The 144,179-nt window shown below is 43.1% G+C and overlaps 1 protein-coding gene across 1 annotated transcript; it reads right to left on the bottom strand.

Moving 5' to 3' along the window:
• Positions 1-63,631: 63,631 nt before the first annotated feature.
• On the bottom strand, positions 63,632-138,783 carry Emsy (EMSY transcriptional repressor, BRCA2 interacting). The gene is made up of 21 exons (XM_059270824.1): positions 138,455-138,783; positions 136,705-136,813; positions 128,540-128,639; positions 127,149-127,223; positions 125,882-125,923; positions 122,223-122,398; positions 117,605-117,861; positions 110,129-110,411; positions 105,950-106,201; positions 100,756-100,905; positions 98,437-98,607; positions 90,685-90,821; positions 87,829-88,002; positions 87,045-87,243; positions 76,043-76,207; positions 73,942-74,097; positions 72,999-73,040; positions 70,303-70,454; positions 68,132-68,698; positions 66,702-67,181; positions 63,632-64,222 (listed from the first exon to the last, which is right to left on the bottom strand). Exons 2-21 carry the CDS (start codon positions 136,772-136,774, stop codon positions 64,028-64,030), a joined length of 3,843 nt encoding a protein of 1,280 aa, XP_059126807.1. The 5' UTR covers positions 136,775-136,813; positions 138,455-138,783; the 3' UTR covers positions 63,632-64,027.
• Between the last annotated feature and the right edge of the window lie 5,396 nt (positions 138,784-144,179).

The following is a 144,179-nucleotide window of genomic DNA, read 5'->3' as shown; positions in this document are numbered from 1 at the left end:
TGCAGGCCGTTGGCACCCAGCCAGAGCCCACAACTTGTTCACAGCTTTTTGGAAGTTCTGCGTTCTTCCTCTCTGTTCTGCCAGCTGAGACAATTCCGCTCTCCTGCATCTGGGCTCTGGCCTGGGCCCAGGCCACCCTGCTGCTGTTGGGACTGCACGATGGATAAGGTGGAGAGACAGAGCTGGGACCCTGAGCCCCCATCCTGGCATTCCCTTTGCTCAACATCGGGCTCCTCCCCACTCTTCCCTGAGGAAACCCGGCTGCCTGGCAGCCTGTGGAGCACAGGGTTTTGAAGGCATAAAGCTCTTCAGAGATGAACCAGTGCAGCAACCCTCTTGGGGTAGAACAGTGGAAACGGAGGCCTGGATGTAGGCAAGAGATCTGCCCCAGGTCACATTCAGCAGCCTGCATTCCAGGTAGCCCAGGCTGTAGGCCAGGTTTTGTCTGTAAACTGTTACAACATTTTCCATTCTGTGTCACCGATATCACTCATCTCCATGCTCTCGTTTGGATTCCCTTGTCACAGTGTGTTGATACAGTCTCCAAACTGAGTGGCCTCTCCCTGAATTTACCTGGTTTCCACCTCAGTCTTGCCCCCATCCCTAGCAGCCTAAGGATTATTCTCACTTCGGACATTACTGCCACGCCCGGCTTTACCGTCTGTGGGACAGGACTCGGGGTCTCTGGACTTGGCTTGGAGAGCCCGACTGCCCACCTCATCTGCCAAGAGCTATGTTCCTCTCACTACACCCACTTGTCCCTTCTTCCAGGCAGCCTCCCCAAGTCCCACCAACTTTGACGTGCAACCCTTCACAGAGTGGGAGCGTCTGACCCCAGCGTTTGCTCTGCCGCCCTGTGAGTGCTCATGAATACAGGCCTGCTCGGCACCCACACTGCCCCTCACCTTTATTAGTTTCCCCTCTGCCTGTGTGTGGCTTCCTCCTGGAGGCTCCAGGTTATCTGTCTATAGCCCTGGAAAGACAGAGTATACAAGTGGATGCTAGGAGAGGCCCAGTTCTTGTTCAGGGTGGGCCACACCCCATCCATCTTCTAGGCGGCCTCGGGTGTGTGTCTGGACTAAAGATCACAGACTCTGAGAAGCAGGCCAAGGCAGGGACTCTACAGAGTCACGGGGCAAAACTTAACTGACTCCCCTCTGAGTGTGGCCAAGAAAAACCGTGAACTTAGATCTCAGGGCTAGGATTCCAGGAACCAATTCTAAGGGGTAAAAAACCAGAGTGTGAACAAAGATCAACATGGTAGAACATTTTCATAACAGCAAAAATCTGGAAATAATCTGGAAGTTTGGCAGTAACAGAAAAGAACTACATTAAAGCGTATTGGAATAGGGAAGGCAACGTATGGCCATTCGTTTGTAGAGTTGTCATGAACGGGATCTGTGGTTCGGATGTTGGCTGCCCCTCCCAAAGGTTCATGTTTTGGAAGCTTGGTCTTTAGGTGGTGATGTGAGAGCAGATGGAATGTTTAAGAGGCCAAGCCTAGTATGAAATCCTTAGGTTGCTGGAGACGTGTTCTCAAAAGAGATTGATGTAGCTCTCCTGAGAGGCTGCCGAGCCTGAGCCCGGCCCACCCATCTGTTCTGGTCAGTTTTCCACTGCTGTGATATAGACACAACCAAAGCAACTGAGGGGGCAGAGGGCTCACTTCCCCTCACAGCTCGCTGTCCACCACCAAGGCCGGTCAGGCACTCAAGGCAGGAAGCTGGAGGCCGGAACTCAAGCAGAAACCATGGGAGCACATTGCTCACTGGCTTGCCCCATATGGCTCCCTCGGTCTGTCTTTTTTATGTCTTCCAGGACCACCTGCCCAGGGGTAGCACCATGGCAGGTGAGGTAGGCCCTCCCACATCAGTCATTAATCAAGAAAATGCCCCACAAACTTGCCTACAGGCCAATCTGATGGAGGCATCTTCTCAATCAAGAATTCCTCTTTCCAGGTGAAGTCTAGGTTTGTGTCAAGTGGACAAAAATCACCCATCACACCAGCTCTCCAGCTTCCTGTTCCGGATGTCATCCCTCCACACCACATCCGTTCTCCACCTTCTGTGTGAGACCCTCACCAATGTCAGGACCTCACTGTTTAGACTTCCAGCATCCAAAATTGTGAGGGAATGAAGCTATTTTTTTTTCAAGTAGCTTGTCTCTGACAATTCATCATTGACTAAAACACACGGAAAGTGTTAGGGAAGAAATAACAGAACTGGCAGGCAGCTTGGTAGACAGATACTTGCCGTGAAGCTTGATGGCCTGAGTTCAATCCTTGGGACCCACGTGGTGGAAAGAGAGAACCAACTCCCACAAGGTGTTCTTTGACCTCACACAAGCACTTAGCACAAGCACCCCCACGCATACACACACAAATAAATAGATGAATTTTTTAAGGAATTAAAAAGAGTATAAAGCCATGGGTGGAATAATCAAAGCTGGTGGAAGAATGCATAAAGTATTTGAGGGAATAAACTAAACAGCCAAAAATGGGTGGCAAGGTGGAAAAGCTGAACTTTCCTGTTTGCAGTTTCTTGTGCTCTCTAAACTCTCTGCTGGACGCTGCTATTCACCTTTTACTCAGAAAAAAAATATTTTAAATTAGACAAAGAAAAACAAATGAAATCAACTCTAGCCCCAGCTCTGATGCCTAATGAACATATGACCTTGTCAAGTCAGACATCTTTTTCTTTTTCTTTTTTTTTTTTAATTTTTATTTTGCAATACAATTCAGTTCCAGCCATCTTTTTCAACACTTCATTTCCTCATGTTTACCTACCTGGTGTGTGTGTGTGTGTGTGTGTGTGTGTGTGTGTGTGTGTGGTGTATGCGTGCGTGTGTATGTGGTATGTGTGTATGTGTATGTGTGCATACGTGTGTGTGTGTGTGTATATGTGCATGTGTGTGTATGTGGTGTGTATGTGTATGTGCGTGTGTGCATACGTGTGTGTGTGTGTGTGTGTACATGTGCATCTGCGCGCGCGCGCGCACGCGTGCGTGTGTGTGTGTGTGTGTGTGTGTGTGTGTGTGTTTTCATTCCTTTGTTCTAGAGCTCTCTCAGGGCTCCATTCTGGGCACTGGGGACCCAGAAGTGAATCAGGCCCTGAACATATAGAAAGCTGTAAAGCGTCCACACGATCAGATTAAAACTGGGCCAAGATGCTATTTTTCATCTATCAGACTGGCGACGAGCCAAAGGCCGGAGAGCAGACCCCCTCAGCAGTACCGTGGGAAAACTGGCCTTCTCACACACCCTGTCTGCTGGGAATATGAAATGGTGGAGCCATATATGGAGGGGAATTTGGTAATTTCTAGAAAATTACATATGTGTACCCTTTGTCCTGGCAATCTGTTCTAGGAATTGATTCCAAAGATACGCTGGCAAGAACAAACCACGCACGTGAAGCTGCGTGGCTGGGCCCTCTGCAGTGTGAAAACTTGAAGGGCCATTAATAGGAGAGGTTTGTCCAGGAGGGAAGGAGGGGCTCAACGTTAGGGGAGAGAATAAAGTTGGATAAAATATGTATGATGCATTATCATTATCAAAAAAAGGATACATAGCCAGGTACCAGTGGCACACGACTTTAATCCCAGCACTCGGGAGGCAGAGCCAGGTGGAATTGTGTGAGTTCGAGGCCAGCCTGGGCTACAGAGTGAGTTCCAGGATAGGCATCAAAACTACACAGAGAAACCCTGTCTCGAAAAAAACAAAAAGGTTAAAAAAAAAGATACATAAACATGTGAACGTTTTCTTTAATTAAAACACTCTAGGCCCTCTGCTTATGTGTTACAGTTGTGTAGCTTGGTCCTCTTGTGGGACTCCTAACAGTGGGAGCAGGGACTGTCTCTGACTCTTTTGCCAGCTTTTGGGACCCTTATCCTCATACTGGGTTGCCTCATCTAACCTTCAACTTGACATGCCATGATATGTTTGGTTGACATCCATGGGAGGCCTGCCCTCCTCTGAATAGAAACGGAGGAGGAATGGATGGGGAGCAGAGGAGAGATTGGGGGGACTGGGAGGAGAGGAAGAAGGGGAAACAGTGGTTGGGTTGTAAGATAGATGATAGATAGATAGATAGATAGATAGATAGATAGATAGATAGATGATAGATAGATAGATAGATGATAGATAGATAGATAGATAGATAGATAGATAGATAGATGATAGATAGATAGATAGATGATAGATAGATAGATAGATAGATAGATAGATAGATAGATAGATAGATAGATGATAGATAGATAGATAGATAGATAAAATACATTTAAAAACATTAAGAAATTGTTATCTGTAAAAGAGGGGAGAAATGGGGTCAAAGAGTAGATGTAAAACATCTTCACTGAAAATACCTAACATAGACTAGTTTTAGAAACAAGAAAATACATTTCATAAGAAAACAGAAAATTAGGCCTGGTAAGATGGTTCAGAGGGCAAAGGCACCTGCCACCGAACCTGTCATCCCAGGAACCCAAATGGAGGCAGGAGAGAACCAATTCTCCCCTCAGTCATCACGTCGATATTGTTGGGAAGTGAGATTTCCAGCATTAGGGAGTAGACATCCTAACAGAGATGCCATGTTTGGTTGTTTTCTCAGACAGTCTCATATAGCTTCAGTTAACCTCTAACTTACTACATAGCCAAGGCTGACCTTCAACGTATGATCCTTCTGCCTCTACCTTCCAAATACTTGGTTTGCAGGTATATACCACCATACCCACCTTGTGTGGGCCTAGGGATTGAACCCAGAACTTTGTGAATGCTGGGAAAGCACTCTACCCATTGAGCTATATCCCCCAGGGTTTCTTTGTGTAGTCCTGACTGTCCTGGAACTCGCTCTGTAGACCAGGCTGGCCTCAGAGATCTGCCTGCCTCTGCCTCCCGAGTGCTGGGATTAAAGGCCTGCGCCACCAGGACTGGCACTAATAATGTTTTAATTGATCATTTCTTCTTCCTATATGTCAGCCTGAATATGTCTACATTAAATTCCTCTCATCCATTCTGATTTCTCTGAGGTTCAGTTTGCCCAACAAAGGCAGGTGAAATACTTTCTTATTCGTTATGCTCCCGATTTTCAGAATAAGTGGGTCCTCGGCATTCAGAGGAGATGTCCATTGAGAGATGCTGTTGGCAGGTGCTGTCTTGGGTTTTTTATACTGTGTCTCATTTGTCACCTCTTGCTTTGCTACATTTTTAACCCATGAGGATCTTTGACTCCTTCTGCATCCTATTGATCCAATCCTACGAATATGTAACAACAGGTAGATCTCTGTGAGTTCCAGGCCAGCCTGGGCTACAGAGTGAATTCCAGGACATTCAGAAGTACATAGTGAGACTCTGTCCCCAAATAAATAAATAAGCCATTGTCTTACAAGAGCCTAATGAAATAATAGACATGGATCAAGCCCCTCAAAGGCTTCTTCTACAGGCACAAAAGAAGAACATCAAACATCAGTGTGCCGAGCTTTCTGAAGAGCATCCACAAAGCTTACAGTCTGGCGTTAATCAAGCCATTAGCCTTGACTCCCAATTCACAGTCAAAGGTGGGAGGAGTAAAAACACGTTGAATGAGGGCTGGGCAGATGGCTCGGTGGATGAATGCCAGCTGCACGAGCCCAGGACCTGATTTTAAGTCCCCAGTGCCCTGCAGAAAGCCGCGTGTGGTTGTACAGCTGCAACCCCAGCACTGTGGTGACAGAGGAGGATGCTGCGGCTGCTGGCTGCCAGCCTGGCTCCAGGTTCAGGCAGAGAACCCGTCTCTAGGGAGCACAGAAAGAAAGACAGAGCAGGACCCCCAGTGTCCTCTTCTGGTCTTTACGCATCAATAAGTAGACAGACAGACAGACAACACTTATAAAAGAATATGATAAATGGCACCATTGGACTAAAAAAACTACATGGCCTAAATAACCTGCTTTATTCAACAAATAAGTTAAAAAAAATAAGGAGAAAGGAGAAAACTATGGATTAAAAAGGGCCGGAAAATATAACAAGCCAAATTCATTCAGGGACCTTGTTTGGGCCCAATGTTGAACAAAGATCATTTATTAGATGGATGTGGAGATTAATGATAGTAAGCTATTATTAAAATTAGGAACTGGGCATGGTGGCTTATGCTTGTACTCCCAGCACTCGGAAGATTTAAACAGTAGGATTCCCTCAAATTTGAGGCCAGCCTGGGTTCCATAATGAGTTCCAGGTCAACTTAAGCTATGGCCTGAGAGCCTGCCTCAACATAACAACAAAACAAGAGAGGGTCCAGAGAGATGGCTTAGTAGGAAAAGGCTCCTCCTGCTGCCAAGCCTGCTGACTCCAGTTCAATCCCCACTATCTACATGGTGGAAGGGGCAAACCAATTGTACTCTGACCTACACACGTATTGGAGGGATGCACAGAGAGAGAGAGAGAGAGAGAGAGAGAGAGAGAGAGAGAGAGAGAGAGAGAGAGAGAAGAGAGAGAGAGATGGGGAAGGAGACTGAATTATTATTTATTATTATTGTTATTACTATTTTTTAAATAATTTATTTATGTGCATTGGTGTGAGCTCCTCAGGAGCTGGAGGTACAGACAATTGTAAGCTGCCATGTGGATGCTGGGAATTGAACTCGGGTTCTCCGGAAGAACAGCCAGTGCTCTTAACCAAGGAGCCCTCTCTCCAGGCCTATTATTATTGCTATTATTATTCAGGGAACAGTATTCTGGGAATGCCATCCAGATTAGCATACTTACAGACAAAAGCCCTTGGTGTTTTGGATTGCCCTAAATAACCCAACAAGGGAGAAGCTGGGGGCAAACGCTCTTGTGAGTTGAAAATGGGTAAGGATTATGTGGGACTCTTCATCCTTCTATTTTTGTTGTGTGCTTGAAATTTTCCACAGTAAAGCACCTTTGCTGCTCTCAAGGAGGTAGAAGAAGACTCAGATACACAGGCCAAGAGATGAGCTTCCCCCAGGGAGGGAGAGGGCAGCTGAGTTTCCCTGGGGTGACTACCAGCAGGGATGAGCAGGTGGGAGATGGAGCCCAGCCCGGGACAGAGCAGGAGAGGGTGTGAAAAGAGTTATTGTCTGCATTTCTACATTCTCTGGGCTAAGGGGCCTTTGAGAGGCAGCAGCAGCAGAGAGGAGGGTGCCCCCAATGCCCACCTAAGGAACCCTAGGAGGGCTGCAGCTGACAAGCGACTTCATGGATTCTGTGCATTATCCATGTCACCAGGCAACTGAATGGAGGATGGACTGGAGAAAAGGGTCAGGATGTGTGGCGGAGACTGAGCTGAAGCTGGACCTGCCCTGGAGAAGAACAAGGGGGCCCACACTTGGAGTCACCTAGCAAGGGCAGGTATGAGTGTTACTGCAAGGAGGAGGGTGCTGGGGGGCAGTCTGTCCAGGGGGAGGATGGGTTCTGGGCTGGGCAAAGTGGTGACTGTGTGGGGCCATTGCTAAAACGGATGAGGTAGATGGTACCCTCCATCCATGGGTCTGCACTGGCCTACAAGTCTTGGGCCCTCTCCAACCTAGGGGGCCTCATCTCTAAGGCAAGGGCCAGAAGCCTCAGATGAGAGCGCTGCAAATCTACCCTGGGTGCATTTGCATCTCGCCTGCAAGGAGATCACGAGTTCTCCTCAGGCCTCGCTGAAAATCCAGTTGTGTGATGTCAGTGGCATTTCCCTTCAGAAAAAGGAAATGAGCTTGATGTGGCACATTACCAGGAAAGGAAAGTTAGCCCAGCCCCACCCTGCAGCCCTGTGCTTCCCTCACACAGCCAGCAGAGCCAGCACCCCCTCCCCTGCCTGGACTCCTGTCAGCATTCAGACGGAGGCCCCAACACAGCAGCTTGACTTCGCAGCATGGCTGGGCCATCCCCAATAGAATCAACACCTCTTCTGGTGCCCGTGGCTCACTCCCCGACCATACTGGGGGATAAAGGTTGCTGGGGGGATTCATGAAATGTCAGAAGGTGAATCCTTTGTACATGAAGAGATTGATGCCCCCAGAGGAAGCAGGATCTGGCCAAATTCACAGAGCAAGACAGAGGAGAATGCAGGTTCAGGTCACGTGGCACCTGAAGACAAGTGTTCCCAGAAAGTCTCTATAGGATTTCCAGTAGGCTGTTCCCAGATGATCACTCTCCAGGAGCAAGCATTAAGTGCCTCTATTAAACTAAGGCATTCTCACAGTAGGTGGTGGCGGCGGCGGCGGCGGCGGCGGCGGCGGCGGCGGCGCACGCCTTTAATCTCAGCACTCAGGAGGCAGAGGCAGGTGGATCTCTGCGAGCTCGAGGACAGCCAGGACTACACGGAAAAACCCTGTCTTGAAAAAAATAAAACTAAGCCATTCTCTGATCTTTAACTTGGCCTCTGAAACATTCTTTAAAGTGCTATTTTGCATACAAAATGAAAACAAACATCAATCTGTCTAATATAACTGCTATATGCTTTAGAATTGTTATTACACGTGTGTGTATGCACACGCCCACGGCACGAGTGTGGAGGTCAGAGGACAGCTTGTAGGAGTTGGTTCTCTCCTTCCACCATGTGGGACTTAAGGATTGAATTAGGGTCATCGGGCTTGGCAACAAGCACCTTTACTGGCTGAACCATCTCACCAGCCCCGTGTGCTTCTGAGTTGGAAAAACAAGTGGTAAATTTAATACATTTAGCATTTAAATCTAACAGACTGGCCACTTGGAACATCGATTGGGGGTTGATCATAGGTTGACACACGTTTAGAAAAATGCCTAATGCTCCCAGAGGGCCTGCTCAGCATCCCTCCTTGCAACCACGCACCCCACAATCTGGCCCCAGACCCTTTCCTCTCTCTACCCCTAACCCTTGGGCAGTCTGCATGCAGGAAACCTCAGCGTTTGGTTCCCTCACTGAAGAATAAACTGATTCTCATGCTGAGCCTGAATGTCTCAAATGGCTGGATGGACCCATGGATGGTGACCAGCTATGGTAGCCCTGGTCACACAGACACATTGATGCTGTTACAGCTTGGAAACCCCCCTATCCCCACCCTACCTTCGCTCTTCTTACAAAGGGTAACTCAGGTCATACTTTCCACCATGCGTCCCCCCCCCCCCCCATGGAAGGCTTGACCTCCTACGCACCCAGGGGCTGGGGGTTTTCAGGGCTCAAAAGAGGCAGTGTGTGCCCATGATGCATAGCAGTGGGGAGTTTGTACATGTCTCCACGTGTAAAGTCTTAGTGTGGGTATGCAGGTGTGTGGACAGAACCTGCACATGTGTGCAGATGGCTCAGGTGTGTTGGTGGTGTTCTATATGTGCAGATGTTTATTACCTGTGCTGGTTGTTATTGGGATGAATATATGCAAAGGACATATACACATATACTCATGTTTACGCAGATAAGTCCTGTTTCCATGAGAATCTATTGGTATGCAAGATTTCACAATTCAAACAAATCCCCTCTGAGATACGCACTTGCTTGTCACAAAAGTGTATGATGGTGGGATATTAATACGTGTAATGTTAATAATATGTAATATGTGATGCCAATATGTGTAAATTTGTGCATTTTTGTGCTTTTTGCAAATGTATGCATTTAAGTACACTAATGTACATAAGTGTGTGGACATATGTATGTTTATGTAAGGTTTCTGGGATTTGGGGGGAGCATCCTGATGTAGGAATATGAGTAGATGTTCTGCCCGTGTTTGTGCTTGGTTGAATGAGTGTGTGCTGGAGCTCCTCAAGCCTGTGAGGGGTGCATTTGTGAGGCAAGTGTGCCCGTGTGTGTGGCACTTGTGTGTGAGTGCACATGGCAATGGTAGCTCTCACTGCCTTTTCTTTCTTTTTCTCTTGGGAAAATCACAGAACGTCCTCGAGTCCTAACCATGGCTAGTGGTGCTTCTAGGAACATGATTTCCTGGGGTCCAAAAAGTAAGAATGGGGGGCCCTGAGGGGTAGGGGTGGGGCTTGGGCCCCTCAGAGAAGAGGGCAGAAGCCTTCAGGGCACTGCAGTAACCAGTCTGGTGACGTGGACAACAATGCCTCGGGCCCTAGCCCTGACCAAAGTCCCCATGTGTGTGCTGGGAAGGGCACTGATCTTAAGCACAGTGCTTGGGGCTCTCAAAGCCCCTTTTACTGGCTATGGCATGAAATAGCCCTGTAAGCGTCCACCTATGTGACAAGCAGGGGCATAACTCTGAGACCCGGGCTGCCGTGTTCCCTATGGTTAAACTGTGCACCCACAGTCACATTCCCAGCTAATTCTTGTGAGCTTCCACCTGCTTGAGGAGGTTGAGGCAGAGTGAGCAAAGGCTAGCCCTGTTCTATTCCTACGCTCCACCCAGCTTCCTTTCTGACAAGACTCACTTTTGCTCAGGTGAGAAGACACGTAGAGGTGGTGAAAATGCACACTCCCATGCTTGCTATGGCCCACAGCTTCCAAATGAGGAGTCTGCATCAAGCCAGAAGAACGAGGAAGAAAGTGAGGTGCACTCGGACCTCAGATGCCTGTCTTCCGTCATCAGAACAGTTGCTTGCTCTTCCGGACTCCGATGGCCGTGTTAAACCCCACATGTGGTTGTGTGGTTGCCCACAGAGCCTAAAAATAGCCAACAGGAAATGGGGAATCCCCACTGGTGAGTGGAGATGGCCGTTCCCCAGGTGTCTGATGACCTGCCTCTCCCAGTACTGTCTAGAGAGAGCTGAGCGTCTAGGAGGATGTCCTGGAGGCCATGCTAAGCCTGGAGCATGGGTTATTTGATTTCACTGGACAGATGAGGAAACTGAGTCTCTGGGAGATGAAATTACCCATTGGAAGCTGAGGAGTGCAGCTTCCTCGTGGCTGTTGTACCTTCTTTATCTTGAGCAGGCCCTTCAGAATCACACAGACCTTGCTTTCAGCTGCAGCCTCCCTGGGGACTCCTAGTGGCCTTAGGTACCTTACCTGTACCATAGGGGCTGCGTTGCCCACTTGTGGGAGGATTATGGGGGGGGGGATCCAGGGAAATAAGGCCCTTGGCACCCACAGCAGGGCCATCACTGCTGCTAGAACTCAGTAGAGAGTGTCTGCCCTTTCACCACTCAAGACCAAGCTTCCAAAGGAGGAGGAGCCTACAGTGTGTGTCTCCCCCCCCCCCACCCTCCATCAGAGAAGTGAAAGCAGCCACAAGAGTCCCAGAGAGCAGGCCCCTGTGACAGACTAGAACCTTCTACAGTGGACTTCTGGAGCAGTTCCAGTTCTCCGAACTGAAACCTTATCATTCCCCACGGGGAGATGGAGTCCATCACGCCTCTTCTGGGGACTGTCACCTTTGGAATTTCCTCAATGAAGAGGATGTGGCAGAAGTGACGCCACATCACTTCCTAAGCTTAACCTTAACTGAGGGCTGACGATGAGGATGATGACATCCCGTCGGTCATGAGAAAGCGCCTGCCTCAGCTGAAGTTGCAGCCAACAGGCAGCCTCGGAGGCGAGACATGCCTGCTAAGGACTCTTCTGCGATTCCGTCCCCCAGACTTCCCCCCAGCCCAGGAAAGGTCACCGACAGCAGAAGCCAACTCTCCCCGAGCCCTGCCAGAAGGCAGGTTTGAGAGCAAAATAAATGTCATTGGTTCAAGCCCCTGTCTCAGGTGGCTGGTGACTCAACACTGAGTCACAGGGAGAGCCTCGCAGCAGCTCACGGTGGCAGGGGCTGCCATCACCTCGCCCGCTTCTGTGTGACAGGTTGAGTTGCAGGGCCCAGGTGGGGGTCCTTGGACAGGTCACCAACTTTTATGACAAATCCCTGTTTGTCATATGAGAGCCTCTCAGGGGAACTGGGGTTTGAATGGATCAGCCGGGAGGAAGGAGGGGTGAGTTTTAGGGGGCCTGGGTGAGAGAAGTTTGGGGGGTCCCTACTCTGTGTGCTCCCTCCAGTAAGGACCTCTCCTCAGGCTGCTCATAGACTGACCAAAATACAAGAGGAAGCCAAGTAGGGCTGGTCAGGCCCTGGCAGGCTCTGGTCAAGGGTGAATGGGGAGCGGCAGAGAAGGGAACAGCCTGCAGGAGCTAGAATCTGTGGAAGACACCAGATGGGGGTGAGCAAGAAGCCTGCCTCTGAGACTTCTCAGAAAATGGGAGGCATGCCTTCCCTCTCCCTCCCAGCACTATCTAGAGAGATTAAGTCAGGGAGGTTCCCAGACCGGAGGCGGAGGCTTCCTTATCGGCCATGTCTGGGGTACTCGGGCACACGAACCTTCGTGCCTGCGGTCCAGGCCTGAGAAGACACAAAGCAGATGTGGTGTGTCTTTACTCCTGCAGGCCTGCCGGCCAATGGTTCCGGGGTCCTCCTCATCAATATCCAATATGTGTGCTGCCCCTTGGAGCTACGCTGGGGTTCAGGGGGCCCATGAAGCTTTTCTGTCAGCGTGGCCCTGGCCAACATACCCGTGAAGAAGATGGCCTGCCTAGATGGGAAAAGCATGACACACAGGCTGGCGAGCCTTGGGATCTACAGAGCCCTTCATACCACTGGCTGCATGCCAGGTGCCACTCTGAGCGACTTCCATGTGTCACCTCATGTAAGTCCCACAGGACCCCCTCGGAGTAGTAACAAGGGTGCCATTTCTACTTTGCAGAGAAGGGAACCAGGATGCTGGCCTAAGCTGCAGAGCTGTGGATGCTGTGCACAGCTGAAGGTCAGATGTTCGGATCCCCAAACACTGCCCTATTGTGCCCCCGTGAGAAACAGACAAGCGGAGCCTCCACGGGCTTCCATCACCATCAAGGTTTGCATGCAGTGTGGAGGAATGAGAAGCCGAGGGCAGAGCAGGGGGCTCAAAGCCACCATCTGGGAAGATCTTTGGAAGAGATGCCTTTGAAAATATTAGGAGGGTTTGCTAGGTAGATTGGATAGAGAGAAGAATGAGTCCTGGGCGGAGCGAGTTGGAACATGGAAACCCTGAGGTCTGGCTGCTATGAGGAATAGTACCAGTTGGAAGGGCTGGAGAACGGCCTCTCAGGATTGCAAGAGCCAGGAAATAGTAAGGGCCGCCATGATCATTCAGAGGAACTAGGTTTTGCCCCAAGAGTAGTGAGCTATGGAAGGGTTTGGGAGAGGAGGATTTCCAGAAGAAGATATCGTGAAGGTGAGAATGGAGGGGGAGATACTGTGGGGTATACAGGTCTGAAGACAGCAGGCAAGCACTGGAGTTCATCAAAGGTAGGGAAGGGAGTGGTTGTCCGGGAAGGGGAGGCAGGGGATGTCGGAGCAGCTTGGGCCCATCAGAGATGACAGCAGAGGCTCTTAGAAAGTAAAACCAGGCTCAGCTGACAGGCTCCGCTGAGGACACACCAAGCATGGTTGTATGGGGGGCCTGGTTCTGAGCTCAGCCCCGACCCGGGAAGACGTACAGGTCCTGACAGGAGAGGTTGGAGTGGATAGAAGATGACTGGGCCCTTTCAGCAGCGTGTTGGCTGGGGTGACTAGGACGGAGGAGGACTTGAAAAGATGCCTGGTGTCAAAACCGGAAGGACAAACACTGCACGGCCCCTGCCTGTCTGTAGGCTGGTTTATACCGGTGATGGCTGAGGGCTCCACAGGCCTCTGCTCTGTGTTCTGTTCTGTGTGGAAGCTGGACCAGAAGGCCCCCTGCCCTTCTCTCTCTGACTTGCTGACTCGGCTTCCTCTGGTCCTGATGGATCTCAGGCCTTCCCCAGCCTCAGAGCCTCTGCTAATCCACAGCTGGTATTGCGCCCAGTGAACTTTCAGGGATCAGGGAGGCCTCAGTGTTTGTTCAAAGAGCAAATGAACAGGCTGCTGTTGCCAAGACCCAGCTTCTGCACTGCTGTCCAATTAGTCAGGCCTGGGATAGGGACCAGCTCTGGGGCTCCCAGATCTCCCACTCCTCGACATCCCGGCCAGTTGTCTGAGGGTTGGGAGGGGAGACCTTAAGGCCTGGGAGTCTTCCCTTCAGTTTCAGGACCAGATCTTGGTACATCAAAGCCCCTGGGCCCAGATCAGGGATGCACAGCCCTGCTCCTTCAGAACTGGAGTGCAGGAGGAAGGCAGCTGGGCAGATGCATCATGACCTTTTAACCTTCTTTACAGAACGGTGGACACCATTCTCCGGCCCCACTCCCAGGGGCTCAGGGAGGAGGGGAGAGCCACATGACTATGCAGACTGGACTCAGAGAGAGGGATTTGTGGCCATGCCACACAGCAAATGTCAGGTCTGGTGCTCACAGGCATTGCTGACAGAGACCTGGACCCCTGTACCCTGCATCCTGTCCCAGGGCGAAATGAAGAGGAGAGGTACCAGGACAGCCTGGGGGCCATGTCCCTTCGATGATGTTTCTGGGCCATGATCGGATCTGGGTTCCTCTTCTCTCTGCTCTGTTCTCCTTTGTCCTACAAGCTCCTGTCCTAAATACACCAGGCTCCCATCCCAGTGTCTTTATTTAAGAGTTCCCTCCATTTAGAAGGTGCTCACCAAACCCAGGCCCATAGTTAACATTTCTTAATGTAGTCATCTTTTAAAATAACCGCTTGTTATTTTTATTACTCTTATCTATTAAAAGTATACAATTCAAGATTTTGGTATATTCACAATCGGATAGTTGTCACCAACACCAGTTTCAGAATATTGGCATTACCCTCCCTCCAAGATTCTGTCCTCCTCAGCAGTGACTCAGCTCCCTCTGACCAGGGCAGCCACTATCTCTGTCATTATGGGTTTGTCTATTCTGGACAGTCCATGTGAATGAAATCACAGCATGTGGTCTTATGTGATTGGCTGCTTTCCCTCAGTATCGTGTTCTCAAGGTTCATCCATGTAGTACTTCAGTATTTCACTCCTTACATTGCCAAATACTATCCTACTACGTGGATGATACCACACTTGTAATTCATGCACCAGTGGGTAGGCATCTGAGTGACTTCCCCATCCTAGTTATGACGGAAAAATACTAGTGACCACGCATGTTCGCAAGTTCTTGTGTGGGCATATGTTTTCATTTCTCTTGGGAAAATTCCTAGGAATGGAATTGCTGGGTCATATGATCACCGTGTATAACCCTTTGAGGAACTACCAGACCCACCACATTGCCCAGTAGTGAATTAGGGTTCCAACACCTACACATTTCTGTCAACACGTTGACTCTTTTTAAAAATTATATCCTTTGTAGCTGGCGTGGCTAGCGTGGCTGTGGTTGAGTTGTGTTTGTCTGATGGCTAGTGAAGTCATCTTTCCAGGAACCCACTGGGCACTACACCATCTAGAGACCTTGCTCCCCAGTTCCGTAAGTGTTCTTTATATATTATAGATACAAACATCCCACTGGATACATGATTTACAAAACTGTTTCTGTTCTGTGTGTTCCGGCTTTACTCTCTTGATGGTTTAGTTTGAAGAACAAAAGCTTTATTTTATTTTATTATTTTATTTGGACAATCTAACTTACCTTTCGTTGCTTGTGATCTTGGTACCATATTTAAGAAACCATTCAAGACCACAAGGACTTGAGACAATGTGTTCTCCCGGAGTCTTACAGGGTCAGTTCTTACAGACTTTGATACATTTGGAGTTAGTTTTTGTATTGGTGTGAGGTAGGAGATTGACTTCATTCCTTAACATGTGTGCATCCAGTTGCCACAGTTCCCGTGTGGGAAAGTCTGTGAAATGAGATTGGTGGCATCACTGAAAACCAATTGCCCGCAAATGTCCTTCCATTTGAACTCAAGCATTATTTCCCTAGGAACCATGGCTCACAGCCTCCGCACCCTGACCTCATCATGTCTGGATTCCCAGTATATACATATATCACACGGAGAGTAGCATGGGCTGTGTTTATATAATGGCATACAAACTAACATAGAGGATGAGCTACACAATATATTTACAGTTTGTAGATAACTCATAGACAATACCATGATTAAAAGATACATTTATATACAAAGTGCAAACAAGCATACAGTCCTGAGCCAGATATTGGCAGTTCAAACCCAGCTCTGACATTTACTAACTGTCTGGCCCCCATGTGCATTGTTTGCCTATCTGTATCTCAATTTCCTCATCTATAAATTGGAGGTTTACATACCTCATGGGGTTGTCATGGCAACATGTAAAGGATACAGCATATGAAGTGCTAACAACGGATCTGTTATTAATCATGACATTCCTTAAGCTTTAAGATCTGAGGACAGGGACCCTGTGTGTTTTGGGTTTCACTGTGTCTCCATACACAGTGAGGCCTGGCACGGGGAGGGCACTGGATGCATACTCCTTGGATTAATGAGTGAATGAAGGCATGCATGCATGAATGAGCCACAGACGGTTCTAATCCCACTCCCCCACTGTCTGGCTTGGAATTCTCTGGACCTCTATAAAGAGAGAGAGCACTGGAGTCATGGGTGATGTTTCTGTCTTTGGATGCAGAACTCTTAAGTTAAGAGGAGCCCACTTTAAAAAGCAGGTGGAGGAAGCTGCTGTGGGGGAGATACCATGGGATGCCTAGTGTCCCTTACTCTGTGAGTACCCCTAAACACTTCCCAGAGCCTGCTGGACAGTGTGCAAACTGCCAATGCTCCCTGTGTGCTCCCCAGCTCCCAGCAGCCCATGATTCAGAGGCAGCTGATGTCTGAAGCACTTAATTCAGGCCAAATGCTGGAGGTCTGGGTCTTGAGGCTCGTGGGAGGTAGAGAAACACATTCCAAGGGGAAAGTGCCTTCTTCCCACAGAAAAGGAAGATGTGGAGTGTCCTGAAACTCCCTGCTCCCCACAAATGGAACAAGACCTCTGCTCTCACGCCCTTCTTCCTTAGCATGCCCCAACACACAGGAAGATACTCTGACCGCTAAGTTCAGGCTTCCTCCTGCCTACCCCCTGCCAAGCACCTGCCCATGTCACTCAGACATCCTCATTTCTCCTGACAGGTGATCTCTGGGAGGCCAATGGGTGAATGAGTGATCCAAGGTCATAGCATACCAAATGCTGGTAGAGAAAAGACTAGACAGCAAGGCCCCTGACTTCATGCTCAAACTACCCTAAACCACACTCCACCAGCAGAACATCAGCGCAGCACGATAGCCCGAGAGACCAGGGCAGGAGCAGCCCAAGAAGGACTTAGGGCCAGCTACATCCTGTATCCCCTAGAAGAGAGAAAGCCCGGGAAGGTGTCCCAGGCAAGTCCCTGGGTCAGAGGTGCCTGGCCACAGGCAGGGGCAGCCTGGGAATGGAGTGGTCCAGGTGTTTGCGTGACAGTCTCAAGAATGGGAACTTCAGAGTTAGGCGTGTTTGCCCAGGTCACCAACAACCTGCACTGGCCCCAGTGTCTTCCACCAGTGACATAAAACAATAGTGTCCACACTGCTGAGCTGCTGTGAGGGCGAAGGGAGGCAAAGTCTTGAACTCTGCCAGCATGGTGTCACCACACGAACACCATTACCTGATTGTCCTTGGTGCAGGGGTACTGTCAGGTGGGCCAACAGGAAGAGTATGGCCTTCCACACCCCCTAGGCCTTAGAGTTCGCTAAGTTAATCCATATCAGAAAACACGTCTCTACCCAAGAGGAAGCCACTTGTTAACACGGGCAGTGGGCAGAATGGAGTCAGGGTGTGGCATGGCACACTGGGAGCTGCTGGTCAACATAGGACTTTGCTGAGTGGGCCTTCGCTTCAGGACATGAACTTGATTTGTCTAAAGGAATGAACAGAGGTGGAACGATGTTTGATGGATGTAGGGAGAAGGCACAGGCTTCCTTTTTCAGTCCTAGAGTCTGTAAGTTATTAGGACAAGTTACTAACCTTTCCTGAGCCTCAGTTTCCCCACCTGACAAATAGGGAAAATGGGGTTCTCTCCTCCCACCACGGGATGTGGGGATCTAACTCAGGTCATCGCTGACATGTCAAGCACGTTGACCGGCCCAGGCTTCTCTCTACTCCAGGGCTGTAGCTCTTAGTCTGGGTCTTCAGGATGTCGGCGAGGTGCTGAGGAAGGTCCTTCCAGCAGGGCATCTGCGAACACTTCTGGAGGTGGAAGCTGAGCCAGGGAGAACGGGAAGATGACCCAGATAGAGGGAACAGCTTAAGTAGAACCACAGGGCCACACATGACAGCGGTGATTTGGGACAGACAGTAAGATGCCTGCAAGACCAGGCAGACTACAGGATGAGGTCACAGCTGGGGAAGCTCACAAGCTGCTTCATGTCACCTCAGCAGGCAGGGGGACTAGAAGGGAGGCTCTAGCCCATTAGTCTGCCTTTCCCTGTGCTGGATGCCACTTCCTGGAAGGGCCTCTGGATCTATTCTGAGCCCTCCCGTGGGATGGGGTGGGCCACGAGACTGTCAGCTTGACCTGGGCTTCCTGACATTCATCCCAGAGGCAGGTTCTCCCAGGGTGGAGTTCTCCCAGGCCCCAGTCTATCTACCCCACAGGAGGGGTGACGGTAGTGGGTGTGGCCCACGTCTAGGATTATTCCCCGAACAGCCAAAAAAAGCCATAAGAGACGCCCACAATAGTAATAAAAATAACAATTCCTTAAATGTGTTCAGAAGCACGGGACCGGCTCTGCCATGCTCCGCCCCCTTGTGAGGTCACTAGTCTCTTCCTCTACGTGGAGGAAACAGACAGGCAGGGAAGTGGCTCCCCTGAGACTGTGCAGGCTGGTCATTCTGAGACAGCATCTTCAACTGGGGGATCCCAGTTGGCAGGGAAGGGAACAGCAGCCGGGTGTGTTGAGGGGACACTTAGGGAGGGGACCACTGCCTGGGGGCATTAACCCTGTGATTCTCCTCATCCTTTTTTTAAAGTTACATTTGTTATATCTAATATTTTTGTATTTGTGTGTGTGTGTGTGTGTGTGTGTGTGTGTGTGTGTGAGAGAGAGAGAGAGAGAGAGAGAGAGAGAGAGAGAGAGAGAGAGAGAGAGAGAGGACAACTTTCAGCAATCAGTTTTCTTCTCCCTCAACTTGGGTTCCGGGGATCAAACTCAGGTTGTGAGATGTGGAGGCAAGTGCCTTTCCCTACTGAGCTGTCTCGATGGTCCTAGGTGCCGCCATCTTACAGTTGAGGCCTGTTCATAGTGTGCAGGTGGGGCAGGGCCTCGACTGCCCTCATCCCCAGGTCCACAGCAGTAGTAGGGACACTGAAGCCAGGCAGGTAAAGGTTAGTAGGAGGGGACAGGCCAGCTAATGAGATAAAGCATTTCCAGCAGGCGGGACAATGTATGCTAAGAGACATGCAAGGGAGTCACAAGGCTGGACGGAGCGGAGGCTTATGGGAGTGAGAAGGGCTCTGATGGGAGGGTAGGAATACATCCCCTGGGAAACGTACGGATACATGATGGGGAGTCTGGGGCCCAGAGAAGGGCTGCTTGTCTACCTCAGAGCACACCAGAACATGGCAGCCAGATGGGAAGGGAGTGGCCTTTCCTCCAGGCTTTGAGGTGTAGAAGACCCTTGGCTCTCTCCCCGTGTAAGCATGGGAGCCTCCCAAGGGTACCTGCTTCGGGGGGAAGCCTGTTTGCAGGGCTGAGTCGAAGCTGTGTTGGTGCCGCGCCTTCAGTCTTCTCTCACTAGTGGGGGGGGGACTCTTTTGGCCCTGTGGGGAGTATTATGGGTTGCCTGAAGTCCGCACCATATTTGTTAGCAGACCAAAGGCCTTACAGGGACTACTTCTGGGCCAAGCTCCTTCTTGTGCAGCCAGACAAAGACTCCTTGGACCACTCCCAGACGTGACCAACTTGCCAAGCCTTCCAGGGCCAGAGGGGACATGATGACCCCTTCCTGCATGCCTCTGACTAACAACCCTTGGGTCTTTGAAGCATCACAACACAGCCTGTTGCTAGAGCAACCTGCAGACGTAATAGACCTGAGGTTTCTGACACCCCTCACCAATTGCTCAAAGGGCAGTTCTCCCTGGCTCAGCTGGGCTGAGGGGAAAGTGAGTCAGGGGGAGGTGGTTATGTACATTTTAAATGCTGAGGAAGGAGCAGAGAGGGTGCTGTGCTCCTCTCTCTGTCTCTGTCTCTCTCGCTCTGTGTGTGTGTGTGTGTGTGTGTGTGTGTGTGTGTGTGTGTGTTCCCTCATCTGCCAATTTTTCTAGCTGTGGCCCTAGGGATATAGATTTAAACTGAACTGCCCCTAAACCACCTGTCCCCCCATTGTCCAGGGCATCCCTATCACAGATAGGACACAGCTACCAAGCTGGGGCAATGCCAGGAAGAACATGGCACCTCCCATGTTCTCCCCAAGTCCTCAGAGTCAAGTTGAGAGCTTCAGGAGTTGTTCTGAGTAGCCCACCAGGAGACCACAGACCCTTTCAGGCCACCAGTGAGAGGCACCAACAGGACTTGGACTCAGCCCTGCAAACAGGCTTCCTTGGGAAGCAGGGCCCCTTGGGAAACTCCTATACTTATACCAGTGAAAGAGCCAAGGACCCAGGGCTCCTTGCGAGGGATGTCTCAAACCCTGGCGGAAGGACCACACCCTTCCCATCTGGCTGCCATATTCTAGTGTACTCTGAGGTAGACAATTGCCTTTTGAGGGGGCCCTAGCCTCCCCATTGTGTATCTACAGGTCGCCCAGATGGACTCCTATTTCCCCAATCAAGGCCCCTCCTCATAGGCCTGGGGAAGCAGGGGCTCTCTGGCCCAAGGACTTGCCTGGGAGCCTCCTCCAGGGCTTTTTTACTTCCAAGGGCTATAGTGTGGCTGATTCTCAGGTCCTCCCGAGCTGACTGGAGCAGGCCTGAGCCTCTGGAGTCCAGTCTTCATCCAGGGATCTCCCAGGTCCTTCAGAAATTTCACTTTCCTAGATCTCATCTACCCCATGTGGTCCTGTGGTCCTGCCCAAGCCACTCCCTCTACCTGGGCCACCTTCCCCCATTGTTCTGGGCTCAGCCTCTGCCCCTAAAGTGATCCAGGTGCCTCACTGGATAGGCCTTCCTCTGTTCTTGCAGGCATTCCCTTAAAGATGCGGAATAAGAATCCCGCCTCAGAGGCCGGGTGGCAGTGGCGCACGCCTTTAATCCCAGCACTTGGGAGGCAGAGCCAGGAGGATCTCTGTGAGTTCGAGGCCAGCCTGGTCTACAGAGTGAGTTCCAGGACAGGCACCAAAGCTACACAGAGAAGCCTTGTCTCAAAAAATCGGGAAAAAAAAAAAAAAAAAAAAAAGAATCCTGCCTCAGAAGAAAGACAGTCCGGCCTGCCTGAAGGCATCCAAGGGCCTGCCTGGTGCCTTGCGACACAGATAGGTGCCATTATGGTGAGCAAATGTACTGTGAAGAAATGGGAGAGAGAAGCAGACACAGCTGTGGAAAGAGGCAGAACTGAAGAAGGCAAGGCGATGAGGAACAGACTGATGTGGGTGGCCCAGGGTGACATCTGGGCCTGGGCTGCTGCCTAGAATCATGTTTGGGTCTGTGGTCGTACCACAGCTGGGGTCTATGTTGATGTCCGTGACCTTTGTTGCCACCAAGGCCGTGGTGATGCCAGGGGATCTGGACAGCCACCTGAGATCATGTTGGTGTCTGAGGGCCTTGCTGTCGCTGGGCCATACTGATCTGGGTGGCCCGCGCTACCACTGGAACCATGGTGATGTACAGGCCCGAGCTGCTGCCTGGGTCCATGTTCCTCCTGCAGCTGGGGTGTGTAATGATATCCATGGCCTGTGTTGCCACAGGGGGTCATAGGAACCATGTATGTTGAGATCTGAGAGTTCAGATTGAGTCAGCCTCAATACACTCAGAACCAGGGGCCCAGCCTGCCACCCACTCCCTGGTTTTCCTCTTTGTCAGGTGAGGAAGCTGAGCCTCAGGATGGCGTACTAACTTGTTCCCAGGCCTAGGATTGCAGGCCATGTGACAGCAAAGCCTGTACCTCTCATTCCACCCATCAAATGGCATTCCACCTCCTTCTGTCCCTTACGGCAAGTGAAGTTCAGACCCCAGCGTTCACCCAGCAGTTGCCATAGCCCGTACCTCCCCCTTACAGAATGCCTCTGCAGTCCGCATGACTCCTCCCTGCCTTCAGCTCAGGCCCACCTCAGGCCTTTCCTGAGTCTGGTCTGGATCGCTGACTATCTCCACAGTCTCCAGAAGTAGCTCTGGTAGATACTTCCTTCCTGTTGCTTTTCCCCATATCACTCTTGGCCACAGATGAATCTTATCAGATGAATCTTATCCCCCTAATGCTAAAGAAAAAGTATGTGCCATCAACTACTCACATTATCTATTTATGAAGAAATTATATGGCAGACACATGGCACACACTTATCCATTCAGGAGGCTGAGGCAGGAGGATTCAAGTAAGTTCAAAGCTAGTCTGAGCTACCAAAAGAAGAAGAAGAAGGAGAAGAAGAAGAAGAAGAAGAAGAAGAAGAAGAAGAAGAAGAAGAAGAAGAAGAAGAAGAAGCAATAAATGCTGTACATATACTGCCAGGCAGACATGTTGAATAAAGTATAAAATATCTGTATGCACAAAAAAAATACCTGTATGCATAAAAAATAGGCATGAGTGAGAGAATAAATAGTATTTTGGCTTTATTTTCATTTGGTTCAGTGGTAATAGATTCGTCCTAGGTTGGGCTTTTGAGGCAAAGTTATTTCCCTTCTGAGCTATCTCATCACCACCTGCCCTGCCCCCCATGCTTCATTTTTAAATATGATCTTGGTTGAAAGATGCCGTTCACTCATTTGAACGTCTAGTACTAAGTTCCATCTGTCTTTTCATTTGCTTTCGTTGGTCTGTGTTTTCTTTCTTTTGAGACAAGATCTCACTATGTAGCCCAGATTGGCCTTGAGCTTCCCATCCTCCAGTAGTAGGTTGCTGTGTGCTGGTATGACCGGTGTGTGCTACTAAGCATGTCTTAACACCTGGTTTAGTGCTATTATGTTAGGAAAAAGGTACATCCCGAAGGGCTATAATGCTGGGAGACGTGTTCATAGTTCAAATATTTTATATAGTTGATGTCAATCAGTTGTTACTGGATACTTATCAGAAGGTACGGCATCTTAAATATTTTTGAAAAATTTATTCAAAAGACACTGAAACTCTTCGATTTCAAATAGTCTGCTGGGAACTGGAAAGGTGACTCAGCAGTTAAGAGCACCTACTGTTCCTGGTTTGGGTTCCTAGCAGCCATGTTGGATGGTTCATAGCCATCTACTGTAACTCCAGCTCCAGGGGATCTGATGCCCTCTTCTGAATTCACATGCACACACACATACACACACAAAATAAAAAATAGTAAAAATTACATGCAGGGTGTGGTGGCACATGCCTTTAATCCCAGCATGTGGAAGCAGAGGCAGGAGGATCGCTGTGAGTTTGAGGCCAGCCTGGTCTACACAGAGAGATCCTGTCTCAATATATAGGTATAGCTATATATTAAATACACAATTAAAATAAAATTGGGCTGCAAGATGGCTCAGGGGGTTAGAGCACTAGTTGATCTTCCAGAAGACCCAAGTTCAATTCCCAGCACCCACAACACAGTTCACAACTGTCTATAACTCTAGCCCAAGGGAAGTCAACGCCCTCTTCTGGCCTCTGTGGACACTGACGTACATTTACGCAAACATTCATAGACATTAAACAAACAAATAAATCTTCAAAATAAGCTATAAAGGTCTATTTCCCTTTTTGCCTGTGTGTGCTGCTGTGACGGGGTAACAGGTCACCACTTCAACAACAGAATCACCAAAGCGACCTTGCGAAGCTCAGCTTGACAAAATGCTCCTGGAGTCGTGTGGATTTCTTACCCAGGCTTCTGTGTCCTTACCAAAAGTTGCCGAGGTTGTATCTGTCTTAATGTCTGCTACATAGTGTCCTCTGTCCCCACTGAAGGAGCCAGTGCAGAGGTATCCTCAACGTTAAGGTGGTCAGTCTGTGAAGCTCTTTGCTGTGAGACAGAGTGTGCTTTTGTGGCTAGGTTTCTGCCAATAATAAGTTCTACAGAGATTCTACCGTTTGTCTTTATAAAATTAGTGCCTCTGTGACGTCTTACGTCAGGCTTATCAAGTGGAGGTGTCACAGAAAAGCCAAGCTTTGATGCTTGTGAGAGGGGCCATGTGGTCAACTACCACACGGATAAGATGAGGTTACCAGTGTTGACAGATATCTTAAATATGAGTAGGGCTTAAATAGCTCCTTTTTAAGGAGGTAAATACAAGTAAAAGTTCTAGAACTTTTTTCTAAAATAGTTGTGGCTGGGTGTAGTGGCGCATGCCTTTAATCCCAGCGCTCAGGGGGCAGAGGCAGGCAGTTCTCTGAGTTTGAGGCCTGCTCTACATAGTGAATCCAGCCCAATCAGGGATACACATAGTGAAAGCCTATCTCCAAGAAGAAGAATGGATTGTACGCTCATCCTTTTAGATGTTTCCAGGCTGTACATCAGAGTCCTTGGCCATGTCCCTAGCCCCATTTGATCTCTGCCAGCCTTTCTCACACATGGCTCCCTGTCATTTAGATTCAAGATCTCTCTGAATCCATCACGTATTGTTGAGTCTTTACCCGACATGTCACCCTTCAGTGGTCTGGCTCTGGTTCTATCTGTTCGTTGATAGCCAGCCCCAGGGTTTCCCTGCACAAAGCCTGATTTGATTCTCTGAGTAATGCATTCTGATCTGCAGTGAACACGTACACTAGGCCAGACTCTGACTCATAGACCCCTGGGGATATAGCAATGAGCCAACAGGTAACTCGCCTTCTCCGGGACCTTGGAGGCGAGTGGAGAAGACACTGATGTTCTGGGCGGAGCCTCATTTCATTACCCATAGGCTGTCCAACACTGACAATGTGCCTCCCAGAGAAACCATCTGGCTCTCAAAGGGACACACCTCCAACCTGAACTCTAAACCTAGGCTGGACAGAGCAAAGAGTAGGAACCACACACAGTGGTCATGGTCACCCTAGCCATGATTCCAGACCCAAGTCCTCTAGGTGTCTGGTCTAGCCCAAGACAATGTGGCACTTAGAGACCCATCCATCCTGGTCCCCAGTATCCTGGTCCCGCCCCCAGGAGAAGGAACTGGATGGCCCCCTGCTGCTGGCAGGAACCACTTCCATCTCCTGGTGTCCCTATATTTAGCCAGCTGCTGTGACCCTGCAGCCCTCTCATCCCTTCTCCATGGCTAGTTAAATGGCCAGGCAGCTTTGATGGCCTGTTTTCCCAGGCCCTGTGCCTGCTTCCCATTCCCCAGCATCCCCAAAGGGGACTCACTCAACTGGGAGCTTCTGCATCCTAAAATAGCATCATATACATATGTATGTAGGTAGGTATGTGTATATTATGTATATATGAGTGTGTGCATGTGTGTATATATACATTTACATACATACATACATACACACACATGCGCATGTATGCATGCCTCTGTGTGTGTGTGTGTGTGTGTGTGTGTGTGTGTGTTTTCTAGATGAAGTGAGAAAGCATTTGGTTTTCAGAGGTTGGATAGATGGACTAGATAGATAGATAGATAGATAGATAGATAGATAGATAGACAGATATCCAACAACACCCCCACCCACCCACCCACATAATATTGTCTGTGTGTAGGGACAGGATTGCCTATGCACTGTATGTCCAGGAAGGGTGAAGACCTGGACATTAAATTTCCCAGGTTGCACTGGGGCTGCCCGAAAAAGGCCTATTTTCTCCCATTTCTCCGAGCACACCAGCTATAATGTTGCTTCCCCCAACAAATTGTCCCGCTTGGAAACAACCCATCCTTCCCTCCCCACCTCCAAGTCTGTCTGCACCTGTAGATATCCAGCCAGTCTGAACTTGCAGGGTTCCTCAAATGCAGCCTTGGCTTCAAAGGCACCACCCTCCCTGCCTTGTGCCTAGGGCACCTGCCAGGCTCCAGTTCTCTGGCCTGGCCTAGGCCTGCTCAGGTGGCCTCTGCTGGCTTCCAAAGGCTCCAGGCTGCTGGGTGGAGGTTGTGGGCTGAAGCCCCAGCATGCTATATGTCTTCAGGGGTGTTACTCCTGCCTGGTCCTCAGTGCCCACTCTGGGGAATGGAGCTGTCATTCATGATCTTCATGAACTCTCCCAACGGTCTGAGCCTGGGGAATCAGGGCTGGAATAGACCTTTGCAGAGACTTCATCCCTTCCTGGTCCTTACACTCAAATCAGTGGCAGTCGAGTAGGTGTGGATTCACAGGTGGGTGTCTCTCTACACAGTAAGAAAGAGGTCCTGGCAAGGCTGACTTCCCAACCAGGGCAGCCTCCATGCAGCCAGCCCCATCTCCTGCTGTAGGGAGCCATCAACCATGTGGCTGCACTGACTGTTTTGCCACAACTGGACCCGCAAAGCATCTCAGCCTGGCCACTGCAGCAGGGTACGGGCCTGCAGCTCTATGGGGGTTATCAGAGTCCCCAGAGGGAATGGGGGCTCCATGGGGGCAGTCTTCTAGAGTGTGGAAAAGCCACTTGGGAGGGATTCCAGAGAGCAGCAGGCTCCAGGGGAACAACAGGCTTCACCAGGTCCATGAGGCCCCATGAGCCCTCAGCAAACACCTGACGTGGCTGCCAGCACTCCAACATCTACAGAGTCTCACAAGAGGCAGTCCCAGCCAGGCTGCATGGCCCCTGAAGACAAGGACAGCACACATCCAACTGTGTGTAAACACTGTGGCACCAGGGTGCAATAGCAAATAAAACCAACACAGTCCTTACCACATGCAGCTTGCATTCCAGTGTAGGGAAGTGAACAGATAAACAAACACATCATGGAGAGTCAGGAGCATTGTGGAGAAAACAGAAAGTTGAGGTGGAGATCCGGGGGAGCTGGGAGCACAGCTGTTTTTTAGCATGCCAGTCAGGAAAGCCTCTCCCTCCCGAGGAACTGACATGTGAGACAAGAAGTAAAGGAAGTGAGGAAGGAAGAATGTTCCCAGCAGAAGTGCAGAGGCCTGGGGCAGGAGAATGCCAGGGATGGGACAGCAGTTGTAAGCACTAAGGAAGGCTGCAGCAGGGTAGAGATGAGAGACGAAGTCACAGGCACGGGATAACAGAGGTGGGGACAGCCCATGCCCAGCAGTGGCCTTGCATTTTAGTTTGTTTGTTTTGGCTGTCTTGGAACTCACTCTGTAGACCAGGCTGGCCTCGAACGTGCTGGGATTAAAGGCATGCGCCACTACACCTCGATAGTCTTGAATTCTGATTTATTACAACCGACTGTAGGAAAAGTTTTATTCTGCAACTGAGAGCCAGCATACATGTATAAAGTAAAAGTGAAGGAAACCATGGAAATATACACTTGTGTATTTTACTTTAGTTAAAGATAACGCCTGTGCCATTCCAGCACTTGGGAGTTAGAGGCAGGCAGAGCTCTCGAGTTCCAGGCCAGCCAGAGCTACATAGTGGATTCCAGTCTCACTTATCCTGTCTCGATGATGATGATGATGGTGGTGGTGACAGTGCCAAGTGTGTTGCTCATGCATGTGATTTTCAGCAGTCAAATTGAGTTAGGGCCAGCCTGGGCTACAGAGTAAGTAAGACCCGGTCACAAAACAACACAATAATAATGCTGGCAATGACCTTGAAGCCAGGTGTGGTGAAAGCCATGTAATCACAATACTGGGGCAAGAGGATTGTTGTAAAGCCTGATTTACAGCAAGACCCTGACTCAATAGTAAAATAAAACAAAAAAATAAATAAATAAAATAAGACGGTGTTGGCTCTGATTTCCCGTTCCTTTCCTGACCTACTGAGAGGTCGCAGCCCGTCTGAGGAGAGCTGATGGAGAGGCCTCCATGCAGGTTTGTAAGGAGGAGGGATGGAGTTTTTGTTTCCTTTTTTTAAAAAAATTAACCTATAATTTATACAGGGAAAATTACATTTCTAGTGGGTTTTTGACAAATGTATACAGTCCTGTAAAAATTACATTTTGCTTTGCTCTTGTTGGTCTTGTGTGTCTGCTTTTGAGACAGAATTGTCTGTAGCCCAGGCTAGCCTCAAACTTACTACATATCAAGGGTGGCCTTGAACTTCTGACCCTCCTGCCTCCCCCTCCTGAATTCTGGGGTTGCATACCTGCACCATCACACCTGGTTGATTCGGCCCTGGGGATCGATCCCAGGGCCTCCTGCGTGTTAGACTCTTCCAGCTGAGCTGCACCCATAGCACAGATCGTTTTTAAGGGAGCCTGTGGAGGGAGCAGTAGCAGCCGGGGACAGGCCACAGCTGCAAAGGTGGTCAGTTAACAACAGGTGTGGTCCACGAGGCTTCGGGTCTATTTCTGAAGATGGAGCTGACAAGATTTGCTGACATTTTGGATGTGGGTATGAGAGAGAACTCCGGAGTGGCTGACGAGTTCTTGGTGTGAACAGTGTATGTGGGGGTGGGGGGCTGGGGGGTAGCAGGGGTGTGTGTGGCTAGGGTGGGGAGTCGGGGGAAGGACTGGAGAGACTTGAAGGAGAAAATCTAAAGCTTGGACCAGTTAACTCTGACACTCAAGAGCTGACTGGGCATGAGGAGAAGCCAGGGAGAGGTCAAGCTAGAGATTCAAACCTGGGCCTCAGAGTACCTGCGATGCTAGAGCTGAGCGCCTGCCTGAGGGAGCCCCAGGGGGTTTCTCAAGGACATAGGTGTATTAAAAGGTGGATGAAGAACAAGGCCTGCAATCCAAGTTGCTCAGGTGACTGAGGCAGGAGGATAGAAATGGTTCAAGGCCATCTTGAACAGCTCAGTGAGACCCTATTTCAATTACACAAACAAAGAAACTAACATTTTTTAAGGGTTGGGATGCATCTCGGTGGTAAAGATCCTGCCTGACATGCACAAGCTCCTGAATTCAAGCCGCAGTACTTCAAAGACTCAGTAACTAAGTAGGCAAAGGTGTGAGCTTGGAAGAGCTGGCAGGAGAGTAAGAAGGAGCCTGTGGTGGAGTGGGCGGTGACCCAGGGGCCAGGAAGCCAGGTAGGCAGCTGCAGAGGGAGCACTGCTCTGCTAAGTCCTGTGACTCAGAGGGAGCACTGCTCTGCTAAGTCCTGTGACTCAGAGGGAGCACTGCTCTGCTAAGTTGAGCTGGATAAGGACAGAAAATTGGCCACTTGAGCCCTGCTTAGACTTTACTTGTCAGGCAGTGGGGAGCCATGGAGACTCCTGAGAAGGAATAGCTTGAGGTAAACTGTACTTTAAAAAGAATTAGTAACAATTATTTATTATTATTATTTTTTATCATTGCCTAAACACTCTGCCAGGTCCTATGCCAGCTTCACACACGGTAACAAGTGAATCTTCTCCATCATCCCCAATGGATGCTGCTGTTATTTCTGATCTCCAGGTCCTATGCCAGCTTCACACACGGTAATAAGTGAATCTTCTCCATCATCCCCAATGGATGCTGCTGTTATTTCTGATCTCCAGGTGAAGACACCGAGGAGTACAGTGACCAGCTCAATGTCACATAGGTCACACAGCCAGAAGCAGAGCTGGTCTGGAACTCAGGCTGCTGCCTCTCACTCATAAGATCAGAGCCTGGACTCAGACTCAAGCCTTCTGGACTATTTCCCACTCATTGATGACCTTCAAAAGGCCGTGGGCGGAGCACGGTGATGAGTGCAGCCAGTGAACTTGGGCCTGAAGTCTTGGTTTCCAGGAAGCCTTCTCCTCTGTCTCTAGCCAGCCCTGGCTGGCCCTGGGAAGCTAATCCAGCCCTAGGTCTTGGTTCTATTGGTAGAGCTGCCACAGGATGTGGGTCTGTGCTCTTGAGTGGGCTATGCCCTCTCCAGGTGTGCCCCTCCTGACTCCCATGACCAGTGTCTAGTTTTTTGAGGATTTTGCATGCCATCTGGTTCCCATGTGCTGCTCCTGGGTCTGTCTGGGCCCTAAAGGATTCCATTCTAACCCGGAGTAATTGCTACCAGAGGCAGGCATGGGGGGGGCACGGGGGGGGGGGGAGGGAGGGACCAACTGGGCCTGTGGCATTGGAGGGAGGGAGGGAGGGAGGGAGGAAGGGAGGGAGGGAGGGAGGAAAGAAGGGAGTGTGATACAGCAGCCCAGAGAAGAGCATAGACACTGAGACCCAGTAGAACAAGTGAGGAGATCCCGAAAGCAAGATAGATGAGGCTGAAGCCGGTCCAGGAGGCCCCGTCAGACTGCGTGACATCCATGGGAGCAAGACAGGGACAGAAATGGGGTCAGATGGTCAGATGGTTCATTGTATGTAATCCCAGTACTCAGGAGGTGGAGGCAAGTGGACCAAAGCTTTGGGATCATTCTTGGCTACATAGCAAGTTCAAGGCCATCTCAGGATAGAGAGAGAGAGCAAGGAGAAGTGAGGGGGGGGGACAGGGCGGGGAGAACATGAGCTGAGAAATGGCATCCAGGGGAGGAAGACTGAGCTAGCAAAGTGGCATGCACCACAGACCTGGCACACCAAAGCCTTGTTTCATCCCAGCAGCCGTCCTGGGCGGGCACAGCTAGAACCCAGGAGGTGGCTTTTGTCCACCGGCCCAGGCCAGGTTCAGACGGCATCTTTCAGAGCCCCCCTGGCTCCTGAAGTCCCTCCTGTTCTGCAGCCCCTGGCCTCTTCCCTGGCAGTGTGCAGCTTCCAGGTACGTACCGCCTGGTTCTCGGAAAGCAGGTTTCCAAGGGTACCCTGGAGGGAAACCGCACTGACCCCATGAGCGAGGAGAACCAGCCTTGGCCCTGTCTGCCTCTGTTCTCCCTGCATGCAGCCTGTGCCCTCTGCCCTCTCCAGGGCAGGCCCTTCATCTGCAGCAGGGCTGGAATGGAGAGCACGAGGCCTGTCCAGCCTGCCCAGCTGCATGCCTTGAGTCAGAGGCAAAAGCGGGCCTCACAGGAGACTGGCTGCCCACTGTCCACTCAGCCCCTTGTCTACTCCTCACTCTCTGGGCTCATCCCTAGATCAGAGAAACTCAATTAAGAATGTTGCCTCCACCTGTTCCCATGCTGAAACCCCAACCCTCAAGGAGATGGGTCGTCATTGTGGGGTGTGGCCTTTAGAAGATGGTTAGATTCTGTTGTACGTGTGCCCTTATTTTTAAAAATCCCAGAGCTAGCGGCCACACCAGCACCTGTGAGAAGGCAGACTCCCCCCAGACACCTGCCAGCACCTTGGTCTGAGACTGACAACCTCAGGACTATGAGAGGAAATGGCTGTTTATGAGCTCTTCCAGTTCCGATGCGGTGTTATAGCGTGGCCAGGCATTTGCCATGTCAGGGCTAGCAGAAGCCGGAGACTCAGAGAGGAGAGAGCCTTGCTCAAGGTAGCACAGCTCCTAGATACTGGGTGGGTCGAACCTGTGTAAATCTCACACTCACAGTGAGGCACTCCTGCCAAGCCAGGGAAGATCTGGTAGATGGCTAGTTCGATTTGGTCACTGATGGAGTGAGTCCATGTGCTCCTCCTCATCCCAGACCCAAGAGGCTTAGGAGGAGAGAAGGGAGGGGCTGTGCTGTGTCAATCTAAGACCTACGCCCAGGGGTGATGAGACCTTCGGAGAGAAGCAGCCCCTGCCCAGGTCACTTACCTCTGCGGGCTTAGGGGAAGCTCCAGGTGTGCCTCAGACTATGAGGTACCAGCTAGCTGTACCAGATGTGTAAGCTCGGCTCTGTGGCCCAGGGCAAGCATATACCCTGCACCAGAGGGAGCCTTGGTACCAGCATCTGGGCAGCATCCTCATAGACCACCCAGAGTGTCATTCTGTACGTCAGCTCCACTCACCCGCAGTCCTCAGCCATCATCAAACACGGGGCCAGCGGCTGCTGTGACACCATTGGCTGACCCAGAGTCCAGCTCAACTGCTAAAGTAAGGAGACTTCCTGGCATCCTAGGTGGTCCTGGATACTACAGTGAAGGCTGACGTAAAAGCAGAGCTGAGGGACTAGGGAGAGGGATCAGCTGACACAGTACTTGCCGTGCAAACATGGAAACCTAAGTTCTGATCCTGCACACCCATGTCAAAAGCTTGGGCACTGTGGCATGTGCCTGTAATCTTAGCACTGGCACTGTGGGGGGCGGGCAGAGATAGGCAGATCGTTGGACCCTGCTGGCCAACCAAGCTGGCCGAATCCATGAGCTCTACGTTCAGTGAGAGATACTCCCTTCCTGTCTCAAAAAAAAAAAAAAAAAAAAAAAGTGGCGAATGACTGTGGAAGACAGCCAGCATTGACTTCAGCACTTACACACACCGCCCCACTCCCTGCACACACACCTGTGCATACACACACACACACACACATACACACACACACACACACACACACACACACACACACACAGATATGCCCACGTACAGACATATATTCCACATGCATGTGCATGCACACACACACACAGATATGCCCACGTACAGACATATATCCCACATGCAGGTGCATGCACACACACACACACACACACACTTATCCCCAACATTCACACACATATACATGCACACCAAAGTAATACTAATAAGAGCAGACCTAAAGCCTCTTCAGAGAAGACACACTGCCACCTCCCACAGACAGCAGCTCCCATACTCCTGAGGTCAGGTCGATGGGTTGGCACACACCTATTTCCACCAGGACTTGGCCTGTCAGTACATCTCTCAACATGCACTCTGCTCTGGAGGAGGCCCATGGCCATGGCCTCTGGGGCAGAGCTCCTGTGCATAGGCCACGCTAACATTCCTTCCTCAGCCCTTCCCTGGTGCCGCAGGGTCTTCACTGGGGGCTGTAGAATGCTCCGTATCTTGATGCACCATAATTTACTAAGTGAATTCCCTCTTGCTGTACTTTTAGGTTGCTTCTAAATTTAGACTTAGTAAAGGCTGTAATGAACACACACCCTTGCATGGTTTGGTTTTTCTCAAGAGCACTTCCCAAGAGTCAAGCTGAGGCAGTCCCCACAGATGTCCTGCTGCACTCGCCTCAAATCCACCTGTCTCTCTCTACCCAAGGGGTCTCCAGCATCAAGAAACCTTGCCTTGTACAGGGAAGGGCCAGAACTTCTGACACATCTGATAGTCCTCAATTGTGTGTGTGGGGGGCAGTTGGCCATCACCTACTCACAGGTTTCCAGGGTGCAAAGATGAAGTATGTCTACACACAACCCAGCTGGCTGGAGCCCAGGTGCCACAGCAGAAACCACCTCAGCAAATCCCACCCTCACCCCGGGGATGGCTCCCTCCCTGTCTGCTCCTGAGAGTTTCTTGGTATTCCCTCCTGAGTGAACTGCCTGCACCCATGCCCTTGGCTCAGGGTCTTCTTTGGGAGAGCGGGCTCAAGCCAAGAGCTATGGATTTCTTTCTTTCTTTCCATTTTTTTTGAGATAGAGTCTCACTATGTAGCTGAGCTTGGCCTTGAACTCATGGCAATCCCTTTACCTCAGCCTCTTGAATGCTGGGATTTTAGGCATAAAAGCCACCATGCCTGTCCAGACACATACATACACACACACACAGAGAGAGAGAGAGAGAGAGAGAGAGAGAGAGAGAGAGAGAGAGAGAGAGAGAGAGAGAGAGAGAGAGAGGCAGATTTTAAGGCTCAAGACTTCCCGTTTCTTCCTGGAGCCCTCTTAGTGTTGGCGGTAGAGAGAACACAGCTCTGGGGATGGAAATCAACCCCTCTTGGAGGCTCCAGCCTCCAACCAGTCACTTCACCTGAAGGCACCTCAGTGTCCCCATCTGTAAAGGGCCATCAGGCTACAAGAAGGCCATGCACAGTCCAAGGCCTGAAAGAGGGCTGCAAGCCAACCTGGCCTGTGCACCCCGACTCTGCTCCAAGACTGACTGACAGCAGCCGCAGCCGACAAGGGTCTTCCAACCACTGTCTCCTTCTGCACGAGACTGTGCAGAGGGCCACACCTCCACATCGTTCTATCCCCTGGACTCTGACATAAGCTAGACGAGGCTTATGCCAGAAGTACAGGTGAGGGAATTGTGATGTTGCCAGGTGGGGCTGGGGAAGCCTCATGGCTAGTGCGAGGCTGAGCCTCCATCTACAGTGCTGAGCCTAGATCCTACCCTGCATTTCTGATGCTCAGTGTCTACGGCCTGCCTGTCACCCAGACCCTCCTGAGAAGAGAGAGGATTCCTTACATCTGACTCAGACCCTGGGGCCAGGAAGCCACATCCCTTGGGGTGGTTGGGAGGGAGAAAGTGAGGCCAGGGACATTCCCACACAGCTTTGAGATCCCCACCAGCTGGGAGCTGGTTCTATACTCATCTCGGGGGAGGGCAGCTCCCCGACCCTGGCCTGAGTCTGAGGCTCTGAGAGAGTGAGAGGCGGGGATAGGGAGGGAAGGAAGCCACAGGGGGCAGATACCCAGGCTGCTGCAAGCCTCAAAGCCACTTCTCCTGGGACAGGAGGCAAGGTGCCCTAAAGATGACCTCTCCAAGTTCAAGTACTGCTCAGCCGAAGTTCACACTTGCATCTTGTTTTCCAGTAGCCACAGTCTGAAAATAAGAAAAAGATGAACTTAATTAATTTAAATTTATTTTACTTAGCTTAATACATAAAGACATCATTCCAGCGTGTGGTCAGTATTAAAAGTGACACAGGACAAATTCCATTCTTCTTCTGCATTGTGTGGTCATCCCATGCGCATCATATAATTGCAGGATTTCCCCTTCAGACTGACTATTTTTCAAACACACACCAGCTACTCATGGCTCCTGCACTGGATGACAGGATTATGACAACCCAGGTCGATCTGAGGATTCGGGCTTCCCAGGAAGACAGATACGGGATCTATGGAACTCTGTGCCAGGAGTTTCCTGGGCTGGACACGCGGAGGCAGCAGGCCTCCCAACAAGCCCGTGAGGCAACTATTATCTTATTTGGGAAGAAGGCAAGTGAGCCAGCTCTGAGAAGACAAGAGACTCTCACAAAGTCACGTAACAAGATGGGCGTTCGTTACACGGCTCCCAGCTCGGAGATGGAGCCCATTCCACCCGGCGTGGCTGCATTTACTGACCTCACGGATGCCCAGGCTTGCCAAGCCAGGCATGGCACACACAGGGAGGGGCCTTCGTCCACCTATCCTTCACAGAGAAGTGGGACACTGAGAAGTGGTGGGCTCAGAGGGCTCGGAGGCAATTCTCCCCTTCACCTTCCCCATCAAAGACTGCTACAGGTGGTGTCCGTCAGGCGCCACCCCCGCCCCAGTGTCAGGTGCCACCCGCCCCACCCCCACCCCAGTGTCAGGTGCCACCCGCCCCACCCCCACCCCAGTGTCAGCAGCTGCCAGGATGGGGCTTTTCTTACCTCTGCTAGACAAGAGCGTAATAACAGTGAGACTAGAGAGCGTTCCGTTTAGATTCTCCTCCGTCCCCACCAAGACTCCAGTGTCCCAAAGCCACCACACTGACTCTGGCAGACGGCAGACCGACCCCTCTGTAGCTCAGCTGGTAGAATGGAAGGGCTACACGGCCGTGTGACTTCCTGAGAGGCCGAGGTGTCGGTCAGAACCTGCCCCTGAGGCACATGGAAGTCTACATGCTGTATTTATCTTCCCAGGGCCAAAGACACTTCATTCATCTGGGGCCCACTTCATTCATCTGGCCACCCCCCCTTCCAAGCCCAGCCCTTCACCTGTGGTCCTGCTCCATCTAGCCATGGAGTCAGCCAAGAAAACTCAAGAGGCTGGCCTGTAGGCCTTTATGTCCATGATTCAGATGGGGCACTAGGGTCCGGGAGGGGATGGGACTTGGTACTCACATCACTGTCTGGGCGTCGGTCCTAGAAATGTGTAGCTTTTTCTTTGCTCTCAGGGACAAGTCAGGGCAAGGCCCCTGGAGGACCACAGCACTTGTTGGGCACAGAAGAGGTGGATTCACAAAGCTCATGGCCCAGCCATGTCCCCAGAGCTGGAGTCATAAGTGGCAACAGCAGAGTCCACACGATTGCTTACAAATGGTGCCTGGGCATCTTCCAGACCTGAGAGGGAATGAGCTGGTGCAGGGAAGATGGAGTGGAAGCATGGGTGGGGGAGGGGAGGACTAGTGAACATTTGGCTTTTTCTGGGGCTCCTGGTTTGAGTGACTGTGGGGCAGGATGGGGGTGCCACTTGCTGGAATCTGAGCAGGGCTGGTAGAGTACCAGGTAAGGCAGTGTGGCCAGCCAGGGTGAACCCAAGTTGAGAACTGTGTAAGGTGTGTGCCACTACTACCTGGCTAAGGTTTATTACGTTTTTATCTATGTGAATGTGTATAATCCTTTGTGAGTTTTATATGCGCCATGTGCATGCAGGAGCCCCAGGAGGCCAGAACTGGAGTTCATGGTGGATGTGAGCTGCAGTGTAGGTGCTGGGAACTGAACCCCAGCTGTCTATAAGAACAGTAAGTTCTCGTCACTGCTGAGCTGTCTGAAGCCCCAGCCCTGTGACCCTAAGGCACATGTGAAAGAATAAGGTGTCAGACGGAAGGAGGACAGGACAGGTAGGCAGAAGGGAGCGGGGTTATGAGTCAAGGAAGTGTGATGGTAGCCCCCCCCCCCCGTCACCTGCACCAGCAGCCAACTCCCAACCAGTCACCTATCAGCCATGTGATCTTAGGCAAGTGACCTCACTTTCCACATCTGTGAAATGGGAATTGTATTCTAATACCAGGGTCGTCCCTGTGCCTGTGCATATTTTTGTCTGTGGGGTGTAGTGGGGTGACTGGTGAGAACAACATCGGGGCTGGACAGCATGGCATCATCCTTCAGCTTCCATCCATCATCCACGAGATGAGTCCATCTGCTCCCCGTCTCCTTCAGCCCTGCTGGGGCTGTACACAATACACTCCTGCCCCAGACTAGCCCACTCGGAGCCTTGCACCTGCCTTCTGTCCCCTAGATAGAGGACCTGGAGGGAGGAGCCTGGCCTCCAGGGTTTGCACAGACTCCAGCTGTAGGCCCTTTCTGAGAAGCACCGCCAGGCAAAGATAAGCATCTCAGGGGTTCTCAAGAAGTCCCTCACACAGCCGAGCCGCTGAGGCACGCTTTGTTCCAACAGGTGCTAGGAAGTGCGTGGCTGAGGGACAGACAGGCTCCCAGTGCAGCACGTCCCACAGTGGTCCACACACACCATCATGAGGTCAACTGTCAACTCATCGCTTCCTTAAGGACTAAGCTCAGCTCTTCCCCATAGGCCTCACTGCACCTCACAGGCCAGCTCCTCTCCCTCACTCATTTCACAGAAGGACAGAAAGCTTGTTGTGGCATGCCTTCACCACAGCCACCCCCACCACCACCCCCACACACACACACGCACGCACACACACACACACACACACACACACACACGCGCACACACACACACTTTCTCCAGGGCTGAGGACAACGGGACGTCATCTCATCCTTGTTTTCACACCTATGCCTGGCTCTGATCTCCCACAGACTGGGAAACCATGGCAGGTAGGCACCAAGTCCCATGCATCTCTGTGACCCTCTACCCAGCCCAGAACAAAGTCCGGCCCAGACAATGGTTAATTAAACGTATGAGTGAGTGAGCGAGCGCATGGCTGAAAGAGTGCCTGAGTGTGTGAAAGCAAACCGGAATCCCAACCCTCAAGAGACATATGCCAGCCAACAAGTACACAATAGCACTCACGGGGCAGCAGCCCCCCGGAGGCACCAGGATCCCTCATCCACCCACACCCAGCCTCTCTGCCCAGGTGAGTTCAGGAGGCCAGTCAGTGACAGAGACCGCCTTAGGGCGCTGTGAAGAAAGTCCCCTTTGGACACTTTCTATACACCAGAAAGAAAGTGGCGCAGGAGAAACAGGGAAGGGGCTGGCCAAAGCCACACAGCACTTAGTGTGACGTGGCAGCCTGGTGCTCAAGTCTTTTGCTCTCTGGCCACCAGGGACCTGCCTTCACGGCCAGCTTGTTCTGGCTTCTGAGGGAAGGAAGCAGAGGGTTCTGGGAACAGTAACCAGGGAGGATGGTTGGGGAGCTGGGATACAGGGTGTTGATCTGGAGAAAACACCAGAGGGTCTATGTATGCCTTCCTTCCTTTATTCATTCATTCAAAATTCATTTATTGGACAGCCTCTGAGAAGTCTTCCCAGGTCACACCTGGGGCAGGGCGCCAGGGGTGCAGTGCTGAACCTGACCTGCCTGCACCTGCCTTGGAGAAGCGCCCAGAAATAGAGGGAAGAACTGTTGCCAGGCCATTTTGCTGTGAGTGGAACCTGAGGTGGGGCTGGGTGGGCAGAGCAAAGAGTCTGGGGGCAGTTGCGGAGACATGCCTTATTGATTATGACAGAGGTGCTGGGCACCTAGGACCAACACGGAGAGCTGTGGGCTCCAGGAACACAGTGAGGAGCATAGACAAGGCAATGCCAGGGTTCATTTGGAGACCTGGGGATAGAGCTCGGTTCACAGAGTGCCTGCCTAGTGTGCATGAAGCATGGGCTCCAGACTCAGCAACCCAAGAACCACGTGTGGTATCACACAACTGCAGTGCTTGCCCTCAGAAGGCAGAGGAAGTTCAGAGTCACCCTTGGCTACACAGTCAGTCTGAGGTGGGCCTAGGCTACATAAGACCCTGTTTCTATCAATCCAACATAATATAATTTAATGAAAAGAAAGTCTATCTAAGACCTAAGGGGCCTGAAGTGCTGGTCAGACATCCAGGAGACTCCAGGCCAGGGAGGGAGCCTGGAAAGTGTCAAGGTAGAGAGTGGTGATGTCTCAGTGCCACTGTGACTGCTGGGGAGCGGGGGATAGGACAGATAGGACAGTAAGAGCTGACAACCCTGATGGAGAGGAAGTTCCTCCCTAGGGGAGCCCAAGCCACTTCCGCCCCCCACTTGGAGCTGGGCAGTGGATAACAGCTGGCCTCAGGCCTTGAAGCCATGGGGCCTTCCTGCTCAGTCACACAGCACACGAAGGAAATAACTTTATTGGTTAGTGGGTGAAAAACAGGAAATGTACACTGTGACTCGGGCACCAGCCAGGTTTCACTCACATCTAGTTTCTAGGAAACAGACATGTGCCTCAGACAAGGTTGGTTTTTCTCAGCCAGATCTTTCTGGAAACATCAGGCTTTTCTGGGGGAAAAAACATGTCCTGTAGGTCCACCAGACAGCGGGGTGATAATGTAGGTCCTTCAGACAGTGGGGTGATAATGTAGGTCCTCCAGACAGTGGGGTGATAATGTAGGTCCTCTGGACAGTGGGGTGATAATGTAGGTCCTCCGGACAGTGGAGGTGATAATGTAGGTCCTCCAGACAGTGGGGGTGATAATGTAGGTCCTCCGGACAGTGGGGTGATAATGTAGGTCCTCTGGACAGTGGGGGTGATAATGTAGGTCCTCTGGACAGTGGGGGTGATAATGTAGGTCCTCCGGACAGTGGAGGTGATAATGTAGGTCCTTCAGACAGTGGGGTGATAATGTAGGTCCTTCAGACAGTGGGGTGATAATGTAGGTCCTCCAGACAGTGGGGTGATAATGTAGGTCCTCCGGACAGTGGGGGTGATAATGTAGGTCCTCTGGACAGTGGGGGTGATAATGTAGGTCCTCCAGACAGTGGAGGTGATAATGTAGGTTCTCCAGACAGTGGGGGTGATAATGTAGGTCCTCCGGACAGTGGGGTGATAATGACACACATTCCACACTCCAACAGAGGACTTACACTCCCTCACAGCACACCCTGGCAGACCTCTGTGGGGCACAGGGTTAACAATGGCTCTCTGCCTGAGCCCCTACTGCATGCTGTACGGTAGAAACAAATTGGATCCATCACTCACCACAGTAACGAGAGTAAGACTGTCAAAGTCCCCCCCAAAAAAAAAATCAACTTGAAGAACTTAGGACAGTTCAAAGAATAAAACAAAGTGCTCTAGATAGATACTAACTGGAAGATTATTATTAGGTAAACAGGTGGAAACATTGCTACAATGTCTATATAAAGGGACCCCGTTAAGGATTCCGTCAACCATGAAGAAATAAAACTGTTGAATTCCTATCAGACAGGGCAAGAAGGTTTAATGGACCAAATGACAAAATGTCACCTGTGAGATCTTAACAACCGCAGAAAGAAATGGCCATATGTGTGGACGCTGAACCAGACTGCAGTGCCTGGAAAACGTAGCCAAACTGAAAGACTTTAAAGTAATTATTATTATTTTAGTGTGTGTGTGTGTGTGTGTGTGTTTATGTGCACCAGAGTGTAGATGCCCACAGAATCCAGAAGATGGTGTTGGATCCCCTGGAGTCTGATCCTTACTCAAGTTAAAAGCATGAACAGTAAGCACATGCTTTTAACAGCTGAGCAGTATCACCAGCTCTAGGTAGCCAAATTTATATGAAACACACACAGGCCTCCTCAGCACACCGATAATGAACTAAGCTGTACAGCAAACCTAAGAGACCCCAAAGACCCAGTGTCAAGTGAATCATGCTTCTGTCAAAAGAATTCAAGAGTAGGAAAATCTAAAAATGAATTGTTTTTGTATTAGGAGAGTAAGGGGCAAAATTATGAATTATGTTAAAAACTGATTTTAAATTAATATCTGTCTATGATTAGTTAAAATTCCCAGCAAGTAAGTAACATTAGAAACTCAAAATTTGATCTCTAACATCCCCACCCCCCACAAAAACCCTGTAGCAAACATTTACAATTCTGAGAGTTGTTTGTATCTGTTTCTTTGATTTGTTTGTTTATTGTATATAGCTCAGGCAGGCCTTGAACATGAGATCCTCCTACTTCAGTCCTCTGGGTGACGGGATTGCAGGTGTGAATCACAGTGTCTGGTTAGTAGTATTGCTTTCAAAAACAGGAATGAGAGCTGTCAAGATACCACAGGGGCCAGAGGTGCTTGATTCCCAGGATCCACAAGGTAGAGGAGAGAACCAGTTCCCGATGTAGTTCTCTGATGTCCACATGCACGGTGGCAGGCACATCCGCACACAGACACATGGACAGATGGATGGATGGATGGGTGGATGGATGGATGGGTGGATGGATGGATGGGTGGATGGATGGATGGATAGATGTAATTCAATTTAGTAATGAGAGAAGTAAGTATGACTGGGATTACCATTTCAATTCAACATCACATATCAGAAGCTCCAGGAAATTATTAAGGAGAGAGAAAAAAATTGTAAAGATTGAAAACCAAAAAAAAAGCTAGCAGTCATTTTCCAGATTATACGTTTTTCTACATAGAAAAACAAAATGACTTTAAGCCAGACTTAATAAGAGTTTAACAATCTGCCCAGTGTAAAATCAACATACAAAAGTCAATTTGCTCCTTTACAATACAGTTTTTACTAAAAAGGATATTTTAAGAAGGATATATGATTTCCCCTGTCAATAAAAGTATGTATCTTGGAATAAATCCAATAAAAATTCTAAGACCCTGATCAAAACTTCACTGGAGACTCTGAAGTTATCCAAAATAAACTGTGACGTATACCATGTTCATGAATAGTTTGCCTTATGCTATGAAGACATCCTTTCTCCCTGTGGAGACACACAGAGTCTATGCAATCCTCATGAGATTGCCAGAGAATCTTGTATTGGGAGAAAAACTGACTGTGGGTTTGTTCCTTCAGGATCTGTATAGAAGAGCAAACGTCCAAAGCAGGTTTCCCTGGCCAAGGACCAGGCAATCTGAACATCAATAGGAATGATGGCAAACAGATTGGCATGAAGATAGTGTGTCATAGTGCTGAAGAGAAACCCTTCATCAGTCATCTTTGGAGAAGGCCAGAAACTACCCCATGACTATCTCAAAACTGATGAGTCAAGAGAAAGACACATTCATCCTGACTTGCTATTTAAAGTAAACCTCAAGGAAATGAACTCGTAGTTGTGGAAAGGAAGTTGTTGTTTTCTTTAATAAAGGAACTGTAGCTAATAAATAAAGAACAATATAATCAGAAATCACCGTCTTTGCATTTCCTTAGAGAATGCCTGATCACAGGATGGGGACGGGAAAAGGACAAAACTAGCTTGGAACAGCTTGTAATGCCCAGAGTAAGGACATTCTCAGAGAGTGATGGGGATTTCTTCAAGGGATGCAGAAGCCAGTTTGAAGCCCCCACCCCCACACCAGGCCAAAGTGGGGAGGCTCAGTGCATCCCAACAATAACAGCGAGAGATGATAGACAACCCACTGAGTAAGGCAGAAAGAGTCCATCCCCGAAAAACCAAGGAACGCTCTGGAAACCTGATGAGAAAGAGCTGTTGCCGACCGACTGAAGTTTTCTGCCTTCTGACATCTTCTCTCCAATCTTATCAACCGTTATTTAAAAGGCAGCCAAGGGCATTTGATATATTAGATGTGTGATTCTATTAGATAACCACCATTTATCTATCTGGGGGTGTGGAAGAGCCTGTATCTTTTGGAAAGACTTGATGAAGTAGCTTTGTGTGAAATGAGACGAGATGGTTAATATCATTTGTCTCCAAATATTTCAGGGCTGGGGGTCTAGCCCTGAGCATGAGAGTCAACGTAACTGCTGACAGTATACCCTGGTTTGCTACGTCATTCATCCCAGTGTGTCTCCAAAGCACACAGAGACCTCCTCGGCGCACTCATAACAAACTAAGCTGTTGAGCAAATCTGAACAAACTCCAGTGACACAGTGTCATATCAACCATGCTCTCCGACAAAAGAATTCGACAGCAGGAAAGTCTGAAAATGAATTGTTTTCATTAACAGATTAAGGGGCTAGCACAGGAGAGCTAACAGTAAGGACGTGGGAAACACGCTTGTTTCACTCTTTGCTGTACCTTTAACTGAGCATGTTCAGCTGCTTCATTCAGTGCATGACGGTCTGCGCCTGTGTCTGCGTGGTCAGTGCAACACAATGCCAGGGGGTGGACGAATAAGCACAACCTTTTGGGGGGCATCGGAAACAAAATTTATTTTTAAAATGGGTCATTAGAAATTCTACCAAAGCATCTCATCAGGAATTGGTGAGTGTGAGCGAGGATCTATCTAAGGTGTGGATCTTTGCAAATATCATTTTAAAAACTAAGCTGTTCTCTTTTTCCACCACGCAAATAGTGTTCTGTTTGCGATGTAGCCCAGGCTGGCCTTGAATTTGCTATGATCTTGAACTCCAGATCCTCTTGCCTCTACCTCCTGAGTGCTGAGATCATAAGTATGCACAACTTAAGATGGATTCATAAGTGAAAAAGTTAAAATAGTATGTGAAGCAAAACAACATCATAATTACTTATAAATACATTGTGTATATATTGCTGTCTACACTGAATGAGAGCTTCTCACAGAAGACATGCCAAACTATGGATCTTCTCTTTGTTACGGTTTACAAATTTCAAATTAAATCATTCAAATTAATAGTGATGTTAATATTGAGAGACCTTTTATGTAAGGAAACTGTTAAGAAATTGTAAGAAACTGGGATGTAGCTCAGTGGTAGAGCACTTGCCTGGTGTGTGTGAGGCCCTGGGTGTGATCCTCAGAATGAAGGAAAGAAGTGGGGGAGAAAATGACTGTGTGTGTGTGTGTGTGTGTGTGTGTGTGTGTGTGTGTGCGCGCGCGCGCATGCATATCCATATAGGTCATATATGTAACATCCCAGAATAGCAGGATGAAGACGGGAGGGCTTTGTTCTGCCAGCTTTTAAGATGTAACCTGGTAAAGTGACTGAAGCTCCAGCAACACAGACTGCAAGGAAACCACGCACTTGTGCTCATCTGTGATCCCAGCTCTTGGGATAAGGCAGGAGTACGGAAAACTCCAGGCCAGCCTGGGCCTACAGAGACACCTTACCGCAGCAAACAAATAGACCCAAACCTACACAAAAATCAATTCCAGATGAATAAAAGACACTTGCAAAAAGTAGTATTAGAATTTTTTTTAACAAAAAAGATAGGTGCCTTTCTTTTAGTGCTGTGATTAAAAACAACAACATTATTTTCAAAATCAAAAACAGAAGTTCGCAGCATGCATGCACACATCCCAGGAAGTGCCCTGCACTCACTTTGGGGCAGAGCAGACAGACTGAGCTGAGGAGAGTCTCCCAGCTCAGCCTGCTTCCAGAGAGGCTGGGGGCAGCAGGAGGCTCGCCACCATGTGGGTTCCCTAGTGTTCTAGTAACAAAGTTCCACACACTGGGATGCTCAAAGCAACAAAATGTGTGGTCTCTCCTCTTTATTCTCTGTGATTTTGAGATAGGCTCTCACTGTAACAGCCCAGGCTGTCCTTGAACTTACAGAGAGATCCATCCACCACAGCCTCCATGAGTGAGTCCTGGGATCCCAGGTCTGTGCTGCCTGCCACATACTCATGCACTAGGCTTCCCTCTCATACAAGAGCATCAGTCACTGGGCCCGAGGTGGGTGGGGTGGTGTCAGATGAGGGGAAGGGATGATTCAGTTGGCCAAGTGTTTATCTTGACTTCAAGGATCTGAGTTGGTAAAGCTCTTGCTTTACCAACTTTAAAACATAAGGATCCGAATTCAATCTCAGAACCTACATAGAAGTGCCAAGGCCACAGTGGACTGTGCTCATAAACCTGGAGCAGGGGAGGCAGAGACAGGCAGATGCCTAGAAGTCATTCACCAACTACTCTAGGCTCCTTAATGAGCTCCAGGCCAGTGAGAGCCACTGTCTCCAAAAAACAAGAGAGATGGGGCCAGAGGAGGAGCAACTGACTCTGGTCTCCACACACACATATACATGTGTGTACAAAAATAACACCAGTCATCTTGGGGTAGGGCCCTCCCTCGTGACCTTAACTTGCTCACCTCTGCAAAGACCTTGTTTCCAGGTAAGATCACATTCGTGAGTACCAGAGTGCACAAGACTCAAATATGTCTTTTGGAGAGACCCAGTTCAACCTACACCTCCAGCTTCGTCTTTCTCTTATCAACACTGAGTTGCTGTACACAGGTAGCCCTGGGCTCATTTAATCTACCTCTCAGTCTCCAAGTGGGCATTGGGAAGCCAGTATGGCCTTTGAGCTAAGAATGGAAAATTGGTCCTGATGGCAAAACCCTGAACAGATCATGTCCAGATACCTCAACGGCTTAGTTTGAGGGCCAAGGGGATGACAATCTGTGAAAGTGGCTGGTGTGTGCCAGCTTTCTGTGAAGGAGACACCTCTCACTTCCCAGGGTTCCAGGAGTTTCTTGGGGATAGAGGAAGCCCAGCAGGCCTCCCTGTGGCTGGGAAGCCCCTCCAAAGCAAAACTGTGTTGTATTTTTCCTAAATCCCCCCATGCATGGTCCCTTCCATTGTCCCATCAGCGTCACGATGTCTGAAGAATATGACCCTGAGGGAAAGGGCAGCCTGACTCCAAGAACAAGTCAGTGGCCTCTGGGAAACCAGCATGAGTTTCCATACTCACGTCAGGAAGCAAAGTCTTGACCCCTAGAAAGGAACAACCGATAAAACCTGGGCTTCTCAGTAGGCGGTCAGCCGTGCCCCGGTGCCTCTTCCCCCTCTCTAGAGTCTGGCCCCATTGAGATGTAGGGATGTTTATTTGTGTGTGTGCGTGCATGCAGGGAAAACAGAACGGGATGAAATATGTCCTTGCATCTGGAAAGCTATTTTGAGCCAGGCTGGCTGGGCGGTGCTCCTGATAATGAACCCCGGCTGACCCAGGCTGGGCCCTGGCCGTATGGCCTTTCTCCCCACCAGGACCCAAAGTTCTAACAACTACATAGCTTACAGGATTGTGGGTTCCAGACCCAACCAGTGGCTCATTCAGGGGTGGTCTTGGGGAAGCCTCTGATGCTCCCTAGACCTGATCTTCCAAAGGGGAGACTGAGGCTTCTGCTGCCCCCTCCTGGGGATCTTGACAGGGGATGTCGGCAGTATGAATGTTGTCAACTCTGTGTGAGACAAACCAGGCACACAGGCCACATAGCCTTCCACCCAGAGGTGGAAGGAGGCTCTCTGGGACCCTCTGACTCCCACCAGTGTGCTCCCTCCCTTTCCACTCAAGGGACACACTGCATTTCTGGACACAGCTAACCTGCCTTGATTCCAAGCTCACCTGACCCTTTGCCTGCCTCCCACTGCTCTCAGAAATAGGTCAAGCTCCACCTCCACTCCCCCAGTCGGTTGGCCCTTCTTAACCGGACCCCCACCCCAGTCTCCTTCTCAGTGCTCCGAAGCCAGGCTGGCCTCTGTCCACTCTTCATACCGCTGATGAGTCAGTCACCCAGGAGCTGAACACGCCCCGTCTGCTTCATCCCCACCACGTGGGGTGCTTCAAGGGCACCTCACAGGGCCCAGGCCTGGCTGGAAGTGATGTTTTCCAATGTGCCTGTCACACAATGGACCCTTAATGCTAGTTTCTTCCTTCCTTATGCACACACACCCTCTTTCCTTTACACAACTCCAATGGCACATGCATAAATCTCACTCCAGCAGCTGCTGGGGACAGGCACGGTGGGAGGAGCAGGAAGCAAGAGAGAGCCAGGCTCTGAGCTAGAGACACCAAAGTGAGCGGTACCACTCTCTCACGAGCCTATCTGCACATGAGGCAGGAAGCCGCATGCTGAGCTCCCATAAGCTCAGTAGAGACGGGGGACATGTCTCCTACCAGAAGCAGTTCCGGAAGGGGGTTGTTGGGGAATGGGGATGATTGCTCAGTCAATAACGTGCAAACATAGAGACTTGAATTCAACCCCCAGAACCCATATTTAAAAGCCAGGCATGGAGGAGAATGCTTATAATCCCAATACCAGTGAGGAGGGGACAGGTGGATCCTTGGGACATGGTGGCCAGCCAGCCTAGTACTCCAGCCAATGAGAGACTCTGTCTCAAAAACCAAGTGGATGGCTTCTGAGGAACAAGACCCAAAGGTTTTCTCTGGCCTCCACATATGCAGGCTTACACAGGTGCACCTACATGTATACACACACACACACACACACACACACACACACACACACACACACACAATATTAGCAACAATAACAAAAATAATCGAAGCAGAAGGCTGGCCCCCTTGAAGCAAGAAGTTCCCACAGACTTCTGGATCCTAAAAGAGAGGCAGGAAGGACAGAGATTCCTGGAGAATGGAGGCCATGCTCCCAGTGAGTTTTGTGAACTTCGGAACAAAAATGGGGGCTGGGATGAGGAAGGGGGGCATTTCAGAATCCCAAAGCCACCAAATGTCTGCTCTAGCGGCTGGTTCAGGGCCAGCACATCAGCAGTCTTGGAGCTTGTTGGAGATACAGGCTCAAGCTCCACCCTAGCCTGCGAGGGAGAAGCTGCACATTGGCAGGGCCTGTGAGTTCACAGTGCGTTATCACAGTCAGAAGAGCTCCACTCTCAGGGATTGCTCCATCGTGGGAGAAAGGCTGAGAAAGAAGAATCCTCTGTCCTGTTTGCCACTGTGTTAGTGACAGCCCTGAGCCTGGATGCCCCATCCAGGGGTCCTTGAACTAGCATAGCCATATCCTGGCCTCCCCCATGCAGGAAGCCTTCCTTCTTCATAGGGCAGCATGTGCGCACGGGGGGTGGGTGGGGGTGTTCACTACAGAAAAGGGTCTGGAGCCTGGTAGTGGTGCTCTTGCCAACTTGAGGATACAGTGTGTTCCTGGAGCCTCAGATCCCCCTGAGACAGGGTGAGGTAGGCAATACAGTCCGGAAGTGCAATAATGGTTTTCTCATAGATGCCTGTCGATAATCTAAAGGGTGCAGGTGCTATGATTTGCCCCTCAACCCAGCCCTCCTTTTTAATGGTGTGTCAGCTTCTGTCGGCTATCAGGGGCCCTAGCTCGACTGGCTGCTGGTGCCTGGAAGCCCACATTCCTGGGCTGTGATGGAGTGTATACTAGAGGCCCAGGCTGGGGGTACCCAGAGGGGTGTGCTTGGCTGTGAGCCCTGAGGCCTGGCTGCCTGAGGAACGTCAGAAAGCTAAGAGCTTTCTCTCTTTGTTGATGGGGCCAGGAGGTATGATTAGAGGCTAATGTGGCAGAGTTCGGCAGGACAGAGATCCAGCCAGACCTGGAGACAGGGCCTATCCCTGGTATTGGGGAAGAGAGGGTTGGGGTGAACTGAGGTTCAGTGGCTGACCAGGGGACAGTTGTTGAGCAGAAATACTAAAAATTCTTGAGCTAAAGTCAGACTTGGCCGGGTTTTAATACAAGCTTTGTCACTTTTTAGGTATGTGGTGTGGGGACAAGTCACTGCTGTGTCTGGTCTCAGTGCTCCACAGGAAACTGGTGGTGTAACCCTCCTGAGGCCATGATGACACGCATAGACCTCATAACAGCAATGGACTTAAAAGTACACCCAAATGAAGCCATTAAAACAGGACATTCTTTTGAAAAGGAAAAATGCATGCAAGCACACAGCCCATGCAACACTCCAAGAACCCCCTTCTCCCACCCACTTCTGCTCTTTGCCTGGTTTGGTTTCTCTCTCAACCCCCTGGAAAATTCCATCCCCAAACTATCCAACCCCTCGTCATCCTCTCCCCAATTCCCCTCTCCTGCGGTGCTTTATGCGGCGACTTTCCTCTAGCAATAAGGAAAGCAGAGAGAAAGCTGCAGAGAATCCTGTCTGAGCAGCCATGTCTTACCCGGCTGCTACTATTATTTAAAAGGCATATTGTTACGATTTTATGTTGTGTGTCTGTGTGAGAGAGAAAGGGCAGGGAGAGAGAAAGAGAGAGAGAGGAGAGAAAGAGAGAGAGGAGAGAGAGAGAGAGAGAGAGAGAGAGAATGAGAATGTGGGTATCCAAGAAGCCAAAAGAAGAAAGAGGGGAAGAGGGCACCAGATCCCCTGGAGCTAGAGTAACTAGTGAGCCATCGTGTGGGTGCTGGGAGCCAAACCCAGGCCCTCCGGAAGAAGAGTAAGTGCTCTTCACTACTGAGTCATCCCTCCACCCCCTAAAGGGCAAAATCTGACCCAACACAAGAGGCGTCCTGGCCTGGAACAACTCTTTCTTCACGGTTCCATCCTTTCCCTATGGTGGGTATTGCAATGGCAAAGGCATCTTTCCCTTTGAGGATGGAGAACTGAATTGGAGAGTGGGCAGAGAGGAGCCTACCAGAGGGGGGCAGAAGGGGAAGGATCTGGCAAAAGAGGGTAGATGGGTTTCTAAGAACACAGGAAGGGGTTAGCTACTGCTCAGGATGTCGATGCAGAAAGCTGCCCTTCTAACAAGAAGAGCCAGTGCTACACCCTAAAATTTAAATGTCTCCCCAGGACTCATGTGGTCAGGAGTTGCCCCCTGGCTGATGGGCCACTGGGAGGCAATGGACTAAAGGACATGGAGCCAAGTTGAAGGAGGTAGGCCACTGGAGGTACACCCTTCAGGGGTGAGTTCTCCCCTCCCTCCCCCACCCTCCCTTTTCCCTCCGTCCTTCCTAGCCTCTAGGAGGTGAACAGCTTTGTTCCACCTCACCACAGACCCAAGATGACAAGACCAGGTGACCATGGCCTGAAACCTCTGAACCCATAAGTTAAAATAAGCCCTCCCAAGTTGATGTCAGTTGTTTATTTATTTATTTATTTATTTATTTATTTATTTATTTATTGTTTTTTCTTTGTTTGTTTTTCAAGACAGGGTTTCTCTGTGAAGCCCTGTCCTGAACTTGCTCTGCAGACCAGGCAGACATCGAACTTGGAGATCCACCTGCCTCTGCCTTCCAAGGGCTGGGAATAAAGGCGTGCGTCATCACCACCCAGCTGATGTCTGTTATTTTGTCACAGTCAGATCAACTCCAGTTGTAGCCTGCCTTTTCCTTTTTTTTTTTGGGGTGTGTGTTCATGTGTGTGCACATGCACGTGTGTGCATGCATGCATGAGTACATGTGTGTGTGTGTTGGGGATTAAACCCAGGGCCTTGTGCATGCTAAATACATACTCTACATCTGAGCTACATACACCCTCAGCCCCTTGCAGAAGGGTATCGATGGCAGAAGCCTGACCAGGGATTACTGAGAACCCATTCCCAACATCAGCATCCAGTTTGAATCTTAATGACAGATAGATAAACTAACGCTCGAGGAACGGCAAGTCTGTACTTCATTGAAGATGACCACAGTAACAGCAAAGCCAGCCTAACTCACGTCCTCACTGAACTGATTCCTCTACACCAAGGGTCTGCCTGAACGGGAGACCCACTTGCATCCCTATTTCAGTCTCTACTGTTCTATAGCCAGTGTTTGACAACCAATCAAAAATAAAAGACAGTTGCCAGGCTGGAGAGATGGCTCCACGGTTAAGAGTGTTTGCTGCTCTTCCAGAGGACCTGGGTTTGGTTCACAACAATTGGTTACCCAATTCCAGGGAATCCCACACTCCCTCTGGCCTCCACAGGCACACGGTGCACACATGTACATGCAGGCAATACACTCATACACATAAAATAAAGATAAACATTTTTCAAAAAGACAATTGCCAATAGCTCCTCAGACAGAAGGGACTTCATGAGCCTTTTCCATCCCTGCTGGGATTTTGGCTGGCTTGGCCTTGTGGAGATCTTGGGCATGCCATCACAGCCGCTGCGAGTTCATGTGTGCCACAAGCCTGTCCCTTCTGGTGAAACACTGTTTTGCTTCAGTCAGCCACTGTCACCGGCTCTCTTAACCCTTCTGTCCCCTCTTCCTTCATGATCCCTGAGCCTGGTGAGGAAGGGGTGTGATAGGTAGAGCTGAGCACTCTGAAGTCTCCTATGACCAGTTGGGGGTCTCAGTATTAGTGACCATCTACACAAATAGAAGCTTCTCTGATGAGGTAAAGAGACGCAGTCATTTGTAGGGATGAAGACAAGAACTTAAGGGGCAGTTCAATACTGTGTCCATTTAGCAGAGTAACAGTACTAGGTTCTCTCCTAGGACCTAGGACCTAGCCAGCCATGAGGGTTGGGCTCAGTGGCTAAAGTGAATCAGAAAAGACAAATGGGGGAAAAAAACTAACAAAATGGGCAGACTTAAATCCAACTACATCAATAACTACATTAAATATAGATAGTTTAAATACATAATCAAAACAGAGATTGTCATATTGGATGAAAAAGCAAGATTCAACCCTGTGTTATGTGCAAGAAGCTCATTTAGACATAAAGATATAGACAGGGTTGAGTGCAAGAAACTCATTTAGACATAAAGATATAGATAGGTTAAAAGCAAAAGAATAGAAGGCTGGGGCTGTAGCTCAGTTGGTAGAATGTTTGCCTAGCATGTACAAAGCCCTGGGTTCTATTGCCAGCACCCCATAAACTGGGTGTGGTGGTGGTACATGCCTATAATCCTGGCAACCAGGAGGTGTAGGGAAAAGGATAAGGAATTCAAGGTCATCCTTGGCTATATATCAAGTTCAAGGCCAACCTGAGCAACAGGAGACTGTTTCAAACTAACAAACAAAAAGTAAAAGAATAGAAACAGTATGTCATAAAACATTAACCAAAAGAAAATTCAAATGCTTTTAAGATTTTCTCTCTTTATCATTTGCCTTGAGCTGACTGACTATGAAGTATCTTGGTATAATTTACCAAATCCTTTATTTACCTAATATACCAATAACACATATGCCAGATTGCTTGATATTGTCTCCCAGTTAACTGATGCTCCATTCATTTACAAGTATATTCTTCAGGCTAGAGAGATGGCTTGGTAGTTAAGAGGACTGACTGCTCTTCTAGAGGACCTGGGTTCAGTTCCCAGCACCCACGTGGCAGCTCACAACTGTCTATAACTCCAGATCCAGGAGACCTGACATCCATGGCAAAACACCAACACTCATAAAATAAAAAATAAATATTCTTACACTGTCTCATTTTGGATAGTTCTTGTTATGCTGGCTGGACTAGAGCAGCAAGACTCTGGGCCCTCTAGCCCTTGGCCCTGTGAAACAGGAAGCTTTCCAGGTGACTGGCAGGAACAGGCACCATCCTGACCAGCTGAGATTTCCTCTAATTTGTCATGCTGCTTCTTTTCTGAGCCTTGGGACCTCCTCATCCGGATGCACAGGTCCCTGCTGACCTTTTAAGGAGTCTGCAGATCTCAGGAGCACAGGTCCTTGCATATTCTTGCTCCCTTGGGCCTCTCTGCACTGTTTCCTGTTTCACTGATGGAGCCCACTAGGCTCTGCCTAGGTTCTGCTCCCTGTGCTGTGCAGTGAAGCCTTCTCCTATGCTGATGCAATTATGGGTGTCAAGAATTCTGGCCTTTGGTGCTTGATGTCCAGCGTCTTGAAAACCATTGTGCCACTCATTGTTGGCCCAGAAGAAAAAATCCATAACCTATTGCTCTACACTGATCAGAATTAAATGGCAAAGGCCCAGGGGATTATGTTGAGGCATGTTTATAAGTCAGGATGATCAGGAAAGGAGATGGAGAGGGAAAAGAGTGGGACAGAGAGAGGGAAGAGGAGGAGAAAAAAAGAGGAAAGGGAGATCATACTGGATCGTTTGGTGCTGGAGAGATGGCTCAGTGGTTACAAGCATTTGGGGCTCTTGCAGAAGGCCTAGGGTCAGTTTCCAGCATCCAAATGGCAACTCATAAGTATCCTTAGTCCCTGGTGATTTGACAGCTTCTTCTGGCCTGTGTGGGTACTGTATGCACATGGTGCAGGGCACATATGCAGGCAAAACACTCATATACATGAAAGTAATATATCTTTGTTAAAAGAAAAGGAATGATTTCAGGAGGAAATCCTTGAGCAAGCTGGAGGGATGCAGTGGTAGAGAGTGTGACTTTAACAGACACTCTTCCACTGTGACGAACATTAGGCATGTGAGTTCAGCTGTAGGTAGGTCAGAGAAATGGCACAATGGTTAGAAGAAGTGGCTTAACTTGGTTTCCCCAGCAAAACTCCAGACAAGCTTAGGAAGAGCCCCCAGGAAACCCCATGACGAGAGTAGGGACACGGCAGAGAGAAGCAGCAAACAAGGGAACATTTCCAGGAGCTACTGCTGGGTACCGGGGCCTGGTGCACAGGAGGACTCAGCAGGAGCCCCGGGGGACTTCTGACCAGCTTCCAGTAGCTCTCGGTTGAAAGAGGGCATGCCTGTCCCAGCACTTGGAATCCTTGTACTACAGAGATGAGGACTGGTAGATCCCAGGGCTCTCAGGCCAGCCAGTTAAGTCTAGTGGGTAAGCCCCGATTCCCACTAGGAACCCTGCCTCAAACACAAAGGGAGACAGATCAGTCAGTAAAGTGTCTGCCTCTCACGTGTAAGGACCATGTTCAGTCCTCAGAACCCACATAACAATGCTGCATGTGGTGGTACACCCTGAAATCCCAGCATTGGGAAAAGGCAGGATCTCTGGGGTTCACTGGCCAGGTTAGTCTAGCCTAACTGGAGAGTTCCCAAGCCAATGAAAGACCCTGTCCCCAAGGAAGTGGATGAGGATGACACTCAAGGTTGTCCCCGGTTGTCCCCACATGCATGTGTACCTCCCATAAAGCATGCATGTGTGGCCCACAGAAACACACATACATAAGAAATCAACACTGGGTTGTGAGGAACAATGTCTGAGGCTGACCACTGGTCTCCACACACTGGAACACGTGGTATACCCACACAAACACACACCGATGCAGAAAAAAGATTAAAGGGTACAGTGCTTGTCATTGCTTGACTGCAGATGCAGAATGACCTGCCACCTCACACCTGTGCTCACACCTGTCCTAACACTCCTCTCCTTACACCTGTCCTAACACTCCTGTCCCCACATCTGTTCTCACACCTGTCCTCACACTCCTCTCCTTACACTTGTCCTCACACCCCTCTCCTCACACCCGTCCTCACACTCCTGTCCTCACACCCATCCTCACACTCCTGCCACCTCAGCCCTGTCCTCACACCTGTCCTCACCCCTGTCCTCACACTCCTGCCACCTCACTCCTCTCCTCACACCTGTCCTCACCCCTGTCCTCAAACTCCTGCCACCTCACACCTGTCCTCACTCCTCTGACCAGGAAGGCCTGACCTCACACTGAGCCATAAGAAACCCTCCTTACTAGTTCCTTTTGTCAGATGTTGTCACCGGGTGACTCCATGGTGGCCCATGCCTGTAATCCCAGCACCTAGGAGGCTGACGAAGCAGGAGGAATGTCTCCAGTTTGAGGCCAGCCTGGCTAAATAGTGAGACTGAAGCTAGCCTGAGTTACTGTACGATACTCCATCTCAAAACACAGCAGGAGCTGCACACTGAAGCAGGGGTCGGGCTCAACCTCTCCCTCATTCCTGCAATCTCTAGGGCAGGCCAGCTGTCTACTTTAGGTTTGCACTCTAGTCCAGATCTTCTCCGGACTCGGAGCCCTCCTAGTGACCGCACTGAACCCTACTTCTTTTATTCCTCCTCCCACAAGGCTGCATTCTCAATGCCGAGCTGGGAAGTTGTTAGAACTATGCTCAGCATAACAGTCTCACAGCAAGAGATCACGAGAGTGCATTTCTGGAAGTTATGTACCATGGTTCAAATGAACAATAACAACATCAACAACGTCCTGTGGCTTCATTTATTTGTGCTGTAGTCACCGGAAAAGTCGTCAACCCCCAAATGACTCATTCCCTGAGGTTCTGAATATGATCCTAAAATCACCACCTATGGTCTTCCTGTCCTTTGAAGTGACAGAACAAATGACAGCAGAGATGGGCACTGTCCCCCGAGTCCAGAATGGATGCTACATAAACATCATCTCAACAATAACATCTCACAATAACATCCTCATCTAAAAACAACCTGAACTAAGGATGTTGTTTTTGCTGTTTGCTTGTGCCCTTCAGTTAGGAAGCACTGCACCTGTGTGCAGAGACCAAAGACCAAGATGGTTTGTGGGGTTTGTATAGTCAATTAATGAACTTGCTGGTGCTTCCTTTATGCAGGCCCTGCTCTAAGGGCAGGAAAGTGAATTGGATTCTCAGAGTGAAAGTTGTGGTCCCAGGTGAAAACATCCAGAAAAGAAGATGTGGATGAGAAGGCTAAGGGGTGGAATAGGAAGTGTCCTGGGAGGTGACTTGAGATAGAAGATTAAAGAGGGCTTCATAAACAATTAGGGGTCAAGGGCTGGGACATGGCTCAGTCTGCCAAGTGCTTGCCATGTAAGCATGCAAACCTGTTGCATCTCCAACACCCATGTAAAAAACCCAAGCATGGTGGCATGCATTTGTAATCCCAGCACTGGGGTGCAGAGAAAGGAGGATCCTTGGAGTTCACTGGCTGGCTAGTCCAGCCTAGTCAGAGATCCTGCTTCAAGAAACAAGGTGGGTGCACTGGATGAGGGAGAAGCAAGTGGGGGAAAGGGCCTGTCAGATTCTTCTAGCTAGACAACGCTAGCACTATGAAATTAAAACCCGAAACAAGCAGCCCTTTCAATCACGTTGCTAAGTCCAGAGATTCTGACAATACTTTGTAGGTAGGTGGGAGTGTGACAGCCTTTATCGAGGTGGCTTCTTGACTACTCTGAGGCCATTGCTCGCGGGCACCCCACATCTGTTTCATTCTACCTTTGGATGTTCTGGCTGCAGCAAACCCCACACCTCTACCCACATAGGGAATATCAACCTCATCTGCTACCTCAGCCCCAGGGGGTCACCTTCTTGTAGTCTCTCCTGACTCAAAATACTGCCCCTTCTTCCCAGCACAGACAAGATGCTATGGTCAGGGGGTAGCAAGCAGGAGTCAGATGGAACAGCAGGTGTTGATCTTGGTTGGGACAGCTTAAGGCTGAAGTACTTTTAGGAAATCAACTGTGAATACCCAAGGCAATGGGTTTGCTCGCAGAAGAGAGCATACAGGTACATACTTGAGTCACTAGAAAATTGAAGCCAATGCATCTACTCAGCAATGTGCTAACCTGTACAGCTTCCTTTTTGGGAACCCAGCACCAGCCAGACCCTTCTCCTGTCATCCAAGGCCAGTGCACTGGCAGTACTCCCTCATATTAGAAATCCACCTTAGAGGGATCTCACCAGGAACAATTCCTTATACCGAAACAAAGCCAAGTAAAATGATAGAACCAGGTACAGTGCACAGCTGTAGTTCCAGCTGTCTGGAAAGGCTGAGGCAAGAGAATCAATTGAGCCCAAGAGTTCACAACTAGGCTGGACAAGAGTGAGATCTCTCACCTCAAAATAAACAAGCAAACATCCCCAAAGCAGCTATGTATGGTGTGACATGCCTTCAATCCCAGCCCTTGAGAGGCTGTGATGGGAGGATTATGGGTTTGAGACTAGCCTGGGCCACATAGTGAAACTCTCAATAAATTTGTTTTCTAAAATCTGTTGACTACACTTACCCTTACAACAACGACCTATTTTGTTTGTTTATAGTGACTCACGGGATTGTCTGTGTTCTCCAATTCTCTCCATTCTCCTATAGCTTTTCCCAATTTCATCATTTTCCCAAGGTCACCAATGACTTCCTTGGGACCAACCTCAAGGACATTGTATTTGATGAATTGCAGAAATTCTTTTTAGGGCTGTGAGATGGCTCAGCCACTGGTAAAAGGTCACCAAGCTTGATGGCTGGTTTGACACCTAGAACCCACATGGCAGAGGAAGAGAACTGACTCCTGAAAGTTGTTCTCTCTTTGGCTCCCTCTAAATGTAAAAATAACCTGAAAATGAATTGCTTCTTTATTTGTGTCTAGGACACCAGTGTCCAGTTTCACCTCCCACCCTTCTGGCCATCCCTTCCATCTTCTTTCTGGTTCCATCATCCTGACCCCATGTACTGCACTGTCCTAGGGCTCACCCATTCAACCTCTGTCCTTCTGATCACTGGCCTTTCCATTTGATGTCTAGTAAGCATCTTCAACTTAATGGGTGCCTAACTCAGTCCTGCTCTCACTCCCTGATATGAGAACTCAGACTTTCCCGTTTCAATGGCCATTCTACTCTTCCAAGGTGCCTGGTTCAAATAAATACCTTGGTGTTGAGTGACATCATTAAAATGTTCTATGCTCCCATCCCCCAACAAGCATCGGAAACCAAGCAGAAACTGTGAGAAGCAGCCTCATCAGAGTTCTGGAAAACAGTTACAGCAATAGCAAATACTCAGTAAAGAAAAAAGGTAACTTCAAAATGTCAGGGTACTTACCAGGAACTGGTGGAGGCAGGCAAGGGAAGCCACTGTGTAAAGGGGACCATTTCAGTTGGGTTGGTGGAAAAATTCTAGTGACGGACAGTGATGATGGCTGAACAATGTGAATGCACTAAATGCCACCGAGTTATATTCTTAAAACAGTTAAAATGGTAATCTCAGGTTATGTATATTTTGACATGAGAGAGAGGGGGGACAACTGATGGCACTCTGTGACACCGCCCAGCTCATGTCCGCACTGTGGGAGCCTGGTCCCTAGCTCTAGAAGCAGCAGAACAGAGGTGCCAGGTACACTCTCCTGTTTTGCCCTTCCTAGGGTTGACAGTGTCCTAAAGACTGTGGATAGCCCACAGATGCCGAGGGTAAGACTTGCTTAGGTCTAACACAGGTAACTCACCCTGAGCCCTGGAGGAAAAGGTGGAGGACAGTTTGCTGGGGAGGCAGACATTCAAAAGCACCTCTTGGGAGAGGGAACTTGAAAACACTCATCCCAAAAGACCTGAAACTGTCACCTTCACTGGGTCCCTAGGATCTGTGGAAGTGTCTGAGTAAGGCTGAAGGGCCAGATGAGAAAAGCAGTTTACAAAGATTTTTGTCTGTTTGTTTAGCTCCTGGGATCCAAGAAAATCTGTCAAATGTTAGTTGAACACCAGCTAGGAATACAGACTTCATTAACCACCTCATTTCGTGAGGAAGAAATCAATCCATGACAAGTACAGGAACAGGCACTAAACAAATGGATTGCTACAGCCTTCAACAGGTAGCCAGCAAAAAACAAAAACCTGGGCTCGGTGTGCATGCCCTTCATCACAGCAGAGGCAAGCAGATCTCTGTGAGTTTGAGGCCAACCTGGTCTACACAGTGAGTCCCAGGCCAGCCAGAACTACATAGAGAGACCCTGTTTCCAGAACGAACAAACACCACCACCCAGAGAAACCTGAGAAAGTTTAAAAGACATTGATTTACATGACTTAAAAGACAAATGTATAAAAATGATTATAAATCTGTTATTGGGTACATAAAAATATACTTTGTGATAACATGAAAAGAGAGAAGCTACACAGGAACATGAGTTTTGAAGTTAAGTTGGTATTGATTCAAACTAGATTTCTACATATTTAGAACATTCACTATAATTCCCACAGTAGCCACAATGGAAACATTTAAATATCCTAGAAGAATGTGGGTAAAGGTACTTCTCTCCAGGCCTTACGTGAGTTCAATCCATGGGTATCACACAGTGAAAGGGGAGGAGAGTCTTTTTAAGTTGTCCTCTGATCTCTACAGGTGCACCATGGCACATAAATGTCATTTTAAAAGTTAAAAAAATCCTTAATATGTACACCCAAAAATGAGTGAGGAATGAAGACTATTTTAGGGAACCACTGAAGAGGTTTTTAAAATGATGCCAGGAACTGAGAGTGACATCAGGAAATGCAGTTTTGTTCTTATGCACTAATACAATTAAATACTGTAACCAAATTAGTTCACTATGCCTGCCAGCTCTGGTAGCTTAGGAGTCTTTTGACTTCCCATTCACACACACACACACACACACACACACACCCTTTGCTGTAACTCCACTCTCTGCTCCCACCACCCTGTCTTTGAGTTGGGTTGTCCCTGGACAGCTAGCTTGCCTCCTCCTCTTTGCCTAAACTCTCGTTTTTCCTTTAGACTATGGCTCACATTTCTCTGAGGGACACTTTCTGTAGCAGCCCCGTTTACAGCCTTCCTAAACACTCAGTATTTCCACCATCATTCTTACTATTTACTGCTAGTTGTAGTTCTTTGATTCAAACGCATCCTTACTAGCTAAAAACTTCCCCAGTATGGGACTCCTCCTCCCTCAACTGATGTTCCCAAGTTCAACCTCTGCAGATGTACTCCAAAGATGCATGGAAGAGAAAGAAGAGGAGGACCCTACAGAGAACCATGGTGGTTGGGTGTGGATCTGCATAGGCAGCAAAAGTCTTCTTGAAACAATCAGGTAATGCAGGGCAAGAACTCCAACCTCTGTTGTCTTCAGCCTTTTGGAACTTATGCTCAAGTAGCATACTGGGCCTCAAGCCCAGACTCGCCTGCCTTACAGCAAAACCCTTGACTTGTAAGCATGGAAGACAGAGCGAGCCTTCTCACAAGTCCAAATCTGTGCCCGTTTCTTTTCTTGGTCTAGTACACAGGTTAACTCAGAAGCTTGCAAACCCACAGCACAGAGGCAGCCAACTTCTCACTAGCCTTTCTGGAAAAGGCCTTCCATATACTTCCTCTTACTGATTTGTGAAACACTAAAACAGAAACAAACAAAAAACCAACCTGAATCAAGGAGCTCTGCGAGAAGCTGCCTAAGGATGATGAATGTTACACAGCCAAGTTCCTCTGCCCTTCCAGAGGCCAGTCCTCTTGCATGGCACAAACATGCCCTTCTAGAGAAAGCAGTAAGGCATGCCTCAGAGCAATTCCATTTGCAGTGTCTGTGAACTCTCTTTCCTTTAACTTCTCAAGCCCTTGTTATCTGTGTATAAAATGGAATGGTGTGACTACTCAAACACATCCAATACCTAACTCCTTGCCTGGCATTTTTACATTACTGTTTGTCCAGCCTTTAGAGTCCCAAGGTTAGACTTTATGTTATGGGAAGTGCAGAGAGAATGCAACTGACTCAAGTTCACATAAGCAATAACCAAAGGAGCCAGGGACTCCCAGGCCACTATTCCTTTGTACCCTGTCTCTTGCCACCCTCTGCCCAAGCAGCCTATTGTGGGAGCCTTAGAAAGCAATGCATTCAAAGAACAAGCTTTCAATTCTAAGACACAGTTTGAAAATGTTAAGTAAGGCTACATCAGAGAGGAAGAACTAGAGCTGACTCAAAAGATTTTAATGGTGAAGAATTACTTTCCTCCTAATAGTAGTAATGCTTCTTATACATCACAAATTCTCAATTGTAGTAATACCACTGAAAAGAAGCAAAGGGACCAAAGAGATACTTCTCCAGAGATAAACCAGTGACTAAGACACTTATGAAAAGTGTTCATCATTAGCTGTAAGGGAAATGAAAGTCACAACCACAAGGAGGTAGCACTGTAGATACTAGGCTGGCTATATTAAAAGAGCCAATAGCAAGTGTTGGCAAGAAGCCCTCATGCACAGGTAGAGTGAATGCAAAAACACCTGGTCTCTGTGGCAAACAATCTTGCCAGTTCCTTAAAAGATCAAAGGTAGTTACTCAAGAGAATTGAACCTTAAAGATAATTTGTGCATAAGCATTTGCAGCAACACTGCTCATAGTAGTCACAAAGTAAAACAACGCATGTGCCCATCAGTTGATCATTTTTACAGTGTGACACATCCATGTACTGGAACAGCCATAAGGAAAGAAGCACTGATACATGCTTGTTGCAACATGGAAAAGTCTTGAGTTATGATACCACATGAAAGCCATCACAAAGACCATTTACTGTATTCTATTCATATGAGGTATCCAGAGCAGGAAGTCCATAGGGACAGAAAGATGAGCAGCCCTCTAGGGCTAGAGAGGTGACTGGTGATGCTGTTTGGGGTACTTCTGTTGATTGATGAAACTGTTCTAAAACTGACTTTGGTAATGGGTGTTCTATCTGAAAAATCCTAGAAACCACTGAGCCACACACATTATATGTTTAAGTATATGGCATGAATACTCAATAAAACTAGATCTCTTTGAGTTCAAGACCAGTATGGTCGACATAGTGACTTCCAGGTCAGTCAGAGCTACATAGTGAGACTCATCTCAAAAATAATAAATAAAGATGAAAACTATAAAGTCTTCTAAATTCACCATAAGTTATACCTGTAACAGTAGGTACTTTTTTAAAGTTTACTTTAAACCAAATCTTTTGAAATTACTAAGTTTGCCCTCAAACTTATTATATAGCAGAGAATAACTGTGATTTCTCATTTTCCTGCCTCTCCCTCCCAAGTACTAGTATTATAGGCATCCACCACCGTGCCTAGTTTTTCTGCGGTGCTAAGGATTGCACTCAGGGCTCTGTGCATTCTAGGCAAGCACTCTACCAACTGAGCTACATCTCCAACTCCAAACCAAATTAGATTTCTAATGGTTTCGTAGAAGTACATCATTATCTCTAAATATCCTTCAGAGACAGCTTACAATTACTTTTAATTTATGGACTTAAAGATTAAACAAATAATGCTATCAATTTCAGTAAAAGCATATCTGGTGATAGATCCATACATGTTATCATCATTCCACTTAAGAAACGTAGAGAAAGTGGCTGAAGTGATGGCTCAGCAGTTAAGAACCATCCAGAGGCATGGTTGCTATTCTAAGAGAGCCTGGGTTCACTTTCCAGCACTCATGTGGTGGCATACAACTGTCTGTAACTCCAGTCCCAGGGGATCCATGGGCACTGCATGTACATGGTGCACCATACACACAGGCAAAACACTCACAAATGTCAAATAAAGGGGAGGGGGTGGAGACCTGGGGAATATGGTCAAAGAACATATATATATATATGCTACATGCTGGGGCTGAGGAGATAGGTCAGTAAAGTGCTTGCCACACAAACATGAAAACTGGCACTCACAGGAAGAGCCAGGCTATGACTTGTGCTTATAACCCCAGCACTGGGGAAGTGGAGACAGGCAGCCAGTCTAGACTAGTCAGCAAGCTCCAGATCCTTGTTTCAAAGAATAAAGTGGGGGCCAGATGTCTCAGTGGGTAAAGACATCTGCTGCCGGGCCTGGCTACCTAAGTCAGATTCCCAGGACCAAGATGGTAGGATAGCCAACTCCCACAAGCTGTGTCCTTCAGCCTCCTAAAAAAAAAAAAAAAAAAAAAGAAAAAAAGAAAAAAAAAGAACCAGGAACCAAGATGATGGCTTCTGAGCAACAACCTTACGGTTAATCTCTGCCCTCCACATACACAAGACAAAACCACAATTACACACACTGAGTATGTGCCAACTAAAAGAAGAGAAAGAACCTCAGAATCATTGGAGCTCCCCACTTCCTTCCCAAGCAGGAAGCCCCATCTGTGAGCTCCAGATGGGTAGGGTTTACCATTTGCTCACTGTAATATCCTTGGTGGTTAGATTATCCTTTATGGACCTGGCACATAAAAAAGGAATGAATAATACCTGCTCAGAAATTCATGCTCTAATTGGAATTAGAACTGTTAAAAGGAAAAAAAATCAATCTTACTTGATAATTCATGTGTGTGTGTTATGTGTGGGTGCATATAACTTTTGAAATGTAGATTAAATGAGACTCATTTGGCATTTCAGCTGCTGGAACACAGTAAGGCTAAATTCTGAGAGGGACATGGGTATGCTATCCTGATAGAAGATATGAAACATAACTTACTCAAGTTTGTTCTTGTTACCTGATCCATGTGTATTCAAAAGATATTTTATTTTATAAAAACGTACACCTGCAAGTAATGGATTGACCATAACAGGGCTTACCCTGGAATACACGGATGTTCTTGGGAGCCCACAAGCCCCTAATATTGTATGCAAAATCTAACATGTGTACTGGCATGTGTACATTTTTGGTGATTGAGTTCATAGTTTAGTCAAATTCTTGAAGACATCTATGACCCAAGAGAGGTTAAATTATTTCTTAGCTAGGAACAGTCACAAAGTGGTTGAAACAAATCTGTACAATAAAATGCTATCCAACAGCTCCATCTGTTGGTGAGTAATTATCACCTAGTAGAAACGGGGACAACCACCAGGAGTAAGCTTGTCTCAGGGACGCTCCTGCTGAGACATTCAGTGTCACTCTAGTGTGAGTTTATTAACTACAGCATCACAGCTTCTTCTTCCCAGGTGTAGACGCAAAAATTAGGAGGCGGGCGATAAATTCTACTTACAGTACTTCAGCACCAAAAAATTGGGCAGTTATGCTGATAAATGTATATACAGTTCAACATTTGTCAGTCTTAAAATGCTTATTTATAGTGAAATTCATATAAAACCGTTAAAAATTTTTCTATTTACACTTTTTAAAAATGAAAAGTATAGTTTCTTCTGCCACAGCTTGTCAAAATTCGTACCCTCCCATCCCTTACCCTTCACTCAACTTGTGATAGACAGCAATCACAAGACCAAAACAGCACGTAAACAACTGCTCCCTAAAAAAGTAAAAACTTAAAAACATTACATTTAGAACTGTAAGTGAACTTTTTCATACATTTCAAAAGGGATTAAAGAAAAGTAGTAAAAGTTATTCTCAAAGTCTTATCAGTCCCACATAGGTGTGCAACTTCGGTATCAAGAGAGCATCAGTGAACAGAGTTCATTTTCCTTAACACAACTCAACATTTCCTTTGGGCTAGAAAGGTCTTTTCTTCTGCTTCCCACCAAACCTTCTCTAATCCATCTTCTTAAAGGGGGGGAGGGGAGGTGGGAAGGCCAGGCGATCCAGCTTCCTAGGACATGTAGGAAAAGGGATTCAGCCTGCTTGGAAACATTTACATTAAATAAATAAGCAAGTGTGGAACACCACAATAAATTAGTATACAACCACAGAGCATATACAAGCCACCCCAAACACTTCCTGGTTAGTGATCTAATGTTTACCCTCCAGCAAGGACTCTCTAATGCCAGAACTTTCCTAGGTATTCATAAACTAACCATGAACTGAGCAAATGTAAAATGTTAACCAAAGCAACACTTCCAGGGATATGCGATTTTAAAAAATGTTCAGATACATCATTTCAAAAATACAAACTCTTCACATTCTCCTTTCTTTTCCTTTTAATATTCTCTGGTGGCATTTGCGCAGTGAAAAGCAGCTGAGAACCACTCACAGGAAAGTCTCTTTCCACTGCTAGACAAACTTGGCACTGCCCAGCTCCAGCAAGCTGCCAGGTCTCCACGGGTGTGCATCTTTTCCTCTGCTTGCTTTCTTGCTTTCTTTCTTTTTCCTCTCCATTTTTTAAAGTACATTCCTCTGTGAGTTTTATCTTGTTAAAATGCTACTCCTGCAGCAACATCTCATTGAAACACCGTGTTTCTAGGTCCATAGCCTAAATATGAGCAAAGTGCTTTTTTTAGACAACAAATCATAGGTTTCCCTGGACACTTGATAACCAAGCAGGCTTTAAAGTGCACTCTGGTGTCTGAACACTAGGACCGTTCAGCAGAGCTCTGAGAGGGGCTGGGCTCAGTTCCATCCTCCGTGCTACTGTCTACATCCTGCTCCATCGCTGTCTCATCGTCATCCAGCTGCTGACTGGTGAAGTTGTTCAGTTCAAGAAGCCCACTGGGCTCTACTACCACGTTGGAGCTGGAGTGACAAGGAATAGCGTACTGGGGAATGGCCTGGAAGAGAAGATGCAGCAGAGTATGTTTATAGTGAAAAAACGGACACGGGAGAATGCCCCCGAACTAAGCATAGAAAACAGAAAGTTGGCATGGACCAGACAACCTCCACAACAAGCACTGCACTAGCTCTCCCACATGGCAGTCTACTGCATCCCGTGGCAATGTTGTATGGAAACTATCACTCTCTTGTTACAAGTGAGCAAATGTGAGGTGAGAGACATCCGCAAGGTCACACAGCTGTCAAGGTCAATGCTGGATTCAACCTCAACTTCTACACAACTCAAAGTGGTCTTTGTACTCCTGTATGGGGCCTCTTCCAACAAAGAAGGCTAATGGTCCCTGCAAATTTCGAAGGCAGGCTTTAAAGAATGCTTTCATCTTACCTGAATTTTACCAGTTTTGTTTTCTTTTCTGAGACAAGATCTTACTATGAAGTCCTGGCTGGCTTAAAACCACTATATACCTAAGGCTGGCCTGCCTCTCCCTCTCAAGTTCTGGGAATAAAAGCATGCTCCATCACACACAGCCTGAATTATACAATATTTTTGTTCTTCATCTTCAAGATGAATGACTGGTTGCTGACACACAATAAATTTTAAGCCTCTTTGGTGGTTCAAGGAGGAAACCAGTTTGTTTAGTCACAGCACAGACACCTTCACTGCAGGTAAGTAGTGAAGGTGTTCAAACACAAGAGAATGCCAAACATCTGCCATTTAAACAGCTAAAAATTACTAAGTCAACACTGGCGGGCCCTTGCTAAGTACTTATTGGTGACTTATGGTCCTACCAGAGTCTTTTTTCTTCCTAACTTTTATTTGGGGGGTTCGGGGAGGGTCCTCATGTATCCCAAGCTGGCCTTGAACAGATTATGTAGCTGAGATGGCCTTAAACTTCTGATCCTCCTGCCTCTACCTCCCAAGTGTGGAGATTGCAAGCATGCATTACCATGCCTGGCTATAGATACCTTTTAACAAGGAATATCAGTTATATCACACCCCTGCTCCTAATCCTGGACATGAATGAACTGCATTTTCATTCCTGCTAATACAACGCAGAAAAATAATTTTCAACTAAACCACCCAAATGAGTACGGCAATCTAAGCCCCCAGTTGTCACAATCCATTTTAGTAAAATCAGTAACAGTTACCGTCTGTTGGACAAACACTGAGGCAGTCACTGTGCTAGATGCTTAATTTTATTAATCCTTACACAGAGTCTATAAATTAGGCATTACTTATTCCCACTACCAATGAGGAAACTGAGACAAGAGTCACCTTAGCAGTCCATCCCAAAGTAGTAAATGGCAAAACCAGAAACCCATCCCTTTCCCAAAACAGCCTATCTCTTCAGGTAAAAAACCAGCAATCCCAACAAAACCTTTCGTTAAGAAATATGTAATTCACTAAATTCATTGTTACAGATGAAAAAGTATTTGTATAATTTAATGGCTACTTTGACTCATCTTAATTATCAAGTATTTAATTATGTCTCATTTGGCTTTTAACAATGGTCAATTTGTGTTCTCTCATAGCTTAACATCACTGCAAATGGAAAGCTTATTGTATGAACTTTGAAGCACACAACAGTGGCTCTGTGCCAATTTTAAATTATCCACAGGTCTGTAAATGGGAATTCTCAATGAACTAAAATGGGCTGCTCTGATACTTGGTAACCTATGTACCAGTTTGGAGGAAATAAAAACTGCCAATATCAAGGGGAAAAGCCTTAATATCTGGCATTGAGAGATGGAAATCAAACACAACTCCTAAGGGCTCTAGTCTGGCCTAGTTTTAGTCATCAACCTTAACCTGTAACACAGAATGACTGATGGCTTTTAGAACACAGAGGATGAACTGTCCACTGTGGTGACAACACCTTAACAAGATGATCGAACAACAGCTGACACAAGAAGCTGAAACAAGTGTATGGTTAATGCCAAGTGAGATGTAAAAGCAGTCAGAAACACACACGGGGAATATGTTTCCGCAGACATTCCAGTCAGCTCAAGTGGATTATTCTAGGAACCACAAATTCAGATGAGGAACAAGAAATGTTTACAAAGTGTCCCTGAAATTCAGCTGAACAGAAGTGCAAACAGTCCTATTCCAGTTTGTCGGACCAAGCAGCCCAAAATGTGAGCCTAGGAAATTATTGACCTTTTGAGTGAACTAAGTCAACACACTGCAAGTATGATGTGGACATTAAATCAAGCTAACACACAGGCACAGTCCTCATGGTCACACAGTATGCTGTTTGACCACGTATACCAAGTTTCTTTGATTATTTTCAAAACAAATAACAACAACAACAAAATTAAATATAAATTTGTATACTGTAATAGTTTTTAAACCAACTCAAAAATAATCTCTGCATTTTGTTACCACCTTGGAGTGACTAGTCCTGTGACATCCCAAAAATGTATCAAATCCACCACCTCCCATCTACCCAAGAGTCTCATTTTCCTTCCGGGTCTTACCTGGATGATAATTTCTGTTGAGCTCTCTTCAGCTTTCTTTTGGCCTACATTCTGAATACGCATGAACTGGCCTGCCGCAGGCACTCCTGCTGCTTCGATCTTTCTGGTCGTTAGGGGAGGGCCAACAGCAGATGGACTTGAACAGGACTCTCTACATTTCGCCATCCCTGCCACCACCACGTGGGTGGAGGGTAAAGCTCCTGCCTCACCGGTGAGCACACTGGTGGCTAGAGCCTTCTTTGGGGGATCCACTACCATATGTTCTACATTTGTATCAATCTGAGCTTCCATCAAAGACATCTGCAAAATGTCTGACACTGCTGTCTTCTCAGAGGCCTGAATGGGAGATATGCTTGTAACTGGTGACGTCAGCTTAGGAACAGAACTGCCACCAGTTATCTTTGTAACTGTGGGAGGCTGGCGCCCCTCAAATGTTATCTTTGTAACAGAGGATCCTTGGGTTATAATTGGCTGCTCCACCTGAAAACAAATTGGGGTTGTGTGTATTATAGCTACATCTCTTTGAGGAAAAACTAATCAAACACTCCAGAAAATATGGTAAAAGAAACATTCGTGCGGTATACTAGGAAGACATTTTGAAGCTCGATGTTTTAGTAAGAGAAGGATCTGTTTTCTTTTAAGGAACCTAGGGAAAGAGGAGGGGTTGAAAGAACCTTTGTTCAGCCAGCCAAGCTTTGAGGCAGTAAAGGAAAAAAAAAAAAAAAAAAAAAAAAAAAAAAAAAATCACAGCAGCCTAGTTTTCCTGAGATTTACATCCCGAGATACCTTCAACCCGGTCAAATGATTTCATATAATCTGCTTTTAAAATTAAAAGTGAGTCGAATTTTTTCAATCTTTTCCTTCGAAGTACAATTGTACAAACATATTCTATATATGTATATATATACATATATATATACACATACATACATACACACACACACACACACATCAGTCCCATCAATTAGTGCTAATGAAAATTTTCTTTTGATTATCCATATATTTTCTCTGTTATCTAGATGATAAATCTAGAGGGTAAATTCAACATCTAGATGGTAATGATATAAACTAGAAAGGAAGACAGATGGTCAATTACGTTCCTTAAAAGACTACAGTTCACTTAGCATTACTGCCACAAAAGTAAGCATTTATAAGCATGGAGGTATGGAGCTATCATTTCCATGCACTGCTGATTACTGCTGAAGTGATTTCTTTAGAAACTGCCTAGGAAAGCATACTCTGAGAGTTGTTTTCCTCTCTATCAGTAGGTGTGCTTTCCCCCTAATACCAATACCAGCATAATGAGGATTTTGGGTTCCCCTTGTTTGCAGAAAGCACTGCTGGCTGTGATGACAACCTTACAAAACCTCACCTACCCCCAGGCCCCGTGAACAGAGAAGTAACTTTGCAAGCTATCAAAATTCTGTTACCTGGCTTGCCGGCTGTTTGTCTGATGAAGTGGGGAGAGCCATTTGGCTCTGGGGAGTTTGGGGTTGCACGTAGATTTTTGGTTGGTTTGGAGCTTGCTGCAGTTTAGGAAGCTGCTGCGTGGTTTTCACAGCGAGCACCTGTACCACAGTTTGCGGGGGCTGTGCCATTAGGGTAGGAAGCTGCCTGTCTTTGGCCACCACGGGATGCTGTGTGTGCTGTGCATCTGGCTTGGGCTGTGCTTGTTCCTGCTGGAGAGGAGTCAGTTTCTGATGCCTGATGGAGAGCTGGGGCATCTGTGTGAGTTTGTGCTGCTGGAGTTGGTCTGCCTGCAGGTGGATGGTCTGCTTCTGTCTGGTCTGAAAGCACTGCAGAGTTTTCACTTGCAGCTGAGTCTGTTCCAGCTGGGGCTGGCTAAGTTTCTGCTGCTTAGTTGACTGTGACTGAGTCAGGGCAGACCGGTAAAACAGACCTGTCTGAGGATCCAATGTGTCCATCTCTTCAACCTCACCTTCCTCAGTTCCAAGTTCCTCACTGTGTTTGGTAAAAGCAGTATGACTGCTTAATGCCTACATAAAAGAGACACAAAGTAAGAATGAAATAAGAAAAAAACACATACAGAGTCACATTTTTCCTGAACTGAAAAATATTAGAGATTCATTCCAATACTTTTCGAGGAGCTCCCAGCTCAGGAGCCACGCTGCAGCCTGTGTGTGAGGGATGCTCACCTGTCTAAAGACAGAAGGCAGCAACCGAGGAGAGAGGCATCCAGAGAAAAACCAAGGCGTGGGAAAGCCCACTTGGGTCACATTATGCGTAGCCCCAAAGGTCAGCTGTACTATCTAGGAGATGTGTCCACCCCGATCCCTACAGCAAGCCTCTCTGAGGAGAGGATGTACCACCAAGGTCTGTGAGTCTCAGAGTCCAGACTCACTGGGCCACAGCTTCCTAGAGACCTGTTTCCTGGAAGGGAGTGAGCCAGGGGACAAGTCATTCTTCTTCATGGGAAAAGAGACTGACTGCCTATGGTCAGCTAAGACAGCACTGGGGGAGAAATCATTCTGAGTGACACTGTTAGAGCCAGCCTATCTGACCTCTGTGTGTCTTAAGAAAGATCAATGTCAGGACCTACCAGTGAAGAACAGACTAAGATCTGCTACCCACTGAAATCTGAGACAAGTTGCTTTCCTTCGGGACACAACAAAATCCACCTTATCCCTAACTCTCCTGCTGCCTATACCACTATGCCACCATTAACTTCAAAACTGGAACTTGCCCTTAGATCAAGGCTTGATACACACACAGTTTTGATTCAATACCTCTTTACTGTCTTTCAGGTAGGCCACATACAGTCAGGTTGAACTGCTGGCAGCCAAGTGACAAGGATTGAAGGGAATACTAAGGAGAGACATGGTTGAACCTAATACCCACAATGAAGCTATGTGGCATAAATGTCACTATAAGTTTAAATCATGGTTCTGCCACCTGGAGCAAGTTACATGACTTTGGCTAGTAAGAGGTATGATATGATACACCCATTTTTCAGACTGGTAGTGAGGCGTACTTACAGTTCAAAGTATGGTGCCACATAAAAACCAACTGAACGACATAGCTTTCTTTTTCCTGCCTAGCCTTAATACCAGGGGTTTTTATCTGCTATGAGTTCATTCCTTTCCTGTTGAGTCTTCTTTTATTGGTCACATATAATTAAAGGAGTAAAATACTTCTTTCCCTTCTTGTTCATAATGGTCTTGTAAGGATTCATTATAAAGTATAAAATAAAAGCAAAAATAAACTTAGCATCAAACAGCTAAACAAGCCACATGCTATTTTGTTTTGAAAAATCTTACTAATACCATTAGTAAATACATCTGTAATAGTAAGAGACACAGGAGCAGTGATCAGTTCTGATGTTAGGAGACTCACCTAGACAGCCCAACCCTCCTGAAATGCTAAGAGTCTCTAGAATGTCAAAAAATACTGCTTTCTAATTATTTCCTGGTGTTTAGACCCTCAATTTAGACTATTCATTCCTCACAGATGGATGAGTTACACATACATCATACATTCTACAATTCAGGTATGTCTCCTTTTTCAAATAGAAAATAAAATTGAACCTGATTTCAGGAATAAAGTGATTACAGAAGGTAAGAAGAAAAAGAAGAGATACAACCTGTTGCATAATGTGGGTGATTGCTCCAGGGGAAGACGCTGGGATGGACTTTACCACCACTGAAGTCTGTGTCGCAGTCTGTGACTGAGCCACATGTTGGAGCAGGGTCCGCTGGGGCTGGGAAGGCTGTTGGGGCTGGGAGCGATGGCTGACTGAAAACAGAGGAGGTGGTGATGTTTCTCCAGAAATCACCACAGCAACTATAAGCAGTGATCATTTTAAACATGAGTATGAGCTTGTATCCCACAGGGTGGTACTGCAAACTAAAAGGCAGAAGACCAGAACCTGCCCGTCTAGGAATCGGGTGACCCTAAGAGCCTCTTATGAAACTGTTTCCTCATCGGCAAAATGAGGAAACAACAGAGCTACTGTATGACAGGGAATGTGTAGAGAGGCACTGTGAAAACGTGCCTTTCAAGTGGCACCCTCTTGTGAACTGTTGGGTTTTCTCCAATGACTCTTAGCCCACTGAGGTCACAGGGAAACGATGCATTTCCACAACCCCAGACACATCATTAAGGAAAGTGGGAAAAGAATGCAATCCAAACACTAGCATTGCTCCTTTATATGAAGAGAGACTGCTTCACAGCTTTACAGTCCCTGACAATGTCAGAGGACAAAATGATGCTGCACAAGGAATCCTGTCCTACTCTGTTCCAACCACTCCTGTCAACTTGAAGTCACTTGTTTTCTATTAGAGCACCAAAACTCAGAGCCTGACTCTGCCTGTGTTTGAACGGGATAATAAAACCTTGCTGTTTTTTCTTACCAGAGGCAAATGAAAAAATGGATTGAAAGCAGCCCTTAAATAAATAAAGGGTCAGCAGGAAAAACAGGTTGTTCTGCCACTCCAGTTTTAGCTCAGACAGACCGGCAAGAGTGAAGTTGTAGGAACCAACCCCATTTCCTCCCCTCTCGTCACAGGGCTCATTCAAACTACCCATCCACATAGGTACCAGTCTATATCATTTACCAGCCTCAATTTCTTCTTTTATTTATTTATTTATTTATTTATTTATTTATTTATTTATTTATTTATTTATTTATTTATTTATTTTTATTTTATATGCACTGGTGTTTTGCCATGGGTGTTGAGTCTCCAGGATCTGGAGTTTCAGAGAGTTGTGAGCTGCCATGTGGGTGCTGGGAATTGAACCCGGGTCCTCTGGAAGAGCAGTCAGTGCTCTTAACCACTGAGCCATCTGTAGTCCCTACCAGCCTCAACTTCCAGTTTTAACAATATAGACAACTTGCCACATCCAAACCCATACAACACTCAAATGCCTTTAGCTACTGGGAAGGAACCCTTGAACCAAGAATAGGTAAAAAACAAATCTGTAAATGAGCTAAGGGTTTTGAGAGTATGAAAACTCCTCCAATAAGCCATAACTGTAAGATTATGTAGCTTATCCCTGCTCCATGCTTAGAAACAGCTGAATGCCCAAGAGTGAGCTCCACCTACAGATCAAAATATCTGTGGTGGTTTAAGGACTAAACTCCAGCTACAACTATGATTACAAGGCTCTTTTCTGTATACATTCACAAGTGCAGCACTTCGCTCTAACTATAAATATAGCTATATGTACCATGAGATTACAGACAGGATCACCTGGACTCCTTTTACACTGCACTCTACTACTTCATTGCATTTCACAGTATACTTTATGTATATTTTAAATTATATGACTTAATATAAAGACCCTATAAAGACCCAGGATTTACATTTAAACAACCACTGAAATCATTTACAACAGGAATAAATAGGAGAAAAATAAATTATGACATTAAACTCAAGAAAGTAAATTAATGAAAATTTTAAATGAAAGCATTATCAAAAATGAATGACATCTGAAAGATAATAATAAATTTCTGATGAAATTGTCAGATTATATAGACAATTTTGATACCCATACTAGTTTTCATAATTATTACAGTAAGTTTTTCTTAGATTTATTTATTCATTTAATTCATTTATTTGGGTGTATGTGTGTATGTGCACATCACATATATCTAGGTGCCTATAGGGGCTAAAGGAAGGTATTTGATAACCTGGAGCTTGAGTGACAGGTGATTGTGAACCACCCAATATGGGTACAGGGAACCAAACTCAGGTCCTCTGGAAAAGCAGCATCCACTCTTAACTGCTGAGCCATTTCTCCAGCCCCAACAGTAAGACTTTTTAAATTAAAGAAACAAATTGGACTTAACAAAAGATCAAATAACACTATGTAAAACTAATTCTCCTTCAAGAGCCTATAAGTTTTTTCATACCAAATGCCACAAGTGTAGGTTACTGAAGTTCAGTGAAACCCAAGAAAACTAACACCCACCACAGAATAAAGCAGGGTCTAGAGCAGCTGGCTTTAAAGTCAAAGCAAATGCTTGATACTGTTATGTGTCTAAGAGGTGGCAACAATGGAAGGAGGTCACAGAAAGAACATTTGGGAAACAGATCACACAACCTTAGCTGGCCCACAGGAGCCCCATTAACAGTCATTTATTTCTTTAAACAACTCTTCTTTTTGTTCCCCACCAAAGTGCTCGTTTTCCCATTACTTTGCAGATAACATGTCCTTCCCTTAGTGGAGCTTACCTTCCCTCTACCAGAGCAGAGCAGAGCGCATCCATTTAAGTAGTTCCCCAAATTAATCATCATCTACGTTTCATTATACTACAAATGGATGCACACCACTTACCTAGAAGGGGAAAAGCAACCTCTGTCCCCTCATCAGTGCGTTCTGAAAAGGATAAGTAAGGGAAGAAATCACAGGTCTTTCATCTATTTACTACTTGCTAGTCTAGGCTACTGGAGAGGCTAACATTCAGTTCCCCAGCATACCAGCCTCTGCACCAAATGGCTTTCTGCTAAGTGTCTGTGAAGTTGATAGTTTTCTGTTATCGTCACTGGATTTTCTTTCTGGGCAGTTTTAACTCATCAGTCCTAGTATCTCCTCAATAATGCTGAAGAACTCCCTTTTCTCTATGGTATCTGGAACCTTCAAATACCTCAAACTTGACATTCTCCTTTAATCACTGCTTATACAAACACATGCCAGGAGCTTGCCTCATAGATCTACTCTCCTCACCCCTAGATTATTCATATCCATCAGATCTCAAGCTAATGAAATATCCAAAACAGAAAGCAATATTCCAGGTGTGGCCTCACCTGAATGTAAGACAAAGAATTTCACTTCTCCATAGGTACCATCCCCAAAATCTCCTAAGTATTCTGTTGCTGGACCGTAGTTAAATATCTAATCTGCTTTCTGCGTGTGTGAGTGTGTGTGTGTGTGTGTGTGTGTGTGTGTGTGTGTGTGAGAGAGAGAGAGAGAGAGAGAGAGAGAGAGAGAGAGAGAGAGAGAGAGAGAGAGAGAAGAGAAGAGAAGAGAGAGAGAGAGAGAGAGAGAGAGAGAGAGAGAGAGAGAGAGAGAGAGAGAGAGAGGCAGGCTGAGGATGGAGAGAGAAACAGAGAGAGATTGAGATTAAGGTCAAGGAAACCCCAAAGATGATGTCAATCTGCTCTGAAAACAAACAGGAAAAGAGCTAAAATATAAAGATATGTTCTCCCCCAAAATCAGCATCCCATGAAATCCACCAAGGCAGCACTACCTTAATACTAAGTTTTAAGAGGACACCTACCAGTAGTGATGTATTCAGCAACTAGTTCTGACTCTACCACAGCAATGGATGGACTCTCAGGAGAATGTCTCTTTTCCTGGGTCATCTGAATAGGTACTGCCATTTGACTCAAGTCAATAGTGGGTTGTCTTGGTTTAGATTCCAATTTTTCCTTTACTGCATAAAAAAGTCGGGGAAAAGTTAACTTTTATTATAAACAAATACTAAAACCAGAGTTGTCTATGGGAATAATGAACCAGACCTCTGGGATGTCACATTGGCAGTGACTAAAAAGACAATGAACTGAAAACTGCAGACTGCTCAGTATGGTTGTATAGCCTACAACCTGCATAACCATACCCAGAAGCCTATAATAACTCATATTTAATCATACTCAGGTTCCCCTATTACTACACTACAGACAGCCAGTCGTTTTTCTTTATATACTCCTCCTAGGATGTTATTTCCTTTGTACTCAAATTGCTGGTATCCTCAGTTCACAACAGCACGATCTGCTCTAGGGCATATCCCAAAATAGCACTTCCCATTGATTAGTTCATTTGACCTACTAAAAATCCAAGGGCCTGGGAATGTTACCCAGAGGTTGATGCTTGTCCAGCATACACATGGTTGTGAGTTTGACCCCCAGCACAAGGGGAAAATTCATATAGCCTTTACTGAGGGAGGAGGATTGCTGAGTTCAATGCTGACCTGGGCTATATCCAGGCCAGTCTGAGCTATAGAGCAAAGACCCTTTCCATGTATATATATATGTGTGTGTGTGTGTGTGTGTGTGTGTAATTTAAGATATGACCACAAAAAAATGTTACAAGTCTTTAATGACTCTTAAAGAATAAAACTTAAAGGTTTTCACTGTTAGGAAAAAAAAAAATAGGTGCTCTGCTCTGTATGTCTAAAATGTCTGATAAAACAGCCTGTAATTAATAGTGGTATATGTATAGATGCATTTTTTTAACTTCTTACCACTTCCTCAACAAAATCTCTTCACTCAACATTCCAATCTATATAAATGATTGATGGAAATGGTTGAATTTGTCAAAGACAAGCAGCTGAAAAAAGAGCCCAAGGCTAAAAATAATATAAGTAGATTTATAATTTACATCAAATGTAAGTATAAAGTATAGTGTGGAATTTACAATAAATAGTATTCAGTAACTAAGTCCACTAAAAGACTGCTCCCACCAAGTACAGAATGTGACAAAGCAGAACAATCATTTTAAACAAAGAAGCCAAACCCCGCTGTGATCCTACAAGCAAAGATGGCCCTGGCCACCATCCTGTCATCCTGACCAAGTAGGTAACCTTTCTCAATCTCAGCTAGCTTCTCTAAAACATGAAAGGGTTAGATGAGATCATCACCACAACCCCTAAAATAGTCCCTAACTGTTGATCTATTATAGCAGGAAACTCAGTATAACTTCCATGAGGTTGTCCTAGAAGCTATGAAAGATATTTGGTAACTAGAAACACTGATAAAATTTTATACACAGATGCTCTAGCGGATAACCTATACAAAAATAAATAAATAAATATGAAAGTAAGGTGAGAACAAATGAGAATGAGAATTTTTTTTTTTTTTTTTTTTTTGAGACAGGGTTTCTCTGTGTAGCTTTGGAACCATTCCTGGAACTCACTCTGTAGCCCAGGCTGGCCTCAAACTCACAGAGATCTGCCTGCCTCTGCCTCCAAAGTGCTGGGATTAAAGGCGTGCGCCACCACCGCCTGGCCTACAAATGCAAATGTTTACAAGCAAATCTTATTCCATTTCATTGTGCAAAATTACTCTGATAGTATCAATGAGGACAGCAGGGACCCTTCCATCTGTACTTACAAGTAACAAGCCCACTCTCTTCTGCTGGCAAGAGGATTGTCCATTTTAAATAGAAGTCAGCCCTATCTACTCGATCTGTCTTCAAATGACAACTCTCCATCTATGCTTCATACTCCTATATACATCTTAAAGAACAATAAACTGTACCAATAATGATAGACAAGTCCAGAGGGGGAGAACTGTACAAAAACTATGCAACAGTGGTGTAGTTTAGCACAACCCGTCTCTAGAGAAAACATGCTTCATTCAGTTGAGCATGTGAATTCATACCTGTTGTCTGTTGGAGTTCTAACAGAGCTTTGATTGTTGATGTAGCTGATTGTGATTCACTGGATACATCCTGATATATTATGGTGGGGCTAGTCTCCATTGCAATCTCATGTTCTGACCAATCCTGACGCCGGGAAGCAATTACATGAACTACAGGCTGGGAATCTGTTTTATATTAGTTAAAAAAAAACAAACCCTATAAACAAAGTTTCTCTTAAAATAAAGCAAATTTTTGTTTATCTTTGTATTTAATGTAAACGTCAAACTTGACTTTTCTAAGACTGTAAGCTACCAGAAGGCATACTGTCTCTCACTTCTGAATTCATTTATTCACTCATCACTTATTTTACACTAGACACCTGTGTATCAGGATCCACATTTAACGGACTTGAAGAAACTCACAGAATAATCCAAGAATGCTCAAAAAGCACACAGTTCATTTGAAGAGACAAACAAGTAAAAAGACAAAGTACAATTCAATATGCTAACTGCTGTCTACACAGGTTTGCATCTATTTAGGTGAATGCTTGTTTGTGTTTACTAAAAACAAAATGATCGAGGAGACTGATTTTCCCCTAATGCACATGAAAAGGTTTCTATAAACAGCCTGAGTACTTGGGAATATTTGGCTGAATTATTGACAGTAAGAAAAGAGAGACAATCTAGAAACATCATGATGTAACACAAATGTAACAGAGGTCAAAGCCAGGTGAAAGCTTCAACCTTGTCAGTTACTAGCAAGCTGATTCTTCGGGTCTTAGCTCTACTGTTTAATAAGAACAAGATCTGTGGGTATAACGCATTGATAGTCTGTGCTGCTTAATGACAGTAATACATTCTGAGAAATACTTTAGGCAATGCTGTCATTATGACAGCATACTTACATACTTAGAAGAATTAGCTTGCTATATCTATACACATGCACGCCCTATACAGCATGCCCTGTAACTGTCATCACATATTTACAGTCTACTGCAGAGCAAAAGAAATATAAGATGCATGATGATATATAAATAATCTTTATAAACTATCAAGGTCAGTAGAAATGTGGTGTTGTGGGGAGGGTAACTGAAAACTCAATTCTAAGGCTTTAAGTTGGTTTGAAAATAAATTCCAGCACTAATATAAAGGTTTTTTGTTTTGTTTTGTTTTGTTTTTATATTCAAGCTGTAAAGGCACACATGTAAATACAAAATGTGTGTTGGATTAAGCAACACATACTTAAGAGTTCTCTATAAAACAAACAGGTTAGAGCACTTTGTCTAAGACACTGCATTAGAAAATAGAAAGGATACAAAGATATGTTCCCTAATGCTCAGATCTAGATATTGTAATGGGGGCAATAAAAATTGATAGATAGCTTCACATCTTTGAGTAAACATCAAATGATTAAAACAAGGAAAGAGACTGCTTTTCATTGTTAAACCATCAGAAAGATCTTCTGGTGCCTCAAAAATACAAGAAAAAGCATGGAGATTCACCCTTTAAAAACATTACATTTTTGAAAGTCAGGAGGCTGTCCAAAAATATTGGAGCAAGGGAACAATTCTTCTAATGAAACAATTTTCCTGAAGAAAATAGTATGCAAGAGGTTTAGAATGTTTAATCACCATTAAACAGGTCATGTGTGGTGGCACAGGCCTGTAAGCCCAGAATATGGGAGGTGAAATAAGAGGAACAGGAGTCTGAGATCAGACTGGATTATATGAGACCCTGTCTTTAAAAAACAAAACAAAACAGACTACCCCCAAAGCAAAAATAAACAAACAAAAACTCCTAAGTTAAAAACAACACACCAAAGACATACAACTTCTATTAAGCTTCTAACCACATGTGAAAGACCAGCTGTTAGCCTATAATGCCAAAGGCCATGTGAAGAATACTGCAATTTTTCTTCATATATTCTAAGAAGATATGTAAGAAATTTTGTTTGTTTAGAGACAGGGTCTCATGCAGCCAAAATGACCTTGACCTTGTTAACCTCCTGCTTCCACCTCCCAAGTGCTGTGATTTGCAGACGTATACCACCTTGCTGTTAATATAGTGCTAAGGATCAAACCCAGGCCTTCATACATACCACACAAGTACTTTTTTAACTGAGATATATCCATAGTGTCCCAATATGAAAAATTTTAACTTGAGAACTGATTATACTAGGGAAACATTATTTTATATAATTTAAGCTCTTAAAAACAAGAATGAGGGCTGGAGAGATGGCTCAGAGGTTAAGAGCACTGACTGCTCTTCCAGAGGTCCTGAGTTCAATTCCCAGCAACCACATGGTGTCTCACAACCATCTGTAATGAGATTTGGTGCCCTCTTCTGGCCTGCTGTCATACATGCTGTATACATAATAAATAAATAAATCTTTAAAAAAAAAAAAAACAAACCAAGAATGATGAGCACAAGCCTATGTTGTGGAACAATCTTTTTGTATACCGTGAAGATGTGTTGCTCTCATTGGTTTAATAAAGAGTTAAATGGCTAATAGCTATAAAGAGGTTAGGCGGGAACTCTGGGTACAGAGAGAACTCTGGGAAGAAGGGCAGAGTTGCCAGTGAGACAAAGAGGGAATAAGACATACAATAGAACAGGTAAATGCCATGAGTTATGTGGCAACATGTAAATTGATAAATATAGGTTAATTTAAATTGTAAGAGCTAGTTAGTAACAGGCCTAAGCTATTGGCCAAGCTTTTATAATTAATAAGAAGTTTCCATGTAGTTGTTTGGGAGCTGGCAGGTGGGACAGAAAATTCAGCCTACAAATAGCACCCAACATGGGTCCACACACAGTCTGAGAAAGTTTTTAAAAAAATGTTTGAAACACAGTATAAAACGCAGCTTCCTGGCAACCAAGCTCTCTTGGGTAGACTCAGTGCTAGTGATAAACAGAGGCATGACTCTTTTTAGAGGCCCTGCTACTGAGCACTTGTATGAGGTTTATGAGAAGCAGGCAGTATGCATCCTGTATGGTATTGTACTGACTTTAAGTTTTTTGATTACGGATGAATGAGTGATAGCTGCTGAGAGACACTGGATTATCAAGGCTGCTGGATTAAACCAACCTATATATTTTAAAAGAGTCTTGACTCCAAAATGGAAGTCAAAAGATATGTTGCTTTGGGGAAGAGGTTATACTTTTATTTCCACAGAAAACAAAAGGCTGTGGATCCGTTCAAGATTGAAGAAGATCAGGTTTGATTGAAGAAGATCCTCTGAAAATCTTGGCTACAGACATAAAAAAATAAACCTAAAAGAACTACAGAACAGGTGATGTATATTTTACCTACTCAAATATAAAACAAACAAAAATCTTTGGCTGACTTGTGTACAATGCACAGTCTATACTTATATTAATGCAAATATGTATGTTACCTTTAAAAGTTTATGTATTTTTCAGAGTAAGGGGACCAGACACGAATAAAAATGAATGGTCTACGTGATCCAACACCTCAGAGTGCCTCTGTTGCAGTTTCCTCAAGAGGTCTGCATCCAGAACAGCTTCAAGGCTGCTGGAGACGGTCCAGCCTCACAGACTACTATAGCCAGGACTTAACCATTATCCTGATTTCCCAGGGTCCCCCAAAGATGTGAGCACCTCTATATAACAGGAAGCAGTCTAGAGAAAGTAACATCTACATTCCCAAGAGATAGATTATGGATGTCTATCATCATTTAGGGGATGTTGGTTATAAGTTGTTATTGGTCATGGTGAGAAAAAAAACCTAAACAAAAGAGTTAAGATTCAAGGATCTCTTTCTGAAGGAAAAAAGGGAGATATAATATAGAAATGAGACAGAAGGCTTGATTATTGAATATTCTTTAATCAAATAAGCAACTATTAATCTCAAAATATTTTACACTGGTATGGATTTTGGTTTATTGATACAAATGTAAAGTTATTTTTGTTATACTATACGTATGTTCCTGCTTTTATTTGGAGTATTGTGCTTATGCAGCTCACTTAAAAATGTATAATTAAGAGATACAGGTTAGTAGTTAGTCATCTATAATAATCAAACTTGTAGTTATATTAGGTATGTTTTCAAGGTTAAACAGATATGTAGATAGATAGATGGTCTTCAAACACTTCAGATACCTACAGAATATGGCATTTAAGATGTTTAGTAACCTGAGGCTTTTCATGACAGTGAGACATGTCTGCTCCTCACAGCACCAATCTACTTCAGAGAAGATTATGAGCATCGAAGAACCTCCGTATGGAGTTTGGCAAACTTTCTTTGTGGCAAAAGCTAGCCATTTGGGCAAGAAATTGCCCTTGCTTAAACTGCTGACAGTATGCTGTCCAAATTGGAAAAATAGAATACAAAAGAAAGCGACTGCTGAACTTTATCAAGACAAGGTAGGATAGTCCTTCAAAATTTCCTGCTTCTCAGAAAAGTCTGTCAAATTCTAGGCCTGTAAGTTGAAGATGGATGCTCCAACATTGCAGAAGAAATTTGGGCGATTGTCCAGGCAGCCAGATGTCCATGTCATTAGGTAAAATTATTTCCTTCTGGGGTCTTTGATGGAGTTAAAGACTAAATAGTTAAACCTATAGTTTTCCTTAGTTATGATAAAAAGTAAATTAGGTATAAAACTTTAGACTCACAAAGATACGATATATAATACAGTATTTTCTCTAAATCTGCCAACTACAAATGGACTGGATATTGTAATTGTAATTCTTACTTGATAACTGGTTTTGTTATATATAGTTTTACTATGTTAAAGTTAAAACCTTCCTTTTCATAATCAGACAAAAAGGGGTAAATGTTGTGGAACAATCTTTTTGTACACTGAAAATATGTTGTTCTCATTGGTTTAATATAGAGCTAAATGACTAACAGCTAGGCAGGAAGAGGTACAGGCAGGAGAGCCAGACAGAGAGAACTCTGGGAAGAAGAAGGGTGGAGTCACCAGTGAGACAGAGAGGGAGCAACATATAGAAGAGGACAGATAAATACCACAAGTTATGTGGCAATGTTAGACTGATAACAAGCCTAAGCTATTGGCTGAGCTTTTAGAATTAATAAGAAGTCTCCATGTGGTTATTTGGTAGCTGGCAGGTGGGACAGAATAGTATGCCTACAAGCCTATAATCTGAGCACCCAGGAGGAGCACAAATTGGATGCCATATAATCTGGGCCATATAGTTTTAGACTATCTGGGCCTCTGTCTCAAAAATAAATTCTCATGGATGATATAGGCAAAGAGAGTCTCTGCAACCCAACTCTGAGATACACTGAATATTCAGAGTAGGGACTATGTAAAGATAAGGTGGAAATGGATAACAAGTTTCTCTTCAAAAGAGCTAACCAAATAACATCTCTTCAAATAAAACCATTCCAAAGAGACTGGGAGACTGTGCCATCTCTTTCTGTCCATACAGAGCAGCTAACGATCACCAAGTATCTGAAAGCAACCCCAACAGTTATGATAGAAAATGTAAGTGTGAACCTAGGTGCAAACTCTTCATGGTCTCCCCCTCCTCTACTCTTCTGACTTAGGTTCAGACTTAGGGGTTATTTGATCACATGACAATAGGAGTCTGATTTGACTATTACTACCTGTTTCTGCAATGTGCATTCAGAGGTGTCCAGCCTTCTGAAATTTGAACATGACAACGTGGTCTACAGTGTATTGGCATGTCTAGAACTAGACTTTCATATTTCTCAAGGATAGTGGCCTGCTGCAGATTTTCCTTACAGGTTACTTAATTATTTATTGGATGTCTTCTATATGTTAGGTATCAGAAATACATACTTTAGTATTATATTCAAAGGCAAACCCAAGAATCTCTATGGAAGAATACTTCTCGCCTTTATCATAATTGTCTCTATCATACTTTCATAGTCTCAAGACCTCTCAGTTAGAAGAGAACTTAAAGGTCAATGTTATCATCCACCCTACATGACTCCCACATGCAAATATCATCAGAGAACTCACTGCTTTCTAACAGTTCCTTTTCATTTCTGTTTGTACAGCTATGATACACAGTTTTCTTACGTAAAGTACAAATAGATCTTCCTGCGATTTCTACAACAGTACTATTGTCTGTCCACATATCCACAAAGACCAATTCACTTTCTTCATCTATATCACAGACCTCAACATGTCTAACAGTTCCCAGACCACTCCAAGCCAACCCATCCCCGCCAATCTTTCCTCACAGAAAATGATTCCCAGATGTCTTACCTCCCTAAGCCATCTCTTCCACGCTAAGCGTTATCTAGAATCCTTCTATGTTACAATATAAACCTTCCCTCTGAAGCACTGCCCCAATGTTCTAGAGAACATCAATTACACAAATTTTTCTACAAAAAGAGTTCTGTAGTCAAAAACACTGAGGAACATTTTATATTATATATATTATATATCCTAGTTTTCATCCTTTTTTTTGGTTTTTTGAGACAGGGTTTCTCTGTGTAGTTTTGGTTCCTGTCCTGGATCTCGCTCTGTAGACCAGGGTGGCCTCGAACTCACAGAGATCCATCTGGCTCTGCCTCTCGAGTGCTGGGATTAAAGGTGTGCACCACCACTGCTCTGCTCCTAGTTTTCATCTTAAACAATATATATTACCAAATAAATTAGCTAATGAAATTCTTCAAAAAGAGTATTTTGCATAACCTGTGTATTTTTTTTTAAATCATCTTCACTCTGACCTCCCAAGATTATGAATCTTCAGGAAAAATGCTGCCAAAAACTGAGTTCTGAATTGAAACAATGTCTGTATGACATTGATTTTCACATTTGCCTCATGCTCAGTTTCTTTATATCTCTACTCTTCTCCTAGTTCTCTGTTGGTTTGCTTAATATAATCTTTATTTAATACACCTTAAAATCTTTTAGATAGGAAGTGATGGCACATGCCTTTGATCCCAGCCCTCAGGAGGCATAGGCAGGCAGATCTCTCAGGCCAGCCTGGTTTACAGAATGAGTTCCAGAACAGCCAGGGCTACACAAGGAAACCCTGTCTTGAAACCTCTCTGCAAAAAACAAAACAAAACCTCACCCCATCCCAAAAAAAGAAAGGAAAAAAAAAAAACTTTTAGAGATAAAGCTGGATATAAATGAAAAAAAAAAATACTTTTCAAAAAATCTGAAAATCAGTAAGGCTACCCTTTATAAGTAAGAAAGGAAAAACAGAAGGACCATGTAGGAAGGGGAAAAAAAGGCACAGTAGCTTCAGAAAACATATGGTGTGATTTTCATGAGTGACCTAGAAAAATGTCTTTGATCTAACAGTCTTGCTTAACTCACTGTCTATCAGGATCCAAGCAACAGTCTAGAGCTCCTCCATGGTTAGGAGAAACTACAGAGGTGGAACAATGGTTTGGAATGAGGCAATTAAAATAAGTTTATAAGCATGAAGCTTAATCATTCCCTGGTTATTATTATCCTTGAGACACTAACAGAGAAGAAAATAATAATAAAAAGTACAAAACAAAGTGATTAACATTAAAAAAGCAATATCAGAAGCATAATATGGTGTGATGGACCATGCCAGGGTGGCCAAGTTTCATATCAGGAAGATGCCCAAGACTTTCTACTCTACCTGTGAAGAGACAGTTCAGGAATTAGATATGGGGGCTAGATGTCTATTTGTGGGGGTGGATATACCAAGAAGGAACCTTAGAAACTACAAATGGAATCAAGGCCTTCTCCTGAAATAAAGCATCCTTATTCCAGAGCACATACAGGAAAAACCCTTGAAAATGATGCTAAAATGTGGGTAAGTGATTAATGAGAAACGCTTTATTTACGATCTCAGAGTATCTCCTCTCAAATCACTATTAATCTCAAAGAGGAATAGGTTAACTTCACAGTAGAGAAAACTAGAAGCAATCATCCTAACTGAGTGACTACTGTTCACTCATCAATGTGGCAAATGGACATGCATCTCCTAATGAAGCCAAGAAACATTATCTACCTGTGCAATTCCTACTGAATCAAATCAGACAAAACCTAGTTGAAGAAGAGTCTACAAAGAAACTCATCTAAACTCTTCAAATGTCACAGTCAAAGGGGGAAGTGGGGATTAAGAAGCTATCTAGGCCAAAAGAGAATAAAGAATGATGATGGTATCAGAAGTGATGGTTCACACATTTAATGCCAGCACTTGGGAGGCTGAGGCAAAAAGATCTCCATGAGTTTCAGGCTAGCCTCGGCTACAAAATGAAATCCTATCTCAAAAAACTAAAAAGGAAGGCAAGACCTTTAATCCAAGCACTCAGGAGGAAGAGGCAGGCAGGTATTTTTAGTTTATGGCCAGCCTGGTCTACATAACAAGTTCCAGGCTAGTCAGGGTTACACAGTGACAAGAGGAGGAGGAAAAAGAAAAGGAAGATGATGGCAATATTGTGATAGTTGCATATAATATAGTTGAGTATAATGTGTGACCCTGAGCTGATAGGAGACAAAGCAATAAAGAACATCACTTATCAATTGGTAGTATGTCTACATGAATTATAAATTAGATAATAATACTATTAATGAAATTACATTTCTTGACTTTGATAATGGTAATTTAGCTGTAAAAAGGATAACCCATAACAAATAGAGACCTAAAAATGTAATTTAGAGGTAAAAGAACTTGGTACCTGTAACTACTCTCAACTGGCTAAAAACCTTTAAAATTGTACACACATACAATGGAGACAACAGAAAAGAAACTAGAGACAAAAGCAATAATGCAAGGCTGTGGGTATTGGTCAGTGGCAGAGTGCATGTTTAGCCATGTATAAGGCTACAGGTTTCATTCTCAGAATCAAAAAATACAATACAAAAATAAAACCAGAGCTGGAGAGATAGCTCAGTGGTTAAGAACACTGGCTGCTCTTTCAGAGGATCTGGGTTTGATTCCCAGCAGCCACATGGAAGCTCACAACTATTTGTAACACTAGTCCCTGAAGATCTGATGCCCTCTCAGCCTCTTCCAGAACCAGGCAGGCACACTGGTGCACAAACATACATGCAGGCAAAACATTCATACACATAAAGAAACCACCAATTGAGCAAACAGAATAAAATATAAGCAAACAGGAATGACTGGTAATAAGAGTCACATACTGTAAATAGTTTACATACTGATTTACAATCAGCAGAAAGATAAAATAAATATTAGTAAAATGATTTGTAAAATATTACTATCCCTGATAGCAGGCTGAGGAAAACTATTCACTTTCTGAAGTAAGTACTATATTGTTTACCAAAATCAACAGCTTATTTTTTTAATTAACAAGCTTTCAAAGATCATATTAAATTCTACTTGCTTTGTGAATGAATGTTACTCATTTTTTGGGAATATGAACTTTTAACCTTTGGCATAATTTTGTTCACTATTAATGAAAATTTTTATGCTGCAACTGAGTATGAATTTTTTTAAAACCTCCTAGTCTGAATTTTAAGCTTCTACAGCACAACAATTAGCCAGGTGTGGTGGTACACATCTGTAATCCCAGCACTTGGAAAATAAAGGCAGCAGAATCAGAAGTTCAAGACTATTCACAGATAGAGTTGGAAGCCAGATTGGGCTTTATGAAACTCTATCTTTAAGGGGGGCAAAAAAAAAAAAAAGGGCAAGAACTGTATTTTACTCAACCTTTATAGGGCCTAATACAATTCTTACTACATAGTTCAAACCGACAAATAATTGTCAACAAATAACATGCAGCAATGTAAACTATGTAAAATGAATGTGAAAGCATCATTGAAGATTAAAAATAATGTGTATAATATGAAAAAAATGTGCTTTCTAACAGTGCTTAAAAAGAAAAGAAAAAAAAAAAAGCAGGCATACCAGTAAGGCTAATGTAGAAGAAGCAAGGAGAAGGAAGAGAAGAACAAGGAATAGGGGGAAAGAAGAACATTTGTGCTTAGATCCATCAGAGTGCATAAGCACAGACATAAACATAGGCTAAAGACTCTAATCCAAAATGCTCCATGATCTGAAACTTTCTAAGCAAAGTGACACTACTAGCAGAAAATCCTACACCTGATCTCACATGATGGTCACAGTCAGAACACAGGTGCAGGGGAAAAAAAAAAAAAAAAAAAAAACCCTTACCTCAGACTAAGTGTATAAGGTTTATATGAAACATACATGAATGTCATGTTTAGACTTGGATCCCATCTGTAGTCTCTCTCTCCCTCTCTCCACCCTCCTCTCTTTTACACACACACACACACACACACACACACACACACACACACGCACACACATGCACACACAAGCACTAACACATAAATACAAAATCTGAAATCAAGATAGTCTCATCCCAAGTATTTCAGACAGGATCCTCAGCTTGTAGCACCCAATAAGGGCAGTGAGGATAATTGAGTAACATGAATAGAAGACAATGTCTCAGAGCTTCAGAGTAGACCCTGTAAGAGACTTCCTAGTAAAATGTCATAATGATAGCAATATTGAAAATTATCTCCTGCTGTGGCATTCATCTTCTAATAAATGGGATAACTACGGATTACCATTTGGAATACTTTTCAGAGTTAAAGGCAATGTTCTTCATAATTAGGCAGGACAGCAAACATAAACTAAGACTCCATACACACTGGGATGTACAGCCACCCACTTACAGCTCACCTCTGGCCACCTTGACTCTTTCTCAAGTTTTAGCAATAATCAGTTTTAAAAACACATTCCTTTTCTTGTATACTTCTACTTCCCCCAAACCAAAGAGGAAAAACACAAAAGTTACCATCTAGAAGCTACAGTTGTGCCCAGCTCAACACTACTTACCTGATTAAAAACCATCATCTAAAATCTATCAATGATTTGATGAACATATGGTAGGAATGGTAATCTGGTATCAAAAATAAAATCTCAGCTCAATTACTAAACAGGAAAAAAAAAATCAAATCAAATTAAAAGAACTACCAGCATACAAGTTTGGTTTGGAATCCCTAGAAGTAATAGCTGCTTCAGAACTGAGGCCCGATGTCATCAGTGTTTGTGTAATCAGAAGTACAGTAATTCTTACCTTGGGAACTCTGGGAGGACTCCGTGGAAGAGGAACTACTATCTGTGTAACCCTGTGATTCTTCTTTTCCTTCCTGAGCAGATGAATTACCGGCCTCTGCTACCCTAGATGCTTGCTGTAATGTTTCTGTTACCAGTTGCCTTGTTTGTTCACTAACAACTGTAGCTTGAAATGTCACTGGTTTGGGTTTAATGAGAACCTAGAAGAAAATCAGAAACATGCCCAGATGAAATCTCAGAGCGCCATTTAAATGCTAAACTAGCCAGGCATGGTGGCTTATGCCTATAACCCCAGCACTTGGGAGAGGCTGGAAGTTTATCTCGACTTCAAAGACACCTTTGGCTAGAATGAAATCCTGTCCCAAAAAGAAACAAACAACAACAAAAGCTAAACTTAGAGGTCATTTTCCAGACACAGAAATTACCATTATGTATATTTATTATTAGGCTTTTGGCCCAGTATTGCTTACCAAAGACTAATTTAATCCACAGATGAACTAGAGCTAAGCTATGTACAATAATTTAAATGGGACATGCCAAACTGCTACAGTTATGATTCTTCCTTCTTGTTTTTTAATGTGTCTGTGTATGTATATGGTGCCCTCAGAGGCCAGAAGAGGGTTTTGAATCCTCTTCAGCTGGAGTTAAAAATGGTTGTGACCTTCCCAATGTGGGTACATGGAATGAAACTCTGGTCTTCTGGAGGAAAAAAAGGGAAGAAAATTTCTACCTGAGAATTTTAAATATTCAAAAGCCAAGAAAAGTTACCATATCTTACAGCATACCTGTGTTTTCCCTTGTTGTCCATAGACAATTTTTGTTGGGATGATTTTAGCTGCCGGCTGGACTGTGGAACCTATTCCTTTGGGCTGTGTTACAATCATTTTGGTGATGGGTCTTGTAGCAGTAATGATTGCTGGCTTTGCTCCAGTTGGCACTGTCTGAAGAGTCTTTTCTCCCTAAATTGAAGTCAATCATTATTTAAGATATTTATATGCACTTAAGTGATTAAAAAAACAAACAACGGTCCATTTACTGAAAAAGCACAGAAAGATTTTGCCAGGATGGGAAAAGGACTATAGATTATGCGACAAAGAACACGATTTCTTAAGTGATTAAAAAAATCCTGGACTTAGTTGAAATAATATTACAAGTCATCTGACCAACTTTCTAGCTAAAAAACGAAATTATTTCTGTTGGTTAAGAAAATTACCACATCTAAGAATATCTAAGAACTTATACTATCCCATTCATAGAATACCTATATTAAAACAAATGTCTGGAAGAACATATATTAAAATGTTAACAATTGTTATGTCTGAAAGTTGAAATTATAGGTCATCTCCCACACTCATTTTCACTTTTTAATATACCTGAAGTCAATATTTATGTAATAAAAAACTGTGCAGAATATCAACAGATAAATATACACATACAAAATAAGTCAAGCATATATGAAATTATAAAGGTATACAGCAGGATGTCTATAAAAAGAAGTATAAGGAAGATGAAAAGAGCAAAGAATTAACATTCTTTCTAAGGTTACAAGAAGAAAGGGGAAAAACATAAAGCATTTCTAATGGTTTACTAGTATGTTACTAATATCACTTTAGTCTATTACAGATTCAAGCCTTTCACCATTTTCTGAATTTTCGCCTGCTTTATTCTGTCTGTCTGTCTCTCTCCCCCTCTGTGTATATGTATGTGTGTTGCTAGAAATCAAACCCAAGGCTTCATACATGCTAGGTAAATGCTCTACCACTTAATCCATATCCTCAGCCCTTTGTTTTTTTCTGAAGTACCGTTTTTCTGATCATAGTTTTAATCTCAGCATAGTTCTATTTGAATTTAACTGAATTAAATTCAAATATAGTAATTTTATCAATAATTATACATTAAAATTCATAAAATTAAGAGTTAGCAGTTTTCACTTTAGCGATTTTCTTAATTTTTAGCTATCATCATCATAGATGTGTAGCTTTCAAACTGAGCAGTTGGTAAACTGAAAGCAACCAGGTGAGCTGTCGAAAAAGCAACCATTGAGAATTCGTATCTAAATCTGAGCTTAAAAATTATAAACCTAACTATCAACTACAATTATCAAAAGGAAACAAAGTGTTTCTAATCAGGTGGTTATTTCAACTCTCACATACTGTTTGCAGCAGTGTTCCCAGAAAGAGTTCTGATTTGTCTTCCAACAGCCACCAGTTTGCAAGTATGCGGCATGCTGATCTGTAAATGGCTTGACAGCCTGTCCAAGTACTGTGACCCAAACAAAACCAGGATGTCATCTGAGAAAGCTCCTCTCATGTGTAGTAGGCCTGCATGGATGCAGGTGGGGAGTATAAACACGTGTTCTGTGTGCTGATGACAATGGTCCCATAGATTGATCTATTCGGTTTACTAGCATTGCCTGCCAAACTACTGTTCAAGTATCTACTAGACAAAATTCGCATATGACTCTTAGATCTCTTGTACAGATAACATACCCTTTGAAGGGGGCAGGCTTCCAAGACAGGGTTTCTCTGGGTAACAACTCTGGCTGTCCTAAAACTTGCTTTGTAGACCAGGTTGGCCTGGAACTCACAGAGGTCTGCCTGCCTCTGCCTCTGCTTCTGTACTACAGAATCCTGGCTTTCCTGCTGAATTGCTATGTAAATTCAAAAGAGGCCTAATGTGGACCACTTTCAGTATTGTAAAAGACTGTGATACATAAGCTTTTATGATCTACTTATATGAAAGATCTCTGTCTTCTAGTGAGGTCAGAAAAATAGCTTGAGTGCTTAAATACCAAGAACAGTAAGAAACCAATGACAGAACTTCCCATGTGTTGTTAGACACTGTTCTAAGCACTTTCAAAACACCCATCATCACCCCAATGTAAACACGAAGAAATAAAAGATTACAGTGGTTAAACAAGCCACCCAAGATCAAATACAATAGTAAGACATAAAGCCTAAATGTGTCTAACTCCAACCTCTTCACAATTGCCTTTAGAGCCTAAAATGGGGGAAATGGAGGGGGGGGGGGATAAACAACAAACCTTAAGTAACAAATCCCAATCTAACAATTTTATCTTAAACTCAAATATTTCTTTGTCTAGCCTAAACCAAATGCTTATCTACTGGCCATAAGCAGGAATAAAACTGTTCCAAGTCTTCTTGCAGCTAAGCCAGTGGAATTCTCCATCTGAATGAAACTAAGCACTCAAACCATGGTCACAAGCCACCTTGCTATGAGCAGCTAGGAGCAACATACTTTCAGATTACTGTGAAAAATGTCATCAGTTGATGATGGATAAAGGTTATTCTATCACAGCACTAGAGAATCAAGCCATTCCATCCACTATGGGGTTCTGATGTTCTTAAAAAAAATGTTTGTATAGATGGCCTTTAAAATGCTTAGTGGAGGGCTGGAGGGATGGCTCAGAGGTTAAGAGCACTGGCTGCTCTTCCAGAGGACCCAGGTTCAATTCCCAGCAACCACATGGCAGCTCACAACTGTCTGGAACTTTGATTCCAAGGGATCCAGCACCCTCACACAGACATACATGTAGGCAAAACACCAATGCACATAAAATAAATAAATAATTTTTTAAAAATGCTTAGTGGATTACTTAGTGCGTTCAAGGTCTTACTTACTCCAGCATTTAGCAATGTAGTGACAACGTTTTTGCCAGGGAGGCCTTGAATGGTCGTTCCTTTTCCTGTAGTCTTTTGTACAACAATCACATTGGGCTTGGAAGTCATTGGGATTGTGGTGATTTTGGTAGTCGTTCCTTAGAGAAGTAGGAAGAAAAGGAGGCCTGAGTTAAGGACTAGTGATACTTGGTTGATCCTGTTTATGATGTACACAAGTAATATGTTTAAACAATGTCACCTTTAGATGACGTGAATGTGGTCCTAAGGACAAAAAAGAAGGCTTGGAATAGTAAATTCTGAATCACCCCAGAATGATAAATATTAAGAATGAACTTTTTTTTTTATTATTATTAAGGTTTTTGAGACAGAGTTTCACTATGTAGCCCCAGCTAGCCTGGAATTCACTATGTAGACCAGGCTGACCTAGAACTCAGAGAGATCTGCCTGCCTCTAACTCTGCGTCCCAAGTGCTGGGATTAAAGGCATGCACCACCATGCCCATCAAGAAGTGAGTCTTAAAATAATCCTCTTTTGAAAATCTGAGGACCTACACACCAAATTCCAAATCTAAAAATATCACTGTCCATTTCCCCATCAACACTCTTTCCTGAAAACTAAACAAAAATCTTATGACATGTGTTTCCCATAAATCTAATTATTAAATTTATGTGGCCAGCATGATGGAAACGCTCTTCAAAATAGGAACATTAGAGGCAAACATCAAGATTCACTAAATTGTAGAAAAAATTTACAAAAAGGCGTACAAAAAGACAGTTGTGTGTGGTAGTGAACGTGTGTAATCCCAGCATTTGAGAGGTACAGGCAGGAGGGCTGTGAGTTCTAAACCAGCTTGTACTGTAGAGTGAGACTCTACCTTAGAAAACCAAAATGAATTAAAAAAAAAAAAGTGAACACACATGTGTAGACCAAGTGGCAGTCAATATGTGCTTCTGAGTGTGTACAATTCTAGAGACTGCAAGGAGGAAGTCGACTGACAGGGTAAAATTGTTTTCAGCCATTAAGATCTACTTTCTTATAATGGAAGTGAGGTAATTCAGTCTGAGAGAAACAAGCATCTCATGCTCTCCCTCATATTTGGATCCTGGATGCATGAAAATACGGGGCTGTGAGGGTGAACAGGTGTTAAGAAAGGCGAGAGGGAAGAACAAAAGGTCACATGGGACATCAAAGTGCAAAAGGGGCTACTACTGGGAGTAGGAGGGAAAAGGGAGGGACAGGGATGGGACAAGAGGGTAAAGAAACAAAAATAATTTTTGTTTGAAAATGGCATAATGAAACCTAATTTTCTATAAGATAGATAAAAGAACTACTTTCTAAGTGTATAAACCTACTGACAAAAACATATAGTGGCCTTTCCTCTACAGTCTGCTTCTCTCCCATCTATCAAATCTATCTACTACCAAATGTATGCTCTACATTATAATTGTCCAAGTTAGAAGAGCTGGTACAAACCTTGGATTCCTGCCTTATCTTGACTCCCTGTACCTGACAACAAAATATGACCTTTTCTTGTCACTGATGGTTCGGTGTTTAGCACAGAGGGTGGCAATTACTTTGAAACTGTTTATTACATATATGAATGATTTCAGTATATCAGTAACATATCTTCTTTAAAAAATGAATATAATTCATGCCACTGAATTGTGAACTTAAAAATGGTTACAAGTGCAAATATTATGTTCATTTAAAAAAATAAGGTGGAATGTAATCACCATACATTATATGTGTGTATGAAATTGAAGACAGCGATGTTCTAAAACAGAAAGTGGTGATGTTGTCATGGCCTAATAACTAAAGTCTATCAAATTGTGCAAACAGGCAAATTGTATACTATGTGAATTATTTGTCAATAAAGATTTTATAAAACATAAAAAAAACAAATAAATAAATAATGGTGTCCATGCAAGCGCAGTCAGTACTGCTCTCCTCTTCCTCCCTGTTTCTCCATCTCAAGCTTCTCTGTCATACAGTTTTGATATTCTATACCAAACCCAATCTCCTAAATGAAACCTTTTACATCAAGAATCTGAAACAGCTTAAATTGGTTTTAAAGAGTATTCCTAATCCCCACTACATCTAGTTTCAACTTTCACTCTTGAACGTCACAATCTCCATGTGGGCTCACAGGATGGCACAGTAGGCAAAGTCACTTGCCCGCCATGCCTTGATGACTGAATTCAATCCTTAGGCCACACAGGGTAGAAGGAGAGAACCAACTCATGCAAGTTGTCCTCTGATCCCAGCACCCCCATCCCTCAAAACAAATATTAAAACCAATAAACAAAAATAGCAGCTTACACTGGTTCAGGCCCTTCATCTACCAATTTAACAATATTAGTTCCTCCTGTTCACAGGCAACATAAACTGACAGCAAACTATGAGGCTTCCCACTACTTATCCGACAAATCCCAAACTCCCGTGTGGAACTTTCGAAGTTCTGACAGATTTTAAGATTAGTCAATATACACCCTTCCTTCAGTGTGCTGATTTCATACTGAGCATATTAGTCCCAATTCTACTTTAGCTCCTAAAATTTTCTGGGCCTAAGAAAGCAGGTAGATCATACTTTTCTACAGGCCCGTGTAGTAAATAAGTAAATACAGAATGGGCACTCAATAAAAACACGACTAATATATTCTCAAAAACATTACTAATTATTTTCCACTGGAAAAAATATTAACATTCCTTACTAGAATTTCAAATTAACATACTACATGAAATAATCTTACACCAAGAATAACAAGGTTCTAGTTCTAAGATTTATTCAGAAGGGGCGGGGGAGATGGTTCAGAGATCAAGGGCTTGTTGTTCTTGCCGAGGACCTGAGGTCAGTTCCCAGCACCCATACAGTGCCTCATAACCATCCACAATTCCAATTCCAAGGGATCCAACACCCTCTTATGACCTCCATGGGCACCAGGCATGTACATGATGAACACACACACACACACACACACACACACACACACACACACACACACATATGTAGGCAAAACACTCATACACATAAATCTAAAAAAACATTTAAAGGATGATTAAGAATTTGTTAAATTGGGGCAATCCTGTTAGAAATCATCACAATACACTTGCAATACCCAATGCCTCATCAGTCCAGGGTGCCACTCAGCAGGTACATAGGAAAGCACTTGCATCTACCGACTAGCTTTACAATTGTTTTTTCCTTCAACTATACAGTAAATAAGTAGGCCATTATAAACCACAAGAACCAAGCTGCTCATTATTCACTTAAACCAACTTTAACTCTTGATTAATTCTAATCCCTCATATATGGTTGTGTGGGCCTTTTTTACACTGGAAAATTATCAAATATTTGATAATGGAAAAGTGTTTTTATAAAAACTACCTCAAAGAAATATAAACTATGCTTTTAAATTAACACCAAAATATAAGGGTCATTTTGTTTAAGATAAAACTTGCTTAGCAACTGGATTTATTTTTAATGTACTAAAATATCTACCCCTTCCATTATAAAGATTTATCAATTTAGGAGACAGTCATAAGTAAAGTCTACCAGTTTAATGAATGGGGATTGGGAGAGTCAATAACTCAAAACGGAGAAAAAGGACTAACAGGAAATAATAAGTATAACATTGTATTAATAAACTGGAACATCATTCTTTTCTAGAATGACTAGTACTAAAAGCATGAAATTCCAGTGTGCATGTTTCACCTAAGGAGAAATCTATGCAAAGCTAGGCTTTCATAGTAGTGGATCTACAGTTTCCACAATACAACGGAACCCGCAGAAGCTAGCTAGCATCCTTGTTTTTCTTTAGTTTTTAAAATTTGTTTTCTTTTGTAGTTCCAGGAATCAAGCCCAGGGCCTTACTCATACTAGGCAACTGTTCTACCTCTGAACTTCATCTGTAGTCCATTTAGCATTCTCTCCTCACCCCCTCAACACCCCCATCCCCACTCCTATCCCCCGGTTTTTGAAGACAGGGTTTCTCTGTGTAGCCTTGGCTGTCCTGAAACTCACTCTGTAGAACAGGCTAACCTTGAACTCAGATCTGCCTGCCTCTGCCTCCCAAGTGCTGGAATTAAAGGGTGTGTGCCACCACACCTGCCTTCTGTGGATATTTTAAGTGAAGCACATAAATCTTTGTTATGTGCATTGGTGTTTTACCTGCATGTATGTCTGTGTGAGGGTGTTGGGTCACCTGGAAATAGTTACAGACAGTGTGAGTTGCCATTGTGGGTGCTGGGAATTGAAACTGGGTCCTCTGAAGAGCAGCCAGTGCTCTTAATCAATGAGCCATCTCTCCAGCCCAAATCTTTTTGTTGTTGTTGTTTTTTTTTTTTTTTTTTTTTAAGACAGGGTTTCTCTGTGTTACAGTGAGGCTATCCTGGAACTCTGTAGACCAGGCTGGCCTCAAACTCACAGAGATTCGCCTGTCTCTGCTTCCTGAGTGCCAGGATTAAAGGCATGCACCACAACCCATTTAGCATTTTTTTTAGGGCACATACTGAATCCTGTGTACATGTTTATGTATCACAGTACCACAGATAGAATCTGGCATTTCAGAAAACCTACCAACAGACACTGTACTTAAAAAGGGTAATAAATAAATAAATAAATAAATAAATAAATAAATAAATAAATAAATAAAATTGAACCAAGTAACAATCACATTTGGATCACAATGGGTTCTCTGATGATGAATTCCAAAGATTCTTTTCTTTTTTTTGGAGGTGGGAGTAGCGGGGGATGCTTGTAAACCACAGAGAAAAAAGAACTGCAAATTCAAAGACAGCTTAGGCTATACAGCTGGTGTGAGGCCAGCCTGAAATATATGATGAGATCCTGTCTCCAATGGTAACAACAAATTGTGAAAAAAAATCCAAACGACTATAGTCAGGTTTGGTGGTGTAAGCCTACACCACTCCAGAGACTAAAGCAAAAGGACTGCAAGTTCTAGGTCAGCCTGAGCAACTCAGCAAGAGCCTGATTCAAAATATAACGCTGAGTGGGGTGAGGAGAGGAGTACTGAGGAGTGCTTCTCACTGGCAAGGTGTTTGCTGGGCATCCCAAGGCGGGTGGGGTATGTGTGTGAATACTATGGTACGCTGACTTAACAAATTTATTGGCTTAGATCCTACTATCCATAGATTCTTAAATCACTCTATCTTGGTTTCTGTGAAATGTTTTATGCTGCTTTGCCCAAAGAATAATTCAAAAAATAAACAAAAAAGTATACAAACAGCAGCTCCTTGCTAGACATTGAAAGGTTATAAGTCACAAGCAAGTCTTGCCCCAGGTCCTCAAAATGCCCTTAAAGTTAACACAATTAATTCATCTCTGAAGGAAACAAACTTCTGCATAAAATGAGTATATTTCTACAATCAAAATTCAACAATATTCACTATATATATGTGTGTGTGTGTGTGTGTATATATCAAAGTTATCTGATATATATGCATATAAATAACATAGTTTCCATTTGTTCTGTCTAATAAAAATAAAAATACAACTTTTCTAGAAAGCACTATGGAAAAATTAATCTGCCTTCTAAGGTGTTATACAAAGGAAGCAAGAGCTTTGCAAAAAAAATATATATTCACCACAAGATTATTTATAATAACCAATAAGAAAAAAAATCTAAAAGCCAAAAACCCCACATCTGTAAATAATTAAATCACTCAACAGTAAGAATATGATTAAATTATGGTACACAGGGAAATATTCATAACCACTGGGTGATTAAAATATATTTACCAATATGGGAAAATATCTAAACTGATAATAAAAAAATAAAATTTTAAATTATAATATAAACATTTACACAAAACATTATGGAATCTTAATGTTGCTTGCACCTTTCTAAATTCCCCAACAATGAGAGGAAAAATTTTTTGTTTTTGTTTTAAAGTCTTCTATTCTTACAACTGAATGTCTGGGAATGTTTTAGCAAAAAATAGATCTTTTGTGTGGGGAAGAGAGAAATCAGAATCCACCACCTACTCATAGATGAAGGTGGGAAATTATCTAAATTTGTTCAACCAGGCTACCAGCTAGTGATAAGTAGATTTTTAAAATTACTATACTATGATCTCAATGTCATAGGAGAGCAAGAATATAAAGAAAAGAAAAGCACTATTTTTTTAAAAAATAAAGATTGGGAAATGGGAGCCAGAAAGATGGCTCAGTAGGTAAAAGTATTTGACACCAAATTAAACTGTTTTAACTCTATGTCAATATATCCTAGAGTGCTGGAAAGCTGGAGAATTCTAATAATTCTTCTCATGTAGAACCACTCATTCACTTGAAATAGCAACTAACCTTGAGCAGTTCCATCTTTAATACAAAGGTGAGTGCATGTGTGTGTGTGTGTGTGTGTGTGTGTGTGTGTGTGTGTGTGTGAGAGAGAGAGAGAGAGAGAGAGAGAGAGAGAGAGAGAGAGAGAGAGAGAGAGAGAGAGAGAGAATACACAGATATTAGATCTGCTTCTAGGATTGTGTACTGACATAACTCTAATCTAGTACAGAACAACTACACCATGAATAAGGTCCCAAAAGAGACCTCATGACATCTAGACACACCTGCAAGCTATACAGTACTATGAACTCAGATACATGTAAAAATCTGTTCAAGGTCTTAAAAAGCTACCTTCCAATGAAGTCAACTTTCTGAAATGTGTTTGAGCAAGAGCTTTAGACTATTTAAAGATACTATCAAATAATAAATTAGAGTACTAACTGTGTTCCTTATATATCCACTTAAAAGCTACAGCACAATGATCCTTCCCTTCTCATCTCACCCTCCTCAGGTTGGCAAGCACTGGGTTTTCTCACTTACACTTAAGAGTGGAGCCAAAATTAACAGCTTTGAATACAGAGCTTTATGCCAACACCATGCTCTGTTCTGCTTTTTTCCATTCTCTGAGTTATCAGCAACATAAAATACTGCCAGAAACTTTATTCCTTTCATTTTAAAAATGTTAGAACAACTCACCCGGGGCAGACAAAACATGATTAGTCTACAAAAATAGTAGACAGCTAAAATCCACAAGGCTTGCTTAGTCAGATCATTTACATAATTTTAATTAAAAATAATAATCAATGAAAACAAATGCCACATTAACATTCTACTTCAGAATCTGCAACCCAAATACTGTAAAGATTAATGAGCCAATAAAAACCAGGTACTGTTCCAACATACCAATAAATAGGCAGAGAGTTGGTTTTACTATCTCAGTAAAATAATTTTTAAAAGTAAACATCACGAATGGTGAAAAACAAAGATATTCAAATATTTTATGTTTAATAAGCTAAAGTGACATTAGTAACTGCAAATCCGAACTATGTTCCTGAAACATATTCAGATGCAAATACAGGTTCTTCCATTATCCTTTTTGCAAACATTGGACAGCTTCATGTTACCTCTAAATCCTCATGTGTCCATTTGTAAAGTTGGCACAATACCTGAAGTTATATAGAGTCTAAAAGGGCTGACAAATGTGAGACTATTTTTTAAATGAAAAATCCCTATGCAAACATAAACCATAATTTTGCACTGTGACTTAAAACTAAATGCTCTTTCAACTTTAGACTTACCAAAAGCTGTGTTTAATCATTACATATAAGGACTGAAAACAAAGTGTCAAATTTTGAAGCAAAACCTGGTGTTTAATAGAGTCCTGCTGTAGAGAAACTTGGCTTTTCTTCTAACCAAAAATCACCATGCTTTTAACATATTCTAGACATACCTACCAGACACCATATTACTGCTAATTATCTTGCCTCCCAAGGTAGCTAATGATTTGGGTACTACAGTAATGATGCTACCACTGGTCGTTTTCACATAGGCTGCAGCTCCAGGGCTTGTGGCTACTCGACCTAAGGACGGGCTCACTGCTGGCCGGGTGTAGGTGGCCTGAGTACCTATAAGAAGACAGTAGTGAAAAGAAAACTTATCAAAAATTTTAACTTATAAAAAGAATGATAATTGTACAATTTTACTATAGTTCAATGTCATATACATCACTTTAACTTGAAAAAGTAATTGTAAGGTGTCAAGACATTCATTTACAACTTCACAGCCAGTTTTCAATGTGTATAGCAAAAACCAATGCCAAGTTGATTCAAATTAATTTTACATGTAAAACTTTGTGATGTGTTGCATCAAATTACTAGCCCAAGAAAAGGTAGACCCTCCTACCCCTTCTCCTGCTATCTTTATGTCAGAGCACTGTAAGTGTCTCTGTAACAGCTACTTAAGGTCCCTATGTCTGGTTGATACTGGCCCAGAGCAAAAGTTAATGTCACCATTCAGCCATTAAGGCAATATTTATTTAAAATTTTATAACTTTTCTGTTTTTTACCTGCCACTCTCTAAAGAGATTTCCATCTTTTTTTGTTTGTTTATTTTTGGTTTTTTTTTTTTTGTTTTTTTGTTTTTTTAGAGACAGAGCTTCTCTGTGTAGCTTTGGTGCCTGTCCTGGATCTCGCTCTGTAGACCAGGCTGGCCTTGAACTCACAGAGATCCACCTGGCTCTGCCTCCCGAGTGCTGGAATTGAAGGTGTGCGCCACCACCGCCCAGTGAAATTTCCATCTTTTAAAGTATCATTCTATCATTTTACTAGAGATATAGTTGAAACTGCCAAGAATTGCCAGGAACAGTTTTTAGACTAAAATTACCTCTATTTACATAATTTCTCAACTTTAACTGACTTATTGGTAAATCTATCTTTCCATCTCTCTCAAAAGATTTTATACCCTTTTCTACTATTTCTATGACTTTTCTCTTTCACAAAGGATTAAAAACTAATCAGATGAGTCTGTTGCAGTTTCTTATAAACCCAGTAACTCAGAAAGACTAGTCCTACAAGAAGGATCAGCCTCAGGAAAAATGAAGAGGAAACGGAGAAAAGACTAAGATGGCATTTGCTTAAACTGAAGTGAGATTCAGAGAACACTGTAACAGACATTTTCAAAATATCCCACCTCAGAAAAAAAATACCTTTAGGTTAGGAAGTCACTTACTTTAAAAACTTATAACCACTACAAGCATAAGAGGAACATTAAGAAGAGTTAGTCTGCTCACAGAATATATCTGAACCAGAAAAAAAGTCTAGTGCAAAGTAAACATAGTACAGGGGTATAAAGTTTGAATGCTTTGAATTATAACAACAAAACCAAAAACTTCTACTTAAAAAAAAAAGAAAGCAAGAAAGAAACCCTGTTGCACTATAAATACAGAAACATGACCCAGTATTGCTATAGGTCTAGCTTTTATGCAGGTTCTAGGGATTTGAACTCAGGTCCTTACACTTGCATTTTAACAAGTGCTTTTACACACTGAGCTATCTCCTTAGCTCCTGACTGGATATCATTTAACACTTAGAAAGTTCACAAAGAGTGGTAATTTAAAAAGCTCTTCTTTGTTACTACCTCTAGCACAAATTGATTGCTTGTCTATCTGGGAACAACGGCATGCTTCCATCAGTCTAGGCAATCCTTACTACACTGTAATGTAACATGGACTTTTATGAGTAACATCCTTGTGAGTTGGACATGTTTTCAGTTACTCAGCAAATCCTGACTGAGCACCTACATATAGTGAATAAATGGATTTGTTCCCTTAATTCCATAAAGCTTATTGTCCAATATGGATAAAACAACTCAAACAACTAGATAAGTAAAAATTGGAGTAACTGCAATAAAGAAAAATAACAGAGGACTATGAAAAAAAAATATATCAGAGAGAGCTAACTTCAGGGGTCAGCACAGGAGTTGAGGGAGTCAAGAAAGACCTTTTGAAAACTATGCACCTGATAAACCTGTGTGGTGGCCCACACCTATGATCCTTGTACTCAGAAGGTAGGGACAGGAGGATCAAATATGAGTTCAAGGTCATCCTCAGCTACATACAGAGTTCTAGGCCACAGACTCTGTCTCAAAACAAAATAAAAAAGACTTCTTTGTAGAACTGTTTCATTAACTTTTAGATATGCAATGTCAACACACTGCTGGTATGGGAAGTTATTTGATGACTTATGAATGAATGGACTGATGCTTGTGAAACTTACCGGTAGGAGTAGTTACCAGTTTAGTTGTCATAATTGCACCATTACTGCTAACCACCATAATAGGGGAATTGCTACTGGTGGGTAGAGTTGCAGTCACTGGTTTGGGTAAGATTTTACTTGGTTGAACCTGCTGTGTGATGATTTTAACACCTTTGAAAGAAAAAAGATAAATCTCAGTACAAATAATTTTAAAAGAATGCCACTTAGCCCATTAGGGCAATAGTTACACACATTTATTGAATCTTACTCTAGAGATCCTTTTTTACACTGATGAAACTCTATGCTTTCATTGCTCAAATTCCTCTTTCCTAAATTCTCCCAATTCAAGAATGCAGCTATAATTTTATATTAACAGATTTCTTAAAGAAAACTAAATATGGACTTTTATCTATGGCGGTGAGCATACGAGCTTTCAAACCAGTTAGCAAAAGCAAATCTGTTCCATACAAATACTTGAGAAGGGACTAGCATAAGGCAGCACAAGCAGTCCACACAGCCCTTCCAGATTCTCAGCAACAAAGACTTTTCATGACTCAGAACTGACATAATAAGCTGATAAAAACTTAACAGGCTAAGAATAGTTTTTGTTTGATTTTCTTTTAAATGGCCGTCTCATCTTTTTTGTATTGAGATAGGGTCTTATTATATAACCAGTGCTGGCCTGGAACTCAGTGAGTAGTCCAGCCTGGCCTGGAACTACAGAGTCTACTGCCTTTGCCTTTTGAGTGCTAGGATTACAGATGTGTGCCACCATGCCCAACTTAAAGTTCTTGTTTTTGTTTGTTTGTTGTTAATACTGTTGAACCCAGGGAGTCAGACATACTAGGTAAGTGTTCTACCACTAAGCTATATACTAAAGTCCTAAAATAGCTTTCTAAAAAAGCATTTTAATAACTTGCTTTACCAAATATAGAATGCCAAAAAAGGCCACATCCGTATATTGTAACTATATAAAATATGCATGTGAAAAAGAACTCAAAGGTAATATACAATAAATACAATAAAAATGTTATGGATGTTGGGACTTTTTAACATTTAAAAATTTTTATATTTACAATGCTATGATGTTTACATTGGCATTCCAAACATAAAGTACTCATTAAAAAGTATGAGATCTAGTTACAGTTCTAAATTGGCGGTAACTAAAGAAGAAAAATTTAGTGGCATTTCTCCACCACTAATCTTTTGAAGACATACATAAAACATTCTCATAGAGAAAATTAAGAATTGTATTATTTTTGGTGTAGTGTGATAGCTTATCTTGACTGTCAATTTGACAGACTTTAGAATCACCATGGAAGCAAACCTCTGGGAATGCCTGGAGGGATTTTCCAGTCTAAATTAAGGAGGGAAGATCTGCACTGTTCCATGGACTCTGATCCTGACTAAAAAGAAAACAGGAACCAAGCAGGAGCACTGCCCACTCTCTGCTGCCTCACTTCAGACTCACTGCGCCCAGCTGCCTCAAGCTCCTGCCACCGTTACTTCCCCACCGTGGTCTTCTAACTTCAAGGCAAAGTAAACTCTTCCTTTCCTAAATGGCTTCTTTCACAACAGGGAAGTATCTAATACAGGTGGGGATTTAAGCTGAGACATTAAGGAAAGAAATAGTTCTACATATTTAGTAGCTTTAAGTAATTATAAACTATTAGCTAAGAAAGAAATTAAAATTATGGTATTTGGGCATAATTAATTAGTTAAGTAACTTAACTCTCATGATTCTATTTTTTTCTACAAAATAAAAACCATTCAGTATATGCCTTATAGGCTATTGTAAGGATTAAATAAATTTGTAAAGTATCTAATACATGTCAAGAATTCAATAAGTATTGTGGAAATAGTTCTGAATATAATGAACTATAAGCAGCGATGTTATACAAGGAAAAATTATTTCTAGTATTTCTTACTAATGAACCATAATCCTGTATAACGCTCATGCAGAAAGAAGCTCCACGAAATAACTACACAGAAAAAAACTCACAAAATCAAAAGACAACTCTACTCAGTCCTATGCAAATCAACTGATAATCTGTACCAAATAATAACATTTCAAGAAAATATTATTTCTCAAAACTGACCATGAAAAAGAGAGCAAATCAAATAAACGAATTTCCAAAGAAGTTCTTAAGAACTCCAACCCTCTCAGAAAGTGGCAGGCCTAGAAAGTTGCCCTCAGAAGGACAGTCATTTCAGTGCACTAAACCATTCTGCAGAGCCATGCCTGGTGCAATGGCATGAGGAGCTCTTCAATCCACACAATAGACTGAACAATGGAACTAATGGAAGTTATAAAACAACCATCATTAAAAGGCTCTGGAGACCCCAGGATGGCTCCACAGGTAAAAGAACTGACATCAAGCCTGACCACCTGAGCTCCATCCTGAAGACCCACACAGTGGAAAGAGAACGCATTCCTGTAAGGGGTATTCTGACTTCCACATGCACAACATGGCACACATGCATGCACAAATGAATGCTCTCACACAGCACATGTGCACATACACACATATGCACACAAAATATAAATACAATGCAATAAAGGAGAATGCTCTGTGTGGTGGTTTGAAAGAAAGTGGCCCCCAAAGGGAGTGGCACTATTAGGAGGTATGGCTTTGTTGGAAGAAGTGTTTCACTGTGGAGGCAAGCTTTGAGGTCTCATAAATGCTCAAGCTACACCCAGTGAGACAAACCATTTCCTGTAGCCTGCATATCAAGATGTAAAATTCTCAAGCTTCTCCAGCACCATGTCTGCCTGCACGCCGCTATGTCCTACCATAATGATAATTTACTAAACCTCTGAAACTGTAAGTCACCTCATTAAATGTTTTCCTTTATAAAAGTTGCTATGGTCATGGTGTCTCTTCACAACAATAACCCTAACTAAGACACTCTGGAAAGGGGTCTTATGGCAAATAGCAAACACAGAAACATCTCCCCACCAAACCTAAAAGTTGAAGTCAAGTTCTGTGACATCTGAGCCAAGACCATTTCTCTTTTCCCTCACTCAGCGCAGTAAGTTGGTAATTCTACTCCAAACTGCTACAGTCATAGAGTGCTAGGTCTCTTCTGCATAGCTCTTATCCAGAGGACATTCTTTTCAGGAAAAACAGGATTTTAGCTTATCCTCACAGTTGCTTAATGCTAACTGAAATACCACAGAGAATAATGCCAATCCATAGTAGAATCCACTAGAATCGAATACCAAAAGGATAACCAAAAACAAACAACAAACAAAAACAAAACAAAAAACCTCTAAACATTTGGAAATAAAATAGCATAATTCTAAATAAATCAAAGAGGAAGTCCCAGGGGAGGTTTCAGAACAAAAACTTTAAGAAAATGACAATATATAAAAATACATAGAATGCTGACAAAATAGTGCTGAGAAGGATTTATCAAAGCATAGTTATATAGACGTAGCAGAACTAAATGCTAAATGTATAGAAAAAAAATCTTTAATCAATAATCCACATTCCAGTCTCAAGAAGCTAGAAAAGCAAAACAAAGCCAAAGAAAACAAAACAAAACAAAAAATAATGAAACCAAAAACTGAAAAATGACAGAAAATAATCAATGAAGCAAAACTATGAAAATCTGAAAAAAAACCCTCAATAATAATGAAACTCCTAGAAAGCCTGATAAAGAAAAATATCATTAGGACAGTCCTTGTAGCCATTTAAAGGATAATAAGAACTGATAGTGATAACTATCATTTTGACAACTTAAACGTGAATGAACTTAAAAACCATAAACTACCAAAGCTCAACAAAGATAAAATGGCTAATCCAAATAGTTTTCCTACCATTAAAAAAAAGTAAGTTCATAATTTAAATGCTCCCAAAATAAAAATCTCCAAACCCAGTGATTCATTGAAGTCCACTAAATAGCTAAGGAATTAATACAGTCTTCCCTAATCTCTTCTAGAAAACTGAACACTTCAAACTCATTCTGAGGCCAGTAGTACTTGATAACCAAACTAGACAAAGACACTGCAAGACAACTGTCTATCAACATCCGCCAAGGCAGATAGATGATCTGAGGAACTGAGTTCAGATCCCAGCATCCACACAGATGCCAAGCAGGTGTGGTATCCTGCCTATAATCCCAGTGTTCTAGAGGTGGAAGGTGGAGACAAGGGATCCCAGAGCAAGCTGGGTAACTAAACTAACCAAATTGGCAAGCACTGAGTTCAAGTGAGAATCCCTGCCTAAACTTATCAGGTAAAGAGTTATCAAGGACACCAGCATCAACCTCTGACCTCTACATGCACTTGCACACATGTGCACAGAAACCTACACACACATTACACATATATATATACATGCATATACACACTCACCACATACACAGATTTAAAAACAAAACTCTCTCATGGACAGAGATAAAAACTAAAACCACTGATGTATAAGAAAAAATTATATATCATGACCAAGTGAGGCTTATTTCATATATGTAACTGGTTAAAAAAAAAAATCAACCTATGTGATCCAACACATCAGCAGCTAAACACAAAAACAAGTCTTTGGTAGTCACAGCACCTAAACGTGAGAGAACATTGACAGAAACTAACATGTAGTAATAATGAAAGGCCCCAAGAAAGTGGAAATGTCACATTCTCAATTCAAAAAGCACTTACAAAAATTCTGTAACAGGCCTCCCCCTCAACGCTGAAAGACCCAATGCCTGCTACTCAAGACAGAGATGAAGGCAAGAATGTCTATTCTAGTCACTCCTACTTATACATTCTAGCTAGTGAATTAAGACAGAAAAGAAAGAAGGAAATAAGGGAGGAATACTGATTGGAAAGGAAGAAAAACACTGTCCTTATTTACAGATGACTTAATGAAATACATCCTGCATATATAGGAATCCAAGAAATCTATGTAGATACTCCCATAAATAATGAAGTTCACCAGGCTAGGAGGAGGATTCAAGTTTCGTAACTTGCCTACACACCAACAATAAACAAGTGAAATGGAAATTAAAACCATGATATCATTTAGAGTCACTCTAAGAAAACCAGACACTTAGGGCTATAGCTTAAAAAGCATTTATAGGCATTTCCTACTGGAAACCATAAAACACTGAAGATCTAAATAAACAGGAAGACACACTATGCAAATGACCTACAGGACCAGGAGAACTGCAAACTGAGGATAGCAGCAGACCTCATGCACATCTTCCAGTTAGTTACCTGACTCCTGTTTGATCTGGATGGTAGGTTTGATACCAGGTGGCAATGGTGACTGCTGGGGCTGCTGCTGAGACACTGCGGAAGGCTGGGCCACTGGCTGTTGTGTCTGCTGTTGCACTTGGTGTAACTGCTGCTTAGGAGACTGCTGATGCTGTTTAGGAAACTGTGCAAGAATCTGGGTAGGGGCACTCACTAAGCTTTTGGGGGAAGGAAGTCTTGTGGATGCCATTTTGATTGCTGATGTGGATACACCTATAGAAAAGTAAAGAAGATTTAGGAAGAAGGGATTTGTGGGTGAGTCAAAACAAGGAGGATTTGGACCATTCCATCAGCCAACTAATATCTTGGGAACACAAAGGATCAAATGTAAAGTCAACTGTTATAAAAAACATCTATTAAGTAGACTAATTACAACGCCCACTCTTGGTTACAGTCTTGCTTCATTAACAAGCTTCTAATTTTTCTGTAACCATCTTACTTGTTTCCATTGTAGTTTAATTCTATTACCATTGTTGGTTGCTAGTCTAATTTTTTTCTTCCTTTCTAACAAAACCATGTTTTTCCCCTTGAGAATCCACATTCCTGGGCATTGGCATACATGTGCATGGAGGCTTGTCCCTAAATCAACTTTAGAGGGTAATTCTCAATTGATCTAAGCTTGCCATGGTACTCCATTACTTTTCCCAGCAATAAGGTAAAGCTAGTTATAGCCAACATGCTATGAGAGGAATCTCTTCCTGGAGAGTATCTAGGTAAGATCTTCTCTCTTTTCTAGGAAGGCTACACAAAAAGGAATTTTCTCTTTTTCCTTTGGATATTTTTATGGCTGGCTATGATATCTACATGTACTCATCTAACCAATAGTGAAGTTCTGAAATAATAAAGTTACTTAAAAACCAACACCTATTTACTGGCAGTCATTCATTCAATCACTCGTCACATTTTGCAAATAAATTTAGACACTAATCCAGCCAGATTCCAGAATAATTAATTTATTGTACATTTGGATGCCCAAAAGAATACAGGGAATACCACTAAATCAAACATATTAGTCCTTCTTTGGAAGAATTACGAATGAAGCTACATTGGTAATTTTGACTAAATATGTGCTATGGTTTGAGTATATACCAGAGCCCATATGTTGAAATTCAATCCCCAATGTAAAGCCTTAAAAAGCTAGAAACTTCATCTAATTTAATGACTATAGGTTAGAAGTAGAATCTTTAGAACACCATTAAAACTAAGCAGGGTAGTCAGGGAGGAACCCATGACTGAATATCAATGGCTTTTTAAGAGAAAAGGAACTCAGAGAAGGCACACAAATGCACTCCTGTCTCTTGCCATATGACTGCTATGCACTATCCTGCAGATCTGAAAGCAAGAAAGTCATTACTAGATGCAAGTTCTTGATCTTGGATTTTCAAACCATAAGCCAAAATAAATCATTTTCCATTATAAAGTTACCCAACCTGAAATACTTCATTATACCAAATTATAATGTATACAATGTATACAATGTATACCTAATTACAATGTAAGATAGTTAAAAGCTGTAACATGAACTTTAGAGAAAGAATGACATCCAATGCCAGGCATTGGTGGCGCACGCCTTTAACCCCAGCACTTGGGAGACTAGGCCAGGCGGATCTCTGTGAGTTCGAGGCCAGCTTAGTCTATAGAGCGAGATCCAGGACAGGCACCAAAACTACGCAGAGAAACCCTGTCATGAAAAAACAACAACAAAAAAAAACAAAAAACAAAAAACAAAAAAAAAACACCAAAAACCCTTTTTATGTAACAAAGTATAAGTTGGGCCAAAGAGATGGCTCAGTGGGTAAAACATTTGCTGTGTAAGCTTAACAATCTGAGTTTGATCCCCAAAACCAACATAAAGGTGGAAAAAGAGAACCAACTCCACAAACCGTCACACTCTGTAACTAACACATGCACACCTTCACACACACACACACACACACACACACACACACACACACACACACAAATAAAAATAAAGGATAAGTGAAGAAAGATAACACATAAAAGTAAGAGTACTGCTTGCTTTGTGTGTTTAAGAAAATACCAAATGGAAAAAAGCAAGAATGGGACAACATACTAGTTTAAGCAGTTTCAATTTTTTAAAAAATCTTATAAAATGATTCTTGGGCTAGTGAGATGGTGTAGGAGTGATTGTCTGTGCTTCACCCCTGAAGCACCACCCCCTAGTAGGCAGCAGGTAACTGCTAGGTACTAGCCTGCACCCGGGGCGTGGCTGAGACAGGGACTGGCAGAGACGGGGATTCCTGTAAGAACTGAAATGCATCTGTGCTCGCTCTCTTGGCTACCTAGTGATCCTGGATGTTGGACTGCAGACCAAGTCAGAGTTCTCCAGAGAACTGCATTGGACTGTGCCTCACCTGTCCTGGATCCCATAACCAACCCCTTTGCTTGCTGTAAGTTGACTCAAAATAAACCCCTTTTGACTATCAGATAAAGTACGTGAAATTGCCTCATTAATTGCCACTATAAGATAGGTCAGCAGATAAAGGGGACTGCCATGCCTGAAGACTTGAGTTGGATCCCTAGGACCCCTGTGGTAGGAGAGAACCAACTCCCACAAGTTGTCCTCTGACCTTCACGTGTGTCATGAATGTGCATGCCCACACAAATATATACAAAAATGCATTCACACACAATACAAATAATTTTTTTTAAAAAAGGAAGAAATCATTCCCCTACAATGTTGTTTTATTTTACATTGTTTTATAAACAAAGATAACAAGGACTTACTATTAGCCACGCATTAGTGAAATAATCTAATACAAGAAGATAAAGTGTGCACATAGGACACTCCCAGAAGTCCCCCTTTTCCCACTGAAGACTCTTGCTCCAGTGTTAGTGAGGCCCAGGAAAATTCACAAAGACATTAATCTAGAATACTAAAACCAGGAAATAATGTAAATAATAAATGAGTAATAAATTGCCAACAGCAACAGAATTAAACAACAATGAAAATAACTGAGGCAATTCTAGAAAGTAGAAACACATCAATGATGCAAAACTGTAGGAAAATGCTATCAAATGAAGTCTGAACTTTTTATTACAGAAACATAAACAACACTGCCAGTGTGGGTAAAAGGGTCAATTTGTTAAAAAGAAGTGTATTGCAATACGACTGTGAGCAACTGGTGGACTTTTCAAATGTTTCTACCGCTCTCTAAAATTCCTGAATCCACTGGTTTCAGGTTTTAAAAACTTTAAAAACATTGCTTAGATGCTAAATGTGGACGGACCATCATGAAACTGGTATGATAGGGAAATTTGACAAGGACAGAATCTCATGGAGTAAGAGAGGAGAACAGAGATGTCTTCAAATTGGTCTAAAGAAAATGAAGGGAGCAATACTAGCAGGTACAACCTAACTGGAATCAACATATATGTAAGCTGAAGCAGGCTCAGGGTAGAAGAACCAAGGTCAGCAGAAGACTGTCACACTATTGTGAAAGGAACTCATTAAGTCCACAGAAAACATGAAAAAAGCATAGAATGAAAAAAATTTCTTACCACATAAGAGATGGTGCCAACAGAATACAAAATGCAATCAGCTTAAGTAATTAGCAATGGAGGGCTAATTTGGAGGGCAAAAGAACAGACCTGAGAGACAACCAAGAAGCTAGTTACAGCTTCCAATCTTGAGCAAAGATTTGGAAGAACCAAATAAGATGCAGTCCTCTAAAAATAAACTATTTTCAAATACACACAAAACACACCAATTCACACCTCTCTCTATGATACCAGCAGCCAACTTTTAAACACCAAATTATAAATTATTCTTTCCAAACATTAAAGTGCACAACCGCATGTACAATATGCTACTAACTTTTATCTAACGAAAAGCCTAAATGTGTGTCTTCTTTGCTTCCATGTTTACAAATGGAAGAACTTAGAAAGGAATGGGGGTAGGGGGATAGAACAGAACAAGGTGTAGCAGCTACAGAGAAGAGAAAATTGCAAACACTTCATTTTCAAGGTAAGGGAAGAGGAGCGCAAGCCATCACTGACCCAACACACACACACACACACACACACACACACACACACACATTCACTCCCCACCCCACCCCCGTTGTCATCAAAATCCCTCCACACAGGGACAGAATTAAATAGTGGCTCACCACTCACCTTGTGCTACTGTTGACATGACCACGGATGGTGTGGAAGACACCACGGCTGTTACTGCTACTGTACTAGAAATAGGTGATGGCGTAGAACTGCTGTTGCCACTGCTACTGCTGCTGCTGCTGACCAGAGAGGACTGTGGTGCAGTTATAACAACAGGTGGCTTCTGAGTTGTGGAAGCAATGACCGATGTTGGTACAAGCTTAGTGACTGCTGCATAGTTATGGGATTTGGAGAGAATGTTGGGCACGAAGGTTGAACTTGGTGATGTGGTCACTATAATAACCTAAAGGAGGAAAAATAAGTTATTTTCATGTAACTACTATAAACTATCAGTGTATTTAAACTTATATACAATTTAAAACTAAGTTTTGCAATAGAAAAAACAATTCAACAGAGAGGAATATACAGTTAATTAAAAGCGTATGAACACTTTTCTTTACCAGTAATTATCAAAACTACTTAAAAACACCAATTTCAGCAAGTATTTTAAGAGGCAGTGTTCAATGTTGTGCATGATGTGGTTCTGTAAACATCACAATACACCATACACCATTTAGGGGATAAACCCACACCATCAAATGAGAAAGTAATCTGGAGGTATGTTCACTTGTAAATACTTATTGAGCATCTACTATGTGCCAGGCATGGTTCTAGATGCTAAGGATAGAAGAACGAACAAAACTTACTTGCATGGAGTTTACATTCTAGTGCAGAGAGAGAAATAAAAAATACATGACATGTAGAAACAAATGGAAAAGACAATAAACCAGGGTAAAGAAAAAAAGAATGATTAGTGTTGATTTTTTTTTTAAATAAAGTATTCAGTGAAGATCTCTCTGTGAGATGACATTTGAGCAGAAATCAGAATGAGGTCAGGGTATGAACCATGTGCTATTAACACTTAGAAGGGCACTTAGTGGCATGAGGAGTAGGAAACTAAGGCCCCAAGACAAAAGCAAGCTTTGGATGCTCAAGAAGCTTTAAAGATCTGACCGACAGATTGGCATTTATGAGGCACACAACTATTGAGAAGTAATGGAGGACTAGAAAATGTAAAGTCATGATAGTTCTTGTCATTTCATACGATGCAATGCAAGTGGCATCACTTCTCTATGATCTTCCTCCATAAAATTCACAACCCTAATCCAATAAGGAGAAAAACATCAAGCAAACTCTAGGAGGGGGGCATCTTACTAAAACAGCTGACCTGTCAAAGTTACCAAAAAAACAGGAAAACCTGAGAAACTTTCACAGTGAGAGGTATTTAAGGAGACAAAACAGGTAAATATAATGTGGCATCCTGGGTGGGAATCCTGGAACAGAAAAGGGCAGTAGGTAAACCCAAGGAAATTCAAATAAACTATGGACTTAAGTTAATATTAATAATGCATTATTACTATTAATTAAAACAATGCATCATACTAATGAAAATTATTAACAGGGAAAGAGATGTAAAGTATGCAACTTTTATAAATTTTCTGTAAACCTAAAACTGCTAAAAATTTGAATCTATTTTTTTAAAGTATCTATCTGCTAGATGGAAGCTACAGCAGGGGGGTGACAGTAGAGAGAGACAAATTAAGAAGTTCTTATAAACCAGCAGAAATGGTAGTGACCAACATGTTGGTGGGAGCTGTTAGCTACACCTTATAGGTAAACAAGCAGGATGTGCTCCTAGCTGGGTACAGAAAACAGATATAAAGAGAGAGAAGTCAAGGTTTAGCCGGTAAGGCTGGGAAACCATAGACTTAGCAGCAGTGCATTTCACAGAGAATAGCACTGAATAAAAGAGCCATGGCCAGAATCACCCAATGTGTTGAAAAAAGAAAGAAAACCAGTGCAGAAAGCCTACAGCCAAGAGGGTTAAAAGCAGAAGCTGGATCAAATATGAAAGCCAGACTAAAGTACCTGGATTTCATATTAAGAAATGGAAAGATTTTTAAGCACAGAAACAAGATGTGATGTCTATTTAAGAAGATCATTCTAGTTGCCATGAAGTGAGAGGCAAGAGTAGAAGTTACTACAGCAGGCCAGAAAAGAAGTGACAGCAGTTTCTTGGGCTGGAATGTTAGCACAAAGAAAGGGGAGTGATCTGATTCAAATTACTCTGACAAGTAGAGAAACTAAAACCTGTGGACAAATGACAACAGTAGGGTTCCTAGAGCAGAACCCAAAAAAGCTCCTAGAGCTGATACATACATGATCTTACTTAATTGTCCCCAAATCCCATGACACAGATACTATTATTATCCCCATTTCACAGTGAAGAACACAAAAATGACTTATACTTTGGTAGTATGCATCACAGTTTTATTCTGGGGTGAGTAAGCAGTGCTATAGTGATACCCAGTTCTTTGATTAAAACTATTTGTGCCTACCTAGGAGAAAACAAATTGTTTTGAAAAAATCCAAAGAAATTATGGAAGAAATTCTTTTTCAGTTTTACATTGGTCCTAAAGAAAGTCTGAAGTTAAATCAGTCAAAAATTTTCTGAGTGAATTTGTACATGGTATCGACATCAAGGAAACATAACTATACCATTACTATACATTTTCAGTATAACAAAGAATTTAAGACATTAGTACTAGTCCATTACTTTAAGGAGTCTGTTGTTTTAGCAATCAAGACATGTCTTAACCAGCAGACATTTGTAGAAAGTTGGTCAGTATAATCACGAGCAGGCTGGATTAGCAAACAATATGCAATGTTATTGAAAACAACCAAGAAACTATTATACAAACTGAGAAGTGGACCAGTACAGCAATAGGGTCATAAGCCTAAGAACCAAATGAGCCTGCACTTAGATCATCTTGTCTGCCACTTTCAAATGATAGGCCCATAGACATGTTAAAATCTTAAGGCTCAAATTTATTTTTTTCTATAAAATAGGGATAATAATTCCAACTCTACAAAATCATTATAAGGATTAGATGATATAATCTTGTGAAGCATCTACTAGGCACATAGCAGGTGGTCAATATTTGACAATTAACAAATGGTACTTCCTAGAAGCTTACTATTCCTATTTAATGTTAGATGGATATGAATAAAGCATTATAGATCACTTCTATCCAGAAATAATATTGAATATACTGTGTTTGTTTCATTAGAAACATTTTCTTTCCTTCCCTGTCTAATTCTGATATCCCTGAGTATACAAAGAATTCATAGCTCCCAGACGCAAACTAATTAGGGAACTAATGGCAACTGGGTTTCACTTTTGTCAATCTTGAACCACTAGTCACAGCTTTCAAGAAATACAATGCTGATGACTGCGGTACAAAAGAGGATTCACCAGGCTTGGCAGGAAAGTATGCCATAGTTAGTTAGCAAAGTTGGGCATGGAAGGGCAAGTATGCACAGTTCAAGTATTTGAAATTTCAGAATGAAAGCAGGATTCTAACATTAAGAAAAGAATAAATCTAGGGTCTTTAGGAGAACATTTTAGATTACAGATACAAATGATAAAACATAGTTTGAGATTTCAGTACACAAATGATTTCTAATCTGTAAAGAGGCTTCCCAAACTAGAGTTCCACCCTGGAGAAATCACTTACACTTTAAAGTTGCTTATTACAACAGGGGAGATTAAAAGGTTTTGAAGCCAAGTGAACCACACAGTGTTTATTCAGGCCATAATTCAAATTACTGACCTTCTAGCACTCACAAAAACTCCTTAAGAGTGCTGGGACTTGCACCCTAAGGACAAAATGAAAAATATCAATCAAGCACATGAAAGCATAAAGCTATATTCTGTTGCTCTTTGTATTAGTGCTGCATCAATGCTGTTTTAAATGAGGCATATTAACATACGTGGAAATGTATCTATGCTGAAAATGCACAACCTATTTAAATGTGAATACCATTTACAAAATCAGAAACAATTACACTTATGTAAAGTCACTTTACCTATAATAATTAATTGCTAAGTTGACTTAAATACAAATTGTGAGAAATCCAAGGTAAATACAATTATGATAACAGCCTTGGATAAAAATATATTTTAAATCCAATTACCCAGAAAACGAAAAACAAAACAAAACATGGAAAGTGTATTTATTAGTCCTAACCATACTCTAGTTGTCCAAAAATTTTTAAAAATAGATGGCAGAGAAGGAATGAAGTAAGAGAACAGTTTTACAACTGGAACATAGTAGATGCTCAGTAATTATTTGTGGAATAAATGAGGTTTTTTTTATTTAATTTGCCTTAAATGTTTATTTTTTTAAACAGAAGTCAATCTAAATTTCTGAATCTGAAAATTCATGGTATGGTCTATATATGACTTTGGAAATAAATGTGCCTTCTTAAAAGCATGAGTCTAACAACCTCAAATATTCATTCTCACTTCAAAATTCTGAAGATTAAAAACAAGAGTCAATAAGGAAAAAGAAAAAAGAAAATGAAAACAAAGCATTCAGACTCCACTTACAGGGAACCCCATCTGTTACAAACCTTTTTTATGTAAATCTACCAAAGAAGATTTAGAAAGTTAATGATGGTAGTAGGTTACATTTATTAAACACTCATTGTATGGACTATAATTATTTTCAGTGAATAATCTCATCGAATTCTCCTGGTAACTCTTAAGAAGTACTATTATTACTTTTGTCTTAAAAGGAAACAGGTTCAAGCAGTTAGCAAAGGGCCAGTGACACAGCTCTGTGGGAAAGTGCATGCCTAAAATGACCAGAGAGTACTGGAGTCAGATCTAGTTATATGTGTATTGATTTGTTCATTTATTAATTCATTCATTCATTCAACAAATATTAACTAGCATCTAGTATATGCCAAGGCGTTGTTCTAAATACTAGGGAATAGAGTCATGAATAAAACAGAGGTCTAAGCTACCCTCAGCAGTCTATGGGAGAGATAGAAAATAAACTTGTAATTTATAACTTCAACTACTTAACAAACAATGAATAAAAATGAAACACACACTAGGAACAAAAGAATACAGAAAGAGATGCAGGTACTCTTTTAGTTATGGCTTTCCTACCCTATTTCTTGAATACTAAAATCATTTTTAAGTAGATGAAAAGAAAGATTAAAAAAGCCATAAGATCCAGCAACGAAGGCAGTAAAAACATTACAGTAAGATTTAATAACCTGAAGCATAGTCATATAATAGTCAGTTGGTGTCAAGGCCAGCTCAGAAAGCATAATTAGGAGCTAAGAATGATACAGCTCAGTAGTAGAGTACTTGTCCAGTATATACCAGACCGTGAGTTCCAAAACACACACACACACACACACACACACACACACACACACACACACACGGAATAACCATAACACCGTGTAAAAAGTGATATTCAGAAATGCTTACTTGAAATCAAGTAAAAATGCAAACATTATGTTCAATAAACACTGAAATCATCAAAAACAGCTAATTTCAACAGATTAGTGGATAAGGTTTAGTGAACCAGTGGATTCATATATTTAGAATAGTACATTATTACCAGCAAATTAGTAAAATGTTGACTTCCAAAAACACTGCATGTTCTAGGTACATGCTCTGTGTCACATCTTAAATACTCAATCTCACGTAACCCTTATAAAAATCTACTGATTTGGCATTACTCTTGTTTGTTCCTGAGATGAGAAAAGACTCAGAAACACTTATTATCTCAGATACCACAGCACCCTTCCACCATTTACTCCAAAGTACTTGCACCCAAGTTTATAATACTCAAAGCAGGAAACTGGAAGGTTCTTGCCTGATGAATCTAACCACCCTAAGGACAAGTGGCAGAGGAACAAGATAGTTAATGTATCAGTTTCATATGTAAGCTGACTGTCAGACACTTAAGGAAATTCTGAAAAGAAAAACATCACGTAATAAAATGAACTAACAAGTAAGATAAAGAGCATGAAAAAAGAAAACCAAACCAAAAGACTTATGAATATAATCAAATAAAAGAATACAATCATCCTACCAAAAAGCAGGATGTCATTTTTAAAAAGAAAAACAAGGAACATCTACAGAAGAAGGAAGAATTATTAGAAATTTAAAGTATGATGGTTGTCAATTGTGTTAATGCATGCCTGTGATCCTTAGCACTCAGGCATTCAAGATCATCCAAGGCTACATAGTAAGTCACAGGCCAGACTGAACTAAACAGTGAGATCATTTCACCAAGAAAAATAAAGTATGATGACAAAAGTGAACAATTCCATGCAAGTAATATAGGATACTGATCAAAGGTACAGAAAATGACAATACACATTTACCCATATTAGGCTCTCTTCTAACAGCTTTACATATATTATGTATCATACCCAAAGATTTTATAGAAACACTGGGCTTTTTTCCTCTATTTCACAGAGAAAATCTGGGTACAAAGTTTAGTTTCTCCACAGTCAAAAAGCTAGTGGCAAGTTGGAATTAAAATCAAGAAAGTCTAGTTCCAAAACCCATACCCCAAGCCACTATGCTACAGTTGGAGGGTAGGGAGAGCATGGCAAATAGGAATGAATAGTATGAGAAAAATGAAAAGATCCACTCAGAAAGTTCCAAACTCTCAATATGAGATCCACAAAGGAAATGTAAAACATCAAAGAGTGAACCCAAGAACTGATGAGACCTGAAGGCATGAGTAGACAGGATAAAAACTCTAACGACACAATCTAAGGGTCCTGAAGTTTTTGCTGTTTCAGTATTCTAAAGAGTTCCCAAAGACAAAACTAGAAGCTAAAAACCAGAATGGCACCGAGTATCTCAAAAATAATACTAGAAGCTGGAAACGAAGTGAAGAATGTCTTCAAAACTCACAGGGAAAAAATTTCCTTTGTCCACCCAGGGTCTCAAAAACCTTCTCAGCAACTAATACCCTGGGAAGCTACTAAAGGACATGCTTTAGCAAAATAAACTAATAAAAAGGGAAGAACAGAAAGATGCTAAAAAGGAAACCCCAGAAACACAGGTTTAAACATAGGTGTAAAATAAGCCTCAGGTCATCAGAATCCAGACTAATGTGAAGACTTAGGATTGCAAGAACATGAAATTGACAGAATACCAGTAACTTGAGGTCAGAAATGAATGCATAACAGCATACAAAGAATAAAAAGGAAAATAACAATTGTTCACTTACCTATACCCCTTCTTTTTCCTAAGAAACACTTAACTCTACTGGCAAAGCAAAAGCTGACTTCCTACACATAAGACCACATAAACAAAGACTTTAAAACTTTTCTAGTTTGTTCCAAAATGGCATTACAATTACCAAATACAACAAAAGTCCAGAAACACATCTGCTAACTGTCACCTTGAGCAAACCATTTGGCACCTAAGCCTCATCTTTAAAATGTGAATAATAATACCTATCTCCAATATTTTATGTGCAGAATTGAACAGAGGTGTGAGCATTCCCAGCATAATGCCAAGTGCACAGTAAGCACTCAGTACATGACCATCAATTCTAAATCACACTACGTGAAAGAGACAGAACAACTGAGACTCCTTCCACCACATACCTTCTGTGTTGTGTTTGTCGTCTGTGTCGACGGTTTGGTGAAAGTTATTTTCACAGGTGACATGTGGGGTGGTAAGGAGTTGGCAATGCTCTGCATGATGTTGCTCATCTTGGGACTGCCACTCACAGGCACAGTGATGGTCTTTGAGACTGGAACAACGGCCTTTGGAACTTCTTTCAGGACCACAGGAGAAGAACTCGAAGAGTTTGTTCGCCTGCGTTTTCTGGGTTTTTCATCTTCATCTGAACAGCTGACACCTGAAAGACAGGAATAGTATTCCTACTCACACAAAACTAGCATTGCCTCTTATACTTTATTCTGTAAAATGTGTCATCCTTCGCCTCTCCCTTTACTTATTTTTATTTTATGTACATTAGTGTTTTGCCTGCATAGTATGTCTGTGTGAGGGTGGCAGATCTTGGAGTTACAGACAGTTGTGAACTGGCTAATGTGGGTACTGGTAATTGAACCCAGGTCCTCTGGAAGAGCAGTCAGTGCTCTTAAGCATTGAGGCATTTCTTCAGTCCCACCTCTCCCTTTCTTTTATGCCCAATCTACCACTAAAGTTCTACAAATTTCCCTCAGAAAAGTTGTCTCTCTGAACACCCACCATCTTTTCCTTAAACTACCACTCCATTCAGAGATTGTCTCCTGCTTGGATTTTATCAATACCCTCCTAAAAGACACTCCTGCATCTTCCCATTTCTATTCTATACTCGTCTATGCTACAGCAAGTCAGGAAATTTCATAACTGAGATGCACAGCCTAAAATTCCCTAAGTCTGTATTTCCCTATCCTCTCAAAATACCTACCAGACCAAAATTCAAGGGCCCCTATCTTTTCAGACACAAAATACCATTACCCTAATTCTGTGCTCCTCTAAAATCTTGACCAACTAATTTTCTTACCATTGCCCAAAAATGCTTTGGCACCCTCTTATCTGAGTCTGTATATTATATTTTTCTTTGAAGAACACCACCAGCCTCATAGACCCCTCTTCATCCTATCATCATCCAGTAAGCCACCTTCTCAGTGAAGCCTCCCCTTCCTCAATGCAGAGCTAATCCACCTCTCCTCTGGGCAGAAGTACATAAAGTACTTTGTACATCCTGTTCTGTACCACTTAGCACATGACAATATAACTGTCTACACATCTCCCATATTAATGAGCTCTCAGACAAGAAGGACAAAGTCTGTTTTGTCTCCCTTGGGTTAGTGACTTGCACAAAGTTGGTGAATGAATAATAAAAACTACTAATGATATAGTTCTTGTAATTTGAAAGTGCATTAGTTTGTGAAATAGTTTCTTCATGTTTGAGATTCATTAAGAGTAGTTTTAAAAGTGGTTTTAAAAATTAGTCCCGGAGAGTCATTCCTAAAGACCACATTGGTTAAATCTACAGAAACCTAAGATGAACTTAACAGTCCATGATTCTTGGCATTTTTATAGCCTAAAAACCTCAATTCTTTTGTAGATTTTATAAAAATCATCTGACAAATAAATAAAGCAATGTACATAGGAAATTTCTACAGAGCATACATAAGAATTATATAGCATGACCCACGGAATTGGAAATAAAAGTCTTTAGAGCTTCAATTTTTAGACTATACTGTTGTTCGAATCTTAGATGGTCTTTTAATAAAAAACTCAGAGCCAGATATCAGGGTGAAAGCTGAAAGATCAGAGAAGCAGAGCAGCCAGCCACTAGTTCTTACCTCTACAAAATCCTCAGCCCAAAGGGAGTGAGTCTCTGTTTCCTCACGTCTTATATACCCTTCTCTGCCCTGCCATATTACTTCCTGGGACTATAGGCATGTGTGCTTCCCAAGCAAAGGCATGAGATCTCAAGTGCTGGGATTAAAGGTGTGTGCCACCACTGCCTGGCTCTGTTTTCTCTCCTATACTGGATCAATCTCACGTAGCCCAGTGTAGCCTTGAACTCAGAGATCCAAATGGATTTCTGCCCCCTGAATGACAGGATTAAAGGAGTGTGCCACCACTGCCTGACCTCTATGTCTAATCTAGTGGCTGGCTCTGTCGTCTGATCCTCAGGCAAGTTTATTAGGGTACACAATGTATCACCACACTATACAGAACTGGCAGTGACCTAGAAGCCTAAAAAAAAAACAAATGTCACCTCTAAAATCTATAAGAAAATCAAGTTTATTACTATATTGAGACCATTAAAATCAAATACTAGTGATAAAAAGCAAAGCAAACGAAACACAAAACAATTTTTGAAATAAAATTAAGAGACATTGATGCAAGAAAACCTGGGCATCAAACTGTTTTTTAGAGCCAGGTATGGGAGCACAGCAGTGACCCCAGCACTCGAGAGGCTGATGCTGAAGGATCACAAGTGTGAGGCCAGCCTGGGCTATACAGTGAGATTCTGTCTCAGAAAAGACTATTATTTAGAGCGGAGTAGAATTGGGAGTTTAAAACTGCAAATAAAAAACTTTTTTAAAGACTGTATCAAGTAGAAACATAAAAGGGAGCCTCTAGAATGAGTTACTGAATGTAAGAACTGGATGATACATGGAATAATTCAAGAAAACACTGCAAAGACTGGAATTCTGGGAAAACATTGACTAGTCACATAAGCACAGTTCCATAGGAATCAAAAGATGTGAAAACCTAAAGGACAGCACTATGCAAAGGCAGATTTCCCACAGAGCAAAACATGATGGTATTTCTCAAACCCAGAACTGACGAAAGAGCAAATACCTAGTCAGATAGACAGATAAGAAGTCTTCAGAACCTTCAAAAGCTAACCACTGAAAACAGCTTGTGGCCCGATGACTGATTCCAGAAAAGCAGATCTAATCAAAGCTCAGACTGTAGCATTTTGTCCAGAGGGCCTGGTAACACTGACACATCACTTACTTTTGACATAAACAGTACTTCCACTTGGCAAGACAACTACACTGGAGGCAGGACTGGCAGGTCTTGGAGACTTAACCGTTGCTACGCTGCCACTTGGAACGGGGGTAGAGGTTGGGGTTGACGTGGTACTTGTGTAGGAATAGCAAACCACTACTGAAGGAATGATATTAAAAAAAAAAGTTTGCTGTTAACTTTCACTGCAGCTGTCCAGATATACAATTACTTTTATTGCAGGCCAACTTTATCATTTTCATGTGATCAGAAGCTAGATGCTAGCACAAGGTACTAGACTCAAGGGTTAGAAACTATTTTGAAAATCACTTAAGGGGTCTTCCCAAGTATTTACCAGCTTAGCAACAGGTAACAGTGAATGGAGAAGAATGGAGGTACAAAGCAATCAAGTTTAAAACTATTTTGAAAAAAAGAAAAAACATTTCTCATAAGGCAAGAACTGGACAACAGGCACAAACCTGAAGTACTCTTTAATACCAATAGCATCACCAACAATATTAACTTTCCCCTAACCATAGCAATTTCCAAAGCACTTACTGGAGAAACAAACTAACTCTTCTGTCATTTGCCAACCAAGTGGGACAACGCTAACTAAAATAATGGTGACATCAAATTTCAACCTCTTTATCTTTCAATGAAAGGACACAACTCAGGAACACTAAGAACAGCCTGGAGTTACCCTGTACTGAGTGCCAGATACTACACTCAATCTTTTCCACCATCACCAACTCTCACACTACATTCTCCTTAAAGATGAAGAGTCCATAGTTTACGAAGAAAATGCTAGGAAATGACAAACTTAGATCCAAACACCTATTTTATTATTAGAAACCCAACCCTCTTCCCATTCTACCAGCTACCAAAGGAAAAGGTCAAAGTGGGAAGAGAGGAAATATAACTGCCAACAATGAAGGAAACAGGAACCCAGTAGAGGCTAAGTTTGCACAGATAATTTCTTCCCTGAAAAAACATAGCTTTCTTTGGCCGAGCCAAGCCCAGCCAAGAGTGAAAACTGTTTCACTCTATGCAAAGCCCACCACTAGACAAGACAAAGCAATTTCTCAAAGTAATCGGGCAAACACATTGTCTTTAGAGTTGCTTTTGATCCGAGCATACTTTCAAATTTCATATCACCTTGGTAAGAGAATTTGAAGATTGTTTAAAGCATGTCAATTACTAGATTAAGTGACAGTAAGAAAGTACTCATTGACTGGAACAGAGAGGCTCCATGTACCGTTGATTCGAAGAAACAAAACATTTTTATTTCCTGGAGCCATCAGTTCAGCATCTTTTATCCAGCAAGTATTTCTGTCATCTTGTTTATTCTCTAATGCCATTCACTAAGTCCTTCCACTCACCTTGAACAAGAGACACACACAAGGCATGGTAGCTCATGTTTGTAACCTCAGCAGTAGGGAGGCTGAGATGAAAGGACTACCTCAACCTGGGTCCAGCCTGGGCTACAACGTTTGGTTTGGTCTTAAAACCAAACCAAAGCAAACAAAATAAGACAAATGTCAGAAATTCCATCTGAGAAAACTTTTTCAGTGATTAACATAATTTTCCCTTTGAAGTAAAGAAATCTGATTTGATGGAGACTAAAAACAGTTTCTAGTTTCAGAATGAAAAACATACCAATCTCATCATTTTTAAGCACTTACTAAAAATAGATGAAAAGTCCTGAGAAGAATTATCTCTAACAGCAGCATTCCTACTCACCTTCTTTGCTTGCTGTCTCTGCAGGCACGGGAAGGGATGCATTGTGCTGGACAGCTGCGTTGGCCACAGCATTTGCTGTTACGGTGAAGGCAGTCTGGGGAACCAGCCGGGGCATCAGTGGTACCAATCGACGCCCTTCAATGGACCATTCTGAAGAGCTATTAGGTCCAGACATACTAAACAAAAGAGAAAATGCTGCTACAAGGGTTTGCACTTGCTAAAAATGAGTCAAACAAACATAACTTTTTAAATGACAAAAAGTACCCTGAATTCTGGAGAGGCTTCATTTTAAGCAAGCAAGATCAAACTTAGGTACAATTAAAATCAAGAAATGCCACACACTGAGGTTCTTACACACTTTATTCTGTAATCTGAGTAACTACAACTGAAAATTTTTTCTATGCTTTGAAAATAAAATGGGTATTATTTTTGTGAAAATTTGTGAAATTGGGTTTCACAAATGAAAACAAGTATTTCTACTAATAAAATTAACTTTTAGAACTTAATTTTATAATTACACCAAGAAAGTAAAAGCGCTGACAGTGTTAAGAATCAGACTTTCCTTTACAGTTAAAGGTGAAGCCCAATGAATCTTTGCAAAATTTTCTAACTGCCTGCATGGCCAGAGATTCTAAAGGCTTTCAAACACGGAAAACTGAGGCAGTAAACGAGAGGAGTTAGTAAGATGGAAAGCAGTGTATACAACAGCAGGTGTCGCTAATAATATGCACTGTATTTTTATATTATTACCCTTCCTGTTTAAAAACATAATACAAAATAAAAAAAAGCAGAACTGCGGACGCTAAAAGAAATCCACCATTCTTTTACTTTATTTGTATGGTGTGCCCTAGAAGGCACTGAGGCAACTGGACCTTCTCTCTCTAAAACATTTTTAAGTCTCTCTGCTTTAAACTTCTTGAGTAAGTTTTGTTCCAGAAACTGGACCGGAGGTTAAAATAGCAAAAAGCAGCTGCCATATCTCTCATTTGGCTTCATGAAACACCCTAATGATTAGTGTCAAGGTTTAAAATTAATCTAGAAACAACTAATTTTCTTCACTAAATCAGAAATATTTCTTCAAGTTTTGTGAGACCACAGATTCTACAGTCCAGCCTAAACAAGACTCTATATCCAATGATTCTTCAGATTCAAGCAACGTAACCCAAAGCTTTTGTTCAGTGGGCAGTGGAATAATGCCGTAATGGTGATAACGGTGATGTTCACAGTGATGGTGTCGTTAAACTCAACTAAGGGCATGTTACATATCAGGCACTGCTCTACATGTCTTAAAATGTGTGTTAACTCAGTTCTCTCAACAATCCAATGAAGCTGATAGTATTAGCATCTCCATTTTCTAGAATGAGAAACTGAGTCACAGAGAGGCTAAATAACTTGCCTAAGGCTACACAACTAATAAATGTCTCCTTCAACAAGTATATATCATGCTTCCATAATTATTTGTCCTATTCTAAACACAAAGAATAAAAGTTTTCTAGTGGGCTTTATGAGCAGCTTTTTCTTTATACCAATTGAGCAATTATTGTCTAATTACTGCCAACTTTTGCTGCAGGGAATAAAATACAACTTAAAAGGTATTTAAAACAGACGTGACGACACATGCCTGTAGCCTTTAATCCCAGCACTCCCTTGGCAAAAGCAAGTAAACTGAGTTCAAGGTCAGCCTGGTTTACCTAATCAAGTCCAGGTCAGCCAAGGCTACATAATGAGACCCTGTCTCAAAACACAGGAAGGAAACAAAATAAAACATTGTCTCAAAAAAGGAAGGAACGAAGGAACAAATGAAGGAAGAAACGAATGAAGAAAAGGATTAAGTTGAAGAATTTATAGAAGCTGGCAAATCCAGTTAGGTTACTGTGAAAACTATACTAAATTCTTTTGCAATTTAAAGCAGTCCTACATAAGATAAGGAATGGTGGACTTCCTGAGGCCCCACAACCTCACAAATATATTACATAAGCTCTATGTTAACACTAGTTCAGAAACAAAGAATAATACAAAGAAAAAGCTAGAAAAGCATTATTACTAGTTGTTAAATGTAAACTTTCCCAAAGCTAGCATTTTCTGTAATAGCACTTCTATTCTGATATCATTTTATTAGACTATCACTAATAAACTTGTTTAATGAGAGTATACCACACAAATAAAGTGCCTTCTACACTTACCTTGTGTATTGTTTAAATGGTGGCAGAATTTATGGAAGATTAAGAATATGAAGCACATGGACATATGCTATGGAAAAGACAAAGCTTGCAGTGCAAAAAGACAACAACTGCAACTTTTATGAAGAACTCTAAGTCTTCCAAATGTCCACTCATGCAAGCATGCTCAAATAGTAAGTGAATGGGAAATGAAATAACATGTTAGAATTAGGTCAAAAGTTTCTATTTGCTTAGTGATAAGGTTGTAAATATGTGTTAGCTGCACAAGTCATCTAAGAGAATTTAGAAATTAAACATTGTACCTGAGGGTTCACACAGGTCCCCTAAGTTTGTACACTTGCCTGCCTCTCTACTCATCCAAGGACCACAAGGAAGGTGCAAATCCTGCTCTGAGAAAGCCACCTACTAATGAGCTACAGTTGGCAGCAGTTAAGAAAGCTGCATCACCACACAGAAACACAGTATCCTGGGAATGTCTGATAGTTGGCAGAAGCACAGAGATCTGATATTCCAAACTATCACTTTAATCTAATTGTAGAGACAAAGAGTGGCCTAAGCAAACCATGTGAAGCATTAATATTATTGTACCTAAGAACTCAATTATGCTATCAAAGGACAAACACTATCCCAGTCAAGCCGTGAAGCAGAAGGCCTTTAGTGAGGTTTCTCTTGCATCCAGGACCCTTATTCCTTCTGTCCCCCTCCTTTCCTGCTAAATCTTCTGAGCTTCTCATCACCTTTCAAGTACATTCCTTCGGGGCTACACAGCAATTTCAAGTGGGAGAGGGAGGGAGGAGGAGAAGGGAATGCAGTCAGCTTGGATGCATTCCTCTAGCTGTATTTACAGGTCATCTTTGGGTCTCCACTGCTATATCCAATGACAAGTGTTACTAACAATCCTCATTCCCTGACTCTTAGACTCAACAAGTAAATGCAGTATCTAGTCAAACTAAAACCACAATATAAAACACAGAAAGACCTAAGAAGTTTTTTTTTAATTATATACTAAAGTAAACCTTTCCAAAAACGAAATTCATATATTAAAGAAATCAGAAAGAAAGGGAGGGGCGGAGAAACAAAGGTGGAAAGAAGCCAACTCTCAATTATTCATGCTAATAGAGAGAGGAAGGAAAGGGAGAGGTCAAACAGGTTAAAGAAATCCACATATTATCCAAAAGTTATTTTAGCAAATACCAGTAAATTCTTGCACCAATTATTTTTCAGGCCAACTAACAAGTAGTAAAATGAGTTATAAAAATTTTCACCTCCTCTCCCTTCCCACCCTCTGACTAGAGATATTCCCAAGCAGCAAAAATGGCTAAAGGTCGGGCAGTATTAGGAAGGTGAGGAGGGAAAAGAAGGAGAAGCAAGGGGCATGGTTAATTCATAAATGGAGTATGTGCCCCTGAATAATTGAGAGCGTCATTTTGGAAATAAATACAAGAAAAAGCCTGAAATAATAATAACCTATTTGCATACCTGTAACTTGGTCTTTCACCCAAATATAAGGATAAATTCATTCTTAAAAGGGGAAAAAAGGAAAAGGAGACTAAATAAATGTTATCCTTTAAGAATGACACTGATGCATCAACTTACAACTCATTGCCCACAATCCCATTTGAATGCATCTAAGGTATTCATTGCTACTTGATTATCTAGCACAATTTCCTATTACCAGTTCCCAAATTAGAATTCAGACCCAGTTTAAAGCATTCCAATTCAAAAGTCTGAAGCAAATTCAAAAAGGGACACATTAAATTTGAGTGTTTCAACTATGTTAGCCTGACAACTAAACACGAGCTGTCTCTATAGAGAATATCTAAATTTCTACAATGCATACCTACCACGAAAGAAATCTCAGACTTACAGAACAAACAGCAAAACATTCAAACTACACTGTTAAAGAGGTGAGTACCCCATTCTATGTGTTAAGTAAAATGAGGGACAGTGAAGTACAAGAAGCCAACAGAGCTGTGTAATCAATTCAAATTCTGCCAAATGCCTTATGTCATCACATTCTGGTAATGCACTGAGTTCTTTCTCTTTTAGTTTTACGTCATATTAAAACATAAAAATTAAAACAAATGGATTACACTTTAACATTTTATGAAATATTTCTATTATTACTGAAAGGATTACTTTCTGTTCTTCAGGAGGCACTATCTCTCTGTAACTAATGGTTGATTCTGCTCAGTCCTCTGCCACCCTCTACCCAATCTGTCAGTTATAACGATCTGAAAACAAATTGATAAGAAACCTTTACAATTTTATTGTTTGCTTTTTAAAATATATAATTAAGTTGTATTTATATCTCTTAAAAGAACATATATTTTATAATTTTTTTAATCTTAAAATATCTGAAATTAGAGCCATATAAAAATTGTAATGCCTGTTTATAAAGCATCACACATATCAAGTACCATTACAAGAAACCTCCGAGCACCTTTGAATGTCAGGAGGCATGCTACTTGGTATTGAGCTCTGCTTCCAGTGGCCTTAGATTATACAGAGATTACCTTGTAATAGGATTTGACCTAAGTACTTTAAGCTTCCCTAACAAAACGCAAAACAAAAACAAAAAGTAATCAATGGAGTAAACAGTAATCACTATAGGCAGGGTTTCTGAGTATAGAGATACTATTATGATAAAAGACTCAGGGGCCTGCCACACAAAAGGAAGACTGTCTCAAAACTACTTTATACTACATCATTTAAAAAAATCAGGGGTGGTAGACTAATGGCTTACTTATGTGCAATTGTTGTTAACCGTTCATCGTTTACTGCTCTCCGAACTTCAGCACGGTGGCGTTCTGTTGAGATGCTATGAAAAAAAATAGCCATTATAGAACTCTGCCAAGCAGGCAGCTCTTCTCTACACTTTTATTAATGTTTAAGTCAACATCTTTTGGAGGCTGAGGATTACTTTGCCTAATGTGTATCTTCAAATGTTTCAAAATCACAGGAAAGGTTTCATACTGATTCTGTGTAACTGAGGATTATTTATCTGAAAATCTCAGGAAGACAAACTCAGCCTGATATGCAAATTTTCCCATCTGTGAAACAGCAGGCCATGGTAAGACTAGCAGTGCTTCCTGTTAACTAGACATGGTGCTCAAGGACCTCCTTATCTCATGACTGCTGGCAGGAGGACTGGGCACTTAGAAGAAAGTCTTCTAAGGTCTTTTCTAAAGCTTACGAGTCTAATAATTCTATATTCAATGAATATAATAAAAGCAGTAAGAGTGGCAAAATAACGTGTTTCTTTAGAGTACATGCAATGAAACGTGACTCAACTTCAGCTAGGTGCCTTCTACATTATGTTACCAATGGTAAGACTGTGCATATATTCAACACTGATAAATGAAACCAATTTTAAAGATTACATTCATTATATTCATAAATACCCAATACAGTGAATACCACTCTTCTTGTGTTCTTTAGCACTTAACACTAAATTTATAGCATAAACCACAACACTTAAGGACTAAAAGCAGAATTTATGAGGAAACATAAACAAAAACATATGACTGAGAATCTGCTTAATTACATTCCTATATTAATGTTAATTAAACAGTAAGAGACTCTCCATGTTTTCACTTCTAAAAATAGAACAAAATGACTTTAAATGTAGAAAGTAAACGAATTAAAACAGAGAAAGCACAAGATATGAAAATGAATCAAGACAAAGCGCCAAGGAATCCTTTCACTAGAGCTGTCCAATGGATTGAAGTGGCACTCTAGCTCAGGAAAAGGAGTCAACTAGATTTAAGGCAACGACTTTATCACCAGCACCCACTTACATGTTGAGGATCTGGCTTACATTCCTCTTTTCCCTCTAACAAATGCCACTCTACATCCTGAAATTCAGCTGCACAAGCTCTTCTTTCTTTCGCCTCTGTCAAAGGACCTCCCACTCCAGGTGCCCAAAAATACCCACCTTAAACCCTTTGACTGGCTTATACGACAGAGACTAAGTGTCCCCATCTTCTATAGCAGAAAGCACACAACTGGAACAGGGCCTCTAAGCACCCAGCCAACTGAACACCTCTGTCCTTTAATTTGAGAATGAAAATAAATAAACCCCCATAAAATGCGATTGTTTTTATTCACATCACCAAAACTTTCATGACAAATTACCTAAGGACTTTTGAGAGTTCTCCAAGAAGATCTTTCTTTTCCTTGGTGAGATCGCCCTGTGCACGAAGTGCACTGATAACTCCAGCATATGCCTCCAATTCTAGAAAAAGAAAATTATTTTATCAAGATAAGACTTCAATTTTGAATAATGTGGCTACGCAATATTAAACTTTAGGGCAAGAAATCCAAAAATAAACCAAATGCAAAATTTTAAATTCCTTTCAAAAATGTTATCAAATAAAAAGACTTAAGTGTCACTTTCATCATTTATATGGTTTTGTTATACAATGTCTCACAGAAGTCAAGGGTATAAAATGCTTAGAAAAGAAAATCTAAAGAACAGGTAACCCAGCCAGGTATGGTGGCCACACCTTTAAACTAAGCTCTTTACATCTACAAAAACTACCATCCAGGGCTGGAGAGATGGCTCAGAGGTTAAGAGCACTGGCTGTTCTTCCAGAGGTCCTGAGTTCAATTCCCAGCAACCACATGGTGGCTCACAACCATCTGTAATGAGATCTGGTGCCCTCTTCTGGCCTGCAAGCATGTATGTAGGCAGAACACTGTATACATAATAAATAAATAAATCTTTAAAAAAAAAACAAAAAAAAAAAAAAACCCTACCATCCAAGCAATTAAAACATAAAACCTACCATCAAAACGACTAATTAGGCTGGGTACGGTGGTACATGCCTATAATTCCAGCACTCACAAGGCTGAGGCAGAGAAATGGAGAGTTCGAAGACAGCCTAGGATATTAGCAAGACACTAATTCAAAGAAATACAGGCAAGAGAGATGACTCATGCTTGGGATAGATGTATTGGCACTTGAGTTTAATCCCCAAAATCCACTTTAAAAAAGAAAAAAAGGAAAGAAAAAGAGAAAAGAAAATGAAAAGCAGATATGGTAATACATAGTTGTCATCCCAGTGTTGAGGGAGGCAGAGATAAGAGGATCCCCCAGGCTTGCAGGCCATTAAGCCAGCCTAGCCTACTGAACAAGTTCTAAGTGAAAGACCTTACTTTAAAAAAAACTTTTTTAATTAAAAAAAAAAAAAAGAATTAGGTGGATGATGCCTGAGGAACAACATTTGAGGTTGTCCTGTTTTCCACATGCATGTGCAGAAAAATATAAATATGCACACATGCACATGTACACACAAAGACACAAACACACAAGTCAGACATGATAACACATGCCTGTAGTCCCAGTACTCAGAAGGTGAAGTGGGAAGATCGTAAGTTTGAGAGGCTAACTTAGGCCAAACTAGACCCTGTCTCAAAAAAACAAAAAACAACAACAACAAAACCGAATAAAAAAGCCAAAGTATACATATAAATCAAAAGTCCTCAAGCCCTCCCAGCAAAATATGCAGGCCCCTCACTACCACCCAGTGTAATCTCTGTGTAGTCTTCCCACATCAAGTCTAGGTTCTGTGCTACTTTTGGCTAATGGTATATCAGCAAATAGGATGCAGATACTTGCTAAGTACTTGTACTTGTGTTCTTGCTCTCTAGGAATCATAACATCAACAAACTGTGAAGAAACCCAGAAAGAATGGCCACCAAGAGAGAGAGGTTCAGCCACTTCAGCTATACCTAGTCCCCTGCTAAGCTTCTGACTGGGGCTACAGGAAAGGTCAGACAACACCAACAAAAAAGAGGATGGAACAAAGTAATAAAACATCGGGGTTTTTAGCCATTAACACTATGAAACAGAGACACCAGAGCAAACCAGAATGGTGGAAACAAATGTCCAAATTAGAAGTATCTTCATGCTCACATTGTTACAAATATTTGCTATCTGCCCAAGAGAAACGCAGTAAATATGGGTTAACTAATGATAGATATAGGCCTGCAGACTCAAAACTAACCAGTAAGTAAACAGTAGTTTCACTCTGTTCATAGTATTCACAATTCTGTCAAAAGCCGGCATTAGAGAATAAAGTGATAGCTCAACAGTTAAAGAGCATTTGCTGCTCTTCCAGAAGACATGAGTTCAAATACCACCACCTACATGGTGACTCAGAACCATCTGTAACTCCAGTTCCCTAGAATCCAACACCCTCTTCTGGCTTCCCCAGACACCATGCACACACATGGTGCACAAACATACATGCAGGCAAAACATCCATACATACAAAATAAAAATAAATCTTTTTTTAAAGGAAGCCTTATATAGAGGAATGGGCTGAGTAAATGAAGCAGAAATGTCTAGTTCCACGGAAATACCTTGAGTGTGAGCATCCTGCATGTTGAGTATATACTGCATATTATGTAGACACCGCATGGAGTGTCTGTCAAAAGACAAAGCTCTGCTTCTCCAAAGACAAAAAGCAAATATTAAGTTCCAAGAAATACATTTCAGCTCTGAGCAGAGCTGAAAGAAATTACAAAAAAGGAATAACCAGCCGAAAATTCACTATATTAAATGTTTATGCCCCATTAAAATATTCATGGACTGTTCTATTCAACAAATCAATGTTGAGTCCTAATACACATACACTGAAGAGTGTCAAGTCCTGCCCTCAAGTCTTTAACTATAAAATATGAACAGGTCAAAAAAGTCACCAGGCAATCACGACAGTTTGCATACAATGGTAAAGGCACAGGAAAAAAACACGTCATCTGGTTGGAAAACACAAGTTCTCCTCAGGAAGAGACCTGTCCCTGTGGAGAGTCAGAGGACGAACTTCTACGAAAGGAATAGAGAGCAAAAGCGCTGGAAATGCTTCACGTTACTTCAGTAAACTCCAGTAATAATAACTACTTTTAAAAGTTTTACATTAAAGGAAGTAAACTTGTCTGTAGTTGAACAGTCACTAATTCAAATCAAATTACTAAAAGAATATTATAAGAGAGACTACTAAGGAAAATATTTAAATATTTGTAGGTATAAAACAAAGTCCCTATCCTCAAGATGATTAGGTCAAAGTCTAAAAAGGGTATGTGTGTGTGTTAGGTACATGCCTGATAAATAAACAAATTGTCATGAAGGTTTTACCTCACACATGTCAGAAAACAGAGAAAAAGGGAGACAAAAGTCATCTGTGGTTAGACTAAGCAAATCCTTTAATCCCAACTTAAAGAGTTATTTGATAGAACTCAGTAACTGATTATAGAAATGACAGAAGAAAATGAGAAATATTTTAGATTTTGCAAAATATTTAAGGTAATAACAATGCCATAAAAAGAAACAGACCAGAGGGAGAAAAAAGACAAAAAAAAACATTTCCATTTCAGGTTTTATTGTTTGTTTTTGAGACAGTCTTGTATGTGTAGCTCAGACTAGCTTTAAATCCTGATCCTTTTGCCTCCACCTCCTTTGTACCCGGATTACAGGCATGTGCAGCCGTGCCTTATTTAAAAACACACTGTTTCAAAGAAAACATAACTAACTGAAGAAATAGAGCTGGCAAGATGTCCTAGTAGGTAAATGAACTTGCTAATAAGCCTGACGACCTGAGTTCAATCCCCAGGACCCACATAGTGGAAGGAGAAAATTTGATTCCTGAAAGCTGTAGCCTGACCTCCACACATACCACAGAGCATATATGCAAGATCTTTCATGCATACACACACACACACACACACACACACACACACGTAAAATAAAAACAAAATTTATTTAAAATGTAATATATAATTTTTTCTTTTTAGACAGGATCTTACCAAGTAGCCCTGGCTGACCTGGAAATCACTATGTAGACTAGGCTGGCCTTGAACTCAGAAAACCACCTGCCTCTGCCTCTTGAGTGCTAGGATTAAAGGGAGATGCCATACCTGGCTAAAAATGCAATAAAATATTTTAATATGACAAAGTTTCTGACATTACAAGTTTCATTTGAAGCTAAACTAAAAAGTCATGCACAAAATTGGGAGGTGGAAATATCCAACACACAGAACTGTGGCTCTGAAAACATTACCTCAGCTATGCAATTCCCAGCATCCCTGTAAGTAGTTCAGTCACCATTAGAACCTTTACTAACTTCCAAGCTTCTTTCATATTTGTTGACAAGCATGTTTATAGGGATCCTGAGATATCTTAAACTTGGTTTAGTTTCTGGTGCTATTTTATTATAGGGCTAATTCCAGTAGCAAAAAAATATAATGAAGCTGGGCAATGGAGGTGTATACCTCTATTCCCAGCACTTGGGAGGCAGAGGCAGGTAGATCTCTGAGTTCAAGGCCAGCCTGGTCTACAGAGAGAGTTCCAGGACAGCCAGAGGTATATAGTGAGAACCTGTCTCAAAAAACAAAAAAAGGGGCTGGAGAGATGGCTCAGAGGTTAAGAGCGCTGACTGTTCTTCCAGAGGTTCTGAGTTCAATTCCCAGCAACCACATGGTGGCTCACAACCATCTGTAATGAGATCTGGTGCCCTCTTCTGGCCTGCAGGGATGCATGCAGACAGAACACTGTATACATACTAAATAAATAAATCTTAAAAAAAAAAAAAAAAAAAAAAAAAGTATAATGAAAATAATAAATACATGTGAATGCCTCACAAACAAAAGATGTGCCACCCTACTTTTATAAAACCCTAAACCAGGTCCATTTAAACCATTATGTCACTCAATTATACTTTAGTCATAAAGCTCCCAAGTCAGTTAAGTTACAACTCAAGAGTTATAAAAATAAGGCAAAAGAGAGGCAGTCAAAAAGTAGCAAGCATTTACTGCTACTGGTGCCATGAATGTATCATAAATGTCCAGCCCAATTTCTCTTTTTTTAAATTGTATGAATATTTTGCTTATATGTATATATGTCTGTCTATGTACCATGTGTGTGCCTGACGCCAGAGGAACATGGATCTCCCAGAAATGGAGTTACATACGGTTAAGAGCTGCTATGTGGATGCTGAGAACGGAACCCTCTACAAGAGTAGCCAGTGCTCCCAACTGCTGAGCCATCTCTCCAGGGGCCCCTGCCCCAATTTCTTGATAATTAAAATGTTTGGCATCCTCCATTGAAACAACTTACCGCTGTTTCTGAAAGGAAAAAGTTTTAAGCTAACAACACTTTTAAAAAATTTTTGTGTTTGTGGTGTGTATTGGGGGGGTGGGGGGGCAGAGAGACAGAGAGAGAGAGAATATGCCATGTGAATGCAAGTGCCCAAAGAGGCCAGAAGAGGGCATGAGATCCTTGGAGCTAGAGTTGTGAGTAGTTGACATCACGGTTGACATGACTGCTTGAGCTCTCTCCAGCCCTTAACTAAAAATTCTTAAAGATGGTATGTATCTCCTCTAGACTTAGGACTTGGAATTAGTGTTTGAAAGCAATTCAAAGGTTCATTGTCATGACAGTAACTCGGTGGGAGGAGGAAATCTTTTGTCAAACTGCTGTCAAGGTCCACTTTCCTAAGTATCACTGGAGCCAGCAGTTCCAAGGGAGATGGCTGCTTTCTTTAGTACAGAAGCAGCACCCCAGCACCATCTCACACACGGTTTCCTTAAAACTACCAACACATTCATTGCTAGTTATATTTTACTTTTACTTGAATTTTCTTTTAATGCTGAATTGTTTACTGCACCCTAAGCCTATGTCTTCGGTTTCTTCTGGGATATTTTTTTTTCCTGTGCAACTTCCTCTTCTAGCTTAAGAACAACCTGATCCTCTTCAGTGATGATCAATCTGACATGGCAAGGGGAGCCCCCAAAATAGGTCAATTTGACCCTAAGTTCTGTAAGTCCACTGGCACATCTTGGGTGATTTGTTCACTGGATATACTCAGTAATTGAGAATCTACATGTAAATTCAAGAGTTAAGTATTACTCTCTGCATTTTTAAATGTACAGAAAACATTCTCCTTGAGCTGCTGATGCTGTGACTGGACCCACTATTTGGCCTGGACATACATGTTAGTCCCATCTGGTAACAACTCAATAGTACACATAGCTTTTATAAAGAGGCATCTTCCTGATAACTGGTAGCTTCCCAGACATGTATAACCTTGATGGCATGGGCAGTTTCACGGGTATTCATTCTTGAATACCAAAACTTTAACCTCTTGATGTGCATTTTATAGGGTTTTATCATCAAGCCATTTTCATACATCACCCCTAGTCATTTATGGGAAAAACTAGGGGTAAACTTAAAAGTTACTACTTTATATTTAAACCCAAACCCTTGATTCAAGGCCCTTAAAACCCAGAAACCTCAGTCCAATTTACTGTCCTTGTGATCTGTTCATCTAGCATGTTTTTAATTCTGAAAGAAATAGAGTTCAGCCAGGTGGTGGTGGTGGCGCACACCTTTTATCCCAGCACTTGGGAGGCAGAGCCAGGTGGATCTCTGTGAGTTCGAGGCCAGCCTAGTCTACAGAGCGAAATCCAAGAAGGGCAGCAAAACTACACAGAGAAACCCTGTCTTGAAAAAAAAAAAAAAAAGGGGCAGGGGAGGAAAGCGCAAAAAAAAAAAAAAAAAAAAAGAGAAAGAAATGGAGTTTAATTTATAACCAACAGCAAGTTACATTAGTGCATGTCTATAGCCAAGTACCTTCAAAATAGTGATAAAAGTTTACATATAAGTTTAAAAGATTGCCCCCACCCCCCAAAAAAGAATCCTCTTCAAATTTCTAAAATAAGGTTAAGTAGTTTGAAACCCTGGGGGGGGGGGGGGAGCAGACAATATTAGCACTAGGTCCACAGTAGATACAACTTTATCTGAGCTACATATAGAAATCACAACAAAGATTTCCTCTGATGGAAAACTTCAGTGACCTACAAATGTGTCTGAAAGTAGCTGCTTAAACACTATATTCTCAGATGTCCATCACAATGATAGGCTTTTTATTTAATTAACAGTCACTTATTTCACTTAGTGCACTAGCCTCAGGCTACAGTGGTGGTAAATAAGACAAGGCCGTTATAGTCTAAAACAGCATTTTTCATGGATTTTCATTTTAAACCAATGATTCAAATGATTAGAATAACTCTTTTTTTCTCAATATTCCCAAGAATGGTATGTGACTAATACCATTTTTCACACATAAGGAAAAAGTTAGTTCACTATACAAAACACATGCCTTAGCCTTAGGGCTTGCTTCTCTCCCTAAATACTTGTTGAAAAGGGCTGCTATAAATGGAAAAAGAAAAACATTAAATAATCAACTTTAAGCATAAAGTGTGTTTTGTCAATTACAATAATTAATTGGGAAAATAGGCAGCTTGCATAAACTTAGAATCCAGAAAAGGTATGACTCACACATACACATCTATTAAAGTTAGTAGTGTGCTAATATGAGACCAAAAACAAAAACAAAAAAACAAAAATATTGCCTAGAGCAGTATCTCTCAACTTGTGGGTCTCCATCCCTTTTGGGGTCAAACAACCCTTTCACAGAGGTTGCCTAAGATCACTGGAAAACACAGAATCATATTCACATTACGATTCATAACAGTAGCAAAAATACAGTTATGAAGTAGCAACAAAAATAATTTTATGGTTGGGGGGTCACCATGACATGGGGAACTGTATTAAAGGGTCACAGCATTAGGAAGGTTGAGAACCACTGGCCTATAGTCAAATACTGACTACATAACTTACTATGAGCATTACCTTAGGTTTAAACTTCATATGTAAAACGGGGACCCAAACAAAATGAAGATCTATTGGGGCGTGAATATTATGTGAGATGCTGACTTTAATAATACACAACGGGGGCTGGAGAGATGGCTCAGTGGTTAAGAGCATGACTGCTCCTCCAGAGGACCTGGGTTCAATTCCCAGTGAACCACATGGCAGCTAACAGCTGTCTGTAACTCAAAGATCTGACACCCTCACACAGACATTCATGAAGGCAAAACACGAATGCAAATAAAATAAAAATAAATAAATTTTTTAAAAAAGAACACACAATGGCCAGGCTTCCCATTTATCATAGCTCCTTGCATCATAATTCCTGTATCTCACTTACAAATCATTCTAGGCCCTGGGAAAACGGTGAGAAAGCTGAGGACCGTGCTACCAACAGCCATGACCCACACAGAAAAAGAAAAGGGTTACAGAAACATATAAAATAACAAAAATAAAACCATTAGGTAGGCATGTCGGAGCACAGCTGTGGTACTAGCACTTGGGAAGCTGAGGGAGGAGAAAGCCATTTTGAAGACAGTCTGCGCTAGACAGTGAGACCCTGCTCAGAACAAAACAACAAAATTCATACCCAATTTTCGAAGAATTCGTTTGCATTCATCCCTGCTGAGATCCAGAAGGGTTGGCCACACAACAGGCATTGCTGCTTCTGTTTGGTAGCCCCAAAGAGCTTGTCCTCCCTATCAGAAGAAAAACAAATCAAATTACCAAAGTATATGCAAAAGGCCACTCACTTGGAGCTCCATCCACAGGCTATGAAGTAAAACTGAAAAAGATACTACCTCACAACCTTCTTTCATCACCGTGCTTGCCAGGTTCTGACAAATAATCAAACCACCACTTGAGAGCACACGGATCCAGCTCAGATTAACAGTTGAAAACCCCGGGTTTTAGAGTCAAACACTTGGTTCCAGTTCCAGCTTTACAACATAATTAGTTGTTTTATCCTGGTGAACTGGCCTGTCTGAACCCTATTTGTACACGTTTATGGGAAAAAAAAAAAAAAAGTAATCCCACCCGGTTTGTTGTTAGTATAGAAAACAGGGCATGTCAAGTTCTTTCATAGCGGCTGGCATAGAACTTGCCAAATAGATTCTACCACCTGTGCAACCTTGGACCAGTGTCCAGTTTCCTTAATAATAAGTTATGAGATAAAATAAGCAACGGGTAGAGCATGTTATTTGGGTAAATGGAACTTAATAAAGAACTCTTCTCAAGTTTTGGCAGTAAAATAGTCATGAATCCACAAGTTACCCAAAGTTTAGATGCCTGGAATTTCGCACTGAGAACTCCCTAGTCTGGAGGACAATAGGACACAGAACCGGCAGTTCACACATTACTGGCTGAGCACACAGTAGACCTTCCTTAAACATCTGTTAAATTGATAAATGGATGGTTAGCACGAGAGGAGGGTGAATGAATGAATGAGCCAGCTTAGGAGTCAAACACTAAACCGATATAACTCTTCTACTGCGTTCCAGGCTCTGGGCTGCTAACTCCAACTCTTAGCCTCCAGTGGAGCCCCCTTCCCCCTATTTCCCATCGTCCTCTGAGCTCAGAACCAACCCTGAGCAAGCCAAACGGGACGGCGCGCCCCAGCTGGCAAGATGACATAAAGAAAGGGGGTGGAGAGGAGGAAGGGGCAGAGCCAAAGGAATCCGTTCGCTCCCCAAACCAGTCCCCGCCTCCCGATAGGCTCTCGGAGGCGGCCGGCGACCGCCCGAATCAGGCACCACGTCACGGCATCCCAAAGCATCCCCTCTAGCGAAGCTTACGGCGGGGACGCACAGCGAAGGAAAGCCGGGCGGCCGGAGCGCGCTCCGGGGACCGGGGTCGCAACGACTCGGTGCCCCGCTCAAGTGTCAGCGGGCAGCCCGCCCCGCCCCCTCTCCAAACACGCACTCCCTCACAGCAGCACAACAGGAGCAGCCCGCCCGGCTCCTCGCCTGCGCGCCTCAGCGCCGGTCCCAATGTCAAGCCCGCGCCCCCGTGGCCAGCAGCGGGGCTCGGGAACCTTGGTCAGCGTCCGCGCCTCGCGCTCTCCGCAGTGGCGAGAACAACGGAGAAAAAGCAGGGATGCGGACAGCCAGCCAGACGGTCCGGATTCACCCCGGGGTTCCTAGACCTCGAGCTCCGGTGTCCCATCACCAGGGGCGCCGGAGTCCCCCGCAGTCCACTTGAGGGAGCCCCACGATCCCGTTAGGAAACAACGGAGGATGGGGCTGACCGCCCCAAGCCGGGTTCCCAATGACTGGCTCAGCGCCCCCGTACCCTGGATAACCTGCCAGCTCTTCCCAGGACCCTGCCTAAGAGACACCCACCTGCCCGGCCTTTCGGGGCTCATCTAAAAGGCTCCTCCGCCAAGACTAGGGGACACCAGGAATTAGGTTTGTTTGCGGTGCCTCAGAAGGGGCAAGATGGCGACAGATACCAGAGCGCAGGCGCAAGCGCGCGCGGCTCGTCGGGAGGTGTAGTTCGCCTTTCCCGCCTTTTGAGAAACGGGCACTCAAAAGCCTCCATTCGCCCTGTCCTTTTTCCACCGCGTTCGGAAAGGAAAGGACGGGCGTTGCGGGGCCTACTGGGAGTTGTAGTCCGAGCCCAAACTCCGTCCTCTTTCTGTCGCAGCTTGCCGGTCGCGTACGCAAGGAAGTCTGGGAGTGTAGTTCCTTTTGGCTTCTACATTACCCTCCAGTCTCTAGCTTCGCGCGCCTCTCCTCCCGGCCTTTCCCAGCCAATCGGCTGCTCTTTCAGCTAAACGTGTGGCGTCACACGTACCGGCCAAAATGGTGTCGGTGATTGGACCTGAGCTTCGACCTTCACTCTATGGAGGTTAGGGATGAAAAGAACCACAGCTTGGTCCCTGATGAACGGCTGAGGATTAAGGTCCGGTTTCTCAGACTCTTTGGAGCAATCATCAGCGTCCTTCCACCACCAAGACGACAACTCGAGAAATTATTTACGCTACGAGAACTGAGAGAGAGGACCTCACAGTGGCCCGTACCCCCTTCTTGGTGTTAAAGAGTTGCAAGTCGAGGAAGGGAATCCCAGCGTTCTCGGCTTGGGGTTACGCCATGTGCAAAATAGAAAAGTTAGCGATGTCTTGTGCTATATCTGCCAAAGGGAAGAAGGGATTTACTTGAGGCACTACGACATGGTAGGTTCACGTTCTGCCTTTGTTATTATTTAACCACACCGTGTTGTGGAAGTCTTGTCCCCCTGTTTTACAGATGGAAAGAGGCCCAATATATTGTTCCAACGATCCGAAAAATCTAAGTTAGTTTCTAGTATTGTAAATTCCATCAAATTTTGTGGTGCCCTCCCTCCAAATGTAGAACTCTGGTAACATCGGATGCAATGAAAGTGCAGAAATCTAAAGGAATTGTTAGTATGCATCCTGCTGTTAGCAAATTTCCTTGAAAACTAGGGTTACCACTGGAAGGACATCTAGCTCAGTGGTAGATTGCTCATAGAGTATGCTCAAGAACCAACGGTATCCCTGAAGTTGATTCCTAGCACGAAGCGGGAGAGGGGAGTGAGACAAAAACTACTCTGTGGGAATATTCAGATACACAACGTGAATGAAAGTTCTTTTCCTAAATGGGTCGCTACGAATTACATTTGTAATCCCAGCACTGGGAAAGTGGAAGAAGGAAGATCGGGAGTTCAAAGTCAGCGTGGACTGCAAGAGGCCCTGTGAGCAAAACCGTTTTGGGTTTGTTGTTGTTGTTTTGTGGTTTTGTTTTTAATAAATTGTGAACCACTGCATGAATGCGAGTCTTTTCGTTCTCTAGAATGGAGATGTAGGTTAGTCAGGAATAAAAAGGACCATTTAAATTTCCTACACGCCTCTCCTATCTTCCTGTGCACACTGTGAGGTCAGTTGCTTAAGAATACCTTATAAAGTGGTAAATTAAATATTAGTAGAAGACTTTGTAATTTAACAGACATTTCTTTGGTTTGACCCTTGCAGCATCCCCACCAGGCGGGTGTAATTAAGCTTGCTCATCCTGTGAATGGAAAGGCACAGCTGTTCAGGAACTGGTGAAGCAAGGGCTACATGATAGTACCCTGTCTCAAAAGGCAGTAACAAAGGGCTGGAGAAATGGCTCAGTATTTCAGAGCACTGGCCTCTTCCAGAGGGGCTGGGTTTCATTCCCAGCATCCATGTGGTGGCTCACAACCATGTATAATCCAGGAGTTCCTCAGGTGCTGCACAGATGTAGTGCACAACACGAATGTAGTGTACAGACATGCAGGTAAAACACCCATATGCAGAAAATAAATTTTTAAAAAGGCAACAAAAACCTAACTCTTGGCCAGGTGGTGATGGCACACACTTTTGATCCCAGCACTTGGGAGGCAGAGGCAGATGGTTCTCTGAGTTCGAACTGGTCTATAGAACTAGTTCCAGGACAGCCAAGGCTGTTACATAGTGAAGCCTTGTCTCAAAAAAACAAACAAACAAACCTGACTTTTATGATAAGTCAAATATGAGTAACAACTATTGGAGTTAATCCTCCATCTTTTACATAAGTCCTTACAATTACTAACTATATCCCTAGTTAAAAATAAGTCCCTGATGCAGGTTTAAAGGCATCCCTAAGGACCCACATAAGTAAATGACAAAGCAAGGTTTTAAATTTAGGCAGCCTGGACTATCCAGAAGGTTCAGCAAGTAAAGACACTTGCTTTGCAAGCCTGGTGACCTGGATGCAATCTTCAGAAACTACTCATGTGATAGCGGAGAACTGACTTCACAAAACTTTCCTCTGACTTCCAGCATGTACACAGACAAATGAGAGAAGCTTTTATTTGTTATAAATTTGGGCAGCTTGATCCAGAGTCTACACCTTCAGCCAATGGTAGTTCTCAAGTTTAATGTTCAGCAAGACTGCATGAAAGTCCTGGCAAAATGCCAAATTTCTGGTTGTATAATTAAGGCCAGATCCTGTTTCTAACAAACTCCCAAATAACAATGCTAGTGCTCATACCATTTTACACCTTCCCCTTTTTCCTTTCTTTCATTGGTGTTTTTTGTTGTTGTTTTACAGACAAGATCTCACCATGTATCCTAGGCTGGCCTCAAACTTGAGATCCTCCTGCCTCAGCCTCCTGAGTGCTGGGATCACAAGTATGTGCCACTGCGCCTAGCTCTTAAATATATTTATTTTGTAGCTAAGGCTGTAATAGCCTTTCTATGCTATCTCTGACTGCTTTGTATTTCCAAATGTTCCCAGTGTCTTTTCTCTTAAGGATCATATTTAAACTACCCTTCTCCCTTACATCTCGTGAAACTTACTCTGGCCCTACCAGTCTCTCTAGGATGAGATAGACATTCCCATGTCCTGACACTTATCATGTTACAGAGCTCAAAACATAGAGTTATGGTTATTTGAAATTCCTAGCTACAAGCTCTTTATGGAAAGGGAGCCTAGCATATGATAAAATAATAACTAAAGTATATTCACAGCTTTCTCTATTTCAGGTGCTGTTCCATATATTAGCTTCCTTAATCTATACAATAACCTGATAGTAACTGCATTAGTCATAGGTCTCCAGAGGAACAGAACTGATAAAATAAATAAATAAATAAATACATATATGGAATTTACTAGAGTGGCTTATAGGTTGTAGTCCAACTAGTCCAACAATGGCCATTTTCCAACAGAAGGTCCAAGAATCTAGTAGTTGTTCAGTCCATGAGATTGGGTGTCTCAGCTGGTCTTCAATACACACTGGAATCCTGAGCAAGTAGGCTCTATGCCAGTGAAGGAATAGACTTGCCAGAAAGAGCAAGTAAAACAAAGACATCAAGCTTCCTTCTTCCGTGTCCTTCCTACAGGCTGCCCGCAGAAGATGTGGCTCAGATTAAAGATGGATCTACTCATGCCAGATGAAAAGTAAATCTTCCCACTTCAAACAATTCAGTTAAGAAAAAAAAAATCCCTCACAGGTATACCCAGCCACTTGGGTTTTAGTTCATTCCAGATGTAGTCAAGTTGACAACCAAGAATAGCCATCACCGAAGCCATGTTTTAGTGGATGAAAATAAAACAAGGCACAGGTTAAATACCATGCGTAAGATAACAGATTAATAAAGTAGCAAAGCTATGATTTCAAAATTATTAACTTCTGAGGGAGAAGACTTCCCCTGCTAGACCTTAAGGATCTGGGAGAGTGCTTAGGAGTAGATAGAATACATACCTTAACTATTCCTTGTTTATCTAAGCAGCTAAGTATTAAAACTGATTTCTTCAAGGTAAGAGGATTGCCATGGGGCTAGAGAGATAGTTCATTGGTTTAGAGCATTTGTTCTTGCAGAGGACCAGGGTTCCATCCCCAACACCTATATGGTGGCTCACAGTGTCCATAACTCCAGTTCCAGGGGATCTGGAACTTTTCTGATCTCCTGGTTCACATACATGCATGTAGGTGAAACACTCATACACATAAATTAATCTAAAATGGGGGGTGTTTTTTTAAATATGGGTATGTGTCTGTGTGTGGGTTTGTGCACATGATTACCGTGCTGATGGAGGCCAACAGAGGGCATGGAGTCCCTTGGAGCTGGAGTTACACATAAGAGTAAGCTGCCGGATATGGAGCTCAGGAACTGAACTCTGGCTCAGTGAACACTCTTAACTGCTGAGCCATCTCTCCAACCCCAACCTGGCTTACTTCTACATTTAAGGAAGAAAAGAGTCCAAAGAAGTAATCTAACGGAAGTCCCATGAGGCTTTTAGAGCAGGACTGGCCCTTCTGACTACAGTTCTTTGCACTGCACTCCGCTGCTCTTAGATTCTTGCCTTGAGAAGTTTGCCACTCTGATGTAGCCAAGGGATGTACTGAAAACTGGACTATCAACTAAAACAAAATAAGTAAACTATGGAATAATAGATCAAGATAGTGGATTTGGGGACAAAAAAGAATGCAAACAAGTAATTGATAATTATAATTAACATTCCTGGAATCAAATAGCATCAGAAAGAGCTTGAACAATCTAGAATGGCTCCAGAAAGGACAGTAAGACATCTGGCCACTACCTCAACTTCAGCCATTCACCCTCAGTACTTTCTGCTGCCTAGATAGCTGGCTTCCTTGGTTTTGGTGGTGGTGGTGGTGGTGGTGGTGGTGGTGGTTTGTTTGTTTTCTTTCTTTCTTTCTTTCTTTCTTTCTTTCTTTCTTTCTTTCTTTCTTTCTTTTTTTTTTTTTTTTTTTTCCGAGACAGGATCTACCTGTGTAGACCTGACTGTCCTCATTCTGTAGACCATGCTGGCCTCACACTCAGAGATCTGCCTGCCTCTGCCTCTGGAGAGCACCTCTGTGGAATAGGTTTTGGGGGTTTTTTTTGTTTTTGTTTTTTGGGTTTTTTGTTTTTTGTTTTTTTCCCAAATCCTCTTCTTCTTCCACCTCATTGTCCCTCTACTCTTGCATTCACCATCATAAAAGCCTTTCAGTATCGTTGCTGCTGGTCAGCTACTCACTTCTGTGACCATGTCTTGCACTTCACTCTCAAGCTGTTCTATTGAAATCAGTGACCAAGTTATCAACATTCTAAGCAAAGCTTTTTACTCCGGATTGCTTATTCCTCCACCCTGACCAAACCTGTTCCACTTGAGTGACATTTACAGGCTTCTAGGTATCCACTTCAATTCTGCTTCCTTTTCCTGTGTTTACTTTCTACTCTGAACCCCACAGTCATTATTTGATACTCGGTCTTCTCACCAGTTCCCATTTGTCTCTGTCCTATCCACCCTAAGACAATCCTCAACATTACATAATTTTCTCCTGTGTTTATTAGTCATTAGTGCTTAATGAATTATCCCAAACCCTAGTGACTTGAAACAATAAATATTTTTGTTTTAACTCAGTTTGTAGTTTCTGACAAAATCACAAGTAGCTCAGCTGGGTGATTTTTAGGGGGAAGGCAAGGTTAAGAAAGGGTCTCATTCCTGTAATTCAGGCTGGCCTAGATCTTACTACATAGCCAGGCTGGCCTGGATCTCACTACATAGCCAGGCTGGCCTGGATCTTACTACATAGCCA

Source organism: Peromyscus eremicus, chromosome 1, assembly GCF_949786415.1.
Source record: "Peromyscus eremicus chromosome 1, PerEre_H2_v1, whole genome shotgun sequence".
NCBI lineage: Eukaryota > Metazoa > Chordata > Mammalia > Rodentia > Cricetidae > Peromyscus > Peromyscus eremicus.
The sequence above is the reverse complement of the archived record's forward strand: the minus strand, read 5'-3'. Positions and strand labels throughout refer to the sequence as shown.

Bases quoted from the DNA above. Each gene is read 5' to 3' on its own strand.
- Emsy (XM_059270824.1), bottom strand. From the start codon at position 136,774: ATGCCTGTTGTGTGGCCAACCCTTCTGGATCTCAGCAGGGATGAATGC. The intron at 122,399-125,881 runs GTATGCAAATAG...TCTTTTGTTTAG, and splicing joins GGTGAAAGACCAAGTTACAG to TATGTCTGGACCTAATAGCT. The intron at 67,182-68,131 runs GTAACAGAATTT...ATTTGTTTTCAG, and splicing joins ACAAACAGCCGGCAAGCCAG to GTGGAGCAGCCAATTATAAC.